Source organism: Monodon monoceros, unplaced genomic scaffold (assembly GCF_005190385.1).
Source record: "Monodon monoceros isolate NGI ecotype Baffin Bay Population unplaced genomic scaffold, NGI_Narwhal_1 Super_Scaffold_14, whole genome shotgun sequence".
NCBI lineage: Eukaryota > Metazoa > Chordata > Mammalia > Artiodactyla > Monodontidae > Monodon > Monodon monoceros.
Genome location: NW_021703770.1, coordinates 35,425,122 through 35,539,507, shown reverse-complemented (window position 1 = coordinate 35,539,507; position 114,386 = coordinate 35,425,122). Strand labels below are relative to the sequence as shown.

General features: G+C 42.3%; 1 protein-coding gene and 1 pseudogene across 1 annotated transcript; one reads left to right on the top strand and one right to left on the bottom strand.

The window, feature by feature from the left end:
* Positions 1–23,775: 23,775 nt before the first annotated feature.
* On the bottom strand, positions 23,776–96,787 carry NIPAL2 (NIPA like domain containing 2). Its single transcript, XM_029223195.1, has 11 exons — positions 96,623–96,787; positions 77,037–77,105; positions 75,843–76,014; positions 59,614–59,673; positions 47,078–47,199; positions 38,238–38,334; positions 32,907–33,042; positions 30,876–30,964; positions 26,944–27,007; positions 25,732–25,826; positions 23,776–24,377 (listed from the first exon to the last, which is right to left on the bottom strand). Exons 1-11 carry the CDS (start codon positions 96,755–96,757, stop codon positions 24,265–24,267), a joined length of 1,152 nt encoding a protein of 383 aa, XP_029079028.1. The 5' UTR covers positions 96,758–96,787; the 3' UTR covers positions 23,776–24,264.
* Positions 96,788–100,087: 3,300 nt separating this feature from the next.
* LOC114895325 lies at positions 100,088–100,929 on the top strand (annotated as a pseudogene).
* Positions 100,930–114,386: the final 13,457 nt, after the last annotated feature.

Here is a 114,386-nt window from a genome sequence, read left to right as displayed (position 1 = left end):
CAAAAGCAGAGCCTGGATGGCTTACGGGCAGGTAGTTTGTTTTAGAAAGTGACCTAAGGGAATGGGAATGCAGAGCCGGGGCAAAGGGAACTGGAGAAGGAGTGAGAGCCGATGAAGCGTGCATTATTCAGCTGGTCACCCGTGGAGACATGCCCTTACAGCTGGACAGTAAGGGCACCCCGCACTGTCCACGTGAGGCCCAGGAGAGGGGAATCTCTGTATCAGCTCTCATTCCTCCTGGGCAAGGGCTACCCCAGGGAGTCTTCATTTCCTTGCACCTCCAGGTTTGCACAGGGGCTAGAACGGCAGAATCTGCTCGTGGGCATCCCAGGGAGGCCTGTGCAAAGCCCCGAGGCAGAAGAGGTGCAGCTAAGGCAAGGTTGCAGCAAGCGCTGAACAAAAGCTGTGCCCCGGGGGTAGAGCCCTCGGAATAGGTGACTCTCTCATGGTGCCACTTTTGAGAAGCCAAGGGGTGTGTGTGTGTGTATGTGTGTGTGTGTGTGTGCGTGCGCGCGCACGCATGTGCACGCTTGTATGGGGAGGTGCTTGATGAGTTTTCTGGAATAAGTTCCAGCAGTTGGCGTGTAGACTCTGAAGCTGATCTTGCCAAAGTGGGGACAGCTATGGTCCAGCCGCTGCCACCTGTCCTTCCGGGGGTGGGGTGTCTCTGTGGACAGCCTTTCTCCTTCGGTGAGCCCCTCCTGGCATGGTTCTGAATATTGCCCATGGTACGCCTGCAGCCATCGTTAGGAAACAAGTCCCAGGACTCCTGTCTGGTAAGGAAATCCCCCAGTGGAGATGTTCTGCTGGCTCTAGGGCTGACTCTCCCGTCGTTTTTGCCCAACTAGCTTCCAGCTCCCTTTGGCTCGTCCCCACCCACCTCATTGTTTTCCTCCGAACTCAGGGGTTCCTCTCTCAGCCTCCCCCATGCCTGCAGCTCAGTGTATCCGTTTCCTCAGTAATATTGATAGGGACAGAGAAAAGGGCCAAAGTAGGTGATTAAATAATTAATCCCACTGGGGGATTGCGAGTAGACAAAAAAAGTATGGGAGTCCCCTGTAAATGAATGATCACTCAAGAAAGCAGGCTTGCTTAGCAACAAAACATGCAACAGAAGCATGAGACATGCCCCCAAACAACAACACAAGGGTAATGTGAGACCCACATCCTGCCCAGTGAGGTCAGTAAGTTAATGAATCCTAGGACATGCTCTTCTGCGCACACTAAAAACCAAAATACAAGGAAAAGATGAAATTAGACTGAAACCTGAGATGGTTTATCGTATATTAGTATACGTTACTTGCCTTTTTGCTTATTTCCGTTGTGCCATGACAGTCCCAGCTTGACCATGTAGGGACCAAGAAAACTCCCCTGCCCGACGTGCGGGAGGAACCAATGATGAAACGGTGACGTCTACTCAAGAATGAGGAAGAAGGTGGTCTTCCCCTCCCCCCAACTTCTCCTTTGATTATAAAACTGTAGCCCACTAAGTTCTCAGGGCACCACTCCTTTGCCCGCCCACTTGTATCTCTCACAAGCATCCTGTACTAATAAATTCTTTCCTTACCCATGAATAGTTGAAAGGTACATTTCTACCTCGACATGTCTTTTCTGTCTGAGAAATACACACATTTTATCCAGTCTTGCTACTTAGAATGTGGTCCTGAGACCAGCAGCATGAGCATTAGAAATGCAGGGTCTCAGGCCGTACCCCAGACCTCCTGAAACGAGTTTGCATTTGAAGAAAGTCGCTAGGGGATTCACGTCCACAGGAAAGTTGCAGGTGCAGCAGATCGATTCAGTGGTTTCTAAACCTGGTTGTCATCAGAAGCACCTGGGGAGTTTGATAAAAACACAAATTTCTGAGCATCGGTGGCCCTGAAATCTGTAATTTTTATTAAGCTCCCTTTGTGATTCCAACACAGGCCATTTGTGGGATCATGTCTGAGAATCACCATAACAGGCATCTTTTGGTTTTTTTCCACTTCTAAGATTCTGACATTTTTGCCGCTCACTGACTTTTCACAAATTTGAATGCCGCTCTTTTTGGGTGTTATGAATTAGCAGGACCTAAGGTTTTTGTGTGTATGTGTGTTTGTGTGTGTGTTTTAAACAGGCCTGGTTTCTAATTTCTGAATATTCTGGTCAGGAACTTGTCTTTCTTCCGAGATCTAGTGGCCCTGGAGTCCCAGTGTCCTGATGTCCCTTTAAGTAACTCATGGGTACTTTGCCAAGCCCTGCAAGCTCCCACTGGAGACGCTCCAGTGGCGCCTGGGATGGCGTTTTGCCTCAGCCCCTTAGGCGTTAAGTGCTGGATGCCGTGCCTGAGATGCCCGGTCCGGACTCCCTGGTTATGCTATTGAGAGATGGAGCCCAAAGCGTCTACCGAGAGAAGTCAGAGTGTCTGATTGCATTTGGCCTCATCAGGCGTCTCGGATGCCCCGAGTTGGTCCTGTCCACCGACTTCACGCCCACGCAAGCCTGAGCAGCCTTTGAGAAGCAGCTACAATCCTTCACCATGGGCGCCTTGGCGGGGGCATCTGTGGTGGCACCTCATGTGGAGAGGAGCTTGGCTGGCTTGGCACTAACTGGCCCTGGAGCGCAGGGCACTGAAGCGGCTGAAGACCTCCGGGCACCCCAGCCGGGTGGCAGGAGGCACCAAACCGAAAGAAAGATTTCCTTCGAAGGTGCTCCTGGAACTTGGGCTCTCATGCAAAGCCTAATATCTCACCCCATTAAATTCCTTGATGTGTCGTTTATGGTTTTCTGCCTCTCTGTGGCAGGCAGAGCTATCCCTTTGGAACAGAGAGGAGAGAAGGTAGGAATTGTTTTTTCCTAAGGGCAGAGCTTGGCTCCCCCCAAAGCTTGCCATTCGTGTAGCTGAACACACTGGGGACGGGGTACCCTGGACGGGGAAGGAAGTGGTAGCCAAGGGGAAGCTGGCCTTCAGCCTGGGGTCAATGCGGGTTTGGGGTCTGGGGTTTGTTTTTCCCGGGCCAGCATCATCACAGACAGCTCTGCCCACCCCACCCTCCCAGAGGCCAGAGTTGAGGGGGGCCGTGGGCTGCGTGTCTGCCACGTTTGCAGCCTGAATCGGTGGACACCTCCCCGAGTCTGAGGGGGAGTGCAGAGAGGAAAGAGGGGAACAGGGGTGGCTAGGGAGCCCCAAACCCCAGCATAACACCTCCCTCATCATCGTCACCAGTGCTTCCTCAGCCTGTACCTCCCTGTGGTATGAAAAAACTTAATTATACCAGCGTGGCATGTGGGATGGATTTTCAGTTTCCAGCTACTTCCTTCAGTCATTAGCAGTAACAAAGAGGCACTGACACTGTGCTCACTGTACACTAGGCTTCGTGTGCGATATTCTAGTTGCTATTTACAACCACACTCTTATTACTGTCTCCATTTTACAGATGAGGAAACTGAGGTTTAGAGAAATTCAGTAATCTGCTAGAAAGATACAGATTTGGGGTCTGGTCGCCAGGCTTTGCTGCCCCCCGTCCTTCACCCATTTGGACCATCAGAGTGTGTTCTGTGCCAGGCACCGGAGGGCCAGACACAAGCGTGAATCAGACGTGGGCACGTCCTGAAGCCATTCAAGGTCAACAACTTGCTCCTTTGGTGCCACGTGAAGAGAGTTCAGAATTCTGGCTCTCGGTCTGACATAGGAATCAAGCCTTTCCCATCCTGATGTTTTCCTAGGAAAGATGGCCCTGGAGTCCCAGTAGGTTTATTTCACTTGCTTTTCTCTCTCTTCATTTTGCCCCGATATGCTGCTGTTATTTACGATTCGAGCACCACCCAAACCGTTCATCTTGCCATTGATAGGCAGGTATGAAAGGCCCGTGATTACATCTCCCAGTTGGCCTGCTCGTGTTTGGAACATCAGCCAAAAAGCAAGGCAATAAAAAAGAACAGCCACTCTTCCTCCCAGAGAGGACTGGGTACACAGCACAGCATGGTCTTCCTGAACCCAGAGAGGTGGTCTCCCAGCACTTGCCTCTCCTCCCGCTCTGCCCAGTGCTGGTCTTCAAAGCCTCAGCTCATCTGATTCTTTTCATCTTGCCCCCCAGTCAGTGGGCCTGGCTCCCCCGCCTGCATCCGAGCCCTGCTCCTCCCCCGGCCGCTTGCGTGGGCCTCTTCGGGCCCAGCCCTGCAGTCCCAACGAGAATTAACGTTAATCTCCTGTTCATGAGAGTGAGCTGAGTTATTCTTTCCATCTGTCACCCCCCCAGGCCAGAGCTCTGTGTCCTCCTTTCCTTCCATCCGAGGTCTCTGAGGGCCAACGGTGATGACCCCCGACCCTGGACACATACAGGGTCTCTGCAAGGCAGGCTGTCCAGGGACAGGTTGGGAGCTGAAAGGCCCTGAGAGACGTCTTGGCCAACCCCCTCGCTCATTTTGCCGAGGAGGGGACGTCGCACTTTCACCCAGTCACAGCTGGAACCAGAGCCCGGGTGTTCTGACAGGGCCAGGTGCTTCTCAGGACCATCTCTTCAACTAAAACTTTTTCCGGAAAGAGTCTAACATCCACAAGAGAGTGGAGCAGGCCTATGCTGCGCTCAAGTTCTGCAGCTACTCTTTCTTCCTCTCCTGTGTTGCCCCCAACTTTTCTTTGGCGGCTCTGCCCTCTGCATCTCTTCTTTCAGAAGCTGCCTGGAAAGCTGGCGAGAACAACAAGACTTGGGTTCAAGTCCTGGCCTTCCCTTTGCCGAAAGGCCCCGGGCAGGTCCCTTAAGCGGTTGGATCCACCATTTCCATTTTATTTCCGTTAAAATGGAAATAATATCAACGTCCACCTCACCGTCTCGAAGCAAGACTCAAGTGGAGTTATAGAAGCACAAATGCTTGTGTTTATATTTGTCGAGCACTTGCCACGTGCCATTCACAGATCCTTGGCTTCATTTACACGGCTTATGTTCTGTAATCCTCACAGCAATTCTGAGTTATATAATCCGCATTCTATAGAGAGGCAAACTGAGGCCCCGTGAGGTGAGGCAATGCCCAGGGTCACACAGCTAATTAGGATCAAACCCACATCTGTCCAAGTCCTTAACTGGGTTGTCACAGTGACCTCCCTTTAATAGGCCCTTAGCAAACAGGGGCTTCAGGTATCAAGGACCAAAACAATGGAGGTCAAAGCATTGCCTGTCCTTTCTCAGAGACTCATAGGGGGAAGGAGGTGGGGCTGAGGCTGACCAGCTCAGGATTCCTATTTCCCTCAAAACCGTGGGAATGAGGATGATCCTACTGGCAAGGTGGTGGTGGTGGGGGGTGGGCTCCCACAGTCCGAGACGATGAAGTTCCCGGGTCTGGCCGCGGGGTGGCGCCGTGGACCGACACAGGCGCTCCCCCAGGTCCCCGGGAGAGGAACCTCAGTTCAGCCTCTGACACGTCCGCGGATGGAGATTCAGGAAAGCAGGTCCTGGAGGGGCCTTCAGTTTTGTTGTCCAGCGCTGCAGCCCGGGAACCAGGTGAGGTTTACGCTCCTTTGGATTCAACAGGGTTTGAGGAGCTCTGGCCACAGACTAGGACCTGGGCTTTGGGAACCCGGGGGCATACATGACCAGGTCTGTCCCTGTCCCCTAGGAATTCACAGTCCACCTGGGGAGGCAGACACGGATGCCGCTGGTCCCTTCAAAGTGAATACAAAAAAAAAAACAAGACAGTTTTTTATGGCCTTAAAAAAAAAATTAAAACTTGTATTTTCTTTACCACCAGCAAATGAGAACTTCATGCTTTCCCAGACCTCCGCCAGCCCTGCCTGCTCACTGGGAGTGACCCATCCCCATAGGAAGTGGAATCTGGGAATCCCAGGGCTTAGATGAATGTTCTAAGGACCAGTAATGGGCCTTCCTTGCTAAGCACATCCCACCATTCATGACCAAACCCATCTCACCTGGGGCAGGCCTCTGCCTCTTCTAACCTGGCAAGCTCTAGTTCTTCCTCAGATAGCTACCCATCTACCCTTTTGGTGTCACTTTTCCTGAATCCTCCAGAATTAACCACTCCCTCCTGTGTATTGTGTACCCTCCAATGACTGGACATTTGCCACATATTGTAATCTGTCTGTTTACAGGTCTGCCCTGCTAGACTAAAACGTCCCTGAGGGCAGGCTTTTGGGGCTTGCATCTCTAGCATCCAGCACAATTCCAGGTAGGTAGAATGTGCTATTTAGGGACTCGTTGAATTTGAGTTACTTTTCTTTTAACAGTGATTCTCTAATTCAGTCCTAACAACACCCTGTACACTTGGTATTATCTGCATTATTTTAGAAGTGAGGTGATGCGAGTTGCTGCAACAGGTCAACCCTGAAATCTAAATGCGTGACACGCCAGAAGTTATACTTCACATCACAGCCATGGCCTTCTTCTACCTCAAAGCTATTTCATCTAGAATACATCTTTCCAAGACTGCTGCTCTGGCTGCTGTAATAAAATATCGCAGACTGAGTGGCTTTAACCGTAGACATTTATTCCTCACAGTTCTGGAGGAATGGAAGTCCAGGATCAAGGTGCCAGGAGATTTGGTTCCTGGTGAGGACTCTCTTCCTGACTTGCAGACGGCCACCTTTTTGCTTGTGTCCTCACATAGGAGAGAGAGAGAGAGAGAGAGAGAGAGGGAGAGAATGAGATGTGCTGGTCTCTCTTCCTCTCCTTAGAAGGACACTAATCCCATCATGCGGGCCCCACTCTCATGACCTCATCTAAGCCTAATCACCTCCCAAAGGCCCCACCACCAAATACCATCACACTGGGAGTTTGGGCTTCAACATAGGAATTTTGGGGGAACACAAACATTCATTTAGTAACAGCTTCCACTACACAGACACAGGGGCTGCCCTGGACCAGAAGTGTACCCACCTATGAACTGTGCTCTGATACAAGTCCTAAATATGAAACCACCTCTATAGACACAGAGAGTCTGCAGAACACTGTGTGTCCCAAAAGAAAGGACTTGTGTAAAAGAATCTGCATGTTGGGAAATTAAAAGGGCTGCATTTCTTAAAGAAGCTATTTTTCCCCATTGTTATTTAGCAAAGTGTTATGCTTACGACAGAAGACAAAAATGAGGTTTTGGGAGAAAATTTGCAGAGCAGCAGACAAGCAGGTGAAAGCAAGGATGACACAGAGAGATGAGGATGTTCTCTCTGTTTCTGAAGATAACAGAGTTCTGGAGACAAGCCATTCCTGGGCGGTTTACAGAGGGAGCAGCAAAACATCATCTCTGCAAGATTTAGCTTGAGCACCAGAGACAAAGGTTTTATTTCTGATAATTCTTTTGCATATATATAGAAACAGGAGAGGCAGGAAGAGGGGGTGACTATACCTCCCCCTCCTCGCGGCTTTGTGCTGTGCCCGCCTTGTGGGTGTTGATGGCTGACGTAGAGGTTAAAAGCGACATCTGGGAGGTTACCTGACGACATTTTGATGTTACAGAGAATGGAGGTGACGCGTCTTTGTGGGAATTAAGATACTGGGGCCAATTATAAAAATAAACCTGGCTTAAAGGGAAAAAAAAAGAAAAGCCAAGGTTTTAAACCCTCGGTGTTGATTGATCCCCTGTTCCCTCTCTCAGGAGAGGCCTGAAATTAGTGTCTGGGACACAGAGACATTCCTTCACCCTGGCGTTCCTGGCCCGGATCAGGCGATAATGAGATTCCCTGGGAGCTTTGGATTTCACTCCAACAACTCAATCCAGTTTGATAAACATTCCTGGAGCGAGTGCCGGGGGCCTGGCACGTCTCTGGACACTTAGAACACAATGTTCTCTTGGTTTCTGCCTGCAGGGAGCATGCAGTTTGGTGAGAGAGAGAACGCATGTGCTGTAATAACTGGAAGACAAAGAGGGGTGAGACCCTGTGGAAGGGTGTATGCGTGTGTCTCTGTGCATGTGTGTAGAGGGTGCATGGGGAGTGATGTGGGGAGTCTTCACACCAGCCCTTGGAACATGGTACTACTTAGCTCTGACGGGGAGGAGCACAGACTAAGGCACACGGGAGCTCGCTCAGCATTGCCCGAGCAGCTGATCCCTGATGGGAAGTGCACAGAAAGGTTGGGAAGGAGGCTGGAACCACGGCCAAGGCCACCCTGCATCAGCAACACCTGACTTCCCTTGGCCACCAGAAGCCCCCATGTAAGCACCAGCTGAGGAAGCTGCATCTTGCAGTTGGGCCATGGCTGATGGGAGTGGGAGAGGGTGGAAGGCGACACAACAGTTTGCAGTGGTGGGCATGGCTCAGGGATGGGGGCTTGGCCCTGCGGGGTCTCCCACAGCACCCAGGCAACAGTGGCCGGGCAGCTGCCTGAGGGAGAAGGAAACCATGGTGGTCAGCAGTGGCTGCACTACTGTTCGCTCTCCCGTTCAATATCCCTCTGCCTTGTGCTGGAATCACACCAAGTGCTTTCCATGTGGAGCCTAGAGTTGGGGAGCCCAGACTGACAGCCCAGCTCACCCCTCTGGCAAGTGTCTTGTCTTCTTTCATCTCAGTTTCCTTATCCAGAAAGTAAAGCAAATAATGACAAATACTGGTTGGCACATTCTGTATGCCAGGCGGGTAGTTTCTGAGCTGGGCTGTTAGCCATGAAGCTGTCCTGCCTCATGCCACCCTGCTGGGGTGTAAGGAGGGCAGAAGGAGGTCACAAGGGCCAGGGAATTAGTACCTGGCACACAGAGACTCCTCAGTGTACGTTACTGTTATGGACTGAAAGTTTTTGTCCCTGCCCGCCACCCTCCCATTTGTATGTTGAAGCCCTAACCCCCAATGTGATGGTATTTGAAGATGGGGCTTTTGGGAGTTAATTAGGGTTAGATGAGGTCATGAGGGTGGGGCCCTTATGATGGGATTAGTGCCCTTCTAAGGAGAGACACCAGAGTGCTTGCTGGCACTCTCTCCACGCTCACACAAAGAGGAGGTCATGTGAGCACACAGCAAGATGGTGCCACCTACACACCAAGAGAAGAGGCCTCAGAGTGAAACCTACCTCACTGACATCCTGATCTTGAACTTCCAAGCCTCTAGAACTATGAGAAATAAGTATCTGTTGTTTAAGCAGCCCAGTCAATGATATTTTGTGAGGGCAGCCCAAGCCAACAAAGACAGTTACCTAACTTAATCTTGAATCCCCAGGTCAATATCATTAGACCCACATTCCAGATGAAAAAGAGAGGCAAAGGAAGTTTAAGTAATGAGATCTGGGCAACACAGCTACACAAGCTCCAGTTCTAACTCAGGCTTGGAACCAGAGACCCATGTACCCCAACTCGGGGAGATGACTTGATGTCACAAAACGTAATGTACTAATTAGCTTCCAAGAGAGCTTCCGGTGACCTTTATTCCCAGGTATTCATACCCTGTGTAGCCCCTCTCCACACTGAATCAGGGCTGGCCTGTGTGGTGAACAGACAATGGTAGAAGTGACAATGGATGACTTCCAAGGCTATGTCAAAGAGGCATTGCAGCTTCTGCTTTGGTCCTTGGATCACCTGCTCTGGAGGAGGCCAGATTCCATGCCAGGAGGAGACTCATGCAGTCCTGTGGAGAGGCCTACATGGGCGGGAACAGAGACCCCAGGCCAACAGCCCAGCACCAATTTGCCAGTCATGTGTGTGAACTACTCTGGAAGTGGACCCTCCAATCCCAGCCAAGCCTTCAGATAGTTGCAGCCTTGCCTGGAACCCAACTGTAACTTCATGAGAGACTCTGAGCCAGAATTGTCCAGCCAAGTGGCTCCTAAATTCCCTACGCACAGAAATGATGAGAGAGAATGGATGGCTCTTGGTGTTTAAGTGTCTAAGTTTTAGAGTGATTTGTTATGCAACATTAGCTAACTAATACAGACAGGACTCAAAGGGTAGAATTTCAGACATTAAGACCCTTCCTAGAACTGAGCTGCCCACTCTTGGAGCAAGGCTGATGCCATGCGGTCTGGGAGCATTTTAAAATCACCTTGCGGGCTTCCCTGGTGACGCAGTGGTTGAGAGTCTGCCTGCTGATGCAGGGGACACGGGTTCGTGCCCCGGTCCGGGAAGATCCCACATGCCGCCGAGCAGCTGGGCCCGTGAGCCATGGCCGCCGAGCCTGCGTGTCCGGAGCCTGTGCTCCGCAACGGGAGAGGCCACAACAGTGAGTGGCCCGCGTACCACAAAAAAATAAATAAATAAATAAATAAAAAATAAAATCACCTTGCTGCCACATGTGCTCCATATTGTTGCCCCACTGCTAGCCCTCCCCTTCATGGCCTCGGTGTTGCTCTGTGCTCCCCACGCCTGGGTGTTGCCAACATTCCTTGGTGGCTGCTCCAGTGCTCAGCACTGCTAGCACAGCCGGCTCTGCTTGCTGTCAGCATTCTGCCCCCGCCCCCAGGCCAGCTGGTTTGGGTGAGGAACACAAGGCAGCAGATGACTTTCCTCCTGAGTCCCTCAGAGTCTCCATCGTGGGCCACGACTCTTTTGGAATAAAGGACTGAGATCAACGGGATTTTCTGCCTGGAATCTGGAGGGCAGGGCTGCAAATGTTGACACATTTTTAAACATCTTACAAGAGAAATGAGTTTGTGCTCCTCCTAAGATGTTCTAAGCAAAAGAACCTACCCAAGCAGACAGCCAGGGCCTTGCGGCAGGGACCATGTGACATTTCTCCCTTTCTCTCTTTTGTTCATTTGTTCATTCATTCCTTCCACAATGATTTGTAAGTCCTAAGCACTCGTGAGCTGGCGGGAACAAAACAGTAATCCCTGCCCTCGGGGGAGCTTACATTCTGGTTGGGGAAGTGGACAATTACCCAAATAAGTAAAATAGATTCTGTTGAATATTTGCCAGCAAGAGGTTCTGCGAGGGAAATGCAAGAAGAGAAGGGGAGAGCAAATCAGGAGGTGGCTGCAGTTTCAGCCGGCAAGCCAGGAAGGCGTCACTGAGCAGGTGACATCGGGTAAAGGCCTGTGGGAGGCGAGGGCTGAGTCCGGTGACTCCAAGGGGAGGAATGTCCTAGGCAGAGGAGCAGTCAGTGCAGGGGCCCTGAGGTGCAAGTGTCAGGAGTTTTCAAGAGACAGCAAGTGGCCTGTATGGCTGGAGCAGCGTGAACAAGCAGGGGAGTCGTGGGGACAGGCCACGGGGGCAGGGGGAGGGCACGCACTGCAGCTCTTGGTCATAGGTGTGTACACTTCTGGTCCTGAGCAGCCCGGGGAGGGGGGCGGGCTGGGGTCTCAAGCAACGGAGCTTTTTATTGCAGAGGCCCCCTGCCTGAGTTTGCTTCCCCTCATGTTCCTGGTGGCTCTAAAGCTCCAGTCCCCATCCACTCAGGCAGGGCCTTCAACTCCTCCCTCCCAAGGGGACATCAGGTGAATATATACACCAGGCCCTTAGCCAGGGTCGCAGGTCACAGGTCCTGTCCCGGACATGCGCTCCCTGAGGGCCACTTGGAGGAGCCTCACCACTGCTCTGTTGCTGCAGCCCCACGTGGGAGCATCATGTAGCAGCCTCTGAGTCCGTGTAACCCTGGGAGCTGGAGCAACACAGGATCCATGCAGGCGAGGGAGAGAGGCCACCTGCCTTTGTCAGTGACAACTTTGGCAACTCTGTGCACAAGCCACGCTGCCGTGGGACCCAGGTAACCTAGTCTCCCGACCCAGCAGCATTCCCGGGGCTTGGTGCTCACCTATCTGAGCATCATAGCCAGAAGCCAGGACCGGCTCACGCTTATCCTTCTTTTGCCCAACGTGAACTCCGTCCTCCTTTTCAATACAAAAAGTCCTGGATTCTGGTGGGGTTGGAGGTGATGGAGTGCTGTCAACACCCGCAGCGTCCGAGGGCCAGCTGGCCAGATGCCCCGGGATCTCTCCCTTGGCCATTGGCGTTACTGCCCTCTGAGATCCTGTCCATTCTCTTTCCTCTTGTCACACTGCATGTCCCCATGACTGGTTTGCACCTCTTGGAAGGTGGCTACTGGGTCCTGTTCTCCTCTGTAGGTCCTTCTTGTTTCTTCAGCGCCTACCAGGGTTTTGGGCCCCGGCGGACCTTCAATTTAATGTTTAATCTTGGAGTCATGTAATAGGTGCTTGGTCACTTCTGGATATAGCCGGAGACAAATTTGTCGGATCATCTTCGACACACTGGGTGTTCTCTTTGTGTACATGTCGTGTGGATGCCGGTGACAACGTGGTCTCCGCGTCCCTTTCCTAAGCAATTTCCAAGCTGGGCTGTTATCCCTGTGGCTCTGGCCTCCTTGCTGTTGTTTTCTTCTTTATTCCTCAGATTTCATCTGAGATAAATCTTCAAGCCCTCCACCCATCCCAGAGCTGGTCTATGACTCACCAAGTCCCATCCTTGAGAACAAACAGGCTGTCCCAGCTCTCCCGTCTCCGCCCTCCATGACCCAGCGCTCTCTCTCCAGCGATGATGGACCTTTACTGCAGCGATGGGTCGGGGTTTGGTCTTGAGTTGGCGACGTTATTAAAAACAGATTTAGTAATGTTCAAAACAGTGAGTCCCCCTGTCCAGTAATGGTTCATCATAGTCATAAAGCTAAACGGGACGATTAGGCTGATCTCTGCTTTTAAAAGGCATGACCGCACCTACGTCATTCCAGAGAGAAGGAATTATCTTTTACTTGTTATTTTTTAAAGACCTCCAGAGAGAGCTCAGCCTCCCGCAGAAAAGCACTCCGGTGATACAGTGTTCCCTGGGCCACGCTGAGCTGAGTGTGCAAGCGATGTGCACACTCCGGGGTTTCTGCGACCGTTCCTGTCCCCACCACTCGCCCTCCGCCCCCTTCTGCAGGCACAGGGTCTGAGACAAGGCGGCAGCCGATAGCAGAGAACAGAGAAGGGGGGGAACAGCTGGGCGTGTGAAAAGGCTGCAGGCTTTGGTGCCTGGATTCAATACCACCTACCACTGACTTGCTCTGTGACCTGAGGCGAGGCTGACTAGAATCCCTGAGACTCAGTCCCCTCGTCTGTGACAGGGGGAGTAATAACTGGTACTTTGCAATGCTGTGAGGCTGGAAGTAATATATGTAAAGTGCCTCTTCCCATAGTAGCTGCTCCACAAATGCCTACTAGTATTGGGGATAGAGAAAAACGATGCCTGGGCGAGGCTGTGGAGACATTTGGAATTTGTGGTCTGCATGGACACACTTCAGTCAGGGCTGAATCCTCCTGTGAGTCTCCACTGCTCACAGCATGGGGCTCCCAGGGAAATCCTAAGGCTGTCTGCTGAGCTGGAAGGGGCGCTGGTCCCATGGGCATCCTGGGTACTGCCAGCTGACTGGCCAGTGCATCCTCGCCCCAGGTTGTGGAGGTCATGGGCCCACATCTGTGGGTACTGTGGGGGGTGATACACGTTGCCTGGCTTGACAAGAAGCAACCTGTCCCTGGGCTGTTGGTTTCCATGGCAGCACAGGGGAGAGCAGCCAAGCAACCAGGCAGTTATGCTTGAAAAAAAAAAAGCATGATTTGGGAACCTAGTGACTGTCATTGCTCTGTGTATGCAAAATACAGAGATTCGATTATGAAACAAACGTTTATTCAGAATCTACCACATACCAGGCACATGGGATATATCCGTGAGCATAACTGAGATCCCTGTTCTTAAGGAGCTCACAATGTAGCAGGTAGGGGTGGAGAGGCAGACAATGAACAATAAGCGTGAGAAATACATACGTTGTAGAGTGTTTTAGGAGGTGAGCCATGATATGAAGAGAAAGAGGTATGGGAACTAAGAGTGCTGGGTGGAGGTGGGGTGGGTTGCAATATGAAATAAGGTGGTCTGAGTAGGCCTCCTTAAGGAGGTAACATTTGAGCAAAGACTTAGATGTCAGGAATTAGCCTGGCAGAGAGACAGCAACATGTGCAAAGGCCCTGAGGCAGGAGTGTGCAGGGGGGGATCAAGGAGTAGGGAGGACTCAGGAGGGGGGGCTCTCGGGGCAGAGAGGTTGTGGACATCAGACCACATCAGGTCATCTGACTTGGGCTTTTCTACTGAATGGCCAGTTAGAAGTCTATGGTGATGATCCAGTGGGAGATGATGGTGGAGGCAGTGGAGGTAGAGATGAGTCCAGTGAATAAAGAGTTGTAGTTGAATACGAGAAATGGGACGGTGCACAGATGACTGTGACTCAAAGTGGAATAACCCGAGAGTTGCACACACACACAAATCAAAATCAAATCAAATCAAATATAAAAGGGATTCTAAGGAGGGAAGGAGCACATCTGGCTGATAAAATCATAAAAGTTTTCAAGTATTAAGGATGGGCTTTGAAGCATGGATAGATTCCATCTGGGAACAGGACCCGGAGGGCAATGAGGGCAGGTGTTGCATCTGGGCAAAGCATGAAGGTGGGAAAGGTAGGGACAGAATCAGGCCTTTTTCCATCTATGCTTCCTCTCCTGCCTTCCCCGGCCCACCCCAGAGCAAGCACAGAGCATGCAGGGCAGCAGAGAGAGTGGAGACAACTGGCTGACTAGTGGGGAAGCTGGGGTGGTATTTCAGGTGGGAAGTAGGGAGGATCTAAAGCAAGGGCTGCAGCTGGGGGTCTGGGGAGACGGGAAAGGTGGGATGCTGACTGTCGAGTGACTCGCTGTCGGCCAAGGTTGGAGTCGGAGGTGGCCCTGAGGCCCAGCCGGGAGTAGGCAGCACAGGGGTGCCACTCAAAGGAGTAGTTGGTGGAGAAAAGAGGAGACGAGAGAGGCAAAGGCTTTGCCTTTGAACACACTGACAGCAAGATGTCTGGGGGGCAGTGGTCAGGCAGGGGCTGAAATGTCAGTCAAGGAGTTGTGACCACACTTGGCTCTCCGTTGATTTGCACTGATCTGTTTGTCGGGGGCTCCCAGGATCAGTGGAGAGACTGCAGGATCAGGTTGGGAAAAGAGGCAGCATCCAAGTGAAACCAAATGGCTGGACCTACGGCCAAGGTCAGGCTTCTGGCAAATGCTGGATGGTGTTGCTGGCGCCTTTACAACTAGATGTTGGATGCCGCCCCTGCTGGTGGCGAAAGAATACATTTTAAACAGGTCCGTGCTCCAGACTCAACATTCTGGGAGGAAGTGTCAACTGCCAGGGCTTGGGGACAAGGGGTCTTGCCTTTCAGCTTCCAGGGTGGATGTGTGGGAAGGGTCTGCTTCCCCGCAAGGTTCTTACCATGGTCGATTCCCCAGTCACAGCACACGGGGCACATGCTGGGGGCTGAGGGAGACAAGGGTCCCTGTGTCAGTTTGCTAGGGCTGCTGTAACAAAGGACCACTGGCGGCATTAAGTCAGAAATGTATTGTCTCATAGTTCTGGAGTCTAGAAGTCCAAGGTCAAGGTGTAGGCAGAGTTGGCTGACTCTGAGGGCCGTGAGGGAGCCTCTGTTGCATGCCTCTCGCCCAGCTCCTGGTAGCCTCAGGCGTTCATTCCTAGACTTGGAGATGGCTGTCTTCTCCCTGTGTCTTCACACTGTCTTCCCTCCGTGTGTCTCTTTGTGTCTAAATTTCCTGTTTTTATAAGGACACCAGTCATACTGGATCAGGGCCCACGCTAATAACCTCATTTTTAACTCGACTACCTCTGTCAAGACCCTATTTCCAAATAAAGTCCCATTCTGAGGTAGCGGGGCTTAGGACGTGTATGTATCTTTTGGGGGGGGGCACAATTCAGCCCATGACAGTCCCCTCCAGTAGCATGTGGGTTTGGCTTTTTGTAACGTCAATTCACTTCTCAAGAACAGGATGGTTTTCATCCTGATGGTTTTAGGAAGATATTTGTGTAATTGTCAATTTTTAAATTATGGAAATTAAATAAATCTGCTTTGCTGTTTCAATCATTCGTAAGAATCAGTTAACAAGCTTTGGTTTGCTCTCAACAATTTCTGTTGATAGGTTGGAGATTCAATGCGCTGCTTGCGGAGTGTCCCTGGCCGTGGGATAAATGTTTTTTCCATTATTAACTTTATTGTTGTGGTGCAAAAATCAGTCAGGACAGTGGGGCTGTCCTCACTGCTTTTGGACGGAGAAAACATTTTCAGCAAGTGGGCTGCATCAAGGGGCCAAATACCAATTCACAGCAGAGACCCGTCACCCCAGGCCCACCCGGGGGTGGCTGCTTCACCAGTCAGACCTTCTCCCCACACGTATTTGATGTCCCCGTGGTTTCCAGAAAAGACTCAAGTCGCACATGTGTTCAGCCTGACGTCTGGGCGCTTCTGCTCCAGCCAGCTGGATTAGCTTTTCCCGTCTGGTCACCTGCGCCTTCGCTGTTGACTCCACTGTCTCGGGAGCATTCTTCTGAAGGAGGATGTAGGGCCTTGGTGGCGCCAGATCTCAGATCCCCTCTTTCTGCTGTCCCTTTACATGTGTCATCTGCTCTTTCTTCCACATCTTCCCTCTGGGCCCAGCAGGCCAGGGAAAAAGAGCTCTGCTCTATAAACGGGAAAATGGGGCATCAGAGGCAGACAAGCACCCAGCAATTGGCATCCCTCTAAACAGGGAGAGAAAAGGGAGATTTGGCAATGGACCGGGCAACCCCCCAAAATAAACATACGTGCAACTAAAGGAAGGGAAATGGCAACAGGGGAGGAAAAAACTCCTCACTTTCAGTGTTCTTTGGAGGGGGCTCCGTGCCTAGATGTCCAGCGGGGCCCCTGGCCCGGGCTGAGAGCCGCAGTGCTGAGTAAACAGGAAACGCCAGGAATCTATTTTTATTTGGTGCTGTCTTTACTTTCCCTCGTTTCAGTGGAAAATGAGTCTGCATTCCACAGACTTCTGAGTGCCCAACAAATAGAAGCGGAGACAGTGCCAAGGCTAAGGTTCCTCTGCGCTGGTTTGGACCCAGTTCTCCTTCGCGGCGACCTTGGAAGGCTCGGCCTGGCAGGAAGCAGGTGGTTTGCTTTAGTGAAGGCCCGCGGGAGGCAGCGGAGAGCGCCTGCGCCCGTGACAGATTTCTGTCCTCTCTGCGGCAGCCTGCTTCCCATCCGCCGCTGACAAGGGTCAGCCCCGCTCCTGGCCGGACACCATCTCCGGGGCTGACAGCGGAGGAGGCCACGCCACAGGGAGAGGATGGCCGTGGCCGCGAGGTCTGTGAGGACACCCAAACTGTTCCTGGAGGCAGAGCGAACTTGGCCTAGGGGTGCGGCCAGATACGGGGCTGGGGGTGGGGGCTGGGCGGGGGGCGGGTGGTGCATTGCGGAGTTTTGCCCTAAGGCCCACCTGCTCAGATCTGCAGGCCCTGGAGACAGAGTCGAGGAATGAGGTATTTAAAGGGCTCCTTCGTGGTTGAGCTCCCTGGTTTTTTCCCTGTCTGTGTGACTGGGGGTGACTGATCTCTCTCTCCACGTTGAGACGGCTTCACGTGTGTCTCCAGCTCCCCACGGCATCCCTTTCTTCAGCCCTTCTCTCACTCAGCAGATGCCTCGGGCATCCTTAAATCACCACATTTCAGGATTACTACACCTTTAAAAACACAAGGGGAGCTTCCCTGTGGCGCAGTGGTTAAGAATCCGCCTGCCAATGCAGGGGACACGGGTTCGATCCGTGGTCCGGGAAGATCCCACATGCCACGGAACAGCTAAGCCCGTGCGTCACAACTCCTGAGCCTGCGCTCTAGAGCCTGCGAGCCGCAACTACTGAGCCCATGTGCCACAACTACTGAAGCCCGTGTGCCTAGAGCCCGTGCTCTGCAACAAGAGAAGCCACCACAGTGAGGAGCCCGCGCACCGCAACGAACAGTCCCCACTCTCCGCAACTAGAGAAAAGCCCACGCGCAGCAAAGACGACCCAACGCAGCCAAAAATAGATAAATAAAAACAAAGTTATGATGTCATCAAGCCTGGGATCTACCAGGGACTTCAGGTCATTTTCTTGGGCCCATCTTCTTCTGCCTCCTGTCTGAAGACTCCCATTGAACGGGTCTACATTATAATTTGAATAAGCGACCTCTTGGTTTTCACGAAGCGTTTCTCCAGTGGGCTCATCCTTTCCCTTTCTGTGCCAGCAGCTCCATCTAACGCATGTCTTTTGGAAACTCAATGAGCCCTGGGAAAGTCAGGTTCTGGTGGTGGCCGGGCACAGATATGCTCTGCAGCCAGCTGGGAAGGGCTTGGCTGGTGTGTAAGTGTGCTCATGAGCGGAGGTGAGCCTCAACACATCTGGGCTTTCCCGACACAGGCCTGGGCCTTGGCTTTCTCTTGGTCAGCCCCTCTTGAGTCTCTGCTTCTCTTGCAGGATCTGCTTACTTGCCTTCCTCTGCTAGCAGATTTGGCTTTTAGCTCTTTTACTCCACGATTCCCTCTCCCCTATAACTTTAATTTACTAATAACTGGGGCTTGCTCATGGCCCTTAGCTGTCATTCTACCTTCACACCTTTCTAGGGAGCCTTCCAGCTTCAGCTCCCACTCCTAACTCCTTGGCTTTCTCCATGTCTCCCAATTCAGGTTCTGGAGGGTGCAGCTCTGGTTGACCCAGCTCATCCTCCTCTGGGCACAGCTTTTGTGCCCGCAGGCCATCTCAGTGGTCACTGTTCTAGCCTACGACCCTGATGCACTTGGTCATTTCTCATAGGACCTGATGTGCCACAAACGCAAAACTTGAATTCGATCATTATTTCTTGAATGTTTATTATGCCATCTGATATCACTCGTGAATGACTAAGAAAGATACAGGGGAAATGTCTTTAAATTCTGATAGATGAGCTTTTGAAAAGACACCGATGATGTCCTTAGGTCCACCCCACACCCCCAGAAATGAAGTTAGTGCCATCAATTTACTTCCAAAATCAAGTCCAAATTCTCGAGTCTCTATCAGAGCTGGCCACTCAAGGCCTTCTTAGCTGCCTTTCTAGTCCTATCAATCTGTCTTCCTCTTCATGTGACCCGCGTTCCAGATGTTTCCCAAGCTTGCTTTGAGCTATTCAGCTTCTCTTTTGCTCACAGGTTTCCTCTAATGTCCAAATTCTACATGTGCTTCAAAGGCCAGCTCAGTACCTGTGTTCCTTTCCTGTGGTTGTCCCAACAAATTACCAGTGTGTGGCTTGAAACAACAGAAGTATATTCTCTCACAGTTCTAGAGGCCAGAGCTGAAGTCAAGGTGTCAGCAGGGCTGCGCTCCCTTCAAAGGCTCCAGGGGAGAATACTTCCTCACCTCTTCTGGTTTCTGGAGGCTCTGAGCGTTCCTTGGCTTGTGGCTTCTGGCTGTACGCTCTGTCTCTGTCTTCATGTGGCCTTCTCCTTTGGGTGTTTGTGTCTTTTCTGTTTCTTACAAGGATCCTTGTCTTTAGATTTAGGGACCACCCAGGTAATCTGGGATGATATCATCTCAAAATTCTTAATTTAATTACATCTGCAAAGATCCTTTTCCCAAATAAGCTCACATTCATAGGTTCTAGGAGTCAGGAGGTGGACATATCTTTTCGGGGTTGGGGGCCCCATTTGATCCACTATAATCCCCAATTCCCTTGAAGACTGTCACCTAGCCAAAAGTGACCCTTCTCCCTTTTGGGCTCCCATGCCCTTTATTCGAGACTCTTAAGGCCCTTTGACATTCTACTGTGCAGTTTAGATATTTTGGTACTAGTGGTAAGCGTGTGGGTTGCAGAGGCGTCCCAGGTTCAAATCCCAGCTCTGCCACCTGCCACCTGAACGGCACTTGTCAAGTTATCTAACTCCTCTTGCCAGGGTCAGGACGCAGTGAGGCGCCTGGGGTACACAATTTAAAGGGGCCCTTATTCACAGGGCCTGCAAGTGCAGGGTTGGCCCTCTCTCTACCCTGAGGGTGAGATTCCCATGAGCTTCCTTACATTTTGTGCCCTAGGTGCCTCTCTTGTCTTACCCTAGTCCCTGCCCTGCCTCTTGCCCTGGTTTTTAAATCTGTAAAGTAGAGATAGTGACCTCCCTGAGAGAGAGAGAGAGAGAGAGAGAGAGAGAGAGAGATTATAAGGACTAAATAAACAGCAGAAGTAAAAGACTTACACAGTAAGGGCTCAACAGATGAAAGCTATCGGTTCTCTGACCAGACAGTAAGTTCCTGAAGAGCTAGTCTTCATGTCTAATTTGTTTTTATATTTCTAATAACTTTAAACATATTACACTGAAAATAGTATGTGATCAATTACGTTTGAGTACATGAATGCGTATTTGCTGTTTGAGGCATGTGGTAATTGGGTTAGTGTCTATAACCAGGCAGGCAATTCAAGCTTCAAGTCCCTAGATCAAAAGTTCCTGAACTGATTCATTTCCTTTAGTTTAGTGTTTAGAAGATTTAGGTGAGGTGCGTTGGACAGAAGGAGTAGAGCCCAAGACTCAGAAAATTTTCGAGGCTGGTTTTCAAATTAGAACCATGAAGGAAGAGGCTCCAAAAGCAGGATGCGTGCATGCTGGAAGGATTAGCTTGCGTCTGGATAGCAGCAGCTCAAATGTGCAAAGTGGCTTGTGTCCATGCATGCTGGTCCTTCAGGAATGGATGGGCTCCTTCTCCGTTATGCATTTGCCAGCTCCCTGGGAAGCAGATTCTTTCCTGGAACACGGAGACTATCTTGCATCTTGCCTGGAACTCTGTGAAACTCCAGCTGCGTGCACCCCAAAACACCACATTTATTTGATATTGGGATTGATATTCCTCTTTTACATTGCGGTTGGGACTCATTAACTCTCAATAAGGACCGACACTGAAGGCGGAGTTTCCTCCTTTTGTAGCCAAAAAAAAAAAAAAAAAAAAAAAAATGTTTCCTTGGATGGGCCACAGCTCCTGTAACTGATTTGCTCTCCTGGCACAGGACAGCATGTTGTGTGGTACCCTGAGGCTGGTGAGAAAGGGGAGAGACTCAAGAATTCCTGGGTGGGAAGGTTCTTCCCTGCATTTACCACAATTACTAAAACACTACATTTAATAGCCCAAGACTGGTCTATATTTGCATGGAAACCACATATATGTGGAATTTTATTTTTTTACTTCAAGATGGCCATAATAAGAGCCAGACGGTTGATGAGTCTAACAATTAGAAGCAGCTTCTAAATTCCCCACACAGTCATGTTGGGTTCAATTCTGAGATCTTGTTCTAAAAGTTCAAACTGTGTGGTGTTTATCTAGCAACCTCACTAAAGCACTCATACTGGCTGGTGCCAGACATGTGCATTAGGTTTGCAGTTGCCCAGTTCAAGGACTGCTCTATAACCAGCCTTGGAATTTAAATAAAGCAGTCTGGAAGGGTGTTGGAAAGGTTCATTTTAATAACTGGTTATATTTACGTCCATAATATCACTATTAAATTGGCAAGCAGGAGGCAGCCTTCGGTGTGGCCGAGTGTATATAGTCACCACCCCTGGATGAGCTGTGTGCTTTGAAACAAGGAGCATAAGGAGGTTCTTGGCTTCAGGAATTTGGCTCAATGCTTCTATCCATTTGAGCCATGTCCATCCACCATTGCACCTGCTTCTTCTGGAGCCAGACTTACACATTATCACCATTATTCTTCAATAGCACTGAAATTGCACTAATGTATGAAATCTGTCTCTTCCCTTTCTTTCTCTGCCACAAACTTGAATCTCCAGGAGCTTGTGGGAATGGGTTGGGGGGTTGAAAACTACATTCTGGAATCACTGCTTGAGACATTTTTTTATTATATTGTTTTCAAGTGATTCTGGTGACGAAAGTAGTATAGTTACAGGGTAAGCAAACACTTAAACTGATAACAATCAGATGGTAAGGACCTCTGCTTTAATCTGCTACATGAGAGGTAACTGCTACTCATTTCTGAGGCAATTATCCACTTAAGAGTGTGGGATTGGAGAGGCCCTTCCGATACAGTCAGTGGTGCTCATAAAAGAACTGCTACCTTCAACAGAGAAGAATTTGGGCACCAGTGATGAACTCATTGCTTTCATTTGTATCTTACATAAGCAACAAGATCCTAATGTAAATATCAAGACATGGCTAACGCCCCCATTGTATCCAGTTTGTTTTTTAAACTCTTGAATGCCCAAGAAATAAGGAAGAAGCAGCACGGCAAGAGCAGAGGAGTCTAGACCAAGGGTTGGAAAACTATAGCCCACCAACTGGCCACCTCCTGCTGTAAATAAAATTTTACTGACACCAGCCACGCTCATTTGTTTATATACTGTCTATGGCTGCTTGCATGCTACAATGGCAGAGTTGAATGCTTGCCACAGACACTGCATGGCCAACAAACCCCAAAATACTTACTCTCTGTGTCGTTACAGGAAGAGTTTGCAGACCCCCTGGTCTAGACAGTCAGATGAGTCAAGTGTTGGCTAAAGGTCCCCAACTCACAATGCCAAGAGAAGGACAGGGTTGGCTTTGGTTGTTGTCGTGCAGTGTGTAATTTAAAAAATCTTTACAAGTCAGTACAAGTAAATCTCCTATTCACCTTACTTTGGAGATGCAATATGGAAAGTAAAATTAGGTCTGAATATATTTTATATGTTACCTAAACTCCTGAAGCATTGCTGGATTGTGCAAATGTGCATGTCAATGTCATTTCTTACAACTTTTAAAAGATGCAAATGTTGGCGACCACTAAAGTATTGGCATTATGCTTGTCTCTGTGCAAAACTCTACAACGTGCAAAACCACGTGCTATAGCTATAAATATAGTCCCACTTCAAGTAAAACTCTTCTAATTATTTCCCAAATCTTTGAAACCAGTTTTAAGAGTCACCAGAAATCTGTAGTTTAAGACACCAGACACATTTCTTAGCTGAGCCTTCCAATGCCAACATGTTGGACCAAGTTCAGTAAAACATGCCATAAATTATATGACTGTGTTATTTGAATTAATGGGATACTTTCCACAATGGCAGGAATTGTTACCAGGAGTTCAAAAGCCAGACATGGGCTCTAGGTTATTATTCATACATTGGTGATGGATTTGAATCTCACCTTTGTGGGCCAGTTTGGTTGGTCTGGTTAGGAATGCAGGTCATGACAAAGAACAAAGATAAAAGACCCAAAGCAGTTAAGACTATAGTTTCAATAGTTCTGAGTTAAACAACCAAACAAATGCAAGACAATTAGCTGGAATAATATTGGACTGGCCTGTCAGAAGTGATCTGAAGGTTTTGAAATGTCATTAAGGATGGGGCCTATTATTTGGTGCTGGTGATAATGAAAGCTAGCTCTTTTCTTCTCATTTAAATATTAGGAGATCATAAATAATAACAGATATGATTATGGACTCTACCTGCAAATGTATCTTAGTAGCTATGTCACTATGGCAGCGGAAGAGCCATTCAGGGCATGGTAGCACCTGGGTTTCCTCCCTTGACTTAGGTTGGACCCCTTGGCTGTGTTCTATGTCTACAGATTTAAAAAGGCTGAAATCCAGTTCTCTAATCATAACTGTTCTTTTACCTAGAAGAATTTTATTCTAAAGCTTGAAGTAATGCCTTGAGGAAGAAACAGAGTGTTAGTGAAAATATCACTAAGAACTTAAATATGATCTTTGAGACGTGTTAAAAGTTAAAACATAAAAACCCACTTGATAAATTATAAGATCTCAACAAATAAAGGCATAGTATATGAAGTTTGTCTTCAGTTTCAATTCAAGTATAATAGGATCGTACAGCTGAAGAAAACGTCACCATTCTATTACATTTTTATTTTAAAAATTGGTACTAATTCTTACATTTTTCCTTTCTTAAGCTTAAAAAAGTCCACCAGTCAAGGTCTTTTGACTTTGGTATACCCCATCATAGAATGGGGTATAGATTCTAATTTAAAGACACCCTTAATTTTCAAAGGATATTTGTGATAGGGCTAGTTTTCAGAAAAGATGATTCACCACTCAATTTGGGAATAGGAAGGTGAAATGTTTTTGGGGAGGTTCATAAAAGATGTCTTAGGAAAAATGAATGCTCTCAAACCTTTGGTTTAGGAGCGAGGTGGTGGGGCTAAAGTGTCCCTTTAAAACAAAGCAACTGGCCTTGCAAGCTGTATGGGAAAAGCAGCCGATGTGTTCTGCAGCCAAATCGTGAACGCACATTTTTGTGTGACATTCCTGCTTGGGCAGCCAGGCTCTAATTAAGATCTAGCCAGTTCGATGATCACTAGGGAGAGGTCCAGGGTGTGGGGAACACTTCAAATCACATTCCATGAACACATTAGACTGTCAAAGCTTAGGAAGGCCCTGATAGTCCATAGACATGGAGGTGGGGTAAAGGACTCTGAAACAAATGGGAGCACATGTCAGCATAAAATAGTTGCTGACACAAATTGAACATGTGCAATTTTTTAAAAGGTGGTATCGAATAACAGGCCAGCAGCCATCCCTCTCGGCATTTCAGACCTCTTTCTTCTCTCCACTCGGGCTCTTTGTGGAGTCACTTCCATCAGGCAAAGTTCCATAGGATAAGCCGTTTGAATCTGGCTGTATTTTGTCCAATGTTTGTTTCCCTGTGGAGATAATAATCACAAAGAATCTTTTGAGCTCTTTCAGAAGAATAAGTCTTAATAATTTCTCCTCTATCTAGGCCACATTTTATTCCCTTTAAAAAATACTAGGTGGTCACCCTCTAAGTAGAAGAGATAAACGTCAAGGAAGAAAGGCCCACGGAACTCCACGCCCCTTGATGTGTCATCATTGCTGTCCACATGACCGAGCTGTCTCCCACCCAGGGTCTACCATGCTGAGCACGGAAATCAGGTTGGATCAGTCAGGAGATTAACATGAAGCATGCGCTCATCTCCAAACCTCTCTCCCCAGTGTTCTGTCTCCTTGTTCATGTTTAGTCTAGTGCATGTAACAACAGAGAAAAACAGTCTTTCATAGTGGTTTCTAAAGCTGTTACTGATCCTACGTATGGGGCTGTGTGAAATGAAAAATAGAGTTAAAAAGAAGTAAACTTTATTCCCTACCAAAGAACCCCTAACCATACAAGGCATCTCTAACACACACCCGTGCCATGAATGCCAATTCTTGCACTGAACGCTCTTAGCTGATAAGATGGCTGGAATGCGAAAGAGAACACGGAACTCATAGGGCCATATTTTCTCAGTCGTAGGGATGAGGCTTTAATGGTGTTTGCTTCAAAGGCTTGGTCCTAGCAGAATGGTGGAGGAAGCTGGGAGAACATCACTGCTGTTTGTCTAGAGACCTATTGGTCACCCCAGATCCCTAGCAAAACTGGAGATTGTTGGGGGTGGTGAGCAGGGGAGGAGGTGGGGACACTGCAGCCCGTTTCCTTTGTTCTGGTTATGGCTTGTGTTGTCTACGTGACAGAAGCTAGTTATTCTCGGTGAGAGTGGAGAGCTGGGACAGCGATGCATCCGCTCTGGATGAATGAGGTAAGGAAGAGGGGAAGAAGCTCACGTTCAGGTGATCGAGAAGAACGTCTCTCTTGGCCCTCCAGTGCACAGGCCACCTCCGTCTGAGCACCTGACTTTCTGGCCTTAGATGTTCCCTCAAAGGCTCTCCAAGCAACAAAGGTCTGTTCTTGCCACTCCTACTCCTTTCCCTACCCTTTTCCAATTTAAAGAAACCTAAAAAGGAGATTTGCAACATCACCCAAATCAAGAAAACAGGATCAGTTCTTTTCTAACCCCAGTGTTCTGTGGAAAGCCAATATTCAAATAAATGATTATTAACATTTACAGTTAAACTATCACCTCTGGCTTCATCATTAAATGTACATGTTTTTGAGGGTAAGAATTATGTTTTATATTAATTTTACACACCAAATCATACCAGCAATGATTAATTTAGAAGGATAAAATTTTCTATTCTAAATTAAGGAATATACAGTTTTACCAGGGACATGTCCAATATCAATGTAAGACTGTGGCAGATGTTCCTTTCCTCGATTTCTTGTGACCAAAACCACACCAAGGAATGACAGAAAACACCTGTAAGAATAATGGTAATAAAGAACACAAGATCGCTGAAAGAACTCACAGTGTTAAATAACTGAATTCCATATTCTACATGATGACATGCATTCCACTGGTTTTATTCTTTCTGTTTCTCATGGTAAGCTGCCTAGAACTTGTCTTAATTGCCGCAGCCAATAATATTTGTCCCCAAAACCAAGACCTGGGCAGCTTCCAATAAGTCTCTGCTTCAGGTTTTTACCATCTGGAGGCTAATTTAGGCTCTAAACCCTTTGGGTAGACACTAGGTCTCATTTTCTATCCATGCATGCCCAGACTCATTACTGGCATGCAACACGAGCAAAAAATAATTTATTCTTTAATTTTCTAAGATATTTTGTTGTCCTTGGCCATAAGAATAGTCATGGTTTCCAGATCCCAGAAGTTTAGCCTCGCCCAAAAATCTTATGAGATTGAATTCTCAAGATAGATGATTTTCTACACTGAAAAGAGTCTGGGCTCAAGTTTGCATAACAATGGTCATGCAGGATACCACATCAAGAAGCAACTAAGCATTCATAGGGTGCCAGCTGGAACCAATGGAAGAACTGATACATTGGCGATATTCTGTCAAAGTTCTGCTCTCTGTTTGTCACAGTGCCAGCAGTGACTGTCCTCCAAATCTCTAGGCAGGGTTAAAGCTGGGCACCCAGACACAGGAGAGGGATGGCACCAATCTGATGTTATTAGGTCCAAAGGTAGGGATCTGCCCCAGTCTCGGCCTTTTGTTCTAGGTGATCCTAGAGGCATCTGTGGTTCCCTGATTGAGATCTAACCTAGGGGTTCCCAAGGGTGGGGTAGGTCTGATAGAGTATAAAGATGTGGAGTAGCTACAAGGGCCAGTGGATTTACCTTGACTTTGGCTGGAACAGAAAATCCCCAATGTTTCAGAATCCTCAGAGAGATACTTAAATCACAAAGACCCTGAGCCCTGGGTAGGGTGTTAAGTTGAAAAATATGTTTCTTTTAGGAACTCGGGGAACTGATGTTTCTTATATAATTTTCCAATTTTCTATGCCTCAGGTACAATGCCAAAAATCTCACATAAAAGTAATAGGATTTCACATACCTTACTTCTGAGACATTTACTCACCCAAAAAGATATATAAATATAGTGAGAAAAGCTGCACCAAGGAATTCCTTATAAAATATGATACCTACCGTAGAAATAGAAGATAACATTAATTTCAGGGTAAGAATATTTACAATAGCTACATATTGTTTTTCAAATTAATATATTATTTTTTCTAAGTACAGTTACCCTTAAAATGCACATCCTGTGGTTTAAAAGTATTTGCATGCCATACTAACATTTTCAGTGATTCCAAAAGAACACAGATTTGTAGACTTTATATAATGTAAGTATCATTATTAAGAAATCAGCACCATTAACATAATTTTGCCAACAGAAATTTCTTATCCAGTCCAAGATTTGTCCCACTGGCATGTGCAAGAAAACAAAACTCGAGTGATATTTTCCACCTACAGTTTTAAGCCTGGGGTCAGCAAGCCTGACCTGTGCATCTGGGTGGACTCTGGGCCTTTGACACAGCGCTCGCACTTCAGGCCAGCTGCTCCCCATGCTGTCAGTCTTGGCAACACCCTGCGGTTTGTGGGTCTGGCATATTCTCATTCAGGCACTGGAGGTTGCAGATGTGCTACCCCAGCTCCATTTCTCACTGCCAACCCCTCTCCCATCTCCTTCATCTGGTCTTTCCTTCTGGGTGAAGAGAAATGTGGATGTGTCCTTTACTCTGATGAGCTTTTCTTCTCTCCTTGTTAGTCTCAATGATTTCCTCTTGGCCTATGGTCCCAAAGCCTTCGTAGACTTTTTACTAAATAAGTTATCTTTAAATTATATATTACTTGGAATCAAATTTTGTGTGTGTGTGGTGTTGGTCTTGCTACCCTGTGGACAAGTATTTATTGAGAGTCCTAAGTGCCAGCCACTGCTTAGGTGCTGCACATACCACAGGGAACAAGACAGGGGCTTTCTCAGTCTGAAGTCTATCTCCTCATCTAGAGGATAAACTTCCTACAGGAATAAGCCATGTCCCATTCTGATGAATATTTGTTGAATGAATCAACACTTCTGAAGCACTTTTCCATGTTATTACACATTTCCTTGTGATCATTTTAATGTTTTCTTGTTATTCTGAGCTGGTGCCCCATAATATTCATTTCTTGAAGGACATTTTAAATTGTTTGAAACGTTTTGCTTTTGTAAAGTGTCAGTAAACTTCTCTACATATTTTTTTCCCAGTATTTTAGGATTTTTTGTTGTTGTCGCTTTAAGAGGAATTTCTGTTAAAACAGAGCAAAAACTAAAAAAAGTGTAGTAAAATACACATAACATTTACCATCCTAAACATTTTAAAGTTTACAGTGCAGTTGTGTTACGTATACAGTCGTCACTCGGTACCCACAGGATTTGGTTGTAGGACCCCTCCGCGGATACCAAAATCTGAGGATGCTCAAGTCCCTTATATAAAATGGCATAATATTTGCATATAACCTACACACATCCTCCACAAATACTTTAAATCATCTCTAGATTACTTATAATACCTAATACAGCGTAAATGCTATGTGAATAGTTGCTATCATGCGGCATATTAAATTTTTGCTTTTTGGAACTTTCTGGAATTTGGGGGGGGAGGGGATATTTTCTATCCACTGTTGGTTATATCCACAGATGCAGAACTGTTGATATAGAGGGCCAGCTATATTCATATTGTTGTGCAACCAATCTTCAGAACTTCTTATCTTGTGAAACTGAAACTCTATACCCATTAAACAACTTCCCCATTCCTGCCTCCCCCCAGCCCCTCGCAATCACCACTCTACTTTCCATTTCTGTAAGTCTGACTACTCTGGATACCTCCTATAAGTGGAATCATACAGTATTTGTCCTTTTGTGACTGGCTTGTTTCACTTAGCATAATGTCCTCAAGGTTCATCCATGTTGTAGCATGTATCAAAAATTCTTTCCTTTTGGATGGTTGAATAACATTCCATTGTATGTATACATCACATATTCTTTACCCATTCGTCTGTCAATTTATGTTGCTTCTGTCATTTGGCTGCTGTGAATAATGCTGCTATGAACCTAGGTGTACAAATATCTGTTTGAGTCCCTGCTTTCAATTCTTTCGGACATATACCCAGGAGTAGAATTGCTGGATCATATGGTAATTCTATGCTTAATTTTTTGAGGAACTGCCATAGTGGCTACACCATTTTACATTCCCACTAACAGTGCACAAGGGTTCCAATTTCTTCATATACTTGCCAACACTTGTTATTTTATTTATTTATTTGCTAGTAGTCATCCTAGTGGGTGTGAAGTGGTTTTGGTTTGCATTTTCCTAATGATTAGTGATGTTGAACGTCTTTTCATGTGCTTGTTGGCCAAGCACAAGTACACCTTCTTTGAAGAAATGTCTTAATCAAGTCCTTTGCCCATTTTTTAATTGGGTTATTTGTTTTTGAGCTGTAGGATCAAAGAGTGGAAACATTTTTAAGGCTCTTGATAAAAACTCTGAAACTCAGTTCTAGGAGGGAGGTACCATGGTACCCGACTCCACGAGAGTGCCCGCAACACTTCAGCCTTGTCAGCATTGATTATTGAGATAAAAAGAGCAAAACAAAAGCTTTACTAATTTAGCAGGCAATATATGGTATCTCATTTTCGTTTTAAGCTATACTTTTTGATGGGGGCAAAGAGGAGAAGTAAGTCAAGAAGCTTCACCTCCATTCCACACTTCAGTAACATCAGGTGAACTATTATCATTCCCAGAAAGTTCCAGCTTCCCTGATTATCAGTTACTTGGTTTGCTAAGTATTCAGATCCAGCCCTGTTGGTCCTCCTATAAAACCTTCTTTTCAGGGGAACTACATGTTTTACACATCTTTAGCACAGTCATCTTAATTATTATGCTGTACGTCACACCTATAAATGTCTTTGGCCTTGCTCTTTTCCTTTTTCAGTATTTCTAGGGCACACAAGTGTACAATCTTTTGTTACTTACTTTTGTCAACAAGCATAAAATGCTAAAAAAAAATTAGATGTTTTCGGATATAATCTTTCTCCTTAAAAGTATGTTTCAATTTTGGGAAACAGAAAATGCATTAATTACATTTAAAAATTGGCCCCCTGGCAGTCACCCTGTTTGCCATGAAATAAAAAAGATGTGTCCATTAGGCAACAGATAATACCTAATTACCTCCCAAATACATAAACTTTGCATTGGGAAATGAAGTCCCAATATGACAAGGTAGTAAATACATCTAATAAGCCAATGAACTAAGGTATACCAGTACCAAACTTACAAATGATATACCTGAATCGACTGTATTTTTGTTTGGACCAAGTTTCAAATTTATACTTTTTTAACACTACTGTGTCTGACACATTTAAAAAGTTGTCCATAGAAAGAAAAGAGCTACAATAGTAGAAAAATAGAGGCCAGAACAGTAAAGGTAGTAGTTTCTGTTCTCATCTGTCTGGCCTTCCCTGGAACACTGGATTCACGTTTGGATCCCTCTCTCTGATGCAAGTGGTGAGCACCAGGGAGGGGAGAGTTCATCGAACTGGGGATGTTTGGTCCAGAGACAGGACACAGGAGGACCTGCGCTTTGATTATCAGAAGGGCTGGCAAGGAGAAGACTCCAGAAAGCAGAACTAAGATGAGCATCTGGAATTCACAGGGAGGCTTATTTCAGTTCCAATACAGGGGAATACTTTCTAATAATTAGAGCTCTCCAAATTATTAGAGTGATTCAAACCAGGACTGAACTGTCTCGGGGCACAGAGAGCACTGGGGAACATTCACACAAAGTAGAAGAACCTCTCCTAGAGGATGTTATGGAGGAAGTTCAGACACTGGGCGGTAGCTAGGAGGATGTGGGCTATACATTCCTTATAACCAAAATATTCCTTGATTTTCTCATTACTCTGAGGGAGACTTCATTTATGCCTTTTATGGGGATAGAATCACCTAAGCATAGAAAGCCAAAACTCACCTGCAATAATGGCACTGATTGTAAAGAAAGTATGGTTAATGGGCACCACCGTCGCTGTATTGTAGAGTTTTGTGGCTTGATTCAGGAGCCTAGAGCAGAAGGCACTTACTGAAGCTCTGTCTTTAAGAGACGCTCAACAATAAGTTAACAATAACATCGAGAAATGCATGTTCTTTAGCTACAACTACAAAGGGAAAGGAAGTGCAGTAAAAGGGCATTTCCAATCAGCAGTCATAGCTTATATGCATCTGATGTATGAGATCAGATGTCAGGTTTTACGGTCTGTTTAAACCAACAACAGTAACAATGAAAAGCAATTAATCATATCTGGAGGCCACAGAAGTTTGAGTTGGAAGCGATTCAAGCTGCTGGACCAGTATCACACTGGGGCTGATTCATTAGGATAGACTTTAGAACCTGTTAAATATCATATCGGGGAATGGTATAGCTATCCCTTGACATGCCACGTGCCAAGAAAGAAGATGGAGAAGTAAAGGAATGTTTAATGTTTCAAAAACAATGCTCAGCCCTCCAGCTGCAGAGCACATGTGGGAGCTCAGCTTCCCACTTTGGCCGCCAACATGGTTCAGGTTCCCACAACTGCACGGTGCAGCCCTGTCAGGGACTAGACCTTTTCTGAAGCAGTGCATTGCATTGACATCACCTGGGCACTTTAAAAAGCACTAGGGTTTAGGTCCTATTCTAGAGCAATTGAAAAAAAAAATTTGTGAGTAGAGCCCAAGTGTTCCTCTATATGTGTGTGTACATGCATGTACACACACATATGCATGTACACAGGCATGTAAGTATATATGTGCATGTATACATATATGTACAAACAAACCTCCTCAGGTAATGAATTGTAATGGGAAGCCAGGGCTGAGAACCATGGTTCTACAGTTCTAGTGTGGTCACATAGTTCTAGGGTGAGAGGTGCAGGGACTGAAACAAGGGTGATAGGAATGTAGTTTACCTTCAGTTGTATCTGGCTTTTAAATTCGTGAAGCAGAGTTTAAAGATAATGATGCTAATCACTAAATTCTGAAAGGTATTGTAACTGTACCGATTAATTCAGAAGAGAGGTGAAACAAAGCAGTTTCACGATTCAAGTGTTAGATACACACTTGGTCTTATAAACAAACAAAAGGAACAGTTTGTTTATGACAAATGAAACAGTGACAGAACATTGGATTTCTCCGGTAACACACTCCTTGTAACAGGGTCCATATTCAACCCGTAACAATTAGACCTGACTTCTAGCACCTAAGGAAGGAACCACTCTCCTCCAAAATTTGGGCTTTGTTTCCTGGCTGGCACTGGGCTGGCGCTCCTGCATAGCATTTTGGGGTAAACAGAAAACTTTCTGGTGGACTCAGGAGAACCTAGCAGCAAAGGCAAAATCATGATGTGAAATGGAGGGGAAGAGATTGGAGCAGATGGAGGTGGGGGGAGAGAAGAGCAGAAATTAAAAATGTTCCATATCACCACTGTGAGGCCCCAAGAGAAATGTAAAACAATCATTCTGCAATCCCGTGGGTGCAAGGAAAATTCTGGCTAAAGATGCAAAGTTTTGGGGAAAGGATTTCCCTCCCGGCCAAACGTCTGGTTTTGTCCATCTCTGGGCAATTAATGAGTATGAGCTAAGAAATGAAGGTGAAGGGTTCATGTATTTCCTATATTTAGAATGAAATCCTGGATGTGGACCTGCCCCTTTGATTTATTGCTAATGACAACCTGTGTGCGATGGATATTAATTACAAGCAGAAGAGCATCAGGAAAGTATCAAAGTGCACTTAGCTGGATTATGGCCACACTTTAGAACTCACAAAACATGAAGGCAATGCTTCGTAAAAGCTTATTATTGGATGTGAAGGATAAAGCCAGGGATATTGGCTGAGGATAAGCATAGACCCCTCACCCTTAGAAATCAGTTACATCTAATTTTAATTATCATCTGAGGCCAATAAAGATTAATGCTCAGAGAAGCACAGGAATGTTGAAAGGGCAGTGAGTATGTAAGAGCTAACTTACTTGACTTGGAAAACACAAGACGCTATCATGATGATAAACATGATATAGAAGATGGGATAAGTTAGTTGCATTTTATCCGTCACAGAAAAAGCGATCATGCCTGAGACGGCTTTTACTGAAATAACAGTCAATGAGGCTGAAAAAGAAAACACAAAACACAAATAAAATACATATCTGAGATAGAATTACAAATAAGTATCTTAACTTTACATGGTAGAGTAGTAAATACCCCTATTATGCTTTAAGAATGAAGACTGCCCTGAGAGGTGTAGGGTAGGTTGTGATGCCAGCCAAGCAGTAGTTCTGTTGCTCAAGCTGTGGCCTTTCCATTTGCTTAAATCAGCTAAAGATCTGCTGTGTGACTGAGTGCTTATCTTTGGAACAAGATGCTTATTTTCCAGCCCTCACTGTTGAAAGGATGCTGTGGAGGTTATAATTACTAGTAGACGGGAAAGGAAGAAAACAATGAAGGGAGGAGATAAGAAAAGGCAGATTGCCTATGTGACATTAATGGGAAAAAAACTATACTGAAAAAATTTAAAGCCAAATAGATGAGAAGACTGGAAAGTGAAAAGCAACTCACTCAGTGAGTTTACTAACAGTTGTACTAAGTCTACGTATGAGCCCTTTTGTTAGTAAACGCCTAGAAGTTTTCATTAAAAATATTTTTTGACAAGGACGTTAATAGTAAGCAGGGCAGAGCTGAGTATTCATTTCTCAGAGTCAACCCTAAATCTAAGATTTACATAAGCAATGTCTGTTTATTTTCTATGCTAAAAGAGGAACTTATCACTATGAGAACAAGTTTCTCATATGTTTCAAACAGCAATGAGGAAAAAGTGATTTGATAAGGTTATGGTAGAATGAAAGCAAGGAAGAATTTTCTGGAAACACAGTGTTTCTGTAGGAAGAAGAGAGTGTTTTCTTTTTGTCTTAGGTCTCTTGAAACTACTGTTGCATATAATTCCATAATTTAGCTGAAACCCACAGAAAGTTAAAAAATAATTTTTACATGAAATCAAATATCTGTAAGTCAAAGGCAGTGTGAAGAAGAAATACTATCTTTGATCTACTTGGTCATAATATATCTGAGCTTTATTCCTTTTAGCTTTTGAAAAGGATATATATATATATATAATGTTTAAAATAGCAGGTGATGGCCAACTAGGAAAAGCCTAGTTTTCTAAAAAATAAAAATATACTTTGACTTGAAGGTTACCAGGGCACACTTCCAAATTAGACATTTTCTTTCTGTTAAAAGTCATAATTAACAGAGGAGACCAGGTGATAAATTCTAAAAACAAACCCCCGATCTGAACAAAGAGGCCCTTACAGCTGGGCCCTTCTTCACTTTAAATGTTTTTTGACTTGGTCATTTTACATATTTTCTATAGATTATGAAAATAGTCATATTTTAGCTAATCTCGAAATGTAAAACATCTATAGACATGTATGTCACTTGATGGTTTACTTTTATAAGGTTAGCTCTTGAGGGACCCTGATTTCCTCCTAAACACTTGGCTTGAAATTAGAGCACGATGTGGTGATGGGCTTGTGGTCTGAACAGCCAGGTTTCCAAAAGAGATCATTCACGGAGAAAGAGTTGAACACATTGTTCCCTTCGCCTCAGAATCTCAGGGTTGCAAAGCCCACCTAATTCAACCACCATCTGATGTTAAGTTTACTTAAATACAAAACAAAAGCAAAACTAGAATTCTTTATTAAACAGCTAAACCAACTACCAGTTGCTAGAGTTAATCGCTATATTTTCAAAGCACGCACAATCACCACCTATTAATCACCGTTTATTGTATTTCTAAGCTGGTGTTGAGTACTTCTAAGTTTTTCTGAGGGCGGGGGTGGTTAATGAGGATGGGTGGGAATACCAAATTGTAATGCAGTATCATTCTAATGCTGTAGATATAAAAGTAGAAAGTACTTACATATGCACAGAAAAAATGCCTAGAAGAAACTACATCAAGATACTATCAGTGGCTATCTCTAGGCAATGGGATTATGAATAAACTTTAAACTCATTTTTTTAAACTATAAAATGTATACATGCCCATTTACAAAAATATGGAAAATGCAGAAAAGTCTGGAAAGAAAAATAAAAATCACCTGTAATCTCAACACTCATCCCCAAATCTTTTTTTTTTTTTTTTTCCCTGCGGTACGCGGCCTCTCACCGCTGTGGCCCCTCCCGCTGTGGAGCACAGGCTCCGGACGCGCAGGCTCAGCGGCCATGGCTCACGGGCCTAGCCGCTCCGCGGCGTGTGGGATCCTCCCGGACCGGGGCACGAACGCGCATTCCCTGCATCGGCAGGCGGACTCTCAACCACTGCGCCACCAGGGAAGTCCCCCAAATCATTTTTAACATTTGAGACTCTTTGTAGTTATTTTTCTATCGCTAAGCACAAATATATTATAACATGTGAATCATACAGTATATACTACTTAGAAACCAATTTTCCATCACCATTAAGTATTTTGTATGCCAGTAATTATTCTTCTAAAGTATGATTTTTATTGGTTGGAGAGTAAGCCTTTGTATGAATGGGAATGCCTTTTGGGAACTCCTTACTCTTAGATATTTTGATTGCATCCATTTTTTTGGTATTAAAAATGAAACTGTGATGAATATCCTTGAATACAAATCTTTGTATATCATTCTGCCAATTTCTGTAGGAAAATCACCTAAAGGGCAATTACTGTGTTGACAGCCACTGTTCTTCTGAAATCTATTGGTAAACTATCTTCTACAGAGGACCAGACACACTCCCGTAATATCATGCGGCAGTGCTCAATTATATGAATTTTTATATTAAAATATTTTATATTTTATAGCTTCTTTTTGTCTTTCTCTGTTTTCTTAATTCTCAGCAGTAGACATGTATTACTGTCATCATTTTAACAGTACGATTTTTGCCCAGCATGAATTATGCTGACCCATGTTTAAAAGTCAGCCTTCTCAGTTTATTCCTAGTTCTTCCTCAGAACTGATTCTTGGGTTTATTTATCGATCCATTGCTTTTCTGCCTTCTATTTCATTAATTTTTGCCTTTATCTTTACTAATTGTTCCTTTCTGCTTGCCTCAGCTTTATTTCTGTGCTTTTTTCCCCTAACTTCTTGAGTTGGGTACTTAATTGACTTACATTTAAAGCAATGAATTTCCTTCTGAATACAGCATTAGTCATAAACTATAGGTTTAATATTAAGTGTTTTCATAATAATTTAAGAAATATATGCTGTGATGAAATGGTGGTTTCTGCTTTGGCCCAGCTGCAGTTTAAGCATAGTGTTTAACATTCCCAGGTGGTACGGTTTTAGTGGTTCTATTTTTGTTATTATTTTCTGTTTTTATTTCACTGTGATCTGAAAATGTGGTCTGTACTATTTCAACTTCCTGGAATTTATCAAAAATTTCTTTGTGGCCAATTATAAGATCAGCTTTTGTAAATGTTACACAGGCACTTGAAAGAAGGTGTATTCTCTGCTTTCTGGATTTAGAGTTCAACCTTAGAGCTGCCAGATCAAAATTAAGCATTCAGTTTCTCTAATTTTACAGATTTTTCTGTCTCCTTATTTCCATGAGCTAAGAGAAGTCTCCTACTCCTCTTATATTTATGCTAATGTAGTTTCTGAAATAGCTGCTGCCCAGTCTACTGAGGGCCCCTGTCCCCTGATGCCGCCTCCTTCCAAGCCCCAGTCCTACCCTGATTAGCAGCTAAATACTAATAGGGGAGCCTCCAGGATCCTCTGTTGCATTTACTGCTTCTGCCTTGATTTTAACTTAGATGGTAATATAATGACCTTCTGCTTTCTTTTACTTTCAATCTGAGTTACCTTGTTTAGATGAAATTGATGTATGAAGTCAAAATATTTCACAACCAGCAGAAGCCAGTCAGAAAGGGTGATGTTTCAATAACCCTTATAGAGCTGAACCAGAGGAAACTGGCTGAATCCAATTTCAGAATCTTTTTCAAAATCAATACGGGAATTTTTCTCAAGTACAATTTGGAAATCTTTCTTTTTCACTTGGTAAACTTACCCCATTTACATTTATGATCAAAGCTGATATGTATGGTCTTAATTCTGTTATCTTACTTTCCTATTTAAAATTTCCTTTATTTTCAATATTTTCCTACATAATGTGCATCTTTTCTCTTAGTTTGCTTTTGTTCTCCCTACCTGGTAATTTGGAAGAAAAAAATATAAAGTTTCTTTTCTGTTCTTTTGATTAACCACATACCTGAACATGTTCTAGAGTAAATTTGTTTCTATAAGTAACTATCACAAATGCAACTCTTCCAATTCAAAGGAGAGTTGATGAAATGAAGAAATGAAACCTCCAGCACCTCATGAACATGGAAGCTGCAGCTGCCTCAAAGGTATAAATACAATGTACAAAGTTAGAGTTAACAACATGTGATGGATGGGTCATCTTAGGCAAAGAAAGAATTATCAATAAATTTTTGAAAAGGGAATTTCCCAAATGATTAGTGAGATCTCCTAGTGATTTAAAAAGATATAGAGGGCTGGGCTTCCCTGGTGGTGCAGTGGTTGAGAGTCCGCCTGCCGATGCAGGGGACACGGGTTCGTGCTCCAGTCCGGGAGGATCCCACATGCCGCGGAGCAGCTGGGCCCGTGAGCCATGGCCGCTGAGCCTGTGCGTCCGGAACCTGTGCTCCGCAACGGGAGAGGCCACAACAGTGGGAGGCCCGCGTACAGGAAAAAAAAAAAAAAATATATATATATATATATGTATATATATATATATATATATAGAGAGAGAGAGAGAGAGAGAGAGAGAGGGCTTATGTAAGCATCAGTGTTCAAATCTTATAAGGTGCCTCTGGAGAAAAAGGAAACGGGTAGTTAAATAATGAATGAAAGAAGTGTATTCAAGAAAAATCATACTGCTTACATTTGTTTCATATTAGCCATGTTTTAAAGTTTTTTTTTTTCTAAATGTAAATAGGATAGGCCTAGATAACTTCTGATACAAAAGTTTCATTTGGGTTTATTCATTTGTTTCTCTTTTAATATTCTTCAATTATTTACTAAGAAGAAAACCCCCAAATTGTCAGAGAGCAAATAAAATTATCAAGAAGTAAAAATCCTTAAATCTATTAAAAATTAAACATATATCAATTGCAGCAATGGACATGCAAAGTATAATTTGTGTAACTGAGACTCAGTTTCTATAGATCAGAATTGAAAGGGAGAAACAATGAGAAAAAATAGAATGCTCAAATATTTTCCTTGAAACTCTTTTAGGACTTAGCATGGCTACATTAGATAATTAGAAAACAAAAAAATATCCTTACCTAGAAGTGCCACCAGGGTTAGCAGAATCACAATGTGTTTCATTCCTTTCCTTTTATGGAAGTATAGGAGAATGCAGAAAATTAGTATTTCTAAAATCTAGAAATGAAAAAGATGAAAAAGAGTAAAGTGTAAATTATTCTATACGAAGTCTTCAGAATGGCACACTTCTTTTTTTGATTTTGCAACAACTATCATATGAGGGTTGAGGATGACTGGAGCTCCTAAGGACAATTATAAATATATGAGAACAGCATAAGGAGCCTTAGTGATCCAGACCCAGAGTTCTAACATCAATTACATGGCAATGATGCCCAAATCTAGATCTCCAGTCCTGACCTCCCAACTCCAGTCTCATTTATCCAGTTGTCTACCAGACATTTTCACATGCTTTTTTTTTTTTTTTTTTTTTTGGCTGCGTTGGGTCTTTGCTGCGCATGGGCTTTCTCTAGTTGTGGTGCATGGGCTTCTCTTTGTGGTGTCTTCTCTTGTTGCGGAGCATGGGCTCTAGGCACGCAGGCTTCAGTAGTTGTGGCATGCGGGCTCAGTAGTTGTGGCTCACGGGCTCTAGAGCACAGGCTTAGTAGTTGTGGCACACAGGCTTAGTTATTCCACAGCATGTGGGATCTTCCCGGACCAGGGCTCAAACCTGTGTCCCTTGCATTGGCAGGCTCTTAACCACTGTGCCACCAGGGAAGTCTGACATGCATGTTTAACAGCCATAACACACGAATATGGGCAACACTTAACTCTTTTTTTGTTTTTGGCCGCATTGTGTGGTATGCAGGATATTAGTTCCCCGACCAGGGATCGAACCTGTGTCCCCTGCAGTGGAAGCACAGAGTCTTAAACACTGGACTGCCAGGGAAGTCCCAACACTTAACTCTTTATTTATTTATTTTTTGGCTGCGTTGGGTCTTCATTGCTGCACGTGGGCTTTCTCTACTTTTGGTGAGTGGGGGCTACTCTTCCTTGCGGTGCACGGGCTTCTCATCGTGGTGGCTTCTCTTGTTGTGCAGCACAGGCTCTAGGTGCACAGGCTTCAGTAGTTGTGGCCACGGGCTTAGTTGCTCCGTGGCATGTGGGATCTTCCTGGACCAGGGATTGAACCTGTGTCCCCTGCATTGGCAGGCGGATTCTTAACCACTGCGCCACCAGGGAAGTCCCCAACACTTAATTCTTGGTGGCCTACCTTCCCTACCTGTTCCTCCCGGGCCTCCACCCCATCGGAAGATGGCATCACCACATGCCCTGCTGCACAAGCTGAAAACTCCTCCTTTTCCCTCATTCCTCGCCACCCGCTCTGACTAGTGCAACAGCTTCTACTTTGTCTCTGATTTGACTCTTGCCTCTTTACAATCCAGACATTCAGCAGCAAGAGGAGTCATTTAAAAATACAGTTTGGGGGCTTCCCTGGTGGCACAGTGGTTGAGAGTCCGCTTGCCGATGCAGGGGATACGGGTTCGTGCCCTGGACCGGGAAGATCCCACATGCCGCGGAGCGGCTGGGCCCGTGAGCCATGGCCGCTGAGCCTGCGTGTCCAGAGCCTGTGCTCCACAACGGGAGAGGCCACAACAGTCAGAGGCCTGCGTACCACAAAAAAAAACAAAAAACAAAAAACGATTTGGATAATGAAATATTTCATTCATAGAGAGTATATATGAATATACATATCAGGTATTTACAGTAATGTGACAACTACCATTGTGCCCTCTACTCAACCTGAGAAACAGAACCCATCAATCCCTGTGAAGTCTCTCGTTCCCAATTGCACTCCCCTCCTCCTGCAACCTCCCCAGGAACCGCTACATTGAGTTTTGTGTTTACCATTCATTTTCTTTATACTTTATCACCTTTCTACGTATCCCCAAATGACGCCGTTTATTTTTGCACACTTGTTCTTTATACAAGTGGAATTATACTTGCTTTCACTCGCTTGCTTTTTTATCACTGTGCATTATGTTTATGAGATTCATCCAGGATGATACATGTAGTAAAAATAGAAATTAGATCTAGTCATCCCTTTGCTTAAACGTCCCAGCACGTTAAGAATAAGCTCCACACTCCCTCCTGGATTACAAAGCCCCAGTTAACTTCTGGGACCTCATCATCTTGTACGGCTGTCTCCTGGATGGTCCAACCTGCACCAGCCACAAATGGCCTACCCCTCCCCGCCAACCCCTGCCACCCCGCTGAGTCCTTTGGGGTCCTCAGATTGCTCAGCTTTGGGACCTTTGCACTAAGAGTTTGCCCTGCCTGGAATGCTCTTTCCCTGAGCTATTGTTTGTACAATGACTCCTAGTCACTCAGCTCCCCAGAGAGATCTTCCCAGATCGTTCTGATCTCACAGAGCCACCCAGTCATCCTATCACAACCCCGACTTCAGGTGGCTACTGTAGAGTATTTTATCATGACCTGTTCGTGTGGTTATGTGTTTCTTGTCTGTTTCCCACTAGCACATCTGCTCTATGAGAACAGGGACCTTTTCTGCCTCCAGTGCCTGAAATACAGTTGGTCACTCAATAAGTATTTTTCGAATTAATGAGTAAATTACACCTCAAATTTATTATGAACCACTTGCCAAAAAACAAGCCTAATGTCTAATAAATTGAGTGTTCAATAAGTATTAATTGACTGAATGTCTAAAATTTTCCTACCTTTAAGAGAATTAGTATAATTTTGAGTTCTCAATTTTATTTTTGTTTTAGCTTTTTTTTCTTTTTTATAGTTAACCTGAAGCATAGCTTTTTTTTTCTCCCCCCCCAAAGAGACAGTATCTCTGGACTGAACTCATAAATATGAATGTTTACATTGGACAAGTGAAAACACCAGCATTAATTTTTTTCTTAAAAATGACTAGAGTTAGGGACTTCACTACTTTCAGGGCTGTTCTCCCTTTAATCCTCTGTGGTCATGGAAAGCAGCAGGACCATATCTTCCTCATTTAAAAACCTTTTCATCTAATATGGAAGATTAACTCATCCCTTAGTCTTTTCTTTTCCTGGCAAATTAAACCAATCGTTTTAACTCTTCCTTATAGCACTTATTTGCCAGACCTTTAATTTAATCAAGTCATGCTACAAAAGCTATTCAACTCCTATCTATTTGCTTTCCTGAAAGCTGCCATCGAAACCGAAACATCCCTCTCGGCTTGGTCTCCCCTCCACCACAGTTGTCCATTTCTCACGTGATACAATTACAGACAGCTCCCAGCAGCTTTCGGGACCACTGTTATTTGTGGCTGGAGGGAAGAAAGCTTTTCCTGCACTAAGGTACAGAGCATGTTAGCTAAATCTGTTAGCATGCCAATTATTAACATGTTTTGGGGGGATGATGGTAGTTATAAGTTTTGAAAATCATGTATGACTTTTTTTACAAACTCTATCTCTGTGGCTTCAGATCTATAAAACATGAGTTCCTATTATTCACAGAATGACTGCAGTTGCCCTGGGTTCTGTCCTGTGGCAAGAGATCACGGAGCTCCCGGGAATAAAATATTCAAGCAGCATGAGTTAATGTTAATTTTTTCTTTTCTAGTAACATTTTCTCTCCTCTCTGAAAAAATCAATATCAAAGAAGCTGTGACCTCTGCAGGTTGTTGCGACCCAGGAAGAGGCTGCTTTGCTGATTGCGATCTCAGAGGCCAGAAATAATAACAGCACCTAGTGCATGCTTGCCACATGCTTTACTTGTACTAATTCATTGAATCCTCACAACAACCTCAGGAGGTGGGCACTATTACTGTCCTCATTTTACAGATGGGGAAACCAAGGCTCAGAAGGGTTAAGTGGTACAGCTCTGGAAGGCAGAATTATGCCCCCCCTCCCATCCCAAGATGTCCACGTCCTAAACTCTGGAACTTGTGTGTATGTTACTTTACACAGCAAAGGGGCTTTGCAGATGTGATTAAGGCTATGGACCCTGAGATGCGGAGATTATCCTGGATTATCCGAGTGGGCCCAGTGTAGTCACAAGGGTCCTTAAAAGCAGAGAACCTTCCCAGCTGTGGTCAAAGAGAGATGTAACATGAGAAAGACCCAAGTCAAGGAATGCTGGCTGCCTCTAGAAGCTGGAAACGGCAAGGAAACAGATTCTCCCCAAGGGCGCTCTCAAGGAATACAGCTCTGCCAATACCTTGAGTTTAGTCCATGAGACCTGTGTTGGACTTCTGACCTTCAAAACTGTAAGAAAATTAATTTGTGTTGTTTTAAGCCACTAAGTTTGTGACAATTTGTTATGGAAACAATAGGAAACTAATTCAGGTTTGGGTACCTGAAGTCTTTCCAGAGGAACAGAATTTTCAGGATGAGTTTTCTGAATTATTCTGGGTTTTCTGGATTCATTCTCCAATTTGATTTAAAGGCACGCATCATCCTGTTTTCAGTGGTAAAAAGGGCACTGGCAGTCCATGGGATGATGTGACAAAAGAGATACACAAAATTTCATCACTGGAAACCCTAGTCTTACTACCAGAATCTGAGCCTGTGTTCACCTCTTTTTCTCTCACCGAGTTCTTTCTGAAAGTATAGCCTTTGATATAGCTGCCTTGTCCAAAAGAAATGAGCTCTGCAAAGGTTCTCTCTGAGGCCAAGCATGGACAAAGGTCTGATACTCGGAGGTCAGCTTGTATTAATTCTGCTTGGAGAGCTGTGTGGGGAAATGAACTGGAGTGTGCACCCCAGAAGTGGATGACCCGGTTTTGAATTCTGGCTCTGCCACTTAGTATTTAAGCGACCTTGGACAAGTTACTGAACCTCCCTAACTCAGTTTCTCCATCTGCCAATGTCTAGGGCTGTTGCGCAGATGAAGGACAGACCGTGGTCGGAGTGGGCATAGGGCTCAGACTGCTCGGTGAGGTTGGCTACTGCGGCCGCAAAGTGTATCCTAGCGCAGACCTGCGAGTGGCTACTTCCATTCAGACAACAAAGCAGATGAACCTCGTGCAACAGACATGCAGGCTTTGTACACACATAGTTTTCTCCCTTCAGGTTTTAACACCTGCTGGTGGGTTGTTGAAGCAGCTTTTGCCAGAAAGGCCAACTTAATAATCTGCTTCGGGGTAGAGAATTACACCAATCGACAGGCTGGGTCCCTGCTTCGGCTGATTTAATTTTTGGTCTCGTGGAGAGGAAATGAGCGCCATGCAGATTATTTTGTGAAGGATTCTATGTTCACAAGAGAGGTTTCCATCTGAATAGTCTATGGGGAAATCTGGGTGGGCAAAACAGCCACAGTCAAGCCTGCCAAAGAACACGAATTAACTGAGGCTCAGAGCCACGTTCCCTCATGCGGGTTCTGCAGAGGCATTAATAGCTGCTACTCAACGAAAGGCCCTTCAGGAAAAAGGCCTCGTGGTCATATAAGCCTGGGCAGGGCAGGATTCACAAGGTTAAGCCTGTCTCTTTCCTAAAGGACTTCTAGTTTTTAACTTGCTGATGGAGAAGATGAATTTCTCAGGGGGCCACGTATGTTTTATAGCATCTCTCCAAGCTAGTTTGACCTTGCAAACTCGATTGCTCTTTGCTTTTTGGCAAACAGCAGGTGGGAAAGTCTGTTTTAGTGGGTGAGCAAAGGACACCTCATTCCTCTCTGGCCAGTAGACACCAGGCTCCTCAAATCCTCTTCCTGCCCAAAAGAGTCCCAGCTCAGAGGGTAGGCTCCCGGGCCTTGTTTCTAAGGCTCTGACTTCATGTAAGCCTTAAAGGGAAAATGGATATTGACCTGGGACAGGTCAACACATGATACAAGGAGATGCTATTAACTAGTCCGTAATATGACTTTACAATCCCCTTTTGAGATATGTAAAATTTATTCAGACTTAAAATATTTTTATTCATTTTATTAGTTATTTGATCAGTCCCAAAAGGCAGTTCAGGTGTTGCATTTATACTTGGTGTAATACAAAAACTGTTAGATGAACATACTTCAAAGAATCGTCTTAATTACCGTAATTATGATCTTTGCAATTATGGTTTGCAGAAAAAGCACAGACTCTGCCACGTTGAAGGATTAAATATTAATTATGTAGATGTTTAACAGATTTAAACCAAACTTCAGCTCAAGATCTTAGTATGTAATTGATAACTTCTAGAGTCTTTAGAGATGCAACATATAATGGATTAAATTCCAAACTGAGATAAACTAAGATAATATAGATCTATTCCCCTAAGAGTCTAATGCCAATAGTGCTATCCAAATGTGACTTTATTAAAGGTTTATTTTATGCTATCTTATAAATATCTGGAATTATTTACATTTTTGGCAACACTTACTTTCAAATATACTTTCATTATTTTACAGGAATATGGGTCTCTCCCAGGACTATAAAATTCCTGCTTCAGGGATTCTCCTCTGTATTCTAGGTGGCTAATAAGTTGAATGGATTGTGAATAAATGAATGAATAAAGAGCTAACTTTGGAAAGTGGAAAAATGCAATTAATTTCATAGTACTTTTTTCGTGGAACTATAAGGTTTAAAAAGGTAGTTTTGTTCTTTTAAAATGTTTTCTATGGTGTTAAAATGATATAACATACATCATCATCAAACAGTGCTGTTTATTCCAGGAAATAAGTCTTGATGCGTCTTTAATCTCCAAAGGATTCAGCTCAGGCTTTTAATTTTCTGGTCATAGACTCTGTGACCCTTTTCTTACCGGATGAAGAATTTGTTTTGCTTGTAGGCAAAGAATAATAATGTGTTGGTAGGACATCAAGTCTAGACTACCATGACATGCTCAATGAGCCCTTCTAGTGCTTAGATTTGATTGATGAAAGCCTTAATAGTTAAAGGACTGGGTATGGTGGACAAGTAGGAAGATAAAATAGGGGAGGGGGAGACACAAAGTATGACGGACCTGAGGAAACCTACTCTGAATTGGGAAGACCAATCCTAAAGTTTGATGGAGGGCAGGGGTAAGGGGAACCTTTCAATTTAAGAGAGGAGGGAGTTTAGGGGAAAAGATATTGAGTTCAGTTTCTGAGATGTTACTTTTGCAAAATCTATGGAACATCCAAGCAGGGACGAGTAATGAGTAGACAGATGAGAACACAGCTTTGCAGCTTAGAAGAGATCTGGGAAGGAGATGCAGCTCTGGATTTGGAAGTCTTTCTAAAGAATGATGGTGGTGGAGTGGGCAATGAGATCACCCTAGAAAACCCTGGACGAGTTTGTAGCACAAATAGATAAAGAGTGGATGGCAGAAGAGGAGTTACCTACCAAGAGCCTGGGATGGACTGATCAGAGAGGAGGAAGAGAAACAGGGAAAACAAACCAAGGAAGCCCGGGAAGAGAGAGATGCAAGGAGAAGAGAGTGGACCATCAGGAAGTGCTGCACAAGGCTCAACAAGAATCAGGACCAAAAAAGGGAATTCCACTTGGTAATTCGTGGGGAGGGGGCTGGCTTAGGACGAGTGAGGAGTGACCAGGAGCTGAGAAAGTGGAGGGGAATAAATCTTTGGTGGTGTTTAGAAGGGAAATAGGATAGATTATTAAAGGGGGTGTGGAGTGTGAGGAATGTTTTTAAACAGAGTGTCTCTGTTGAGTAAGAGAAAGAAGTACAGTGAGAGACTATAAAAAGAAAAGCCCTATAAACACTTGTGTCCCAGTGGTCAGAATTGTATATCAGAAATGGTAAAATATATAGGATTCTTGTCATACGACTAGGAAGGGCCACACCATAGTGTAATACCATGCAGTTCCTGCTGTAATATCCTGAGTTACATCACACTGAGGGCAAAGCTCGCCATGTCTCTGCAAATGCCAATGTCACACGTTTAAATAATAGGTATACAGCAGGATCATAGTATTTTACCTGTTTCAATGGCAGAGCACTGGACCAGATAGTTTTTTGAGGTCACTTCTAACCCTAAAAATGTTTGACTCTGTGTGCTTTGATTATTTTTATTGAATTCACAACTCTTGATATTTTACCAATTCGGTTCTTGGTTAAATGCTCATTTAGACAATCCCAGTTTTCTTCTTACTGCCTGCCCTTCCTAGAATATTTTTATTCTCCAATCTAAACTGACTTCTGTAACAAGTTACATACCAACCATTTCAATCACATTCTCTGTACCAGGGGTCCCCAACCCGCGGGCCTCAGACCTCTACCTGTCTGCACAGCAGGAGGTAAGCGGCGCGAGAGCGAGCGAAGGTTCATCTGCCGCTCCCCATCGCTCCCCATCACTCACATTACTGCCTGAACCACACCCCCACCCCCCCTCCGTGGAAAAATTGTCTTCCATGAAACGGGTCCCTGGTGCCAAAAAGTTTGGGGACCACTGCTCTATACCCACCGGATACAGCCATTGCATCAAATAAAATATCCCAATTAGTGGCTTCCAATTTCTACATCAGCTCATTCTGTTCTCTATTTTACACATCTCTCAGTATTGTCCTACCCGCTGTTTGCTTCTCCTAAGACAGGCTACTGCATTGGTCTCAAAGAAAGCTTTCTTGAAGGGAATACCTATCTTGGATAAAATTCAGTGAAGTAAAATGTGTCTTCAGGTACTTTCCTTTGACCTGGGAAAAGAGTTTTTTTGTTTGTTTGTTTTTACTCTGAATTGTCCTAAAATATGTTGCTCTGGAATTTGCCGGATTAAATTCCATTAAATTGTGGAAATTGTTCCAGTGATAGGTCACCCCCAAGGACAGAATGCCAGGGAAATGGGGGTGCTTTTATTTAGTGTTTGAAATACTTTAGTACTGGTCAAATATATTTACATTTTAATGAGATATTAATGCTGAGAAGAAAAGATTATATTAGTTTTCCAGCATCTGCGTGTACCAGTGGTCTAGATAATATTGCCTCTGTAACAGTAAAATTTTTAGAATTCTTACCCCGTAGGTCATGAATTGCCAGCCAACAAAGGAATACTGTACTGTTCTTGCAGAGATATCCTGAGTTATATTTGGAGCAAAGTTCACCAATAAATATGTTCCTGCAAATGCCAGTGTCATACCTTTAAATAAAATTGAAAAGACAAACAAGTTGAAAAGGGACATTTTAAGCCTTTTTGTTTATGTAAACATTACCTATAGACTAAGCATTACTCGTAAAGGTCCATGTCTATTAAAATACGATTCATCAAACCATCCCCAGATAGCATCATGCATTCACCCGACGGCATTACCTTTAAAGGGGGATAAGGGCTAGGGAATGGATGTGGTAGGACATAAATTCTGATTTTTCTGTGTTGTTCCAGATGAATCCTGGCTTCTTCAGAGAAGCTTTCCTCAAAGATGGGGAAGATCAGAACGCATGCATATGGAGACATGAAAACACATCCAACCTGGCTGTTTGTTTCCACATGGACCAGTAAGTGCACGATGAAGCTAGATCCATCTAGATCTAGATGGCAGAGCCCAGAGAGTGTGGAAATCCATCACCTGATGATGATCTACTCTGCACCTAGTCATCTTTGGGTCCTTTACACACACAAACTTAGGTATTTTACACTTTGAAACTCTGGTAAATGAATACCTTGATCATTGCCATTTATTGGAGTCCTTTTAGCAGAAATAACGAAGGTGAAAGATGACTCTGCTGTAAGACTTATTTGATCCAATTTAAAGTCTAGAATTCCAGGGATAGCTTGGTAAAATACCACATAATAAACCTATGTAGGAATGTGTTACTGTCATCACCTTAACATTACTTATACTGTAATAATGGAGGAAGGGAATGTGTGGGGGAGGAGTGGCCACAGAAGAAGGGGACTTGCCTTTCCAAATAACATGGAAAACTGCTTATTTATTAATAATTAGCAGCCTGAGAAAAACTGGTTTATGTAGCATTTTTCGGATAGCACACATGAAAACATAATTCAACCTGTTTCACCATTGAGGTCAGCATTGTTGTGTATATAATTTACAACCAGCATTCACTCCAACCTGAAACAATTTGGTGTGTCTATAAAATCTCACAATTTGAAGACATCAATTTCCTGTTGCTCTTAACCAAATGACTTAGAGTTTTGAACTCTAGTTTCTGAGAATTCATTTGATTTTCTACACAAGCTGGACAATAGCTATTCATGGTATTGTAGGACCTATAAAATAAGCTTACTCTAATGCAACAATTTATACTGTAATACTTTTGAAGACAGAAATCATATACACAATTTTAAAAGCTATTTTCTAATGAGAATTTTTAAAAAGAAAACAATATACATTATTAAGCATTTCAATGAAAGGAAAATAATAAACACCATACATAAGAACCTGGAAAAAATTATTGGTCAGCTCTGTCCTTTCTTAGGAAAAAAAAAAAAGAATTTAGAGAAGAGCTAACACCTATCCTTCTCAAACTCTTCCAAAATATGGCAGAGGGAGGAACACTCCCAAACTCATTCTATGAGGCCACCATCACCCTGATACCAAAACCAGACAAGGATGTCACAGAGAAAGAAAACTACAGGCCAATATCACTAATGAACATAGATGCAAAAATCCTCAACAAAATACTAGCAAACAGAATCCAACAGCACATTAAGAGGATCATACACCATGATCAAGTGGGATTTATTCCAGGAATGCAAGGATTCTTCAATATACCCAAATCAATCAATGTGATACACCACATTAACAAATCGAGGGAGAAAAACCATATGGTCATCTCAATAGATGCAGAGAAAGCTTTCGACAGAATTCAACACCCATTTATGATAAAAAAAACCCTCCAGAAAGTAGGCATAGAGGGAACTTTCCTCAACATAATAAAGGCCATATATGACAAACCCACAGCCAACATCGTCCTCAATGGTGAAAAACTGAAAGCATTTCCACTAAGATCAGGAAAAAGACAAGGTTGCTCACTCTCACCACTCTTATTCAACATAGTTTTGGAAGTTTTAGCCACAGCAGTCAGAGAAGAAAAGGAAATAAAAGGAATCCAAATCAGAAAAGAAGTAAAGCTGTCACTGTTTGCAGATGACACGATACTATACATAGAGAATCCTACAGATGCTACCAGAAAACTACTAGAGCTAATCAATGAATTTGGTAAAGTAGCAGGATACAAAATTAATGCACAGAAATCTCTGGCATTCCTATACACGAATGATAAAAAATCTGAAAGTGAAATCAAGAAAACACTCCCATTTACCATTGCAACAAAAAGAATAAAATATCTATGAATAAACCTACGTAAGGAGACAAAAGACCTGTATGCAGAAAACTATAAAACACTGATGAAAGAAATTAAAGATGATACAAATAGATGGAGAGATATACCATGTTCTTGGATTGGAAGAATCAACATTGTGAAAATGACTCTACTACCCAAAGCAATCTACAGATTCAGTGCAATCCCTATCAAACTACCACTGGCATTTTTCACAGAACTAGAACAAAAAATTTCACCATTTGTATGGAAACACAAAAGACCCCAAATAGCCAAAGCAATCTTGAGAACGAAAAATGGAGCTGGAGGAATCAGGCTCCCTGACTTCAGACTATAGTACAAAGCTACAGTAATCAAAGAGAGCATGGTACTGGCACAAAAACAGAAATACAGATCAATGGAACAGGATAGAATGCCCAGAGATAAACCCATGCACATATGGTCACCTTATCTTTGATAAAGGAGGCAGGAATGTACAGTGGAGAAAGGACAGCCTCTTCAATAAGTGGTGCTGGGAAAACTGGACAGGTACATGTAAAAGTATGAGATTAGATCACTCCCTAACACCATACACAAAAATAAGCTCAACATGGATTAAAGACCTAAATGTAAGGCCAGAAACTATCAAACTCTTAGAGGAAAACATAGGCAGAACACTCTATGATATAAATCACAGCAAGATCCTTTTCAACCCACCTCCTAGAGAAATGGAAATAAAAACAGAAATAAACAAATGGGACCTAATGAAACTTAAAAGCTTTTGAACAGCAAAGGAAACCATAAACAAGACCAAAAGACAACCCTCAGAATGGGAGATAATATTTGCAAATGAAGCAACAGACAAAGGATTAATCTCCCAAATTTACAAGCAGCTCATGCAGCTCAATAACAAAAAACCAAACAACCCAATCCAAAAATGGGCAGAAGACCTAAACAGACATTTCTCCAAAGAAGATATACGGGCTGCCAACAAACACATGAAAGAATGCCCAACATCATTAATCATTAGAGAAATGCAAATCAAAACTACAATGAGATATCATATCACACCAGTCAGAATGGACATCATCAAAAAATCTAGAAACAATAAATGCTGGAGAGGGTGTGGAGAAAAGGGAACACTCTTGCACTGTTTGTGGGAATGTGAATTGGTACAGCCACTATGGAGAACAGTATGGAGGTTCCTTAAAAAACTAAAAATAGAACTACCATATGACACAGCAATCCCACCACTGGGCATATACCCTGAGAAAACCATAATTCAAAAAGAGTCATGTACCACAATGTTCATTGCAGCTCTATTTACAATAGCCAGGACATGGAAACAACCTAAGTGTCCATCATCGGATGAATGGATAAAGAAGATGTGGCACATATATACAATGGAATATTACTCAGCCATAAAAAGAAAAGAAATTGAGCTATTTGTAATGAGGTGGATGGACCTAGAGTCTGTCATACAGAGTTAAGTAAGTCAGAAAGAGAAAGACAAATACCGTATGCTAACACATATATATGGAAGTTAAGAAAAAAAAAAGTCATGAAGAACCTAGGGGTAAGGCAGGAATAAAGACACAGACCTACTAGAGAATGGACTTGAGGATATGGGGAGGGGGAAGGGTAAGCTGTGACAAAGTGAGAGAGTGGCATGGACATATATACACTACCAAACGTAAAACAGATAGCTAGTGGGAAGTAGCCGCATAGCACAGGGAGATCAGCTCTGTGCTTTGTGACCACCTAAAGGGGTGGGATAGAGAGGGTGGGAGGGAAGGAGATGCAAGAGGGAAGAGATATAGGAACATATGTATATGTATAACTGATTCACTTTGTTATAAAGCAGAAACTAACTCACCATTGTAAAGCAATTATACTCCAGTAAAGATGTAGAAAAAAAAAAAAAGATCTTATAATTGTTCAATATTACATTTCTAGGAAGAAGGGATTTAAAAAAACACTTTTCTAAACTTGGTATAGTAAAGTAGAATAAACGCATTGAATACAATTTCAAAGTCTCAGAGACTTCCAATTTACTTTTGTGAAATCCAGATTTCTTATCTATACTGAGTTCCTCTGCCAGTCATTTCTTTATCTCATCTAACTGTATCTAGTGTCAATTAAATTTCCTTTTTAGAACATTTAGTTTTGAATGGGTAACACACGCGTATGGTAAAAAATTCTAAAGCCACACAAGAGGGATCAGTGAAAAGTTAAATCTCTCTCACACCCTTGGGGCTCACTAGGTCCCTTCCTCAAAGTTAGCTACTGCTGCTGGTTCTTGAGGTTTTCTTTTCAGAGATGTTTTAGGCAGGTGTGTGTGAGAGTGCATGTGTTTTGGTTTTTTATGCAAATGATAATAGCATATTATACACACTTTTCTGTATCTTACTTTTTTCTAATTAACAGAACATCTTTGGAGAATGTTGCACATCATTTTATGTCGGGCGGCCTCATTCTTTCAGAGTCTGCATAGTATTCCATTTTGTGGAGGCAGTGTTATTTCCAATATGGTCTCTGTTTCACATCCTGACACATCCCTCCCTGTTTCACATCTGCTTCCACATTTGCATACTGTGCCCATTTCCACCAATGTAGATCTTCACTGCATTCCAAAACTCCTTAAAAACAAATAAAATGACTGACGGTTTTCCAATTATCCTTTCAAAGTACTTTTTCACGTGTATTATCTCATCTGTACCTCATGTCACTGCAAGACTAGTGAGTAACTCCGTGGCAGCTCAGGAGGTCATACATTCTTTCTGCTTAATAATTTTAATTTCAGCAGCTTCCGACATTTACAAAGGCAGTTCTGGATAGCTGCTACCTGTCATTTTCTTGTTTCTTTGGTGTCATTTTTATTTTTCTGTGTGATTTACTCTCTGCTTCATGAGTCATGTGCACATTAACGTTAACTGTTTAAAAGTGTCGAAGGTAGCCATTAGCAAGTCCTTCACTAAATTTCTGTAAAACATATTTGCATCCCACCTTTTTCTAAAAGCGGCATGAAACATCAGTTCCTGTTATTTTTATTTCAATAAAGCCACAAATATTCCCTCTTTTGAAAGGCGCAGATTTCTGACTTAGAAAACTTGCTAGTTTACCTTTTGTTGGCCCATTTGACCAAAGGAGTACTCTGGAAGTATAAGATCCTAAAGGAAAGAAAGCAGCACTTGACATGCCCTTGGCCCAGGGAAATGGTTAACTGTCAGGTCAAGACCTGGATAGGAGAAGTCTAATCCAAGCTGAGACCAGCTCCACAGACTTCAAATTTCACTGCTACCGTTAGCTGGAAGGGCCCAGGCAAGTTGTTTATCCCTCTGTGATGCAGTGTCCTCATTTCTAGGTACAAATTAACTTATCATACCTGCTAGACTCCAGGAATCTGGCTCTGCAAGAGGCCAGTCTGGGGAGCTGAATATGTTTGAAAGCTCATCTGGAGACCTGATGTGACAAAAGACCCTGGGACAGATCCAACTTAGGATGCTGACTGCCAAGGGTCAAAGACCATCTGAGTCAAGCTTCAAACTTAATCCAAACTTGTATCTCTAATATTGTAGTTTAGGGATGACTAGGGACTGTCCCTGGGGCTGTCTCTACAGGGTTAACAACTCAATTTGAGAATAGAAGGGCAGGATAGGAAGGACTTGGCTGGCATCTCCTGACTGCCTAGTGAAGACTTCTCTCCACTGGTCTTAAAAGAAGGCAAAAGAAAGCAAAGGACATAACTGAGAGAACACAGGGAAGAAGAAACACTACCAGCACTATGTTTGCTACCCACTACTAGCCTCAGGGAACTGGCACACAAAGCACCAAGAGCTGGCTATTGGAGGGGACCAAAGGTGGAGCAGTCGGGCAGCAGTGGGTAAGCTGCAGGTGGGGGTCAACCATAGGATGCTGGACACGACCCACGATACAGGGATGTGACCTCATCTACTACCCTCATGCCCAGACCTGCAGCAAATACATTTTCTCATCAAATATGACTCAAGTCACATAAAAGTCTATAATGATCTGATGGGAGTTTCAGATTTAGCTTGATACAGTACAAAGTATTAATAAAATCTCTTCCTATAAACTTGTCATATGTACAAAGCAGGGAAACAAACTCATCCCTGCTCTTTATAGTAGATAGACTAGGTATCCTGGGAGGGCAAAGGAAGGTATCATTCTTTTTTTTTTTTTTTTGCGGTACGCGGGCCTCTCACTGCTGTGGCCTCTCCCGTTGCGGAGCACAGGCTCCGGACGCGCAGGCTCAGCGGCCATGGCTCACGGGCCCAGCCGCTCCGCGGCATGTGGGATCTTCCCGGACCGGGGCACGAACCCGTGTCCCCTGCATCGGCAGGCGGACTCTCAACCACTGCGCCACCAGGGACGCCCAAGTATCATTCTTTTTAAGTGATGGTCTTAAAACTATAGATTTCATAGACAATTGTGGCTGACATGAGAGTTATATTATGATCACCGTCATACAGAAATGTGATGATAATAAAAACTAAAATAGTAATAGCTAATACTTAGCACAATTCTAAATGCTTTATACACATATAATAATTCTTACAAAAAAGCCTGCAAAAAATAACTATACCACCATGTTACTATACTAACATATACTATATGTATATTATGTATTATATAATATATAACATTGGATACTGTTAAAGTATTACTAGCCACATTCGACATAGGAGAAAATTGAGTCACAGAAGGAATAACTCTCTTGACTGGGATTTTCTAGCTAAGTGGAGAGCTTGGATTGGAACCTAGGTAACTTATTCTCAGTGATTACACTCTTCTACCTCTTGTATGCACAATGGACCAGAGCTGACGAACGGACAACTCACGGCTGTCCTTCACATTGTAGTCTCAGTGAGTGGCACCCAGGAGTTGTACTGACCATAACCTGAGGCTGGATGAAGCATTCCCACTGGGGATAGAAGGAACTGACTCCTCCTGGCAGTGGTCCCTGGGGTCCCTGACTGGCCCTGAGGTTCCTTTAGAACAGCATCTCCAAACTGGTGTTCCCTAGAACCCAGTTTCATAAGATGGACCCTCCACCAAAAAAGGTCTCAAGTCAAATCTATTTGGAAAGAGGTGAGTTAAACCAAGTTAAATGGTTCTTTTACTGGAAGACCCCTGAGATCCTCAGTGTGTTAGTGTTCATTGTGAATCTCCTTCGGGAGGATATGGCTGTAATATTTTCTAAACATATTTGACCATTTATATCATCCTGAAGTAGTGTTTTGAGGAATGTTTTATACTCTGAGAAATGCCTGACATTTAACTGGATCCAGCTGTGAGAATGCAGCCTCTGTTTCAAGAGGCTACTGAAGTTCTGTTGCAAAAGTCTCCTATAGATACTTGTGGACTGAAGTTGAAATATAAAAGTGGTGGAAGGGAAAACAGCCTAGAATCAGGCTTCTCCTTATGCTTCTGTTCACCGGCATCTCCAACCTGCTGAGTTCCTCACCTGTGCAAGCCTTGGATTCTAGGGTCTACTTGCACAGTTCTTCCTCAACTGACATCTGATTTCCCAGCCCACCCTTCTCCTTAAGTAAAACCTGAAATCTCCTTTAATTTTGTCCCCACTCTCCGGCTCAATGCCAGCTAGTGTTAACCGCCTTTTAGCTAGCTTCTGGAATCTGGCTTGACCTGACTTCTGGTAGCCATAAGAGTTTTAAAAATTCAGCTAACCTGATGTCAACCAACACTGCTGGCTGGTTCTCTTGGAGCCTGCAATATGCCTCCTGATCAATGGGGGTCCAGCTATTGCTTTTGTGGGTTACCAGGAGTCACAGCATAAACTGGACCTCTTAACAACAAAGGATGCCTTCCCCTCAGTACAATCTTTCCAGATTCCCTAGGCTGAAGGCAGCTAAATCCTGAAGGAGCCCTGGATTGGGAAGTCTCAATAATATAGTGAATCCAAATGGTTCTGAATCTAGCATCAGAAAGTCTACCTTTCTTGAGGCAGTTTTAAGACCAAATAGCCAATCTGTCCTCTCAACCAGAAATGATGGTTCGTTTGGCTAGATCTGCATTCTAGATACTGGCTTCAAACCAAGCTGACCTCTGGTGTGGGAGTAGGAAGGAAGGAGGTGGTTTTTGTCTCACTATTAATCTCTTGACGTTCTATCTGGGGAAACCATTTATAGGTGACTTGAAATAATCAAGTTACTGGTCTTTGGAGAGTGCTGATGAACTGACTATAATTTTTCTTTTTATGATGACGCTATCTGGATTAAATCAACTAGGATCTCACAGACTATTAGATTCAGGATTTTTGATGACTAAGGGCGAAGAGGGGGAAAATACTATAGTTCTGGCTGCTTGAAGGGGAGAGAAATTTGGTGCTTTTTAGAGGAAAAATAATCATTAAAATAATTTAAAATTATTAATCCACTAAGAATCAGAGCACAGTCCAAAGCCTGTCATTGAGTTAATAATAGTTGGCGATTCCTTTCAGACATAGCTTTTGTGAGGTCATTTTTTGAGGCTAGTGCTGAAATGCTTCATAGCCACAGAGCAACATTTGGCAATAAATTAATTCAGCTTGTTTCCACATGGTCCAAAAAAATCTTCATTTGTTCCATCATGAAAAACAAACTTTCATTTGCTTGAAGCAGGGAAAAGTAAATGATTTTCTTTTGCACATTTTGACGATTTAGTTTTTAGCATGCTTATACGTTAATCTTTCAAAAAATGCCATTAACTACTCTTTTCCCTGTTTGATTTTGGTCCCTGTAAAGAAAAAAAAGCATTTTTAGCTTTTAACGGAAAAAGCCAAAATTTCTCAAGGCAACAGCAATACAGGCCCAAAGAAAATACAGGTGACTTAACACATTACTGAGTACGGTTGGGGAAAAGTCCTTCCCCAAGCATGAAATGGGTTATTACATCTTAGATCATGATAATCGTATGATATTGCTGTTTGGAAGCACGGGTATGGAATCGGTGACTAAATCCTTTCTTATTCCTGTGACTCTAGTTTCAAGTCAAGAATTGATCACTTTTAATTACAGTATGAAACAAATGTGACATCAGACATATCCCTGCTCAAAAAGCATTAAGTTAAAAGGCTAAAAAAACTCAGCCAGAGTTGTGCGAAATGTCACCTGGATTGCTAAAGTTCGTTAGAATATCCTAGTCAAGGTTTCCTCTCATGAACCAGTAGTGGTGGGTGGTGGTGTTAGTAATAAGGATAATAATAGCTGACATTATTGAGGACTTATTACATGACAGACCCCGTTCTCAGAGATTTACATACATGAACTCATTTAATCCTATGAGATAGGTAATACTTCATTTTAAGGTTGAGGAAATGAGGCTTAAAGAGACTAAGTAACTTAGCAAAGGTCACATAGCTCTCTGACACTAGAGACTTACCCTCACCCATTATGCTATAGTTAAATCAGGCTGCCATTATTAGAACACTGGTCCACCACTGACTAATTATTTGACCTTGGTTAAGTTATTTAACCTAAGTATCAGTTCTATAAATGGATTGTTCCTACATTTAAATGAGGTGGTTCATGTAAAACACAGTACCTGAAAGGGGTAAATATTTGATAAATGTTGACTGTTATTAAAGTAAGAGAAATTAGCAAAGAATCAAAGAATTAATAGAGGGTTTTTTTTGTTTGTTTGTTTTTTGCGGTACGCGGGCCTCTCACTGTTGTGGCCTCTCCTGTTGCGGAGCACAGGCTCCGGACGCGCAGGCTCAGCAGCCATGGCTCACGGGCCCAGCCGCTTCGCGGCATGTGGGATCTTCCCGGACCGGGGCACGAATCCGTGTCCCCTGCATCGGCAGGCGGACTCTCAACCACTGCGCCACCAGGGAAGCCCTAATAGAGGTTTTTGTTTGTGTTTTTTTTATGTGTGTATGTGTGTGTGTTTCCTATTTCTTATGTTTTAGTATTACCTCTTGGTAATGAAGTTGATCACAGAAATAATGCCAATTTTATTAACAGGGCTTTACATTTCTCAAAGTGCATGTATCAATTATCCAATGTGACCCTTAAAACAGTCTTCTAGGGACTTCCCTGGCCGTCCAGTGGTTAAGATTCCACGCTTCCACTGCAGGGGCGCGGCTTCCATCCCTGGTTGGGGAACTAAGATCCCGCATGCTGCGTGCCGCGTGCCAAAGATTAAAAAACAAACAACCCCCTCCCCCCAAAACAGTCGTCTATATTTGTCAGCAAACTGAGGCTTAGAGAAGTTAAGTAATACGTTGGCCACACAGTTGATAGCAGAAGTTGAATACAGATTTGAACCCTTGAGAGTGAGTTTAATTTATATCCTTTGATGTCGAGCTAGTATACTGCTTTTAGCAACGTTTAGTTGGTCGGGTTTTCTAAGTATAAAATCAAATCATTGGCACCTATTGATATTTCTGTTTCTTCCCTTTCTATAGTTATGACTTGCCTTAATTTTTTCCCTAATCCTCATTGGCAGTGGTTGTAGTACAGTATTACATAGAAACTTGCCTTACTTTTTTTGTACCTTTGTCAACACTTCTCGTGTTATTCCCTCTGTATGTCTTTCTCCAAATGCTTGGATGTGGCCCATGCCTGTCCTATTCAGCTGTCAGAACTGATTCAAATGGTACCTCTGCTGTAGAAAATTCTCTCTGAGCTTCCCAGCTAGAGTAATCTCTCTTTATTCTAAACCAGGGGTTCTCAACCGGAGGCAATTTTGCCTCCCAGGGGAGATTTGACAGTGTTTGAAGTCATTTTTGGTAGTCATAACTGGGGCAAAGTGTGCTACTGGCATCTACTGGGTAAAGGCCAAAAGGGATGCTGCTGAACACCTTACAACACATAGGACAGCCCCGTAGGATGAAGAATTATCCAGCCTAAAACGTTAGTAGTGCTGAGGTTGAGAAACCCAGCTGTAAACTAAAGGCTCAAGGCATTATGATACATATTATCTTCTGCTTTGAAAAAAATGTGTTTTTGTATATATTTTATCATTGACTGTATTATCTGAAGGCAGGGATTCTGTCTTAATCATCTTTTTATCACAAGGGTTCACGATAATTGGCAAGTTTTCCTTTACATCCATCTGTATTACCTCATTAAATACCTTACATTTATTTAAACATTAACCAACCATTAACTACAAAAGATGACATATGTTAGATTAAATGATTTAAAGTTCCCTAAGACTTTTGATAAATGAGAAACATAATGTAGGACCTAGTTGTTTTAATCTATAAAACTCAGGCATTGCTCATTCTTATTTCTGATTCCATACAACCTCCCCAAATGAGTCCATAAACATAGTACGAAAAAAGAGTACAGAAAAATAATATATTTGAATTCACATATGAATGCATTTGGAAAAACATTTTAACCATGAAAATTTGACAATGTTGACTAAAAACTTTACTAGCAGAATCAAACCAAGGAGGAAAAAGAAAAAGTGAAAACTCTTTCAAGACACTAGGCTCAAGGGAAACATGATCAGGGAAACAAATGTTCAACATACCAACACTGGTGTCACATTTAAGCTCAAAATTTTTTAAAAATGATCTTTTTGGAACTGAGTAGACATAGATTTATTTAAAGTTTCTAAAGTATTATACTCATTATCATATGTCAGCGGTAATTCAGACAGGATTTTGTCAAGGAAGAAAATATGAAGCTCTATAATTCTTCTCACTAATGATATTTCCAACTAGAGGTAGAAGATACGATCAATATGTGATGGCTTTGCCATATAGCGGAAATCTTTTACAGCCAGGAAGGCTACTGTGATTTTCCATTAATAGCTGTATTTCTAAATAAAATTTTGAAGATCAACATTCTATGTTACTTTTGTAAAGGGCTAAATAGAAATTAGGCAGTTATTTGGTGCATCTAATTTTTGTATGTGGTTTTCATTTTTATGTAGCACTTTCATACAACAATCTATCAAATATGTCCTATGAAGTGGAATACTCTATTAGGTAACACAGATGTTTTCTTGGATTTTATTATGTTCATAAAAATTTCGTAACATTCATAATAATAATACTGTAAAATAATGATTTGCTGTGGTCAATGGCATGGGCAGAGGGTATAATGAAGGTGCACGTATGTCTTGTCAAAGAGCAGATGGCAGTTCCAAGATAGAATAATGTTCGCCTCTAGATGAGACTATATCCATTTCAGTAATTTGTTGCCTGTTTTTAAAACACATATTTTTATTGGATAGGATTATTTATTTCCTCATCAAGCAGTGTTTTAATTACATGAATTAAATAATTACTTACCTAGTAAATCTGAGGCTCTCAAATTTTCTTTCAGAAACATAACAGAAATAATGGCACTACCTAGAAAGAAAATGGCCATTAGTGGTGTTTCCAAATATAAAAACATATATTATGCAATGCCATTTGAAAGGAGTTAAGTAGTCTTAGGCCTGACTAGCTGTGTCCTGGTCAGAGACACCTGGCGGCTGGGGCTGTGAAGATGGCCTCTTGCCCCTCATGGTTGAGGATTCATGGAAATTGGCGTGGATTACAATGAACCTACGACAGTGACTGGGATAGTGCATGGTATACAGTGAGGGCTTAATAAGAGTTTACTAAATGAATGAATGTAGAGAAAAGGAAGGAAGGAAGGAAGGAAAGAAGGAAGGAAGGAAGGGATGGAAAGGCAGAAAGAGATAGAAGGGAAGGAAAGAAGAAAGGATGAAAAGGAGGAAGTCTTAACTTTAAATATATTCCAAACGGAAACATTATTTCCCATCATCTCCTCCCATAATCCCTATTCCAGGGATACCTCTATTGAACACCAGGATCCTAAGACTCCTCCTGGTATCCCCTCTCCTTCACACCACACATCCAACAGGTTACTGGGTCTTTTAAGTCTGGATTTCATTGTCTCTCAAGTCCATCCCCTCTTCATTCCCTTGTCATGGTCCAGGTCAGCTTCATCTCAGGCTTAGACCGTTAAAGTAGCTTCCCTCTGGAGCCTCCCATTTCACTACCCCTTCCCCACAGCACTAGGAGTCGTCTTTCTAAAATGGAAATCTAATGCAAAACCACAGCTTTAAAACCTCTTAATGGCTTCTAGCCATCCAGAGACAAAGGCCAAACTACTAAGCATGACATTCAAAGACAGCTGTGATTTTACTCCTGACAATTTCCTTGCCACGTTTGCCCTCGATCTCTTTTATATTCTATGTCCACTCTTACTAAAATAATCATAATTCCCAGAACCCCTATTGAGTTTCATGCTAAAGGACTTTTATATAAGCTATTCCCTGGGCAACTCTGCCTCCATCTTTCACCCAACTCTAGACTCAAGCATCACTTCTGGATTCCCCCAGGCCGAGTTGACCACTCCACCCATATGTGTGATTACCCCTTATAATATATAACTTTTTTGTTACACTTAGGATTTTTTTTGCCTGTCTCCTGCAAAAGGTTATCAGTTCCTTTTACCCTGAGATATGCCTTATTCTTTGAAGATCTCCCATGTGTAGTTAGTACTCAGCACATAAATAAAAGTGTTGGTGGGATCTCCTGCATTTGCTGACCCTTGTGATGTTGAAGACCCTCTTTCCCATTATTGATGCTACTGAAACTTCCGCCTTACAACTGTGCCATGACCTACAGCTATGGCCTCAGGTGTGTGTGGGGTAAGCTGAATCTGAGCTGTTCCTCTTATGGAGTCATGAGTAGAGGCAAGGGAAGATCCAAATTTGCAATAATACAAAAACAAAAAACAATTATCTGTATTTTAACTATTTGACAAAAACTATTCGTTGAATTTCTTATTTTTTTTAAAGCAAAAATACAGAAAGAAAAATCATTATAAAATAATCTCATCATCTAGGAAAGAACCACAGTTAATATGTTTGTGTGTTTATTTCCCTCTGGTTGAGATCAAACTGTAAGGCAAAATTTCTTTTCTCAGTTTCCTCAGTTACTGTATTACCATTTGCCATGTCATTAAAAATTCTTCATAGATAAAATTTTAATGAATCTGAATTATAATACATTAAATCAGTGAAGCTTGAATGCAACTATATCTGGTGCTCTGGGAATTGATTTAAAACAAAATAAAATCCACGCCAGAACACTCATTCAGGATAAGCTGGAATCCACATATGTTTTTTCCATCTTTTTTTCAACCTAGCTCTCTTTCATTCAAGTTGAGCTATGTCCTTGCAAAGTTTTCCTGAGCAGGTTATTTATAGGAATGGGGGCTTCACACAAAATAAACAGAGCATGGGAAATGTCCACCAAGCATGAGTTTATTGTGTGGCATGGCTTTAAAACATTAAAGCAATATCTTCTGAAGATAAGTTAATGTAGAGCTATGTAGCCCGTTACATTAAGAATTGAGTTTGGGACAAGCATAAAAATGTATGATAAATTTCTATTTCAGATTTGGACCACATAATTCATGGAAACTAATTTCACATGTTAGAGCATTAGAAAAGTATAAAAGTGTATACTAAAGTATAAAAATCAAGACCTCACTCCCAACTCCCATTACTGACTTCTTGTGTAATTAGGTAAAGGAATGTTCCCAAGCGGAGGGAGATAGATTAACAACAAAAAATAGGTGAGGTATCATTACACTAACACATACCAAACGCATCCCATTATAACAATACTTGAACTGACCATTTCACAGCAAAGGATTCCAATAAGAAGGTAGACATTGCTTACATGGAATAATGAAATTTTAGAGCTAATAGTAGACAGAGAGATAATCTACTCTAGGTTCTAAACTTTATAATTGGGAAACTGAGGTCCAAAGAAACTGATCCATTCATCTAACAAACATTTATATAACAGCACAGCTGGAACCAGCATGCATATTTCCTCATTCCAGTCCAGAGCTCTTTCTAGTACACGACACTCCATTTCTCTCTTGGAGTAAGAAAGGCATCATTTTCCTTCTCTTCTTGTTGCTAAGCCACCATCTCATAAATAATTTCACTTTCAGAAGGAAGAGGGAAGAATGTTATGTAGGAGATAATTTCACTGCTGAAAGCAAAAAGGACATGACTGGTAACAATAAAATTGAAATATACCATAAGCATCAAATTATATCAATTGACATAAAATAGAGTTTTATGAAACATAAATACGCTACCTTTACTTTCTGAAAGAATTTATATGTCTGATGCATTTTTTTTAAGTTTTAAGAGAACGTGATTTTCTACAAAATTTTCAGATAAGAGAATAAGTTTAGCTATCAAAGAAAGTAATAAAAAAGAACATTCTATTAAGATACATCTACTTATAACTCATTTATCTTGCAAAACATGGTTAAAATGAGAGCTGTGCTGAGAAAAAGACAGTTTCTGAGCAACAGCTAATAACATGACTTCTAAGAACAGAAGTAAATTTTTTAAATGAGAAAAGATAAATAAACTGAAGTGCTCCCATATATATTTGCAATCAGAGATCTGTCAAACTCAACCCTGTCTAGTTGCTGCTACATCAACAACCATTGCCTAATAAACATGTACAACGGGGGAAAAACTATTATGCTTTTATTCCTATAGTAAAATTTAATATTTAAAAATAGAGTATTTCAAGATCAATAGTTCAAAAGCATTAAAACAGAACACACTTGTAACTTATTAAACTATAGTTTACCACTGAGCGCTAACTTCAGCACTCAGAGTTTTGTGTACATTTTTGACGACAGGCATATTTGGGCAGAGGTTCGTGAATCCTTTTCCATCCTGGCCTTCACAGGACGTGGGTCTACACAGAGAGTGCTCCCAGACACTGGTCTATACAGCGTGATCCTGGACACTGGAGTTAAATTCGTTACACAGTGAACACAGTGACTCCAGAGGCATTGTGACCACAATGATCATAATGCATTAAAAAAAAAGGTAAAAGGAGCATATGAAAGATAACATACCAAAATTCAAACAGTGGTTATGGGGAAAAAAATATAGTAGGGGGACTTCCCTGGTGGTCCAGTGGTAAAGAACCTGCCTTCCAATGCAGGGGACACAGGTTCGATCCCTGGTTGGGTAACTAAGATCCCACATACCATGGGGCAACTAAGCCCGCACGCCACAACTACTGAGCTCGTGCGCCTCAACTAGAGAGCCGGTGTGCCACAAACTAGAAAGCCCATGCGCCCTGGTGCCCGTGCACCACAACTAGAGAGAAGCCTGCGCACCACAACAAAGAGCCCGAGCCTCGATGAAAGATCCCACATGCCTCAATGAAGACCCCACATGCTGCAACTAGACCTGATGCAGCCCGCCCCCCTAAAAGAAAGTAAATAAATAAAATAAATAAATATAAAAAAAAGAAATAAATGATCAATTAAAAATATATAGTAGGAATACTCTGTAAGAGGAAAGGACAAAAAAGTTTTTTCTAGTATTTTCTTTGGTTCAAAAGAGTGCGCCCATGGGGCAGTGTATTAAGGTAGTCACTTGGCCTTCATCATAATACTTTATGGTCAGGAGAATCTCAGCAACAATTATAATGGACTGACTCCTACTGGTGAGTCATCTATACTCTTTTCAGCCATTAAATGTCACTTGGTTTAACAACCAGGATGGAGACGATTTCCTGTCAAGGTTGATGCAAGGAAACTTACACTTGGGCATTCTGATTCGGATTTCTAGATGAAAACAGATAGAGGCCTAGCAAGATCCCCGTGGCTTCAGCTGAACCAGGTCTAGGCATAGGGGAGGTGCCAGTCCCAAGGGTAGACATGTGCCCTGATGTTGAGCTCCCTAATGCTTCCTGATCTACGTAGGAATAAACCTTCGTTTCTTCTTCATTCACCTCCACTCTGACATCACAAGAGCTGGCTGTAATTATGGAAGAGTTACTTACATTAATGTGGTCAAGAGTTGGCATATGAGAGTCCAGATAGGATGTACAAACTGGATTTAGATTATCTTCTGTAATAGCTACTAATGGGGATTAGTAAACCAGAAGTTAAGCATCAACTTTCTATATGTTAGCAATTAAACTCAAAGGTAGACTTTTACATGTGAGTTTAGATTTTTGTGTCTGTAGAGTAACAGGTAAATTGGCATTCCTTTTTTCAATTTTCAACATTAAGATATATGTGCACATTTTACTTAAATTCCCTTTCTCCCCAGATAATAATTTTTTTATTAAAGGTTTAAGAGCACAGAAGAGACTTCAGTAACTATTTAAATGTGTTATGGTATGGCTATTTTTAAATGAGTTTGTTCACATTTATTTACTTCCCTCCATTTTTTACCCTTTTATGACCACCTCTAAAAAGACAAATTTAACCCAAAGTTTTAAAAATCATTTACACTTTACTTAAATGTGATTATCGATATGATATTCTTATCTGATAAAGCTGGAAAGAAAAAAACCTTTGGTCCACAGGTCAGGAACTCAAATGCCTCCAGGGGCCAGTTAGGTAATCCTCTAAAGAAGAAAGAATAATGAGGGTGGTGGGCTGTAGCGATGAGGGGCTGTGGAGCAGTGGTGACCTGGCGTACACAAGATTAGTGAAAGGTGGCAGTCAGAATTCAGCCCTAGCCAACTGCAAGTCCAGTGTTACCAAATCTGATACTTTAAGACAAAAATCCAGTTTTTGTGTATCACTATCCAATTTTTAAACATGGGAAATTAATTTGTATTTTTTTTTTTAATTTTTTTTTTTTTTTTTTAATTTGTATTTTTAAAATACATTCTTTGAGCCAAACAAAACACAACAGTGGCCAGATCTGGTCTACAGGCCACCTGTTTGTAAACTCTGATCTAGTCCGCAAATGAAAATGTCATCAGTTTTCCTGCCTGGATATTCAAGTTATTGTTTAACCTCTATGATCTGAAGAGAAAGCAGGGTATATGTTTATAATATAGGAAAGTAGAAGACAAAGTAGTAAAGAAAGCCCTCTTTTATAAAAAAAAAAAAGAACCCATGACATGAAAAGAACATATTTATATAATAATGCTACAAACAGATCCTCACATGTAAATATCTGGCTTGTGGTTTCTGACCACTTATAATGGCAACTTTATTGTACTGCTAAAAAGCAAACCACAAAAGCACTTTCATGTCAGTCACAATCAAGCTTCAAACACGTGGACGCGTTGAGTGTGCTCATGGGCTCAATCAACTCTAGCTGTTTTGAGGTACTGACTTCTCCAAAACGACCGTTCCCCGTTAGTTGTACAATTGGAGGGGAAAAGTATGTCAATTACAGTGAATTCCACGGAATTAGGATTTGAAAATCTGAGGATGTGACACTTTGAAAAATGTTTCTTTATAGAGAGAAAAGTTGTCCCACCATCCATATTGGCAGGAATGAAAGTGTCCAGTAATTCATGTTAATTAAAAAATAGCTAGAGGGTGTGGAGAAAAAGGAAGCCTCCTACCCTCCTACACTGTTGATGGGAATGTAAATTGGTGCAGCCACTATGGAGAACAGTATGGAGGTTCCTTAAAAACTAAAAATAGAGTTGCCATATGATCCAGCAATCCCACTCCTGGGCATACTTCCAGACGAAACTATAATTCAAAGAGATACGTACACACCCATGTTCATAGCAGCACTATTCACAATAGACAAGACGTGGAAGCAACCTAAATGTCCATCAACATGAATGGATAAAGAAGATGTGGTATATATATACAATGGAATATTACTCAGCCATAGAAAGAATGAAATAATGCCATTTGAAGCAACATGGATGGACCTAGAGATTATCAAATTAAGTGAAGTAAATCAGACACAGAAAGACAAATATTATATGTTATCACTTATTTGTGGAATCTAAAAAAATGATACAAATGAACTTATTTATAAAACAGAAATGGATTCACAGACATAGAAAACAAACTTGTGGTTACCAAAAGGAATAGCAGGGGGCAGGGGGTAGGAGAGATAAATTAGGAGTTTGGGATTAACATGTACACACTACTATATATAAAACAGGTAAACAACAAGGACCTACTGTATAGCACAGGGAACTATACTCAGTATCTTGTAATAACCTATAATGGAAATGAGTCTGAAAAAAATACGTATATATTATATATATATAACTAAATCTCTTTGCTGTACACTTGAAATTAACACAACATTGTAAATTAACTATACCTCAATTTTAAAAAGGGAAAAAATTGCTATTGTCATTTATTGAAGATAATGAAATTGTAGGTAAAGTGCATAATTTCAAATGAGGAAATTGACCTGGATTATGAACAACAATCTTTTCTTTTTTCTTTAATAAATTTATTTATTTATTTACTTTTGGCTGCGTTGGGTCTTCCTTGCTTTCTCTAGTTGCAGCAAGCGGGGTCTACTCTTCGTTGTGGTGTGTGGGCTTCTCATTGTGGTGGCTTCTCTTTGTTGTGGAGCACGGGCTCTAGGTGTACGGGCTTCAGTAGTTGTGGCTCGCGGGCTCTAGAGCGCAGGCTCAGTAGTTGTGGCGCACGGGCTTAGTTGCTCCGCAGCATGTGGGATCTTCCCGGACCAGGGCTCGAACCCGTGTCCCCTGCACTGGCAGGCGGATTCTTAACCACTGCGTCACCAGGGAAACCCAATCTTTTCTTTTCTACATTTTTCTTGACGTACATTAGTGATTAAATTGAAAGGAGTCCAAAAAAGTAAAACTACTGTCACTGACAGGATTAACTCTGTATTATAAATGTAACAGTGCATTACATCGTCATTAGCAATTTCTTTAGAAATACACTGCGGCGTTCTCAGAAAATAAGGATGGGTGGAAAAGATGTTTCAAATAAAGTTTTTTAGGTTTTAGGAATGCTTTCAGCTGAGAGTGCATGAGCAGACACAAAATGAGAACTTCAGAGATTTATTTCACACGTCTTATTTAGGCTGGTTTTGAGACAAATGTGCTAAGGCAGACAACCCAGCAAGCCACTGAGAAAAGGGATATTTTCTGCATATTTCCAACATTAAAATAAACGTCCATGTAAAGTGCCACTATCACAGGCAGCCCGTGAGGTTTAGAGCTCCAATGACTTCATCCAGGCTGGCACCAAGCACAGGGCGCTAAAGGACTGAGAGAATCCACAGCATCGAGGTTTGTGGAACACTACAGGTCACTCGCTCATTGGCCTGTTTATGTTTTCTTTCATTTGTTTCTAATAAAAATCTTGGAGACCAAAGTTTCTGCTTGAGATGACTTCTCTGGAATTCCAAAAGGCCTCACCAGGGCTTTCTGGCTGTGCTATGACCATCATTTAATGGAATACAGACACATTTCAGCTTACAGCTTTATAATGGCACACAGAAATACACGAAACAACGTATATTCCACATCATGAATTTCAATTTGAGCAAAAGCCAGCATGTTAGGGAAAATGAGAGATGGAAAAGACTTACCAGTCATCTGCCTCATTCTCTCAGTGCAGTCAGCTTTCCAGCCTTAATCCAAATTAGCCCAGTCACAGGGTGACTACTTCTCTTAGGAAATTATTCCAGGGCCAAGGAGATCTCACTGCTATTAATTTTATCATTCCATATAAAATTCCAAGTGTTTGATCTCATATAATTCATCTCAAATTTAACCTACTTATTACTCACTTCTATTCATCTGGGCAGTAATTAAGTAAAATAACGAGGTTGTATGTTTCATACAGTACCTGGCAAGGTGGATGCTCATTCAATATTAGTTTCTTATCTTTAACTATTTCTAAAATGTTGCCTGAATTTAACTTGGAAAAAGGTGATATATTCTCTGAACCCTTTTCTAATTACTTTAAATCAATATACTCAGAGGTATAGAACTGAAAAATGTCCATCACATTTGTTTTGTTTTGTTTTTTTAATATATTTATTTATTTATTTTTGACTGTGTTGGATCTTCGTTGCTGCGTGTGGGCTTTCTCTAGTTGCAGTGAGCAGGGGCTGCTCTTCGTTGTGATGCATGGGCTTCTCATTGCTGTGGCTTCTTTTGTTGTGGATCGTGGGCTCTAGGCACGTGGGCTTCAGTAGTTGTGGCTCAAGGGCTTAGCTGCTCTGCGGCATGTGGGATCTTCCCGGACCAGGGCTTGAACCCATGTGCCCTGCATTGGCAGGCAGATTCTTAACCACTGCGCCACCAGGGAAGTCCTCTGTTATGTTTTATTTCTCCCACCCTCCCTGCCCCTGCAACAATCTCCCTTCATATCCCATTCCTTTGCCACCCCTAGCCAAGTCAGTTTTATGCTGAGAAAGGTCTACCACGAACCTCCTTTAATTTTTTGTGGCTTCAACTCTTTGGACTGTTGATAACTATTATTTTTAATCATCTCAATGCTGACGCATAGCACAGATCACAGTCATGGCGATGAACAGAAAAACGAAAACATTAAATGTAAAGTCATGTTTTGTAGATACACAAATAATATAACTCAACACCCCAAAGGACAAGCTTAATAAACCTTTAAATATTTACAGGAGTGAGTATTCACAAGTTGTTTGCAATGAAATGTTTAGCCATTGTGCTTCATTGGGAATTGAAATCTTTTAAACAACACCCTAGAACAGAACAGAACGCTTCTCGTCCAGCATCCTAGAACAGAGCATCCCAGAATGCCCAATCCTCATTTTATCATAATTCAAATTCAAACCAATTCTGTGAGGCTGTATTGTGTGATTTCCTGCACCATGCTCTCCTGGAAAGAGCAGACAGCAGGCACACACAGTCACCAGTCTCTTGGGTCTCAGCTGAATGGCCAGAATGCATTAAATAGGTCATTGTGAACATGATGAGAGTTGCCAAAGGGGAAGTATAGGGTCAAGGCTGCTACATGCAGTCGAGCAGGTTGTGCACTGCACAAATACACTACACCTGAGGGGGCATCACCCACATGTCAGATCTTGGTGACTTGTATATTTCTCAGGACAATTTTCTGACAGATGGCACCAGAGTGTCCTGCTCTAATGAAATTATTGTATTACGATAATTTGCAAACAGAAAGACAGAAATAGAGTATCATGAGAAAGGATGCCTTTTTCTAATTCACAAAAACGCACCAAATAGCTGAACAGAGGGCCCATGTAGGGTGCTTAGGGAGCAGAGAATAAGCCTGTTTAATTTAGTGTAGAAGCCCAGAAAGGCCTCCTGGGGAAGTGGGACAGGAAAGATTAGCAGTAGATTAAAATTTTATTACAAACTCCTCAGAATATCCAACTTATTTCTTTTTATTGGATTTCTGGTATAATAACTAGTTTCTCAGAAAACACTTTCTCAAATTGCAGTTAGACCTGAAAGCCTCTCTGAAGTTAATTAGCAAGTGAACAAAAGTGCTTTGAAGCCAGAGCAAGAAGACAGAAAGTTGCACGCATGTCTCAGACTGCTATGTTTTTCCTTGGACAAATTTCTGTGTCTGTTTTTTAAATGTATTTGGTATTGGTAGGTTATTTGGAAATTTGGGTATTTTCCAGCACGTTTTGGTGGGGAATATGTGGAGAAGTCAAAGGGTAAATGCTGCTTAATGGCTGAACAAATGAGCTGTGAAAAGCCCACATTTCTGCTCCCTGAGAATTAATTACTGCATGGATAAGAACAATAAAAAGCATTTCTTGAAGTGGTTCATCCATTTTAGATAATTTAACCACCAGTCACCTTCAGGGGCATGGAAGTAAACTCTGTTATAAAGAATAAAGTACTGGACTTCCGGGCTTCCCTGGTGGCGCAGTGGTTGAGAGTCCGCCTGCCGATGCAGGGGACACGGGTTCGTGTCCCGGTCCGGGAAGATCCCACATGCCGCAGAGCGGCTGGGCCTGTGAGCCATGGCCAGAGCCTGTGCTCCACAATGGGAGAGGCCACAACAGTGAGAGGCCCGCGTACCGAAAAAAAAAAAAAAAAAAAAAAGTACGGGACTTCCCTGGTGGCGCAGTGGTTAAGAATCCGCCTGCCAATGCAGGGCACATGGGTTCGAGCCCTGGCCCAGGAAGATCCTACATGCTGCAGAGCAACTAAGTCCATGCGCCACAACTACTGAGCCTGCGCTCTAGAGCCCATGAGGCACGACTACTGAAGGCCGCGTGCCTAGAACCCGAGCTCCCCAAGAAGAGAAGCCACCGCAATGAGAAGCCCGTGCACCGCAACAAAGGGTAGCCCCCGTTCGCCGCAACTAGAGAAAGCCTTCGCGCAGCAATGAAGACCCAACACAGCCAAAAATAAATAAATAAATAAATTCAAAAAAAGAATAAAGTAAGTTGTTTCTTTTTAATAATGATTATAAATCACAGTGACAATGGCTAGTTGTCACTGCACTATATATCCTACACCGTTCTTAAGTGTTTGTGTTTACTCAATTCCTCCCCACAACAACTTCTGAGGTAAGAACTATTTGTATCCCCACTTTACAGATTAGGGAGCTGAGGCATATTCCCATTTAAATAACTTGCCCAAGGTCGCAGAGCTTTCCAGGGGCAGAGCTGAGATCTGAAGGCTGGCAGTGTGGTCCTAGAGCTTTGCGCTCTTCACCATTCTACTGCCCTGTAGAAGAGTATCCACCCGAGGCTTTAGACGAAATTGAAAAACCATCTCTTAAGCTTTCTTAATTAATGGAAAGACAAACACAAGTCAAAATCTAGAATTAATCATACTGCCAGCATGTAACCAGCATTTTAGTCAGAATAAGCTTTTGCCCTATTATTCATTGAGGAAGCCCTTCAGTGAGAAAAAGAGGGTGAAAATATAAGGTGATACAAGGATACAAGGGCTCTGATCCTCTTTCTCCAAAAGCTGGACCCAGGCTTGGGAATTCAGATCCGCCTATACACCAGGATCACTCCCCATTATCCACCCCCCACTGCAGGCACCGGCCAGTTATCTACCCTGTTTGAGTCTCTAGGATGCTTGTGAGCATTGCTTGAAGAACTCTAAAGGGTTTTCTGCAAAACTGTTGTCCCTTGAGATACTTCTTATAAAGGCACCTTGTGGACAATAGGTTTGGGAAAGCTGGCTTACTGCATCTGCCTCGGAAAGACTGACAGCATGCCTGGGCCCATCCCAGGGCCTCAAGAAGTCCTCCACTAACAAAACCTGTGTCACATTTTAAATCCAATATTGCGGAAACCTGTTTGCTTACAGAATTCTTTGTTTCTTAGAACACCTATGAAACCATCAGTAAAACTAGTGCTTGAGAAATGCTGTCTCCAGGTAAGCATGTCAGTGTAGAGCAGCAGGCCACACAGATAGAGGGAAAGAAAGAATAGAAAGGAAGATGGTTCAAGGCAGGAACGTGGGTAGAGTGAGAACTGAAATATCCATGGTGCTTACTGTAGTGCTAGTCCTAAAAAAAAAAAAAAAAGACAAAAAAAAAATCTGTTCCACTGAAGTGTACAAAGGGAGGAGGAATTTTGATTATGTAAGACAAAACAGTGGGACTGACAATATTAGCAGCCTGGATGTAGTGAGATAGTGACTCACACAATTTATCCTTACTTCTGGAGAGGAGAAAAGGAACACAGTGTGTTGGTATGAACCAGGCTGCCCAAGGAGAATGAGGAAAATGGAAGAAAGTTCCTTAACTCAGACTTAAGAGCTAAAACTTTTAAAAAACTGTTCTGGACTTCAGTTTTCTTCCTTTCTTATTTTTTTCCCTTTTCAAAATTTGAAAGCCAGAAAAGAATATGCAATCCCTCACGCAACACTGCAACAGACATTATCTTTAAAAAAAAAAAAAATTCAAAGAAAGGTTTGATTTCTTTCTTGAAGCTCCCAAGAAATAATAGGGAAAATAAAATTTCTAGCTCAGTAAAGTGTAGACACTCTTCTGCCTCATCTGTAGACATAGCCATAAGATAACGTATTTATTAAAAAATACTGTCCCTTTTGCTTCAAGTTTTCTAGAGTTTCTAGAATCTTTATAAAGAATTATAAAAGTGGTAGGGGGTTGTTCTGGGGAAAATTCTCAATCACCAGCATCCCTCACCCTCCCACAGCATTGCACAGTGACCTAAATTCAGTGCAAGAGTGCTGTGAGAATATTATGTATGAGCATATATTACTGTTTGCAAAGATTGTAAAGCAGGAAACAATTTATGTTTGAGGCTATAAGTTTACTTCTTGGAATCATTTTAAATGGGCAGAGAGGGAGGTTGCTAAAAATGTTCTAAAGTTGAAACATTAATCCAGGCTAGGAGCAGACAAAGAAAAATGATCTGTAGCATTGAGAAAAGCCCATCTCCAAGTTTGAAGGTGGGTGGACTGCCCCCTCCCCTCAGGGAGTTTGGGGAGGACAGGTCACTGTCCAAGGGGAAGGTGGTTAAACTTAAAACTTCCCATTATTAATGAGAGTTTCGAGCAAGACATGCCAAAATGAGCAGCTTCACAGGCGTCTTCATTGAAGGTCTATGAGGAGTATCAAGGCTGGCCCTTCATCTCCGGCAATTTCCGAATTCTCACTTCAGGTCCCAAGAGGTCTGGCTAATATTTCATTTCTGTGAGATCGCTGATCTTTATAATAAATCTAGCACATCCCCCTTTCTTTGTGTTAGTTGGAATGGCTCTTTTCTTCTCATTCCCAGAAAAAAGTTTTCCCAGGACTGGGGGACTAGAGATAAATGGAGAATTTCAGTACAATGTGGCTCACACACTCAACCCTCCCCGCCGAGGCATCTGTTTGATCTGCACGGACACTTTTGTCTTTGGACATTGCATAGAAACTGAGCATGAAGCAGAATAAGAAACGAAACTAAAGATCACCTCTAAACAGATACTCACTGTGAAAAATAATACAACATTTTCAGAACAACTGGGGCCTGTAGAGGTCCCAAGGTGACAATGTAACAATACCTTTTATCTATTATTTCTCAAATTTTGAGAAGAAAAATACATCCAGAATGTCCATGTACGCGGTATGTGCAGTAGTAAATAGAAGATAAGATATCCTCAAATTGCTGATTTTATCTGAATGTTAAAAATGTCAAATAAAAAAAAAAAGAAAAAAAAAGTCAAATGATTACATAAATTGTGTGCCTATTCAGAGTAGGGTGATTTTAACTGAACAATTTCTTGAAAGCCAAAAAAGTGTTCTTTGCTAACTATTCTACTATTGTACATCATGAAAGTATTTTAAATAAGATATTTTAAATTATTAAGAAGGGGAAACTACTTTCAAAATGAAATAAAATTCTCTTTGAGTATACATTATTTCAGTTTAAACTATGCTTTTTTTTAAGATTATCATGTAATTTTTAGGAGAAATATTACAATTGGGATATGTGGGTGCACATTATGCTTGATCTAGTTGCTACCAGACAATAGCCATCAACTTGTTTCTATTTCAATGAAGATGCCAAATTCACAGAAACATAGAAACATGCTGTTTCCATAGCAGCAGATAAAGGGTGAAACTCAAAAGATTTTGTTGATTTTAACATGGCTTAGAGACTTTGTTCTCTTTTTTAGCAGTAATTTTTGCTTTTTTTTTTTAGTCTTTACCAACATCTCATATTTTCTTTTCTAAATGTATTTAGTAAGTCATACAAATTTTGAAAGTAGGATAATTGTGACATTACTGTAAAAATACACATTCTTTCTTTTTTTAAATTTATTTATTTGTTTTTTTTTTTTTTAATTTTTGGCTTTGTTGGGTCTTTGTTTCTGTGCGCAAACTTTCTCCAGTTGTGGCAAGCGGAGGCTACTCTTCTTTGTGGTGCGTGGGCTTCTCATGTGGCGGAGCACAGGCTCCAGGCACACGGGCTTCAGTAGCTGTGGCACACGGGCTCAAGTAGTTGTGGCTCGCGGGCTCTAGAGAGCAGGCTTAGTAGTTGTGGTGCACAGGCTTAGTTGCTCCATGGCATGTGGGATCTTCCCAGACCAGGGATCGAACCCGTGTCCCCTGCATTGGCAGGCGGATCCTTAACCACTGCGTCACCAGGGAAGCCCTAAAATTACACATTCTTATAGTAACATAGAATAACCAATATTGAATTCTTTTTTTTTAACATCTTTATTGGAGTATAATTGCTTTACATTGTTGTGTTAGTTTCTGCTGTATAACAAAGTGAATCAGTTATACATATACAAATCTCCTCCCTCTTGCGTCTCCCTCCCTCCCACCCTCCCTATCCCACCCCTCTAGGTGGTCACAAAGCACCGAGCTGATCTCCCTGTGCTATGCAGCTGCTTCCCACTAGCTATCTACCTTACGTTTGGTAGTGTATATATGTCCATGCCACTCTATCACTTCGTCCAAGCTTACCCTTCCCCCTCTCCATGCCCTTAAGTCCATTCTCTAAGTCTGCGTCTTTATTCCTGTCCTGCCCCTAGGTTTTTCAGAAGCTTTTTTTTTTTTTTTTTAGATTCCATATATATGTGCTAGCATACGGTATTTTCTTTTCTCTTTCTGACTTACTTCACTCTGTATGACAGATTCTAGGTCCATCCACCTCACTACAAATCTCAATTTCGTTTCTTTTTATGGCTGAGTAATATTCCATTGCATATATGCGCCACATCTTCTTTATCCATTCATCTGTCGATGGACACTTAGGTTGCTTCCATGTCCTGGCTCTTGTAAATAGTGCTACAATGAACATTTTGGTACATGACTCTTTTTGAATTATGGTTTTCTCAGGGTATATGCCCAGTAGTGGGATTGCTGGGCCATATGGTAGTTCTATTTGTAGTTTTTTAAGGAACCTCCATAGTGTTCTCCATAGTGGCTGTATCAATTTCCATTCCCACCAACAGTGCAAGAGTGTTCCCTTTTCTCCACACCCTCTCCAGCATTTTATTGTTAGTGGATTTTTTGATGATGGCCATTCTGACTGGTGTGAGGTGATACCTCATTGTAGTTTTGATTTGTATTTCTCTGATGATTAGTGATGTTGAGCATCCTTTCACGTGTTTGTTGGCAATCTGTATGTCCTCTTTGGAGAAATGTCTGTTTAGGTCTTCTGCCCATTTTTGGATTGGGTTGTTTGTTTTTTTGATATTGAGCTGCATGAGCTGCTTGTATACTTTGGAGATTTTTCCTTTGTCAGTTGCTTCATTTGCAAATATTTTCTCCCATTATGAGGATTGTCTTTTCGTCTTGTTTATGGTTCCTTTGCTGTGTAAAAGCTTTTCAGTTTCATTAGGTCCCATTTGTTTGTTTTTATTTCTAATTCTTAATGTAAAAGAGATGCTAACCTATGGATCAGGCATCAAGGACTCTAACTACGTGTAATGTCAGTTTAGCATATGAATAAAACATAACATTTTATTACAAATGCTTTAAGATAATTCATTAATGATTAAAAAGCATGGTATAACATTTTCTGCTACTGTTAATTTCATTTATTAAGACTCAGACACTGGGAATCAGGCTTTGAAACATAGATGTTACAGCTACAAAATGCAAGTTTCTTTGTGGTTAATGTGGCACCATGACAGTGAATAACTGAAATTGGTAGTATAATTGTTCCAAGTTAACATGCTAAGAAAACAGGAAACGACTTTTTTCTTTTGTGCATGTGTTGTTTAAGTTGTATTTTTTTTTGCCAACTATTTTGATCTCTTAAAATTTCTATTGGTCAAAACACAGAAAAATGGCTCACCTGTAACAGACATACAGCCTAATGGAGCAATGAGAGTAATGGGGGCAAATCCATAGGCTGCAAAGTTTCCTGTCTCTCCCACAGCCATCAGTATGACGCCGCTCCACCACAGCACGCTCTTGAAGTACGGCCTCGGGTGTTCTTGGTGCGCCAGCTGAAGATGCGAATATTTCTGGAAGTACATCACGATGTAAATAAGAAAATATTTCCACCCAACCAAAACTTGGCCTTGAAATTTTTGGTCCTATAAAATTGCTTCATGGCTTTTAAATGTATTTGCAGATTATTACAGAGCAATTATTATGGTTTTCTGTTTGTCCCAAACATATTAACAGAAGTGAATCATACTGATATAGCATTGTATAGTTTAAAGGGCCTTCTCACATATTGCTTAATTCTCGTAACAGCTCTGTGAAGTAAATATCATTGTTACTATCTAAAGACGGAGTGTGTGTTAAGGAGTTAAGTGACTTTTCAGTCCACCACACCAAAATACTTCTTTTAGATTGTCAAAAAAATTCAAATGCTGAAATAAAGATAATAAGTTACTAAAGAAACACCTTTGGAAAAGGGATTCAAATCTATGAGTCGAAGTTGCTACCACAATAAACATAACAGGGCAGAAAGCTCTGGTAGCAGAGGGATGGGGGAACTCATTTATATCTGGTTTGAGTATTTCTTTGTATTGGAAATGTATGAATTCCTGAAAAACTGGCCATTAAATAAAGCTCTATTTCCCTATTGATTTTATGATAACTGAACTTACTTCCTTAAGAAGTATGTACAGTTCTAGATTACTTTAAAATCTTTTCTATAAAATTTTTTTAAAATTTCAGAAGTTATTTAGAAAATAATAAAAGTACTATAAGAAAATGTAGAACATTAAAATAAATCTTGGCTTATGCCAAGAAATGAACATCTTTTTAAGTGTGATACAAATTCACAGGCGCCTGGTCTGGGGTACACAATACTATTAAGAGGCTCACAAAACATTTAACTTCTCTTAAAATCAGAAGAAAAAAGATGGACACAATCTAGCCTGGATTATATTTGTCTTTATATCAATGAGGTCATAAGATATACTTTCTTTAATGGAGGAGGAAGTCCAAGAAGGCAAAAGTGCCTGAGGCTCACTGAAGTCATAATGTGTCCCTGGATCAAACTACAGAGTTAGGAAAATAAGCTTCTTCTTACCTGAATATTTAGGGAAACGCTGATTACCAAGTTTCCTAAAATGGCCAGCAAAACTCCAAAAAGGTGAATCTATAAAAGAAAATGTTTTCTTTAAATGGTACTTTAAATAGCACTTGTAAGATATTTACCAAAAAAACTATGAAAATTTAAGTTGATTCATTCATTTGTTCATTCATTCAGCAAATATTTACTTAGCACCCGTTTGCCAGGGTCACCTGGAATATGAATAATGGTTTTATTAGGATTAATTTTTTACTTTAGTCAAATATTATTTTTTATAACTAGTTCAGTCCTTTACTGAATTCTCTAGATATGTGCTTCATTCACTAAAATAAACAGTCATCAGGTTCTGACTTTTTCCCACTAAGATGCTTCTATTTATCCTGTCTGCCAATTTCCTCAGCAACCTCTCTGATTGGGGTGTTCATTGCCTCAAGTATGGACTATATAATTATTTCTGTTCTCCCTCTTTTCTTTCTCTTAAGATATTCTGGAAGACTGTGGTATGAAAGAGAGATCATTGGCTTTGGGGTTAAAGGATGAACCTGAGATTCAGATCTGCTATTTTCTAATGGGCGACACTGAGTAAGTTATTTCAGCTCCCCGGCCTCAGTAAACAGGGGATGTTGGATAAGATGTTTCCCAAAATCCCTTTATCTCTAAACTGCTATGAACCTCACTGGAGACAGACTAAATTTTCCCGCCACTCTGCTGGTCAAGAACCCACAATGTCTCTCTACAGACAACTATATTAAATACAAAACTACTGTACCAGCTCCCCATAATCGGTCCTCAACCTGACCCATCCAATTGTCCAAAGCACACTTTAAGGTGCTCCCTCTACCTTGGGTACCTGGTTCCTGACTTCTCCAGTCAGATGTCATACTTTTTCTCATGTCATTCCTCTCACCCAGACAGAGTATCTTCTTCCCTCAGCCCATTTCAATCAGACCTCACCCTCCTGGCCATCGGAGCTCTACCTCCTTACGACCTTCTCAGACACCACAGCCCATCTTTACTTTCTCAGACTCTAAATGGTGAACATCCCTTATTTCTTCTTTTATATTGTCAGTTGTATCATTAGGCTCTATAAATAGACGGCAAATTCTCTGAGGGAAGGGAATCATGTCTAAGACTTCCATTGGGTCTTCTACATCATCTACTATAAAATGTAGAGACAAAAAAAAAATGAGGGGCTTAAAAAAATACTTGCTTGAGAAAGTATAGAGTGGTTTAAAACAAGAACTACAGAGGTTAAAAAATTAGTTCTGACACATTGCCCAAGATCTTTACTATAGATAGCATATGTATTATTTGATGACTTCAAGAGATGCATATTCTGCTCCTATCTAGGTACAAAGATGTAATATCTTCTAGCAGTAAAAATTAGCAATGATAGAAGGGCTCTTCCCCCTTCTTCTTCTACAGTACATAACTTCTAGCTAGCTTCAAATTCCAAGGAGTTATTTGAATTTCAAATGAACATTACAACCACAAGGAACCCTTTTCAGAATGCAAAATGTCTTTGAAGTTTTAGAACTTCATTATATGTGCTGAAGTGAAATTCAGTATTTCTAAAAAATGAAGCAGAAAAGTTGAAAACCCATTTAATAGTTGACATATAATATCCATGGCCTTTAATCAGTTAAGAATTTTCTTTTCCTAATAAAAGCAGTTGGCACTAATTTTGATCACTATTCCTCATGGGGAACAATTGTATCATAATATAATGTGCTATTTCCATGCTTTCGATTTACAATCGACTGACTGCATTTGGCAGTAATCAGGAAAATAAAAATCCAGAAGAAGTTTGGGATTGAATGGATAATTATGAAAATCTTCTATAATTATAAAAGTAAATTGTTGAATAGAAATAAGTTACTTCAAAATTCTTTAAATGATTCACTGAGTAGTTTAAACACCACCAGGCCAAGTGTTTAGAAATTGGTTAGCAGGATTTCGCAATGATTTCTTGGATATGACATGGAAAGCACGGGCAACAGAAGAAAAAATAGATAAGCTGGACTTTATCAAGATTAAAATCTCTTGTGCACCAAAGGACACTATTAGCAGAGTGAAAGGCAACCCACACAATGGGAGAAAATATTTGCAAATCATATATCTGATAAAGATTGATATATAGAATATATAAAGAATCCCTACAACTCAACAACAACAAAATAAACAATGCAACTGAAAAATGGTCAAAGAACTCAAATAGACTTTTCTTCAAAGAAGATATATAAATGGCCAATAGGCACATGAAAAGATGCTCAATAGCACTAATCATTAGGGAAATGCAAATCAAAACCACAATAAGCTACCACTTCAAACCCAGTAGGAGAGCTACAATTTTAAAAAAAACAACAGAAAATAACAAGTGTTGGTAAGGATGTGGAGAAATTGAAACCCTAGTTCATTGTTGGTGGGGATGTAAAATGGTACAGCTGCTGATCTCATAACATATACAAAAATTAACTCAAAATTAACCAAAAGACCTAAATGTAGGAGCCAAAACTATAAAGTTCTCAGAAGAAAACATAAGGGTAAATCTTTGTGACCTTGGATTTGGCCATGGATTCCCATAGATAAGACATCAAAAGCATAAGCAACAAAGAAAAAATAATTGGACCTCATCAATATTAAAAAACTTTCTGTTTCAAAGGACACTATCAAGGAAAGTGAAAAGATAATCCACAAAATGGGAGAAAATATTTGGAAATCATATATCTGGCAAGGGACTTATACCTAGACTATATAAAGAACACTTACAACGCAATAATAAAAAGACAAATGACCCAATTAAAAATGGGCAAAGGATCTGAATAGACCTTTCTCCAAAGAAGACAAATGGCTAACAAGTACATTGAAAAGATGTTCAACATCACTAGTCATCAGGGATTGCAAATCAAAACCACAGTGATATACCACTTCATACCAAATAATATAGCTATAATCAAAAAGTCAGATAATAACAAGTGTTAGTAAGGATGTAGATAAATCAGAACCCTCTAACACTGCTCATGGAAATATATAATGGTGCAACCACTTTGGAAAACAGTCTGGAAGTTCTTCAAAAAGTTAAGCATGGAATTTCCATTTGACTCAGCAATTCCATGCCGAGGTATATATCCAAGAGAAATGAAAACATATATCCACACAAAAGCTTGTACACAAATTTACATACCAGTATTGTTCATATGACAGCTAAAGGCTGGAGGTAATGATTGTACAACTCAGTGAACTGTACAATTTAAATGAGTGGATTATATGATATGTGAATTATATTTCAATAAGTTGTTATACAAAAATAATTTTAAAAACACAGAGCATTTACATCTTTTTTTTTGCCCAAAGAAATAAAATGTTACAAATGTAACTAGCTCTATTTCAGTCTCTTCTTCCTCCCAGAGGTAAGTGATTTTTTTTTCTGAAGTTGATACAAATATATTTCTTTCTTTCCTCGATTTATTTTTATTATTTATTTTGTTTACTCAGCTTTTCTTTTTTTCATCTTCTTCATTTGGACTCTTAACTCATTAGTTTTTTCTGTTTCTTTCTATCATGCAGATAGGGCTTTACATTTCCCCCTAAGTACACCCTCTGTTTTAGCTGCCTGCATAGTTTTGGCATGTACAGTTTTCATTGGCATTTAGTTCTAAATATTTTCTGATTATCTCATCATTTTTATCTGAGCCTTATATTATTCAGAGATGTGTTTTTTAATATTTCTAAATGAATGGGGTGTCGACTATCACTTCATTACTAATTTCTAATTTTACTGAGTCGTGGGCAGAAAATACACTGTGGGTATATTAACATTTGCTTTTGACCTATTATACAGTGTAAATTGGAATTTGTTTTGTGACCTGCTGGTGTAGGGTCAAGTTTATAAGTGTTCCATGTATGTTTGAAAATAAAGTATTTAAAAGTTGAGTTAATACATTTTATATATCCTTCCTATCTATCTATCTATCCATTCATCTATCTATCTCCATTAAGTCATTGTTCAAATCTTTGATATTCTTACTAAATTTTGTATTGCTTTGTCTATCAATTGCCTAGGGAGGTATGTTAAAAATCTACTCAAACATGCATTTATATATTTTAAGACTATAGTCCTAGGTGTATACAGGATCAGGATTGTTTTATCTTCCCAGCTAATTGTTCCTTTTTTAAAATTTTATATTTATTTATTTATTTACTTATGTTTATTTTTTGCTTATTAGTCATCCATTTTATACACATCAGTGTACACATGTCAATCCCAATCTCCCAATTCATCACACCACCCCCCCCCCCAGTAATTGTTCCTTTTATCATTAGGTTTTTTCTTTAAAATCTATTTTAGCTGATATTACTGTAGCTGCTTTCTTTTGATATTTGCTACTTTCCACATCACTTTAACATTTCTGCATCATATTTTAGTCAAGTCTCTTATATATAGAAAATAACTAGATTAAAAAAAAATCCTGAGACTTTCTGTCAGATGGGGAGGTTAGTCCATTTTGTTTATTGTGATTATAAATATATTTTCCTTTATTTCTATATTTTTTGTGTTTGTAGTTATCTTGCTTTTTCTTTGCTTTCTAATTTCTCTTTTCCTGAATCCTGTTGAAACGATTGAGTTTTCTTTATTCTTTTCTTTCCCCTACTCTTCTGGCTAGGAAGTTACACATCTTATTTACAGTCTTTCAGTAATTACTGTTAAATGTTTTTAATTTTGAAATAATTATGGACTCACAGTAGGTTGCAAAGAAATGTCCAGGTAGGTCCATGAACTCTTCCCCCAGTCCTCCCCTTGATGTTAACATCTTACACAACTACAATCCAACATCTATGGTTCTCTCTATTCTCTCCACGTGGAACTCCTCTCACAAGTATGTTGGACTTTTAAATTCTTGTTTCCTAAAATAGCTCTCATATTTTCCAACTCTATCTCTTTGTACTGAGTTATGGATAATTTCCTCAGATCTATCTTCAAGTTTAGCTTTTCTGGCCTCCTTTTGAATTGAGTCTTTATACATGCCTATCAGTACATATATTAAACTGTACTATAATTATGTTTTACAAGTGCATTTCCCCTCTAGACTATAAACTCCTTGAGGGCAGAGCTATGACTTATCAACTCATCTTTGTAACCCAAATGACTAGTAGAGGTCTTTGGCACAGAGAAGTTGTTTATTAAATGCTATTTGAACTGAAATAGTCTCAGATTGATTATACACTGTCTAGAAATAGTAAATTTTGACCTTTGGCCCTAGGAAGATGTCAAACAGTATTTTATAACCAACTGGGGTTTGAATACAGCAAATACTCAGTTTCGTGAGAGAACAAGCTTGTCCCAGAATTCAGATTTCAACAATTAAGTGTCCACTAGTGTGCAATAGAAAGCTGCCTGCTGGGGCTTCCCTGGTGGCGCAGTTGTTAAGATTCCGCCTACCAATGCAAGGGACACGGGTTCGAGCCCTGGTCTGGGAAGATCCCACATGCCGCAAAGCAACTAGGCCTGTGTGCCACAACTACTCAGCCTGTGCTCTAGAGCCCGTGAGCCACAACTACTGAGCCCGCCTGCTACAACTACTGAAGCCTGTGAGCCCAGAGCCCATGCTCCACAACAAGAGAAGCCACTGCAATGAGAAGTCCATGCACCGCAATGAAGAGTAGCCCCCGCTTGCCGCAACTAGAGAAAGCCCGCACGCAGCAACGAAGACCCAACACAGCCAAAAATAAATAAATAAAAGAAAGCTGCCTGTTGACTTTTGTATTTTTTGATGTGTTGGGTCTTCATTGCTGCGTGTGGGCTTTCTCTAGTTGCGGCGAGCCGGGGCTACTCTTCATTGCAGTGGCTTCTCTTGTTGCAGAGCACGGGCTCTAGGTGTGTGGGCTTCAGTAGTTGCAGCACGTGGGCTCAGTAGTTGTGGCTCGCGGGCTCTAGAGCGCAGGCTCAGTAGTTGTGGCGCAGCCTTAGATGCTCTGCGGCATGTGGGATCTTCCCGGACCAGAGATCGAACCTATGTTCCCTGCATTGGCAGGCAGATTCTTAACTACTGTGTCACCAGGGAAGCCCCTGACTTTTAAAATCTAGTGAATTCATATATACTAAAAACCAGAAATATATAGTATAAAGCAGGTGTCAGGAACAGTTTCCTGCTAATAGGGACATACCTCATTTTATTGTGCTTCACTTTATTGCACCTTGCAGATACTGCATTTTATACAAATTGAAGGTTTGTGGCAACCCTGCATCAAGCAAGTCTATCAGCGTCATTTTTCCAACAGCATTTGCTCACTTTGTGTCTCTGTGTCACATTTTGGTAATTCTCGCAATATTTCAAACTTTTTCATTATCACAGTATTTGTTACGGTGATCTGTTATCAGTGATCTTTGACGGTACTATTGCAAAAAGATTATGACACATTGAAGCCTCAGATGATGGTTAGCATTTCTTAGCAATAAAGTGTTTTTTAATCAATATACCTTGTTTTTTTAGACATGATGCAATATGCAATATAATTGTACATTTAACAGACTACTGTAGGTGTAAATATAACTTTTACATGCACTGGGAAACCAAAAAATTCATGTGACTCACTTTGTTGTGATACTTGCTTTATTGCGGTGGTCTGGAACTGAACGTGCAGTATCTCGGAAGTACGCCAGTACACATTATAAACTGGTATATCTTATTGTTCGTTTTTCTGAAAATTTACCTAATTATTCAAGGTTAATTGCATGCTCATTAAATTCATTTGACACATACCTGTAAAGAGTAGTAATTCAGTAAATCCTCATTAATGCCCCTAATTGTTGGGGAGGGAAGGTTCAAATTTGCAATGTTTCTTAAAAAAGGTGGTTTAATTACCTTCAAGGACATAGAGTGACTTGAGGCAAGCATTACTAAATGCTGTTTCCAATTAGAGGCTCCGTAAATGTGCTTTAATGACTACAAAATCCTCACCTGCAATCAGAACTGTCATTTGCATACAGTGAGCAGCCCTTATAAACTTGCCATTTAAATTAAAGACATCTAGTTTACTTCATTACTTTATTCAGAGTGTTATCTGATTTCTAGCATATTAGAATTAGTGGAAACTCAGAGCTTCTCTCTCCCCTGCCCTCTTTTCTCCCCTCCCTGTTGATCTGGAGACTGGTGGTCAGGAAAGAGAACAGAGGGCCAGAGAAGGAAAGTGACTTGTGCAAAGTCACACAGCTAGATAGATACCAGGCAAATTCTGGCCCCAAAGCACCCAGCTCATGTCTGAATCACCATTTCTTCGCAGACTGCAATAGGTAACCATCTGGCTAGTCAATGCCAATTTACCACAGTTTTAAAATTAGCAGGATCTGTTTCTTTTCCTCAGTGCAAATAAAATAAAGCAAAGATAATAGTTAGAAGGAAAGGTTGCTCCACACCTTAACAATGCAGCTAGAAGTACAGACCAGAGACACAGAAAGATGGCCTTAATTTTTGCCGTGCTCACTCCTGTCAGTACTGTAGCTCAATTTCTGGCTTTTCCAGGATGGCTTGACAAATAGATGGTGGGAGCCACAGCAAACAATTTATGGAGAATGAGGTTCAAAATATCAGTACCAATGAGTACTAAGAATGTTTTTGTTTTATTTGGAATAACAATCTTATCTCCTACTTTTTGGTGCCAGAATGTTCTTTAGACATTTCACATAAAGTCATTGACCTATAATCCATGGGTGGGGCAGTTTGGCCAGATGGCAATGGGGTATGATAACAGGGATGTGTGGAATTGGTCATAGTCTATCCCAGTTCTGTCTTTGAACTCAACCATATTCCTGGCTCTGCCTTCAAAACATAAATCTGGAATCAGACCCAGTGGAGCTAGTACATGGTTCAAAAGAACCATAGATTCAGAGCTAGTCTTTTTTTTTTTTTTCTTTTGTGGCATGCGGACCTCTCACCGTTGTGGCCTCTCCCATTGTGGAGCACAGGCTCCGGACGCGCAGGCTCAGCGGCCATGGCTCACGGGCCCAGCCGCTCCGCGGCACGCGGGATCTTCCCGGACCGGGGCACGAACCCATGTCCCCTGCATCGGCAGGCGGACTCTCAAGCACTGCGCCACCAGGGAAGCCCCAGAGCTAGTCTTGAACACTGTAATAGTCATATTCAACTCACAACTAGAATAATGCTACCTCCTGTTCCAGGCAGTAAAATATCCCTGAACATGGACGTGAGCGATCCAGTTTCGAATACCAGAAATACCATAGGTTAAGTGATTTAGGTCAACTAATCACTGCAGGAATGATCTTAAGAGCCTGAACCTGAAAGGAAATGATATACCTGAGAAATGAACATTCAGGTCACTTCATCTCACAGGAAACTCTTAGGAATGAGCTGGGGTTGTTTTTTATTTGCACCTAGTAAACAGGTAGACACAAATCTACTTCCAGAAAGTTGGGAGGGGATAGGAGGACATCCAAAATCTTGGCGATACATCCTTAAGTTTCTAGGAGTGAAGACTCATAATGTGTGCAACTTACTTTCAAATGATACATGACAATATAAGATGAAAAACAGAGGGAGAGAGAGAACAAACAAATATTTCACAATGTTAACTGGTGAATCTCCACGTGAAGGACATATGGTGTTTACTGTATTATTCTTAATTATCTATAGGTTGGAAAATTTTCAAACTAAGAAGTTAAAAAATTCTGCTTTATAGACTCAATGAAATTAAAGAGAATATGGATTCATTGAAAAAGAGTTAAAAGAGGAGATGATAACAAGGAAAGAAATAAAAGCAAGAAATAAAAAGGAAGCTGGCTGAACCAAGGAAAGAGATTAAGTAGAAAAATAAAACCACTGCACAGCTTAAAACCACAGGTAGACACTGCTTGGGAAAAACACACAAGGTGGAGGAAAAGGACATAAAATGGAAGTGATCAGAGAGAAGATGGTAGATATGGGAGACAGACAACTCGAAGCCCACACCAGAAGCTCTTCACTCAGTCATGCACCCATTTGGTATTTATTTAGTAACTGCTAAATATTAGGTCCTATTTCAGGAACTAAGGATGCAAAGTATCCTCGATAAGCTCAGAAGAGGTAGAAAAAGCGACCAATAACAGACTACCACCTGTGACATCTATAATAGAGGTATGTCCTGTAGAACCCATGGGAACAGAAGGGACAAAGTACAAATTTGCCTAGGTTGGAGAGTAAGTTAGCTTCCTGTGACTGCTGTAACAAATTAGCACAAACCTGGTGGCTTAAAACAACAGAAATTTATTCTCTCACAGTTCTGGAGCCCAGAAGCCCCAAATCAATTTCACTGGGGTGAAATCAAGATGGCAGGGCCCACATACCAAGAAGTTCAGTTGCTAGCTCATAGGGTATGCATATGTCTGGGTTTTATAATTACTCACAATGATTTTTCCAAAATGTTATATAGAAGTAAATAACATTTCCAGGTGCCTCTCTCCCCCTCCAACACTTGGTATCTTGGTATTGTAATTTTTTTTAAGTTTAGCTATTCTAGAGAACCTCACATCTCATTATGGTTTAAATTTCCATTTTTATAATGACCAATGATGTTGAACCTTCAGATAATCTTATAAACCACTTGGCTCTCTTGTTTCATTAAATGTTTTTCCAGACTGTCCAATTTTTAATTGATGGTGGCAGTCTTTTTGTACTTGATGTGTAAGAGTACTTTATCCCCAATATGATTTCTTTTTGAATATATGCATTCTGTACAACTTTTCTCACTCTGTGTCTTGCCTCTTTTTGCATAGAAACTTTTAAGTAATAAACGGACTTAAATATACTCTATTGATGAAGTAAACTTATTGATCCTTAACTTCATGTGTGGTACCCTTTATATCTGGGTTAAAAGTCATGAGAAAACTTCCTACATTTTTTTCTAGAAGCCTTATTTTAAAATAACATTTTGCATACAGGTGCACAGACTGGAACTTGTTTGCCTATACTGTGATATAAGGTTCTTTTGCTGTTTCCAATTTACTGTTTACCTAATCTGTTTAGTTATTAATTTCAGTCATTAAAATTTTTATTTCAAGGATTAAAGAAAAAAAAATGGCAGGGACACACTCTCTCTAGAGGCTTTAAGGGAGAATCCATTCATTGCCTCCCCCAGTTTCTGGTGGCTGCTGACATATCCTTGGATTATGGTTATATCACTTTAATCTCTGTCTCTGTGGCCACATTGCCTTCCTCTTCCATATGAAATCTCCCTAGGTCTTCCTCTTATAAAAAGATACATGTGACGGCATTTAGGGTCCATCCAGATAATCCAGGATAATCATCCCACCTCAAGATCTTTAACTTAATCACATCTGCACGACTCCAATATAGCTGGACTGGAGAGGCAGGCAGGAGGCTTTTCGTGCCATGGATCTGCTGGTGGTGCTACAACATGCAGGACTCTAAACCAGAGAATGTTAGGTCCAGCCGTGACTTTTAGAAGACTCATCCTGGCTACAGTGTGGAGGCTGGACTAGGAGGGAGCAAGACAGGGAATAGGAAAGCCAATTAGGAGATACTTCGGGATCTCAGAGAAGAAGTAGGGGAAATGTGGAGAGTTAATTACAACAGGGCCATAGAGGAACAATATTCATATTCATCACAGCAAACATTGGAGGCAACCTGAAATATGAAATGCTTTTTAGATTACCGAATGGGTTGGACTATTCTTACCACTAATCTCCTTTGCCCTTGTAGATAATTATGTTGTCTGCAATACTAACCCAAGCTAAGTTAAAACTATAATCCCATACGTGAAAAAGAAGAAAGAAAAATTTTCAGTCAGGAACAGAGTTTTAATTTGTTATCTTGGTTTTTGTATGTTATACGGTTATTGCCTTTCTATCCTGAGAAATTCTCATGACACTGGATCCAAATCTGGTGATTTAGAGCCAACAGAAAAGGTCAGGGTTACATACCACAGTATATCGTTGCTATTCTACAAGCTGTCCCATGCCAATTTTTAATCAACCTTAAAACCTAGGCAGAAAAGCCCAACATATTGCCTTTCCATACAATTAAGCACTATTACATTTTGTCTTTTACTCGGGAACACATTTACTTACATAACTGTACATTCATTATTTTAAAAAACTGAACTCCATTAAGGATAAGCCTTACTAAGCTTACTAAGAAGCCACCATGTTTTTTTGCTTTTGAGAAATTTAAGTTGCAGCAGAGCAAATTTATGGGAAAAATTTAATAAGACATCCTTTGGGGGCTTTTAACACTTGGTTAAAAGGAGAGCAACAATAGTTAAGGAAGGTGTGATATCACTTAAGGAAATCTTAAACTTGATTCTATTACAAAACAAATCAACCCCGTTTAACATTGGAAAGGCGAATCTTTGAAACAAGGACAGACATGCTGAACACAAAGAATGCGATTGTTTGCATCCAGATTAAGATGAGGTCCCATTACTTTCAAATTTTTCAAGAACATATTCATAATAATAATTTAAAAAATCTGTCATCTTCTGTTTCCAAAGAAGCAGGATTGCAGGCTGCCTCTTGCAGGGCCAGCCCAGGGTTTGCGAGAGGCTTCCTACCCTAAAGTTGGAAACTTGGGACCTCACTGAATGACAGCTCTTTCCCCAACATCTGCTTAGGTTTCAAGAGTACATGTCCGTTTTGAGAGCAATGCCTGCCTTGCACTCTGGCTGTATTTTGCCAGCTCCATCCTCCTGGAGACTGAACTCTATTGTCTATGTCAGGCCCCAGCCACTGGGTGAGTTTGTGCCTCAATATGGGGGAGGGATCATGACATTGCCACTCACTGACCTGCCAGGCCACCCACCAGATCAGATCTTTCTGACATCAAGGCAGGAATCAAGTTCAAATTTTCTCCTCTGGGACACTGTGACTTGGACTCTTCATTGTCTCTAAAGGGTCAGTCCTCATAGCCAAGATAATCTCCCCCATTCCTGGCAAAATTCTCGCATCCCACTGGTCCAGCAGGCAGGTTCCAACATACTTTATGATCATCCCACATATGATACCCCTAGGACTCATTGATGGTGACTGTGATTTGGGTCTGCAAGTATAGTTCAAAAGACTAATAAAATGCTGTACATGGAACTCAGAATTATTCTCTATTTTATGGCTGTGGCAGCTGCTTGTAACATGAGGTCTGCTCGTACCTTGCTCACAAACAATCACTCATTTCTCCACTGCTGTGACTCAGGCGGCCATATCCAAAGGTACATCACACTATTTCCTCTTCTGCTTTGGCTCTCTTTATTTACAATTACATAACTGTACTATGTTAGTCCTGGAAGCACAATGGAAGCAATCCATCAGATTATATAAGCAAGGGTAGCTTCACACCAGCCCTTCAAATGTTGTTTTTCAAGTATTTCAAAAGCAGTCTCTCTATCTCACTTTCACACATACACATTGTATGTTGTATAATGTACACGTGATATAATTTATGTATATCACACGCATATGTATGGCTACAGTTTGAGGACACAGTCCATGTTTTCCGATTTGTTTGATATCACTACCCAGCCCTGTTCTGTTGAGAAGGACCCTCTGCTTGTGATTTTTATTGAGTGGAATGTTGGTTGCATTCTGGGCCCTCATTGTCAATTAGCTGATCAAGATTAACGTGGGCTGTGACAAGAGGGAACATAGTGCTGCTGTCTCCCAAACAGCCCCAGAACAACCAGAGCCCTGCAAGTCCAAAGGCTGAAGAAGAAATAAAGACCCCCCAGAATTCACGGGATTCTCCTCAAGCTTGAATGACATACCAGCAATGCTGACATGGCTGGTGTGGACCCAGAGTTCTTCCGGCCTTCCACGTCATCCAGACTGATTAATTTCCTCTATTACTTAAGCCAGTTAATGTTAGGTTTCCTGTGACTCAAAAACCAAAGCCTCTTAACTTACAAAGCATTCTTGGTAGGGAAGCCAAGTTCAAAAGCCAGAAGAGAGATGGACTCCCGTTGCAAGCTAAAGAAGTCAGGCCAGGGGTCCAAGTTACTGAAAGGAGAAAATTTGAGAGGTGCCGAGAAGGTGAGGGGGTGGCTTAGGAAACAAGAGCTGGGGCTGTTGGCAGGCCTCAAGACGACCTGCCATGGCCAGGGTGGGTCTCTGAAGGAGTCACGCCAGGACAAACGCAATATTTGGTGGTGTGGAGCTCATGACTAAACATCTACTAGCCTGTGTTTACACGAGCCTGTATTTACTCCGTGTCTCCCGATGGGCGCCAAAGATGACAGGAGACCGTGCTGGGAGTGACCAAGGACCAGGCAAGTGACAAGGTGAAGCAAATGTACAGGTAGGTACATGCTGAGAATTATGTGGAGGGGAAGTGGAGTGTTAGCTGCCAGCCTCCAGGCAATTAGGACACTCTGGTGGACCAGGACAGACCGGCCAAGAGCTCTGACTTTATGTAAAATGTAATTCTGTTGGACGGAACACGTGGGGGTAGGTTAGGAAAGGTGTAAACTGAATAGAGGAATGTTGGACCTTCGGAAAACAAAAAACAAAAAACACTCAAGCTAAAATAAATAGCATTTAAGTCTTAACGCTAACACGGCATGAGCCTTCCCAAGCTGGGGTGCTGGTCCTGCTGGGTGGTTAAACTATAGTCAATGTCTGAAGACGTCATCACACTACTGCCACCAAAACCTGTCAGCTGTTCCCAGGGCTACACACCCATCCACCCCAACCCTGAATTCTGGAAAGTGGCATCAGACATGGGAGGAATCTTCACCTTAGTACTTCAAGATAACAAGTGTTCCAATTAGGAAATTACTGCAATCAGGAAGTGTTCTGTAATGTGAATATGTTTGGAGAGTGAAGGGGAGGCAAACATCAAAGGGAGTGAGGAAGGCAGTGGATGTAGAGAAATCAGTGGTTTTAGATTAAAGAAAACAGAATTACATCACATAACTGACATGATTTCTCTTATTTCCACTTATAATGAGTTAAGTACAATAATTATTAATTATTAGAAATATGTATTTTATGACATTTTCTATAATATAGGTTGACTGTAATACTTCTAATAATAGCTAGTGTTTACTGAGTGCTTTCTATGTGTCTGGAACTATTTGATATACATTATCTTATTTTATTCCTACATCAACTTTATAAGGTATGTAGTGTTATTACCATTTCAATAGAGAAAGCCAAGATTTGGAGAAATTAAGAAAATTGCCAACGCACCTAGCAAAGAAGCTGAGCTTTTTAGACCACACTATCCTTGAACAAAAAGGATAGCTTAGGGGAATGTCATCCTTTCCATGGTAAACTCTCAAATGCCACTTTGAACAATCACCAACATTTTAAAAAGAAATTGTTTAAAAAATTCTCCTAAGGAAACAAAATGAATATGGCATACCACTTCCCACACCATCTGGGTAAAACATGCAAGTTGAACAGTCATAGCAATCCTAATATTTTTTAACATCTTAAAATTGTAGAATATAATAGATACAGGCAACTGTAAAGAAAATGATATAGATGAACAATTTACTAAAATGAATTATTATAAGGCCAATACCCTCATAACAGCAACCAGATCAAGAAACAGAAATTGGGCACCCATCCAAAGACCTCCCTTTGCCTCATCCCATCCCATCCTCTCCTTTCCCCAAGGAAACACTGGCCTGACTCCATGGCAATCACTTCCTTGCTTTTCTCTATAGTTTTATGACCCAAGTGTGCATCCCTAAACACTGTGAACGAAGGCTGTCTTTTTTCCTAATAGGTCTTTTAGGTGTATTTTAATCTACAGGTTCTCCCTCTATCCTTGCTCTCCTTTTTTTTTTTTCCCTTGTAAAAATGATTTTTGAAGAAACCGAGCCACAGAAACCTGTAAACTGAAGTTTCCCACAGCCTGAACTTAGCTGATTGCATTAATGCAAATATTATAGCTGGTTAATATAAATCAAGCCGTAAAGAGGATATCAGGTAGATTTAAAGGCAAACACGTGGTGTGACAAATTCACAACAGCATTAAGAGTCTGTTCCTCTAATAAGGACCACGGGATGATGATGATGATAATGGTTAAAAAAGCTTTGATACAGTTGCTTTGAGGTAATCATTTTCTTCCTTCCTTCTTTTTGCTGCCTTATACATATATCTCGAAGAAAATGTAGTAAAGGGAAAATGCCATGTTGGATACATAAGGATGGCAAAAAAAAAAAAAAAGAGAAAAAGAAAGAAAGGTCAGTAAGTATAAACAAAACAAAAAAGGGATTTTTCTTGGGAAGGAAATGGAAAGGACCAGCAACATCTACCTGGCCCTTTGGTTATTTGTAAGTTTTGGCACTTTTCTTTCTCTAAGAGGCAATCAGATGCAGCGACCAGCAGAAAGGAGATAAACGGTAGCAAAGCAAAATCAATAAAAGGGCAACATAAAACTCAATGTGATTTTTCTTTAGTACAGTGAGACAAGCCATGTTCATTTTCTCCTACCACGTTCTTTTCAAGCCTTAGTTTCTAAGCAATGGCCTTCAGGCATGGAATAAAAATAGCTTTGCAGTTAAATCTACTTGCTGTAAGATCTGGGGGCAAGTTATTTAACACAAGTTTCCTTACATGAACAGTGAGGATAATATGTACCTTACGAGGTTGTTCGGGGCTCCAATGAGATAATAGCTATAAAGTGTCACATAGTAAATGCGTAACAAATGTCTCTTCGATTCGCCTCTTCCCTGCCAAGTTGTATCAATTTTCCTCTAAATATGTTGACTTTAAAAATTCAAGCCATTGAACATCAAAAGTTCAAATAAAGGACATTAAAAAAATCTAAATTTTTCATTTCACCCTATGCAGAATAAACCTTTCTGACAGTGTCTTTGTGAATTTAGATATTTAGCAACATGGATAAACTTAAAGAAACAGCCACAAAACCCCTCTTTCACAATATTCCCACGTTCATCCTTTCCTGTCCATTCCCTCTACAGCCTTGCCGGATTGGCACTTATTTATTCAACCAGATAGCATGAAAGAGTCTGGGGATCTTCTATTCTAAGCCTAATTTTACCAGTAAGGAAAACTGAAGCCCAGTGTGACGCCCACGTGAACTCCGCTAGTTGACAGCAGAAACTAGACAACAGCCTCTAACGCTGGTTGCAAATTAAGTGCCTACAAGGCGAGTAGGTAAAAGAGATGAGAGCAAAGAGAGGGGCCTAAGTGGGGAGCACAGTTGTTCTAAACAGTGAACTCCCCCTCACAGTTATCACGTGTGAAAGAGGGCCAAGTTGCTAGCACTTCTAATATTTAAACAGTTCATGGAAACTTGAAACCTTATATATAATCTACTCATTTTTAAACACTGGCAACATATTAAGCATTTTCTAAACCTCTCTGCAGTTTGACACAAGATACGTCTACGGGCTGGATTCGGTCCATAGCTAGCCAGAGGCCTCTGCATCCTGCTAACCCTAATTTGTGTGTCCGTTTTTTTTCTTTTGGCTGCGTTGGGTCTTCATTGCTGCACGTGGGCTTTCTCTAGTTGTGGCGAGTGGGGGCGGAGCATGGGCTCTAGGTGCGTGGGCTCCAGTAGTTGTGGCGCACGGGCTCAGTTGCTCCGTGGCATGTGGGATCTTCCAGGACCAGGGCTCAAACCCATGTCCCCTTCACTGGCAGGTGGATTCTTAACCACCGAGCCACCACGGAAGTACCTGACCCTAATTTAAATGTCTTTAATTTGCTTTGATCCTTTTACTCCCTCTTTGAAAAACCTTCAATGGCTCTCCACTGTCTACCAGATATAGTCCAAACTTCTTTACCTCTTGTCCTTCACGGCAATCCATGACAATATCTAAGACCCGAAATTGTATTTCCACCTTCCAGTCAGTATCAGTTTTCCACTGCAACCAGAATGGCCACTGACTTCTACTCTAGGTACAAAAATGTTTAGAAGGGCACCTGCTCAGACAGCGTGGGCTGCTCCTTGGTCTCCAGACTTTTCCCTTTCTTGGAATGCTTTCCACCTGTGACTCCCATCAATGAAACTCTGTCTTTAGGTGTCCAGCTCAAATACTACCTCTCCACAAAACATCCTTGATGGCCCCTGCTAAAACCCACCTTGCTCTGAATTCCCAAAGGACTTTATATTCCTCACATGACACTTAAAACATACTGCCTTGTTTCACAGTTACCCGCATAGCTCGTTTCCCCAAGCACCTAATAACATTAGGAAGGAAGGAAGGGGTTGAGTCTAAAGACTATGTTGAATATCCCACAGTGATTTGTACAAAGCACGGAGCTCAGTAACCATCTTAGAAACATTATTTTTTATACTGAAAACTTGTGGATGAAACATAAAGAAAATACCTTTGTAGAACTTTATTGCATCTATACTTGTATGGGTAGACTCCTAAGAGATGCAGATGGCGCAAAGGCCTCACTTCCCTGATTCCCTAAAACATTTTCCCCACTGAACTTCTACTTCCTACTTGTTTTGGGATTTCTTCCTCTAGAAGCACTCACATCTTTGCCTTAGACGACACTGATTCTAAGCGGGCACTGTTAAATATTCATCTGTCACCTGAATGTGTTTCAGGGAAGTTGGTCTTTTTCTGTGAGTAAGGTTAATTTATCAGATCTCATGGTTGTCTCTTGGAAAGACACAGAAAGCTGGGCTATCAGTGAACAGACACTGTTCAAACATTTCAGTAGTGATAAAACTTATTAAATCCTGGCTATCCAGCAATCAAGGTTAGTTTCGAGTCCTAAACTTTCATCTCTCATTTTGTTTTCCTGGAGCCACTCCCATTTTCAGCCATCTGTATTCAGTTAGTGTCCAAAAATAAAAGAAAAATTAGATTCCATTTTATTTCTACTGGCCTGCCCAGCACTAGAGGCACTCCATAAAATGTTTGCTGAATGAATTTTTAAAAATCAATTTTTACTTTTGCTTAAAAACAAATGCAGTCGCTGAAAGGATAAAATACCACAATCTTATAAGATAGTCTAAGTTTGCATAATAATGGGAAAAGCTGATATAGTCTTACCTCAAACTAGCTATGCTTGGGTGTCAGCTGGGTAGTTTCAATTAGCATATCCTGGATACACCCTTTCTAACCTGTACAATTCTATATTGTCAAAGGCAAGTTAAGCCTTGCAAACATAAAGTTAAATTCTCACATTTATGTCACATGATAAGCTGTGTTTGGTGTCAGAGAGCCAAGATGATCTTGAATTCCAGGAAACATTAAAGAAAACTAATGACTGCAGGAGTTTCCACTCTGCAAACAATGTTTTCTGTTTTGGATGATGCCATGGTAGGTCACATTTACTCTTTGATTCCTTTACCAAAAGACAAAATATCATTCTTAAACTTTTATTGGGAGTGCTTCTAGCATAAGCATATTATAATATGCTTTATAACATATGCTAGCATAAGCATAGTGTAACAGATATACTCAAAGAACTTCCCATAAAAAGCAATTCTTGTCTTTGTAACTCCTGTGGGTGGAAGCAAGGAGAAATGGAATCCAATAGGCTCTGTGCCCCCATTTTTCCTATTTTAGTATGTTTTGTGGTAAAACAGACTCAGAGTGATACTGTCTCCTTTGTTGAATACTAATAACGTGAACATGCTTGTTTTGTCTTTATATAAGTAAATTATCTTCCGTGTTGGTTTTGAAAACAAAATTTTAACATTTCAGAAACTAACATTCGAAACACTTTTCAAGCATAAAAGGCTTCTAGGCCTTTGATTATTGGTAAAATCCCTGATGTAGAACAACAGCAACAAATATTTTATAATTATATTGTTGTAAAATAAAAAGAACCATTGATTTGTTAAAGAACAAGAACAAAGCAACACCCATATGAAAACAGAAGGAAGCTTGGAATCGACCATATCAAGATCACTTGCACCCACTAGAAAGAACAGAAATACGGCTAGAGGAAGGGCTTTTTTTCTGATCTTAAACCAAGCCCCAAATAAATGGGCAGCTCTAATCCTCTTTGATTCCGTTAAACGTGTATTTCCAGCGTACACGCACGTTGTTGAGGCTCTCGACGTTTCCCCAAAGGGCCGGTGAAAAAGGAGTCTGGCAATCGCAAGCTGAGAGCACCAGCGATCCTCTCGCCGCAATGGAAGAGCTGTGCTGACACACTGGGGACTCACACACACGCACACGCTCAGAGCATCCGCACAGAGGTGACATTTGGCGGCCCTTAACGAGTTCTCTGATTCGGGGAACACAGTGTCACTTATTTTTTTTGAACTGTAAAATGATCCTGGCGGGTGGGGGGGCGGATATGGGTGGAGGAGATTCGCCCCGCACTCCTAGAATCAGTCCGGGAGAAGAAGGCGGATTCAGGCCGGAGAGGCGGGATGGTTGGGGCCCCAGAGGCCCATGACCGCAGACCTGTGCGACCCGCTCCCAGGGATGGATGCCCAGGAGAGGCAGACCAGGGCTTCCCGCTCTCCCAAACGAGGGGCAGTGAAGTCAATGTGTGGTAACATCATGTCAGCTCTGCCCCACTTGGACAGCGCGGTGTCCTTCTGAGAGTCGGCGGGAGAGCGGCCGAGGAGCCGGAGGCGCCGCGGCACCACCCCGGTCCCCACCAGGCGGCGGGGCGGCCGGCCCTTACCTGGTTCCGGCGGTACCAAGCGCCCGACAGGGAGCCATTGCCGGCGCCCAGCGCCCCGTACGTGAGGTTCCGGGACAGCTCGTCCAGGGCGGCCGAGGCGGCGGCTCCGGGGCCCCTGGGCGCAGGCGCCGCCATTAGCTCTCGCTCCCCGCGCTGGGACTCGGGCTCCCGCCTCCTCCCGGCCCGGCCGCACAGCACGGCGCCACAAAGGAGGCGCGCCCTGCGGAGGCCGCGCCCGGGCTGCGCCGCAGCCACTTCCTGCTCGGTGCCCGGGCGAGGCGGGCGCGCCTGGGCCACCTGGCTCCCGCCCCCGCGCGGCGCCAGGTTCCCGGAGGAGCCCCGCGCTCTGCGGCCTCCCGGGGCGTCTCGGCTCGCTCCGCATCGTCCCGCCGCCGGGCACTGGCGAGCAGAGGCCTCACGGGCCCGAAGAGGGAGAAGAGCCGCGCCCCTCTGCGCGCCGGGTCCGCACCTGTTGGGGCCAAAGCCCTTCCAGCCCCAGCGGCGCGGAGTCAACACTTATCGAAGTGAATAGGTGTGAAAGGAGACATTGGCGAACCCAAAGCAGCCACCTTCACTCCGCCTGTACCTGGCAATCCAGCTCTCTATCTCAGATGCAGTGTTTCTCACTTGTATTTTTAAAATGGTTCGCATATGGAAAAGTCCCGAGTTCCCGGAAAATATTGTAAGCGACATGAGAATAAAGATCGGAGAGATTAAATCTCAGTGCCAACACTTGATAGAGCCTTAGCAAATATTCCTAGAATGAAAGAAGGACTCTCCAGTGGTAGCTGGAGGACCCTGACGTGTTTTGGGGATTGGATGGGGTTTCCTTCAGATGCAACCAGAAGGACATGCTGAAAAGTTGCCAGCCACTGCATACAAGAATTTAGGTTGGGAGATAATTGTTAATGGTCTTAAGGAACTCTAACCAGATGTTCCGGTTTTATCTGTATTCAAATTCTACTGCGATACTACAGATGATGTTAAGTACCTCTCACCTTGAGCACTCTGTGATTCTGTATTGTTGCCTGAAGCCCTGGAACTTGCAGTTCTTTGTTCGCACGATGCTGAGCTTCTTCTTAAATAATGTGCTATGACTGCCGTGACTTCATGAAACAGAGACCTTCAAGAAGAGAGAATTGCTGCCTAGCGGGGAACAGCGAGAAATGTTCTTAGGGAAATGTGCAAATGAGAGAAGAAAATGAGAAAAAAATCATTTCAGATAGAGAAAAAATAAGACATCTCCGAGATTGTATAGTTTCTTGCTTGAGCACCCAAAATGTTCAGTGAACAGTTAATATGGTAGCTATTTCCAATTTTATGGCTCATGTATTTCAAATAAGTATCTGAAGGAAAAACAGTCTATTTTTAATATTTTCTGTAACATTATATTACGTTGTATATTGGAGGCTTTATTAATGCTTCTTTCCTTGAGATGGTGTAGGGTACAAGTAACAGAATATCCAAGTAAAAGTGGCTTGAACAATAAGCATCTGTTATCTCCAAAGGGAAGGTGGCTCTGTGTGGTTCTATGACGTCGTCACCTCCATCTTTCTGCTCTGCCATCTCTGAGGTATTGGCCGTGTCCCTGTTCGCGGTGGCAGCTCCAGGCATTACATGCAAACACGATCATAGTTAGAAAAGAAGCGGGGCTTTTCTTCTTACGCATCTTTTTATTAGAGAGGGAAACCTTTTCCAGAATCCCCTTAGCAACCTCTCCCACCAGGTCCCATTAGCCAGGACTGGGTCACATGCCCGTATTCTACCTGCCAGGGAGGCTGGGAAAGTGATTGTCAGGCATTTCCAGCCTTCGGAGCGGGAGGCGAGCTCTGCCGGCAGGGAAAAACCGGGCTGGGGTAAGAGGGCACCACCGGCAGAGCTTGTCACAGCCAGTCTTTAGGGTATTCTATCACCCATATTGTAACCAGTCATACAGTCTGTAATGAGCAAAATAATAAACAGTTTGTGTTACTTTCCTGTTTTTTTATTTATTTTTTGCGGTACGCGGGCCTCTCACTGTTGCGGCTTCTCCCGTTGTGGAGCACAGGCTCCGGACGCGCAGGCTCAGCGGCCATGGCTCACGGGCCTAGCCGCTCCGCGGCACGTGGGATCTTCCCGGCCCGGGACACGAACCCGTGTCCCCTGCATCGGCAGGCGGACTCTCAACCACTGCGCCACCAGGGAAGCCCCCTACTCTCTTGTTTAAAAGACTTCCAAACCTGCTCACTGACGCAGTGAAGTTCACACTTCTTAAGTCTGTCAATATGAGACCCTTTATGATCTGGCCCACATTCAGCTCATTCCCATTTTATTTTTTAATTAAAAATCATTTTCAGTTTCTTGGCATTTGTTTAAAAACCTTTAATTTTGGAGGAAGATGGCACTCGGTGCAGAATAGGTATGATGTCTAGCCTGTGATGTGCTATTCTCCAGATTCCAAGATGTCGCTGCTGTTGCTGTGACTGTCGTAGCGTGTGCGGGTAGTTGAAACAAAGAATTCGTGACCAGTGTTCCTTCCCACACAGTTCACAAGGAGGCGGCAGGAAGGCCGTGTGAGCTATTTTGGTCCCAGCAGCGTAGGCAGAGCTGGAGGCTGTTCCGGGCATTGTGATGGCCTCTGCCTTTTGCAGGGTTTCTTCAGGGGATGTTCTGTTCACTTTACAAGATGCCCAAAGCCTTTGATCAATCTTCTGTCCTCAACTCTGGAACGGTGGAGGTCTGCCTTCCTCAGTTAATTCAAAGAATTCTATTCTGGGGCACATCATTTGAAGCTCAACTTCACTGCGAACTTCGAGAGCAGGGTTACATTTTGCTTGGGATCACTCTCTTGCAGTCTCCACGAAATAGGTGTGTTTTTTTTTTTTTAAGTTGAGAATTATGTTTTATTTTTTAAAGTCTTTATTGAATTTGCTACAATATTGCTTCTGTTTTATGTTTTGTGGCCCCGAGTCATGTGGGATCTTAGCTCCCAGCACCCCCTGCATTGGAAGGTGAACTCTTAACCACTGGACCACCAGGGAAATCCCTAGTTTTTTTTAAAAATTCATCTTTAGCATGAATCAGTCAACACTAGTTTCACTAATGATGAATGTCTAAGGGGATAAAGTAGTTATTAAAGATTAATTCAGGTATCTTACATCATATACAAAAGCCAACTTCAGATTAAATACTTTAATGAGAAAGGTAAAACTCTAAATCTTTTAGACTAACCAAATGATCTCTACAACTGGAAGTATAAACAGTCTTTAAAGTGCAAATGCTAAAGGCAGATGGTCTGGGTTCAAATCCTGAGTCCACTGCTTATTTACTGCGTGATATTGATCAAATGGCTTAATTTCTCTGTGTCTTACATTCATCATCCATGAAAGGAAATTAAGAGTACTGAAACACAGATAGTACTCAGTAAACAGTGTTTACTATTTATGACCTTAGGATAGAGAAGGATTCCTTAAACAAACAGAAAAAATGCAAACCACAGAGGAAAAGACTGACACATACAATTACAATAAAATTAAGAACTTTTGGAAGTGTCACAGAGTCGCTAGCTGGCGAAGAGCGCACTGTCCACCCAGTCCCCGCGTCCCCGCATCCACCGTGGCCGTGGCCAGCGAGGAGCTAGCGAGCAAGCTGCAGCAGTGACTGAAGTGGGAGGAGGTGGACGGTGGGCTCCAGCCTGAGCCCCGAGCCGCCCCAGTCCCCGAGTCCCAGCCGCGGGCGTCTGCCTGGGCACCCACGGCCAGAGCCCACGCCGAGCTGAGTGCACAGCTGAACCGACGGCTGGACGTCAACGAGGGCGCGGTGCGACCCCGCCGCTGCAAGGTCTTCCACCTCTACTCCGAGTTCCCGGAGTTCAGCCACCGCCTCATCAAGGACCTGGAGAGCATGTTCAAACTGTACGATGCCAGAAGGGATGGCTTCATCGACCTGATGGAGCTGAAGCTGGTGATGGAGAAGCTGGGGGCCCCCAGACCCACCTGGGCCTGAAGAGAATGATCAAGGAAGTGCACGAGGACTTTGATGGCAAACTCAGCTTCTGTGAGCTCCTGCTTATATTCCACAAGGCCGCAGCAGGGGAACTACGGGAGGACAGTGGGCTGATAGCACTGGAGAAGATTTCTGAGATCGATGTTGCCCCGGAGGGCGTCAAAGGTGCCAAGGACTTCTTTGAAGCCAAGGTCCAAGCCTTGTCCTCTGCCAGTAAGTCTGAAGCAGAGCTAAAAGAGCAAGATGAGTGGAAGCGGGCAGAAGACAAGAGGAAGCTCCACCAGGCAGCCTTCCGGGAACTCAGGGCCACTTTCAGTACATAGCTGGGCTGAACTGGACCTGTGTCCACAGCTGTGCCTCACAGATGCCCCAGGGAGAGCTGGCCGGGCACCCTCGCTCCTGCTGACCCTTTGCCCCAACAAGCCTCCACAACCACCACCCAGTGCGAACTCCTTAACCTCATCGGGGTGGCGGGGGGCGGCTCTCGCCTTCATTTGGGAGCCCCTCCCAGAGGGTCCAACTGGCCCCCTCAAGTCCCTCTCCTGCTCGCCTTCCTTTGTCCTTCTCCGTAGCCGGAATGTGCCTCTACTTGGCAACCTTTACTTCTTCCTTTTATCTTTCCCCCTCCACATCAAAGAGTGGCCTGCTGTGTTAATTTGCACAGATACTTCTTTCTTTGGTGGTCCTCAGGGGAGATAGTCCCTGGAGGCCTATGATGTTAATGTTGCCCATTTTCTTGGGTAATCCTTTTCTGTGACTCTTCCTGTCATGCCCCTCTCTCCTTTGTTTCCCATCCAACTTCCCTGTTCTCGTTCTTAGCCTGATCCTGCCGGGTGCTTTTGCATCTTCTGTCCTTCGATGACGCTGAGGTTTAAGTCAGGCCAGGCTCGACCACCGCCTGTCCCCTCTCCAGTAGGAGGAATGGCATGCTGCTGAGATGACACAAAATAGTGAAAAGATAGGAGATTCTGTTCTTTCCCGTCACCTTTCTCCTGTCCTCTTAGCATTCCCCCTAGATCTATTCTTTTCATTCTTCTTCCCACTTCAGCCTTTTTTTCCTACCCCTAAATACTGTGCTACTTAACTGTAAGAATGATTATAAGTAATATTAATGAGTAGAAGAATTCCCGTTAACTCTGACTTCATGCAAATTATATTACAGTAGACCCCTGACATTCCCAAGTGACAAATCCAGAGCCTTCCAAAATCCCAAAAGTCATGACCCTCTTCACCATCTAGCCAGTTTCCAACATCTGCTCTAAGGTGCTGAGGTGAAGCTGTTTTTCAGCATAAATTTTTATATGTTATGAGTTCTTGGGATTTCTCACAAATAACAGGGGTTTGTTGTATTTTATAAAATAATTTCTAACATCGTATTTATTTCTTCTCTTTTTAAACTGCTGTCTCTACAAAAAGAAAACATCTTTTTGTACCACCAAATGTTCGTAAAGATGTGTAGCATCAGAAACTACTATTCATTGCTGATTCTATAGACATTGGAAATAGTCTGACATTGTTTGGTAAAGATGAAGGTGCACATATGAATTTCACTCTTATGAATATATCCCAGAGAAACTTCTATATGTGGATAGCAGAATTGTACAAGGATAACAGCACTCTTTGTAAAAACAAGTAAACAAACAAACAAACCTGGAAACAGCTCAAGCATCCATCAACAGGAGTAGTGGACAAATGAACTTTGATACATTTATATGATGGAATACAATACATTGTTTGAGTACATCCATACGTGAGAAAATCTAAAGGAAAGTAAGGGAATGATAAACACAAAATTTGGATAGTGGTTCAAAGGTATTGGCAATGTTCTATTTCCTAAACTGGGCAATGGACTACATGGGCATTCATTGTATTATTATTGTTAAAGATATGAATTTATGTGTAATATGGCATAACTTTTGTACTATTATATATTTTATAACTAATACAAAAAACTAATTCAGGAATAAAAGCACGGTTTTGTGGTCAGAGTTTCCAAAAGTTCAAGGTCCATAGACCTAGATTTAAGTTCAGTCTTCTGCTCTTTATCAGCTACATGGCTTTGGACAAATTCTCTGAGATTCAGTTTCCTAATTCATAAAGTGAAAATAATCATATTTATCTCAAAGTCTGTTGCAAACTTTCAGTGACAGGTAATATGAGTAAAAAATCTTATAGTTCAGTTCAGTTCACCAAACATTTACTTTGTGCAGGAGCCAAAGACACAAGGATAAATGAAACATGGGCTCTGTCCCTCGGAGCTTGCATCGTAGTGAGCAGATAGGCAGGTAAACTGGTAAACTCAAGTTAACTTCTGCCTGAGAGCTAGGAGAGAGCAAAGAAGATGCACTCAGCTCAGCTCAGGAAGGCAGGTGCTAGCCTGAGATGGCTACCTAGAGGGAGGTGATGTCTGTCGCGAATCCTGAAGGATGAGTTAGCCAAATGAAAGAGAGAGGTAGGGAGTGAACAGGGCTGGAACAGCATAAACAAAGGCCAGAGGCAAGAAACAGCATAGTTTGTATGTTTTCACTTTAGTCTTGGGTGAGATGAGATATACTCTAAAATAAGGATAGAGAGACTGGGAGGGCCAGGAAATTGAGGATTTTGCCAGGTAGGTTGTCAAAGTTGGACTTGACTCTTTTTTTTTAAAATTAATTAATTTACTTTTGGCTGCATTTGGTCTTTGTTGGTGCACGCGGGCTTCTCATTGCGGTGGCTTCTCTTGTTGCGGAGCACGGGCTCTAGGCGCGCAGGCTTCAGTAGTTGTGGCTTGTGGGCTCTAGAGCGCAGGCTCAGTAGTTGTGGTGCATGGGCTTAGTTGCTCCGTGGCATGTGGGATCTTCCCAGACCAGGGCTCGAACCCGTGTACCCTGCGTTGGGAAGTCCCGGACTTGACTCTTAATGGGAGTCATTGAGTACTTTAGATAAGGGAGCTGCAGGACAAGATTGGGGCTGTAAAAGATCCCCTGCTGGAGGGACAGGTGGAAAACAGAGATAAAGAGACAAGTGAGAAGACTGCAGTGGCTCAAGTGAGGATATATGAGGAAGGCTGGAGAGAAGGAGAGAGAGTTTAAGAAAAGTTTAGAAGTAAAACCAGCACAACCTGTCGATGGGGCAGGGAAGGAAGGCAGAAGGAATAATCTAGCTTGGGCTGCTGGTTGCAAAGCCAGCACCATTACTGATGGGAATTGGAAAGAGGAAAGGGTTTAGGGCGAAAGGATGAGTTCAGTTTAAGTTCGATACTCATTGAATTTGAGGTGCTTGCGGGGCATCCGAGCAGAAAAGGGTGTGCAGAATTATCCCAAGATGCAGGGTGAGGCCAGGGCCAGGGAAATAGATTTGGGAGTCCCCAGCTTGCAGGTGGATGAGACTGGCTGGGAGAGCACATGGCCTCCATCTTTTGGGGTAGGGCTCAGCACAATTTTTCTGTAAAGGGCCGGGTAGTAAATATTTTAGGTTTTGTGGACTGTATGGTCACTATCATAACTATTCAACTCTGATATTGTAGTGTGAAAGCAGCCACAGACAATACATAAGTAAATGCATGTGGACGTGTTCCAATAAAACTACGTACAAAAACAGATGGCCAGCCAGATTTTGCCCATGAGCCATAGTTTGCCGACCCCTGTTCTAGAGAGAGAAGAGCTGAGTGCAGAGCACAAGGTCACAAAGGACCACTCGAGAGGGAAGAGACTATATTTTCTAGGCCTCTTGTCATGTGAATGATAGAATCCCAATTCAAAGGGAAATTCAATAATTCATAACTAAAATCTGGGAAGGCAGGGATGGAACCAGACCACTGGATCTAGGGACTTGATTTTTTGGATATGGGCTTCATCCTCAGATCAGCTTCACATGGTGGGGGGTAGGGCCACAGCAGCTCCCAGTGTCCATCTTTAGAGCCTGGGTTCAGAAAGGTAAAGGGAGTGTGGCAGATTGGTTATTGTTCTCAGTTCTTCACGCCCCTCCATGCAGGGATATTTGCATAACATAGTCCCTCCCGTTGCTGAGTGACTGCAGTTGCTCCCACCAGAGGCATCTTCCCAGTGATGTTGGGTGTGGCCACATGACTTGCTTCGGAAATGTGGACAGAGGGACAATGTGACAGTTCTGGGCCAAGACTTTAAGAGGTATCACATGTTTCTGCTTGCTCTGTGCTTCTGTGCTCCTTCCTGAGAAGAGTATGTCCCCAGTAGCCACTGGTCCAGAGAGAATAAAGAAACCTGTGAAGCATATCTGAAGCCAGTCCTTGCCACTTCTGTCCTGTAGACTCACGCACAAGAAAATAAATACCGGTTGTTATAAGCCACTGAGATTTTGAGAGTATTTGTTACACGGCAAAACTGATTGATTAAGGGTACTCCCAACCAGCTTCATTTAGAAAATCCTAGTGAAAAACTGATTGGCCTGATTTGGGACATGTGACCCATCTCTGGACCAATCACTGAGGACAGAGGGATTTGATATTATGATTGGCCAACCTGGGTCATGTGCTCACTCTATTCAGGGAGGTGGGGCACTTACCAAGGTAAGGAAAAGGGATGCTGAGGAGACAAAAGCATGTCGTGGAGAACCAGCAGATAACAGTGCCATGCAAACTAAGGCAGGAGAGAGTAACAAAAATGAGGGTATGTTGAATAATGCCATCAGCAGCAAAGAGGACACCAAGACAATAAATGAAATGTGTTCCTTGGTTTTGGCAATAACGACCAATAAAAGTCATTGGTGATCTTTGCCTGAGCAGTTTCAGTTGAGTGTTGGGATAACAGCCAGATTATAGGTAACAAGAATATTTCAGTAAACTCTCATCTGCTATAGGAATGTTAGTTGTAAGTAAAAAGGGCCTTAGATAGGAGCAGGTTAGAAGTCTGTTAAGGGAGAGCTAGGAGTTTTACCTAATTGTGCATCACTTTGAAGCCACAGGAGGTTTAGGAGAGGGAGTGTTGGGAACATCCACATTAGAGGGACTCGATTCCCAAAGTGGGAGAGGTCCCTCGAGGGTGGAACCAGGCTGAAAGCTGGAGCACGGTCCTGGTGTGACCCTCAGGGCCTGTGGCAGAATTGCATCTTTGGGAATCAGACGTGAGGACATGATCCAAGCAACAAGGAGTTTAAAACAGCAGAGTTTAGTGAGAAATCATGAGGAGGTGGGAGAGGCCAAGGGAGGAGAGAGCTGATAAGAGTCTCTGGTCTCTGGCCTGGAGAAACAGGTACAGGGCCAGTTGCTGTAACACTAGTGTCCAACTGACAGAATGTTCATCCAGTGCCCACCCCTTTGGAGGAGTCTGACCTTTCCTTGACTCCTTTCAAGACCTCTTTCTTGGTCCCTCCCATCCTCTGTCCTCCATCTGCACCCCGTCCCTCCTGCTTTTACTGACATCTGACTGTGTACAACTTCCCAAGGCTGTGTCCCACTTGGGCCGGTCCTCCCCAGACAGTCCCCCAGCATCTCTCCCTCTGCCTCGTCTTAAATTGTACCATCTTATGTCTCAGTCTTTTGCTCTCTACTTTCATCTGGGAAAGAATCCATGTCAAGATATTAAAGTAATAGATCTTTTGTGGTTATTTGCTTTCTAAATAGACCCCTGGCAATGTGATGTCTTAACCCAAAGGAGTATTTCTGTCAAAGGAATAAGAATTGGGGCCAGTGGAGGTGGGACATGCAAAATTGTCCCTCAGATCTTACCACGAGAAGAGTTGATTTTGCAGTTCAAGTTTGAAGACAGGAAAAAACTGATGTCCCAGCTCAGCAGTGGTGTGGTGGAGTGGGTAGGAATTCCCTCTTATTCAGCCTTTTGTTCTACTGATTGGATGAGGCCCACCTACATTAGGGAGGGCAATCTACTCTACTTGGTTTACCGATTCAAATGCTAATATCACCCAGAAACACTCAAAATAATATTTGACCAAATGCCTGGGCATCCATGGCCCAGTCAAGTTGACACATGAAGTTAGCCATCATAGTGGGCTCCTCAAGGAAGGGAATAAGAAAGATAGCCCTGTGTTGTTCTTAATACTAATAAAATGGCCTGTGAAGCCGGATGTGGCAAATGCGGCAGGCAGAAGTTTCACAGACATAAATTTGATGATTTCTACCATTTTCCTTTGGCCTGGAGTTTGATCTCTATAGTAATCCAATTTGTTTTGTAGGTTTCTGTGAGCTTTCTACCTGAATAGAATTTCTTCTCTAGCTTTGTCCTCCTCTCCTCCTCCAGCATCATTATCATCATCACAGTCGTCATTGTCATCAACATCCAAGGTTTCTTGAGTGCTGCTGCTTATATGGCTCTGTACCAGGAAGGAATTTGGAATTTGCAGGGGAAAGTAGATCTGTCCCTTGTTTCTTTTTTTACATCTTTATTGGAGTATAATTGCTTTACAATGGTGTGTTAGTTTCTGCTCCATAACACAGCGAATCAGCCATACATATACATATGTTCCCATATCTCTTCCCTCTTGCGTCTCCCTCCCTCCCACCCTCCCTATCCCACTCCTCCAGGGGGTCACAAAGCACCGAGCTGATCTCCCTGTGCTATGCGGCTGCTTCCCACTAGCTATCTACCTTACGTTTGGTAGTGTATTGTCCCTTGTTTTGAGTGGCTAAATTCCAGTTTAGGAGACAGAACTTGTACACAAAGAAGTACAAATCAAGCATGAACTAGATAACTAAGTGCTAAATGAAGGAGGATATTCATCTTAGATTCCAGAAAAAGGAGCGATTAGCGGGCTGACCATGGTCTGGAATAGCTTCAAGGAGGTTGGGAACCTTGGGTAGGGCCTGAGGAAAGAGTGTGACCAAAATAAGTGTCGGGAAGGAGAAAGACTATGACAGTAATACAGAATGCCGGGTGCAAGTGGAGAGTGCAAGTATGTGCGGGGACAGACAGTGCGCGGCGGCTTGGCGGCACCTGTGCCACTGAACAGCTGGACGCCTGAAGCGCAGCACCCAGGAACAGCTTTAGGCCCAGATTGCTCATTAAAATTTTTTGACTGTGTGTGAAGTTTTCCAGGATCAGCATGGAGCCTCCAGTCTGCATCTCCTGGAGGCATCTCCTCCCAAACACGCCTTCCTAGACCTGCCCAGATGGTCAAGCGTCACTGCTGCACCACTGAGTTACACACACGTCCTCTGAAAAGCCTGGATTTGCACATGATCAAAAGAAAGAAAAGCAATTAAAGCAAAAGCCTCAACTTGTTTTCCTGTGCGCAGTTAGTGCTGGTTTTATACTGTTAGTCCTGTGTATCTGGGTCCACAGCACTGTAGGTTCTTCGTGAGTGCTTTGGGGACATGATAGAAACTTCGTGAGCTAGGAGACAATGTAAACTTTGCTTCCTGCCGCTACTAGGGCAGCCCTGCACCACCCCTGAATTTCCCCCAGGCCTTCCTTTGTCCTCAGGAGGCGATGTGGGTTGTGGAGAGAGTCAAGTTCTGTGAGAAACCACATGCGCTCCAGTTCTGCTCTGCCACTAACCAGCTGCATGACCTTGGGCAAGTCATTTGACCTCTGTGAACCTCATTTTCTCATCTGTGAAATGAGAGGTTTGGACCAGATGATCATGCAGAATGTTTCCAACTCTGAAGGAGGAGTCTAGGAGAATTTTTATCTTTTTTGGATTATATCAAACTGTTTTGTTTTTTTTTTTTCTCCCCTGTCTGCTTAGGGGAAGAGAGAGCAGCTTTAGAAGGGACTAATCCCTCTCCCTAAAATGTCTTGAGATGTCTGACAGTCTCTAATCAAAGAGGGTTGGCTTTTACCTACCAGCCACATTTTAAAAAATATCTTTTATGGGTAATTTAGAGAGGTGGAATATTTAGAGAACTTTAAATGTAGGAGAACTAAGATTCAAATAATGCCCTAATTTAGTTGCTATATGATCTTGGACAGGTTACTTCACTTTTCTGAGATTCAGTTTTCTTTTTTGTACAAGAACCACATTCCTTAGGATTATGGTGAGGGTTAAATATGTAAGCATGAGGTGCTGAGGGCAGCGCCTGCACGTAGTAGATCTCCACAAGCTGAAGCCATCAGGGTGACTGTTACCCGTGTATTTGTGAGGAAATGAGGTGTGATGTATAGTGGTTAGCAGTGGGACACTGGTGCCACGCAGATCTGAATTTCACTCTGCGCTTTGTCCCTTTTGTGTGTCCTTGGGCAAGTTAATTTTACTTCCCCAAGCCTCAGTTTCTTCCTCTTTATGGGAATAATAATAGTTCCTGCTTTGCAGGATTATTAATGAACATTCAGCGAGACAAGGCATCAAAAGTGCTCAGCCCGCCTACAGAGTAAGCATTCAACAAATTTAATCACAGTAACAAACAAAAGTAAAAATAACAAATGTCGTGCTTCCCTCCTCCACTGGCTTTCCTCCAAGGACAGCAGGAGTGGAAGGAAAATCTCCTGACTGGGGAGAGGACTGAATCATGTGGCCAGATAGCAAGGTTCATGAGTGTAGGGTCATGTCCATCCGGTTTATCCTGAAGCTCCAGTGCCTAGCACAGAGCCCAACAAGTAGCAGGCACCGGCAAGAAGCCTTTACTTATGGTGGAAACAAGACAGAGATGCTCGTAAATCATCCTACTTTTACAAGACAAGGCTTAGCTGCCAAGCTTTCAGGCCTATCCCATCCGCTGCCTTAATGGCTCCACCCAGGAGGACGTTCAGAGATGTCTAGATCTTCTCTTAAGTCTAGACCAGCACTGTCCCAAAGAACTGTAAGGCGAGCCACACATGGAATTTAAAAAATCTTAGTAGCCATATGAAGAAGGTAAAAAGAAATTAATGAAATTAATTTTAATAAGGTATTTAACCCACTATATCCAAAATATTATCATTTCAACACGTAGTCAATATAAAAATATTAATTAAATATTTAATTTTTTCATACTAAGTTTAAGATCTGGTATGGATTTTACGCTTGCACATCTCAATTCAGACAGCATAGTTCAAGGGCTCAATAGCCACATACATCTAATGGCTGCTGTATTAGGAGGCATAGTCCAGATTAAGCAAGATGAAGCCTCTCCTTCCACCACCCTCAAGCCCACCCCTCAGTTCTACTTCCTGTTCAAGGACCCAGTTCTTTCCCAGGTGGCTGCCCTGGAGAAAGGCTTCAGGCTCCTTAGAAGACACGTCCACCACCCACATGGGTGTGCTTTAGCCTTACATGTCTTACCAGAAAAATCACATCAGAATACAACACCATAACCTTAACATCCATTCCACAAGATACAAGCATGCCACAGGAATTAATTTTTCAAGGCACTTCAAGCTTGTTACTTGAAGTATCAACTATCAATCAACCTCTTTTTCAGACAAGTTTTGGAGCTTTATCTACTGTGATGTTGTCCACATTCAACCTTCTCTGAAAATTCATTTGTTCATTCAATTTTTGAGTACCTACTATGTATAATGGAGTTAGGAATATAACCATGAGCAGGAAAGATTCAGTGCCTGCCCTTGGGAACCTTAAACTCGAGTTGAATGGACGGATCAGTAAGCAGGATCTTATAACACAGAGTAGTGAGGGAGATAATACTAAATACCCTGAAAGCTCATAGAGGGGCAACTAACCTAACACAGGAGTCTCTGTGTGTGTGTGTGTGTGTGTGTGTGTGTGTGTAAGGGGGCAGTCAGGGAAGAAACATCTAAAGTAAGACCTGAAGTGTGGAGAAAAGGGAACCCTCTTGCACTGTTGGTGGGAATGTAAATTGGTACAGCCACGATAGAGAACAGTATGGAGATTCCTTAAAAAACTAAAAATAGAATTACCATATGACCCAGCAATCCCACTACTGGGCATACATCCAGAAAAGATAAAGTAAGACCTAAAGGTTGAGTTGAAGTTGGAGTGTGAGTTATTGGGGTGTATGGGGCTGTGGAAAGGAAAAGAGCATTCCAGATAGGTGAGGAAAGAGTAATCATATGTCCCAGAAGGTGCAAAGACCAAGTAGGGGGTCTGTAAATCACCCCATTCAGCTCGAGTCCAGGAAAAGTACACCTTTGGCTAGCGTAGATATAGAAAAGACATAGTCAATAGTTTGGACTTTATTTAAATTCTATAGTAAAGATCCTGGAAATTTCAGCTTTGGTTCTGATTTCTCACCTACTTTCTTAAACTGTATTTCTAGCTGTTTCCAGTGTAGCTCCATGTTTCACTTAAAATCAACATGCTCAAAATTACTCATCACCTTCATTCCTCTACTAAATATTCCAAACTGGTTCTCTGTCTTAATTTCTCTGTCTCTCATAATGAGATTAGCATAATTCTAGTCTCCTACCACAGCTAAGACATCTTTTGTCTCTTCCATATCCTCACCCCACCCCGTTCCCAAGCTGTCACTAAATTTTGCTAATTTTTTGACTGAATAGCTAAAAGCTTTTGGTTCAAGCACTTTCTGGCTTCCTTGAATTCATCACTCATCTTTCTATAATAGCTTTAAATTTTCACCAAGGCTATCTAAACTCCAAGTGGTATAACTTATACTCCTTTGAGATATCATTTTGGAACAAACCAGCAGTTTTAAAGCTCACATCAGATTATAATGTAGGAAAATAATTTCTGCAGTCCAGAAAAGCCTTAAGTAATTTTTACTGGAAAAAAAAAGACAATTCTTAATGTTTTATTTATTTTTGATTCTGTCTTCTTCTATCTTAAAAAAATTCAGCAACTTTCCTCCTGGAATCTCAAGGTTTTATTACTTGCATAGAGAATCCAGAAACAGGGATTTTTATTTGTCTAATAGTGTCCCTCCTTTTCTATTCAAGGCCTTTCCTGGATACATTACCTGGATGGTCACTCACCCTAAAAAAATGTTCAACACTGTTTAAACTTGCCCTGATTACCAAGTATCTTACTTCATACTGGCTCAGCAATTCATTATAACCACACCCTGAGAACTGGAAAATTTAAAATACAAGAACCAGATTGCATTTCGTGTCTCAGGAATAAATGAGAAGAGAAATGATAATTTCCCCCAGTTGTATTTTGTCATATTTTAAACAAAATGTCCACTGGCTGGAAATTCCATTTCAATCAGTTAAGTATTTAGTGAGGTTTAAGTACTGTGTTCAGCATGAAACTACTTGTTAGAATTATGGTCACCATGTTTTCTACAATTTAAAATTAGGACACATGGTGTGACAACGGGACAGAGCGTTTGAAATCAATACTACCCTGGAAAATTTGAGTTATGTGATTGCCATAGTTACAGAAAATGCAAAGGAAATATTGTCGCTCAAGTTTACAATTTTATTGGAAACACAAGTCTAATACACATTCATTTATTTCACCACTGAATAGTTAGTGAACACCTAGTATAGGAGGTACTTTGTTAGCCAGTAAGATTACAAAGATGAAAAATACAGTTGCTTTAAATGCTTTCTTAGGACTCCCCTGGTGGCACAGTGTTTAAGAATCTGCCTGCCAATGCAGGGGACAGGGGTTCAAGCCCTGGTCCGGGAAGATCCCACATGATGTGGAGTGACTAAGCCCGTGAACCACAACTACTGAGCCTGCGCCCTAGAGCCCATGAGCCACAACTACTGAGCCCACGTACCACAACTACTGAAGCTCACGCACCTAGAGCCCATGCACTGCAACGAAGAGTAGCCCCCACTCGCCACAACTAGAGAAAACCCATGCACAGCAACGAAGACCGAACGCAGCCAAAAGTTAAAAAAAAAAAAAAGCTTTCTTAAACAAGGTAGGCCCTTGTGAGGTTAATTATATGTGTCACCTTGGCTAGGCTATGGTGCCCAGTTGTTTGGTCAAACACCATTCTAGATGTTGCTGTTACGTATTTTTTTAGATGTGATTAACATTTAAATAAGTAGACTTGAGTAAAGCAGATAATCCTCCATAATGTGGATGGGCCTCATTCAATCATTTGAAGGCCTAAAGAGCAAAGACTGAGGTTCCCCCCAAGGAGAGGGAATTCGGCTTTCAGACTCAAAACTACAAGATCGGTTCCTGGGGGAATTTCCAGCCCGCCAGCCTACCCTGCAGAGTTTGGATTTACCATCCCCCACAGTCATGTGAGCCAATTCCTTAAAAATAAATCTCTCTGTCTCTGGAGAATTTTAATACAGCCCTCATAAGAATTGTTATTTAAATAAATAACATTCCTGAGGTGTATTTTTAAGCATACTTGTATAATCTTTTTTTCCCCACAAACAGTAACATTCCCCTTCACAATATGTCTTCTAGCTATGTTTTTAAACATATGGCATTCACTTTCAAGGCCCAACTTGCTGCTCAAGAGAAAATTTAGAAGCTGATGTGTAATTATCTGATGGAACAAAGTTGCCTAATTTCAAGTCGAATGGAAATAAGGGAATGCAGAGAACTTGAGGAAACCCGAGAGCGTTCAAGTCAGCGAGGCAACAGGAACAAAAGCACAGAGAAGGCAGCTTTCTGATGACAGAATTTGGAGGCAAGAAACTGTCTCGATGATAGGGTCAGTGTCTGTGAGTGTCTTTACAGGGGAAAAAGATACTGCGGGGGGAAAAAGAGGACAGTAGAGCGAAGCTGGCCAAAGCAATTGGGATAATAATCAAAATTGCTTGTGGGTAAAAAATGAGCAAAGAATGTCATTTAAGGTACAGAACTATGAGTTCAACACTAGATTGCTTGGGGGCTTTGGAGTTTCTATGAGCCTTTCCAATGGAAAATGGTACAGGTTGATCTGTTCTAAAAGGAAATGTGGGTACTTTATAGCAAGACAATTTTGGATAGAATAAGTGATAATTGATTTCCACACCTGATTTGAGCACGTAGCGAGCCCACTTCTCTGAACTGGCGATAGAAACCTCTTGGAAGGGGGAAATCTTATAAATAATTAGACATCATTAGATTGTCAGCTCATATATCATTATGTCTTGCCTCTCAGGGATGTTTTGAGATTAATTAGTTAATGTTTGTAAAATAAGCTCCAAGCGCCATGTATCATTGGCATAGAATTTGATTTTCGGTGTGATGAGTGTAATTAAGTCATGCTGATTTCGTATGAACTTTCATTGCAGGGTAACGTCTGTTCTGGAGTATTCTGAGGGCATGGGTGCACTGGTTCTCATACTGCCATTTCACCAAGAAGAGCTCTGACACTGGGAGCACTGTGGCAGGCATTTTGCATCAAGTGTGATACACATCTCAGGCGAGATGAGGCATTTAAAGTGTCAGATGAGAATTGTGGCTTCTACTGATGAATAAATGTGTTCGTAATGAGACCCAGCTTGGCAGTACAGTGAATAAAAGCAAACACTTTATTTATTTATTTATTTAACATCTTTATTGGAGTATAATTGCTTTACAATGGTGTGTTAGTTTCTGCTTTACAACAAAGTGAATCAGCTATACATGTACTTATATCCCAATATCTCCTCCCTCTTGCATCTCCCTCCCACCCTCCCTATCCTACCCATCTAGGTGGTCACAAAGCACCGAATTGATCTCCCTGTGCTATGTGGCTGCTTCCCACTAGCTATCTATTTCATATTTGGTAGTGTATATATGTCCGTGCCACTCTCTCACTTCGTCCCAGCTTACCCTTCCCCCTCCTCGTGTCCTCAAGTCCATTCTCCACGTCTGCGTCTTTATTCCTGTCTTGTCCCTAGGTTCTTCAGAACCTTTTTTTTTTTTTAGATTCCATATATATGTGTTAACATACGGTATTTTCTTTTCTCTTTCTGACTTACTTCACTCTGTATGACAGATTCTAGGTCCATCCACCTCACTACAAATAACTCAATTTCGTTTCTTTTTATGGCTGAGTAATATTCCATTG

Coding starts and splice junctions, on each gene's coding strand:
- NIPAL2 (XM_029223195.1), bottom strand. CDS start 96,757: ATGGCGGCGCCTGCGCCCAGGGGCCCCGGAGCCGCCGCCTCGGCCGCC. Junction 76,015..77,036: donor GCGTTTCCCTAAATATTCAG/GTAAGAAGAAGC, acceptor ATGTACTTCCAG/AAATATTCGCATCTTCAGCT. Junction 33,043..38,237: donor AACCCTGGTGGCACTTCTAG/GTAAGGATATTT, acceptor TTTCTTTTTCAG/CCTCATTGACTGTTATTTCA.